Source organism: Cupressus sempervirens, chromosome 6 (assembly GCF_028749045.1).
Source record: "Cupressus sempervirens isolate cs-2001-9-10 chromosome 6, ASM2874904v1, whole genome shotgun sequence".
Lineage (NCBI taxonomy): Eukaryota > Viridiplantae > Streptophyta > Pinopsida > Cupressales > Cupressaceae > Cupressus > Cupressus sempervirens.
The window spans coordinates 488,842,378-488,986,556 of NC_143123.1; the positions used below are offsets into that span (position 1 = coordinate 488,842,378).

At 34.6% G+C, this 144,179-nt stretch overlaps 1 long non-coding RNA gene and 1 pseudogene across 2 annotated transcripts; both read right to left on the reverse strand.

Moving 5' to 3' along the window:
• Window positions 1-59,101: 59,101 nt before the first annotated feature.
• On the reverse strand, window positions 59,102-62,482 carry LOC149553165 (uncharacterized). The gene is made up of 2 exons (XR_016353045.1): window positions 61,528-62,482; window positions 59,102-59,338 (listed from the first exon to the last, which is right to left on the reverse strand). It is a non-coding gene; the product is annotated as an uncharacterized LOC149553165 (long non-coding RNA).
• Window positions 62,483-72,880: 10,398 nt separating this feature from the next.
• LOC149553166 (serine/threonine-protein kinase SRK2A pseudogene) lies at window positions 72,881-106,544 on the reverse strand (annotated as a pseudogene). Its single transcript, XR_016353044.1, has 5 exons — window positions 105,271-106,544; window positions 75,656-75,757; window positions 75,122-75,251; window positions 74,041-75,031; window positions 72,881-73,929 (listed from the first exon to the last, which is right to left on the reverse strand). The product of XR_016353044.1 is annotated as a serine/threonine-protein kinase SRK2A pseudogene (transcript).
• Window positions 106,545-144,179: the final 37,635 nt, after the last annotated feature.

The window sequence follows — 144,179 nt, forward strand, 5'->3', positions numbered from 1 at the left end:
GGTACCTAATATGGCTTCATTTCCAAGACCCATTCTGCATTTCATCTTAGTTTTTGTGAGCTTAAGGCATCCCCCTAAGTTGCACTTAAGGGGGAGTGTTAGAGTAAATAATTATATATTAGTCATTTATTCTTTTACTTAAGTTTACTTAGGTTAATGCATTTACTTAATAGTTGTAGTTGATGAGTTGTTGACAACACAAGAGTTTGTTCCTATCTAGTCATACTTATCCTCTCACCTTGATCGAGGAAATTCCACCTTTTGTGGACATATGCTTAGTTGTCAACCTTATCTTCTAGCACTTTCCAGCGTGTTCTAAAAGCTTCCTTGAAGCCTTTATATTTGGTCTCTCTCATTGTAAATTCATATCATTCACATAGAAATTTCATTTTCCTATTGTGAAATATCTTTTTTCGCTTTGTTGAATTGCTCCAAGCTCTTGCTCCATTCTTCTTTAGTTTCTCTTCTGCAAGCTATTTGCATACAGCTGATCTTGGTGCACTGTAAAGTTGGATTTCATCAACTTCTACATAGGCTACTATGTCAAATGTTATTATCATTACAAATAAGACATATTGGGTTGTTTCACTTGTTGATTTCTTATACATAGTCATGATCATGAACACTAATAGGATTGTCATTGATTAATTGGAAAATTTATATAGGTATTCTTGTTCTTGTTGTTAGAAATACATGTTTGGTTGTGATTCTCTATTTGTCCTTAATGCTAAACAATATGGTCCAAAAATTTTCATGTTTACTCAAACACTATGTTCTAAAAGTATTTTTTGGTCACATGATCATGAATATTTATTTGTTTGAAAGAAGGAAGTTGCTCTAGAAAAAGTAAGTTTGTGTGTTAAACATGTTAATACTATAGAAAAATAGAAGACATGTATGTTTTCAATGTTCTAGAATAGTGAAATATATGTATGTATTCCTAATATTATGTGAGCATGATGAAATTATTTTTTGAGTGCTTCAATGATATATTCTTAGGTCTAAAGGTTAGCGGTTCAATATCAGAGACATACAAATGAAGGTTCAAAATTAAAGATATATAGTTGACAATAAAAATTGTTCAATCAAGTATTTTTCATAAGGTTTCAACTCCATAAATAAAGGTTCAAGATGTGAAAATGTGATTTGAATCATCCAAATGTGATATTAAAAGAATTCAAAAAAATTGATAGTGTTCCCTAACCTCTTGTCAAATCAATGGATCGCACTAAGCTTACACCACACAAGGCTAATTATTTTTGTTCCTATCATCATAGTAATAGTTGCATTACATTTCAAGCATCTATTTTAAGATCTTATAAACAAAGGAAATATAGACAACAAACACACCCATGGATCCACTTCTCCAGTTAATAATTTTAAAATTATGAAAATAAATGATGTGTATCTAGAGATTGTTTTCCTTTCACATATCACATCAAAAGATGAAATTATACATGAAAAAGAAACCAAATAATACAACATTGATAAGTTGGTTCTTCTAGAGAATACATCTCTAAGAATTCCTACATCATCCATGAAAAAAATATACTCTAGAACATGTACCTTGTAACACATGTACTTTGGTGAAGTGGGTTATCTCAACTATCTAGGGACTGCAAGATAATCAATGGAAAAAATACACCTTTTTCAAGCTTAAATATGAAGAAACCAATTTTTTTAAATAATATGTGTGACAAAATATGTATATACATGTGAAAAAAATAACAAAAAAGGTTCTAGACCTACAAAGGTGACATCATTTTCCCATCTTCTAGTGCATGTCATTTTTCCCTCACATCCAAAATAATATTTTGCCACTATAAATCAACAATGCACATGTAGCTGCATTCTATATATATGGACAATAGGTGAAGCTAAAAAAATGCACCATTCTTACATTTATTTAATAGTTCTATTAATTTTTTAAAATTGTAGAGCATCATGAACATTAAAACTCTAACTGCTATGGCTGGGAGAATGTCCTCAGAAAGCCAGCACATAGAAAGTCTTGATTTTCTTGCATTATGAGGACATTACCCTCCCCTATAAGAGTCAAAGTTACAATTTTCTTGATGGTATATAACTTAAAATATGGAATTAAAGACCTCTAACAAAAATGCAAACCTATTACATTTTTCAGCTCCATCTAATGTTCTATGGATATGAATTCAGATTGCGTATTGAACTATGGAATCCTTCTGCATTTTCTGAAACCAAGAGATTGACACAGTTAGTTGTCATGAAATCATATGTTAATGTTAAGCTTCACTTGGTTTTGATAATAGTTTAATATTCTCTACTAATCAAGGCCAACCACGTGAAGGTGGAAGCTCATTCCCCTCCCACCCTAACATCTAAATTCTTTGTTAACATCTAAAATTCATTCATTCATTCATCTATTAATAAAATGTAACATTCGTGAATTGTCACATGATAACATTCATTCACATAAGATTCATTAGAACATTCACATGAACATTTAATAGCACATAATTAAAACATCGAGACATAAACATTAGTCATTATCAAATAAATTACATAAATGAGAATCATTTTTTTTTTGTCTTTTTCTTTTTTTTGTCCTTCACTATATTGTTGCAGAGGCATATCCATGTCGTCATAGACATTTATTCTCACCTATGGATGTGATCTCACTATCCTTTGCAAAGGTGGGTCATCTACAATAACAAATAAAAGGGTTAAATTTAAAAAATTCAAGACTTTAAAGTTCACATAAGTGTAGCACTCTTTACCTTGTCCAACCCCATCATCTTTCTTGGTGGCTTGAACCTCAACACACTCATCAAGAATAACCTCTACATCCCCTATAACTGCAATACAAGATCTTTTCTTAATCCCAACACATATTATAGTTAAATTTGCATTACTACACCAAATTCAACTTAAAATGTTTACTTGTATTAATAATTCAGAAATCAAAATTCAAATAGAAAATATTTACCTTGAGTACTACAATGCACATTTGAATCGATGCCTCCATGGTGCTCGAATGGTGTATCAAGATTGGCAAGCCAGAATCTAATGTAAATAATTAGTGCATTTATCAACAATATATATATATATATATACACACACACACACACAAGACAAATAATGAGAAGTGTTAATCATTCATTTTAATACATATAAATATATGCACTTTAAAGTTTTAAAGAAATATATAATCATTGTTTCCTTACTTAAAACAAATATAAAGACTTATATTTTTGGAACTTAATATCAAAAATAGTAATCTCTAAAGTATTCAATTTGAACTAAAAATCAATTGACTTATTTACAAGATTGATACATCTAGTTGAAAAACCTTGTGCACTCATTTCTTAGAGTCATTTAGCCACAGTTGTATAGCCTTGTTTGTAGGCTATTTTCTTGTCCTCATTAGAAATCTTTTTTTTAAACTCCAAGGCCTAAATTTTTGCTTGGTATCATGAATATTTTTGTAGTGAATTTCATCAAGACCAAATTGTTTAAAATTTATAAATATTTTCATATGGTTTTTCATTTACTTATACTTACAATTCGTGCAGCAAGTTTTGAATATCCACCCAAGTTGAGCTTATGTTGCCCATGCTTCTATTTTCTTGCTTCGGATGCCTTTGATGTGTAAGGAAACCTATGTGAAATTTTAAATATGTCAGATTACATAAGTATTAAGATTAATTAGTACATAATTTCATTCTTAATATAATGGCATACCTTCTTTCCTTAAGTGGTACTATTTATCCACCATGTCTTGCACTTTTCTCAGTGGCATCCTTTTTAAGATTCTCCCACTCAATAATAGGAATATAGGGGAACTACTCATAATAAGAGTTGTGTTCCATTTGGGTCATATATTTGTACCTAATATACTTCAAAGATTAGTCCACTTTCATAAGGAGACTAAGTTTTTGAAAGACGTTGGGTCCAAAAAGTGTTGTCATAGCATCAATGAGTTTATTCTTTAACTCTTTAGTTTGTAAATTCTATCTTTAAAAAAAAAATGTTAGATTCATAAATGAATTGAAACTACCTTTTAATTTACTTGAAGAAATGGCTCAAAGGAAATCTGATCTAGCTATGAAATCAAAATATGATACCCTGTGCGTATGGTTGACCCAAATATGTACAAATATTCATCCATTTGATTATGAGTATAAGATTGTATAGTAAAAGAAAGTATCAATCTTTAAAGTACCTAGAAGTTGGGCTACTCTCAGGGGAAGTCCATATTCATTGCTCATGAGCAATTGATCACAATTATTTAATGTTCTCATACATCTAACACAGGTACATCTAGGAATGTCCCCATCACCTCCTAAATAAAATGAATCCAATATTACAAAATGCCCCCTAAGAAATAATAGTTCAAGTGAAATAAACACATGAAAAATGAGAGAGATAAAGAGGAATCTACTTACCAATAGGCATTGTCATCGCATCAGTGACCATGCTACACATTTCTAACATTACAGTCGGCATTACCTCTATGGTTATGGTCCTCGTAGAAGGTGGCATACTGAACATAGGATCAATGCTAGGTGCTGAAAAATAAGATTGTTAGAGCATAAAAAACAAGATTATTAGAGCTATTAAAAACAAATATTGTTTGAGAAAAACACTCAAGTGTGGTATAGAACCTATGATGTACTTGATGCACCTAAAGTATCTACATCTGGAGCATGGCCCTTTATGCATCCTCTGTAAAAATAACACATATGAATTTTATTTAATGACATAAATCAAAGAGTATACTATAAAAACCATTATTTAACTTTTCTTATAATTATAAACTACATTAATACTTACTGTATAAGTCTAAAATATGTGCATCAACTCATCCTTTCTCATTTATATTTGAGGATTATAAGGTCAAATTGATGTCAATTGAGTTAACACTCTTGATAGTGCACAAAGGACCTTTTGCAGTGCAGCCATAGGATTAGCGAATGATGCAAAATCAATAATAAATGGATCCTGCTCATCTTGTGGCTCCTCATGGACTACTTGTTCCTTTCCCTTTTCCTAATCAACACTCATTTGTGAGAAGAATATTATTAGAACTATATTTAAAATCAATTAAAAATAGTATTGAAGAATAAAAAATTATAAAAATTATGCATTAACATATTTCTTGTATCTAATTTGTACAACAACAATGAGTTTTACATGTCAGGAAGAACAATTCCCATGAGCACCATCATCATCATGCATATCATGTGGTTATTTATCTATACTATAGCCCTATATTTTTTATATAAAAAATTGAGACATGTTAAAACACATGTAATATTATTCTAAGTTAGCAAACAAAATGGTGTTTTGGATTCATTGATTGGTATTGATGTTAAATGTGCATAGTACATACCACCTCATCCTTGATAGTGGTTTTTTTTGTATCTATGCAATTCAAATTATAATCAATAAGAAGTTCTTCACCTCTACGTATTGGTTTTATCACACATACAAATACGTGATTTTCCTCACGCGCCTCAAATATGTAATTGGATCACTTCTTAGTTGACACAGGTCATCTACTATTTATAAAACCTACAATATTCCCTGATGGTTTTCACCTTCCATCAATGTATATAGCTACCATTTTACTTTGTTCACTAACTTTTTGTTGTATATAGTTTTTTACAAGTGCATACCTACACATACTTTTTTTATATCTAACAATATACATCTAGCTACTGTAATCATAGCAAGGTCAGACATACTCTATCAATTCAACAACCTTGTTGTAAGAGACCTTTATTCCATCCATGGAAAATAGGTGCAAACCATGTAATTAGGATGGTGCTATGTGATATCCAACACAAAAATTGGTGTTTTTTGGAGGAAGTTTGTCGAGGACCCATTTTTTATGTAGATGTTTGTACCTAAAGGGAACATCAGAGTCACCTTCACTCTTATCATCATAAGAACATGACCTATCTTGAGCAAGGAAAAATTTCTTGTGCTTATTGAATTTCTTTTTGATATTTTGACCTCGAGTCAATCTCCTTGATTTAGACATACTAAATGTCTCACTTTCTTCTCTAGTCCTACATTTTCCTTACTTGAGGAAGATAAATTGAAAAATACCTATTTTCTGGTACCTACACTCCATAAAATAAGAGAGATAGGTGGAAATGAGAGATATTTTACAAATGGTATTAGTCTATATGGGGTGTAGTAACTTATACCTGATGATCCATGAGAATTTGTTGGATGCTCATGAAAGGACTTTGAGTTTATGCACATGTAAATCATCTTATGTTAGCTAAAAAATTCATAATACATATACTTTAAATTACATCGAATGTTAGCATCATATATGAATTATAAACATTAAAATGTGCATGAAAAGTTAATCAAATTAATCATTAATCGTTCAAGAATTCAATATTGAATGGCATGGGAATTGATTGCATAAATATACATTTCATTCATGTCATTGATAATCAAACCCCACTTTAATGTTAGTTAATCAAATGTTGCCCCCCCCCCCCCCTTGATATTATTCTTCATCCATCTCATCATCAAGATCATCGTTGTCATTGACATCATTACCACCACTATTGTAGTCATCATCATAATCATCATAATCATCATCTTCATCATCATCATGATTAGTAGTAGTGTCATTTGCATCAGGACCATCATCAACTAACTCTCAATCGTGATCCACTTCGTCCTCTTCCTTGGTATCTTCTTCTTTCATCGCATTATACTTTATCAACCTTCTTCTTGGATCATGTCTAACAACAAGTAACCAACCTAGTTTATGTGGAACCTTTGAGTAAAATACCTGCTTACATTGGCTTGGAAGAACGTAGGACTCATCCCTAACAAACTCAAACAACCTTGTATTAATTATTGGAAATCCATTCTCATGCTCAATAATAGTTCTATCAGGATCATTTTGATTAAGTCATACTCTATACCATTTAATGACAAAGAGAACTAATTTGAAAGAATTAAAATCACAGTCAATTATATCAACAAAAATTTCATAGTACCAATTCTGAGACTCTTAAGAACATAAGTCATTTCTAGATGAAATATTGGTCACCTGAAGGACTGCACTTATCCAGAGTCACAAGTTCTCTTCATGTCATCCAACTTTTTGATGTGAAATTTATAACCATTGCATAACATAATCTTGCAGTGTTTCACCTACAATAATTTTAAACATTTATAAATTATTGCATCACAAGTTCAAAAACATATGGTTGATTAACAAACTTATAAGTACCTAGAGATCTTTTAAATCATATGCTAAATCCATTTCCTTTTGTGTAACATTTGGATCCCCATTACAATGAGCTTGTATAACCAATGAAGCACAAATTCCCATTTTAATCTATGACCATAATGTTGACATCGTTCAATCCATATCATCATCCAATCTCTGATTGTTTGCAATAAACAAATATATTACATCTCACTCTTTAGCAACTATACAAAAGTAAATAGATAACTTATGACAAATTTATTTTGAATATTTGAAATTAATTAACTACAATAACATCTCATAATTTATTAACTTTCACTTTCCTAAATCTATTGTTGCCCACCAAGTACGCCCCTTCAAATTTTTTAATGGAGCTAAGATCCCAAATGCAATCTATATGGGTCTTTTCTATAAGATTCGAAAGATATTGAGTAGCTTACAACATTATTGAATATACCATATATCTCTCAACCATAGAAACCTTGAGACAATCTCTTTTTTGAACCAAACCCTTAAAAAATTTCAAGTTTCTCTCAACCATCCACATTGACCTAGGTTATACAGGTCCACACAATTCAATCTCCTCAACTTGGTCTATGAGGTAGTGTTATTTTGCATTGAAAAAAGTAAAAGGTAAACACTTTTTCTTTTTCTTTTTAAAGAGGGGTAAACGCTTTGACCTGGAGCTATGAACCAGTGAGGTCACAAACAAGGGACCTCATCCCCGTGAGATTTGAACCTTGATGGCAAGGATAACAACTCGACAACTTAACCATCACAACATGCCACTATTGGAAAAGGTAAACACTTTTTCATTTCACACATTAGTCGACAAATTTTTTTCTTCCAATATTTTATATCTTCTTTTTGAATTTCTTTAGATGACAACCACCTACAAGGGATTCAAGACACAAAAATATATAAATATGAGACTTTACAATATATTACTTATTTTATATTATTGTTTGATATTGAAAAAATATCACTACTTACCTCATGTATTTTCCAAGATCATATATCACTTGTTTGATATTATTTTCAAAGTTGTTTGGGAGCAATAGGGGTAGCACATACTACTACAATTGTCAATTTATTATTTCAATCTTTTCTAACATAATACAATTAAATTTGGATGCAGTTTCACAAATATATTGTAAATACAAAAGACCACGACTTACCTTGATGAAGGTATGATAATCATGTGTTTTCATCCCTAGACCAAATTCACTTTTCTTTGATATGAGATTGCTTATATTCACAGCTAATACTATAGGAAATAGAATTTTTTGTATGACTTCTTTTATGGAATTACTTTTCTACTCCATTAATAACCAAGGAAAGGCATTTGCATTAATCTAATCTCCATTACTATTTAATTCAATGATATTTTTCAATGCATGATTGGAATCATGAATGCAACTACAAAATTTGGCAAGTTTTTCTTTTTCATGCCTTCCATCCAATATTTTCCATAGTGTCTCTATTACATTCTTTCCAATATGCATAGTATAAAAAAATGCACAATTTTTAGCTTCTTGTAATAGGGCAGCCTACTAAATTCTCTGGGATAACATTTTAGTCCCTTTGGAAGGTGGTCAGTGATGCCTTGATGACCTTCACAATCATCAACTACATAACTAGCCAAATAACACAATCAAAATATATAATTTCCAAACATAAACCATTAGGTGGAGTGATACTACCTCAATTTCTATTATATTCCAACTATCATAGGTGAGGTGCATGCTTTGTGGCTTTGATGTAGTTTCTTCATTCCCATTAAAAAGATGTTTTTCAGCACTTCAATACTTGTGATTTATGTGGAGGAAGTGTCTATACCCATCAAACACCTACTTTCTTGAACTTTTGGAATGATGAGATTTCATGTCATGTCCCCTTTTCAAATAATTAAAAAATAATAATCTTTACTAAGACAGGCAGGCCCAAGAAAGTGAAGTTACGGAAAAAGGGAGTTAATCTTTGGAAATCGTTGGACTAATAAATGATAATTATTATTAAAATATGTTTCATTAACCTCTCTTGGATGTGAGTTACAGTTATGCCCTTTTTAAAGAGGTTTGGAGGCATTTTGGGGGGGATTCCAGAACTTGATTTTTGCTCATTCTTTGTTATTCTTCAGAGGTTGCCAAACCTGTGGAGAAGGAGACCCAAGAACGGGAGTTTGCAGGTTTCCAGGGAGACCCAAGAATGGGAGTTTTCAGGTTTCTAGGAAGGCTAAGGATGGGAGTTTGAAGCCATTCCATGTGCATGCTCATACAGAGTTTGCCTTTGTGCTGAATAGTGCAGATTTGTGAGTTTCCGGGTGTATTTTTGTGAGAGTTTGGTGTTTCCGGTTGAGTATTTCATATCAGTTTTGGTTGCTGCTGTATTTTATACTTTAAGCTGTTAAAATAGATCTGAATATATATATTGGGATGTGATTAAACTTCTAAGATAGATTATTAGTGTTCTTGTGGTGTTTCCGGGCATATTTTGTGCTATTTCGGGAGCCCGATGAGCATAGTTTTGGTCCTACATTTTTGAGCTGTTGTGTAAAGGCTATATGGATCTGGAAATTTCAATTTGTAGGCTGTTATGCTGCTGAAAGTTCTGTAAAAATTTCCACTTTCAGATTAATTTATAATTGGTGAAGCTGTGAAGCTTTTGGCACAATTTCTGGCATACCCGATTTGGGGTTTCTCGAGAAATTTGGAGGATCTTTGTGATATTAGTTGTTTGATCTTAAAGATCTGATTAAAGGTTGGAAATATCATGTAAAATCAGAAAAGGGACATTACAGTGGTATCAGAGCCATGATCTTGCCAGCCTGAGGGTTTGTAGAAGTTGCAGGTCAGTTTTGACAACTACCCAGATCTTACATGTCAATTTTGACAACTACCCAGATTTTGCATGTCATAATTCATGGTTGCATGTTTCTTCTAATCAGATGCATGTTAAAATTGATGGTTAAATTCTACTTCTAATCATTTTCATGTTAGTTCTTGGTGAATTTGGTGGTTGTAGAAGTTTGCATTTCAGTTTTGACAAGTACCCAGATCTTGCATGTCAGTTTTGACAACTACCCATATCTTGCATGTCATAATTTGGTGGTTGCATGTTGCTTCTAATCAGTTGCATGTCCAAATCTATGGTTTCATGCTACTTCTAATCATTTGCATGTTAGTTCTTGGTGAATTTGGTGGTTGTAGAAGTTTGCATGTCAGTTTTGACAACTACCCAGATCTTGCATGTCAGTTTTGACAACTACCCAGATCTTGCATGTCATAATTTGGTGGTTGCATGTTGCTTCTAATCAGTTGCATGTCCAAATCTATGGTTGCATGCTACTTCTAATCATTTGCATGTTAGTTCTTGGTGCTTGAAGAAGTTATATCCTATTGGGGTTACACTCTACTTTATCCAGAATGGACAGGTATAGTACAGAGTCTCAGAGGGAACGATCTTGGACAATTGATAGCCAGAGTCAAAATAGTAGAAAGGATGGTTATTTAGACATTCAAGATAAACTTATGAAAATAAGCCATGACATGTCTAAACAGTTGGTTGAGCACCACCGTATAAATGACATGTTATCTGACCCAGCTAAGGTGGATAAGTTGACTGGATTTCTATTTGGCAGATTTTCTCACAGGACAGATGACACAATTCCCAAGAACTTGCATGAGGATTTTGAGAAACTAGCTGATAGCCAGGTAGAGTTCTCAGATTCTACTCTGCCACAGGAGGTGGTGGGAAAGGATATTACACAGATTGATAGTAAAGGTCAACTTGATACTCAAATTGAGACAATTGTTTACAGATCGTCAAAGGGTGATGCCACAGGTATTTAGGATGGCAATGACTACAGTGTAGTGGGTTCAGATGATGATTATGAGGATGTTGTTGTGCATGATGGTGAGATACCTGGTAGAGATGAGCAGACATTAAGCATTCATGACTTTGCTGAGAAAGAGTACCAGACACAGTTAGATGCTTCATCACGTGAGGTTGAGGCTGGTAGTACTTCACATGATTTTTCCAGCCAGTTGAAGGTGAACAAAGATAGTAGTGTGACTTCATTATCTCATCATGATAGGTATGTGGAGTTAGTTGGTATTGGTCATATTACTCAGGTGAGGAGTTTTCTTGAGTTACCAGTTGATTCTAGTTTATGGATATGGACTCGAGATTGTTATATTGGCATTTGGGATTCAGTTGACTGGAGATCTTTAACACTTTTTGGTAGCAGTGTTTGTTTGGGTGCTATCATGGATTTGATTAGCAGATTACACGGTGTTGTCTTTTCTTGTGCCAGTATTTTGTCTGATGTTGGTATTAGTTTTTATACACCAATGTTGGGCTTTGTTCATATATCCAGTCGGCCATACTTGCTGGAATGTGTTGATGATATTTCATATTTGGCAGTGTGTATAGATGAGTCCCAGGATCATATTGGCATTGATGACATCCAGAAAGATGCAGTGGGCATTTTTGAAGACTTAGTTTCCTTGGGTATAGAGGAGTTGGATAGCAATGCTAATGTTTTTGATACTCTGTATGTTGATATGAGCTTTAGATTTGATTCACAGGATATGGATGGTAATACTCTAGAGACTAGTAACTTTGAGGATACTCCTTTAGACAGTGCATCAAAGGAGGTTTGTAGGAGACAGTCAAGCCAATGCCATCATGTGTCTAATCAGTTGAGAGTTAGTGACCGAGACATTGCTATCACTTGCCAACATTTTGATGCTGCTCGTCAGTTATTAGCAGTTTATGGATGGGGTTCTCCTACTAGTGATGAGCAGGAAGGAAGTTATCTTTCCTTGACAGAGATCCACTCTTTATGGGAGGCTATTCAGATTTTGAGACAGAATTATATGCAGTTGGTAGCTGACAGAGATTATCTTATGGAGTGGGGTAGTACAGCATATGATACATTGTTGACCAAGGAAGATGAGGTGAGTGAGCTTACTGAGCAGCTTGTGGTGACTTCTGAGATTCTTGAGAGTACACGGTTGGCTTTCAAGGAGTCACAGTTTCATTTGGCTAAGGTGACCATAGAGTTAGAGCGACTACAGTCTTCACCTGATTCTATACAGTCACAAGCAGTGGTGTTTGGTGATCTGAGGATGTCCATGGCCGAGATTGTCAGAGACAGTGGAGATGGGGATGCATCCATTCTTGATACTAACATTGGAATATCAGGTTCATTCCCAATAGAGTTAGGTTTAGTTGAGCTGGGTGTTGTAATAGATTGTTGTATGCCTGACATGGTGGTGGCCTCTAGTATTGATGGCACAGAGACTAGAGATTTATCAAAGATCATGTGTGATGTTGGTGAGTCGGCAGTTGGCATGGTTCCTACTAGTAACACTACTCCCTTGTTGATATCTTCGGAGGTAGTAGTTAGTTCCAACATGGTTAATGATCAATTGCAGTTAGTTTCATCTGGATTACAGTCTGAGCCACTGACTAAGATTGGTGCATTCTATCGGCATTACACTGTGAGGTATGCTCATCAATTTACCTTTGATGACCATGTTGATGAGATTATGATACAGAGATGTACTTTGGTTCCTAGTGCTTATCATCAGTTATGGAATAGTTTGATGCCTCGAGATGAGAGTTGTGATATGGCGACCGGTTCTGTAGTTGATAGCTTGATAATACATGACTTAGAGCAGGAGTTTTGGAGTGATGCTTCAGCAAGTGTTGTTATTGATTCTACTCCTTTGGCTATGACATCTCCTAACTTAGCTAGTGATCAGTCACAGTGGGTTGTATCACTTGTTCATGGTGAGCTGTTGACTGAGGTTGGTTTTTTTAATCAACATTATATTGCAAGGTATGTACATCAGTTAACAATTGATCCTTATGCTGAGGAGTTGATGGCAGGAAAATTTGGTTTGGGTTCCATTTCTTGTTGTTTATCTTGTGATGGCTTTTCACCATCAGGGGTGCATGGGAGTTATGGTTATGAGACAATGGCCAATAATCTACAGAGTTGTGTTGACTGCAGGAGTTGTACAGTGTGTGGATTCTCCATACTTGGTATAGTTTCATTTGAGAGCATTCACCATTGTTGCAGAGTTGGATTGTACATTCCATATAGGCCAGTGGAATGCATTGATGGTATTTACTATGTTGGTAGTCCACTTTACTTGGGTTTTGATATTCTAAGAGTTTGTGTCTCATGGGTTTTTGACTGTGGTAATGGTGATTTTGGAGTTTGGGTGAGCTATAATTGCCAGTTTGACTATGGATTCCTCTTGGTCATATTGCAGAGGATCTTGCAGGAGTCTGTGTTAATTGGTAGTAGTATAGTTCATGACTACATTTGGGATCCAGGAGGATTGATTGGTTTATTGTTCAGCCATTGCTTGAGGACAAGCAATGTTTGGGAGGGGAGGACTTGTCATGTCCCCTTTTCAAATAATTAAAAAATAATAATCTTTACTAAGACAGGCAGGCCCAAGAAAGTGAAGTTACGGAAAAAGGGAGTTAATCTTTGGAAACTGTTGGACTAATAAATGATAATTATTATTAAAATATGTTTCATTAACCTCTCTTGGACGTGAGTTACAGTTATGCCCTTTTTAAAGAGGTTTGGAGGCATTTTGGGGGGGATTCCAGAACTTGATTTTTGCTCATTCTTTGTTATTCTTCAGAGGCTGCCAAACCTGTGGAGAAGGAGACCCAAGAATGGGAGTTTGCAGGTTTCCAGGGAGACCCAAGAATGGGATTTTGCAGGTTTCCAGGAAGGCTAAGGATGGGAGTTTGAAGCCATTCCATGTGCATGCTCATACAGAGTTTGCCTTTGTGCTGAATAGTGCAGATTTGTGAGTTTCCGGGTGTATTTTTGTGAGAGTTTGGTGTTTCCGGTTGAGTATTTCATATCAGTTTTGGTTGCTGCTGTATTTTATACTTTAAGCTGTTAAAATAGATCTGAATATATATATTGGGACGTGATTAAACTTCTGAGATAGATTATTAGTGTTCTTGTGGTGTTTCCGGGCATATTTTGTGCTATTTCGGGAGCCCGATGAGCATAGTTTTGGTCCTACATTTTCGAGCTGTTGTGTAAAGGCTATATGGATCTGGAAATGTCAATTTATAGGCTGTTATGCTGCTGAAAGTTCTGTAAAAATTTCCACTTTCAGATTAATTTATAATTGGTGAAGCTGTGAAGCTTTTGGCACAATTTCTGGCATACCCGATTTGGGGTTTCTCGAGAAATTTGGAGGATCTTTGTGATATTAGTTGTTTGATCTTAAAGATCTGATTAAAGGTTGGAAATATCATGTAAAATCAGAAAAGGGACATTACATTTCATCTTTCGACCACACATTAGACATGCACATTTTCTCTTTGTTTGAAGACCTATAAGATAACGATACAATTGGATTAAATATGTTAATTTTTATAATTACTATTATCACATACAACTAGATTCTAGCATAATATACCACATAAATGTGTCTACCCTAGGGCATCATGAATTTCCCACACAATAATTGCATGGAATTGAAATTGTTTTTTGTCCAATTGGTCTAGAGATATCATGCATAGTAAAATCATTCCATAACACCAACAATTCATCGATAAGAGGTGTAATATATGCATTCATATCTTTCACTTGGTACTTACCTAGTTTCATGAATAACTTTAGATAATTAATGTGGTCATTTCAATCCAAGACTTATAATTACATGTAGATAACAATAAAATAATAAAATACCTGGAATGACCATTGCCAACATAATGTGCTCCCTCTTTATTGACATCCATGGAAGAATGCTATTGTTGATAACAAAAATAGGTCACATCGAGTAAATAGATCTCATCTCTCCAAATGGATTGACACTTTCAGTTGCCAGAGAAAGCCTGAGATTTCAAGGTTCTTCTTTAAAGTATGGTCACTTTTCCTCTATGTCCATAAATGTTGAACCATCTATAGGAATTCAAATAATTTCATCTTGATTTCTATTGTATGCATGGTAATCCATGAATTATGCCAAGTTATTGCACCTAAATAATTGATTAAGACATGGAATAATGGGGATGTAACAAAGAACCTTGTAAGGCACCTTTTTTGTCACTTGATCATCTCAATATTTTCTCCTATGGCATTTGCAGCATTCTATTGCATTTTCATATTCTTTATGATAAATAACATGATCTTCAAGATAAGCATCTATTGCTTGATACTCCATTCCAATATGTTTTATAGTGGCACATAATTCTCAATATGAGCGAGGGCGAAAATTTAATGGTGGTAACAAAAATTCAGCTATCAATCTACAGCAAAAAATATAAGTCATTAGTATAAACAAACTTAATGGTACAGGTTTCACCTTTTATAGCTATAATGATCTATATGACAAACATTAGCATATGTGACATTGTTATGTTAGATAAACCATTCATAACCTTCAAATTCACCAATAAAAATACAATAGAAGAAGAGTTGATTGGGATCCTTCTTAAAGGGTCATTTTTTGCCTTCTCAAGTAGAGGTATATCATGGATGGCCTCTATTTCATCCTCATCATAATCATCATCATCAATAGCAGCATCAATAGTACCAAATGTTTCATGGGTCAATGCATTTGTACCATCATCTTCAAATGTTTTTTCTAGCATATGATCATCATCTTGCATGGGATCATGATCTTCTCCTTCAATACTCACACCTCCATGTTCCTCTGAGATGTGGTGGTCCATGTCTTGTACTACCCTAGGAAGATTGATCTATATAAAAGTGATGATAATCAAAACCTCCGCCCCCCTTCAATATGATAATAAAACCCCCCTTTTTTGGTTCATATGTATATTAATTGTGAAAATAATATAATAAACAACTTACCAATGCATGATAATCAAACCCACCTTCAATGTAAGCATTCACCCTACAATGTCTCTTAGTTGTTTTGATTTTGATTCATCTTGTCTTTAAGTCATTACAACTCTTGCAAGGAAAATAACATTTGTCATCACCTTCTCTTTGAAAGTTAGACAACAATCTAGTGATTGTCTCCATATTTTGATCAAATTCTCTTGTATTATCTGACATGATCCTTCTTCATAGGAATAACTTATTCTAGTACCCTTATTGAATTGGTTGTACTTGCTATATCTATAATTGATAACCATTTCAACATACACATTGACATTAGAGAGAAAACCTTGAAAAAAACTTGGACATGGTGTTCTTAATATTTATATTTGCACATATGGTTTTGAAAGAAAAAATTTAGTGTAATTAATTTGTATATCTACAAAAAAATTGGACATAGTGTACTTGATGTTTATATCTACACATATGGTTTTGAAAATAAAAATTGGTGTAATCAATGTGTATACCTAAAAAAATATTAGACATGTTATACTTAATGTTTATATCTGCACATATTGTTTTGAAGATGGTAGAATTATTGAACAAGTTGGTCTTTTAGAATGTACTTTGCATCTAGTAATTACTATAATATAATTACTATTATAACTAGGTTTAGAGAATCTAGTATTGAACACTCTTCCCAAACCAGTCATGATAAATAGTTGAGTACCTTTTTTATATGTGTGTAACATGAGGAACCAAGAAGGTGAGTGGATTTTACCCCTTTTTACTCACAAGTTTTGACTTTCCATTTGGTTTCATCTCTACCTTGAATGAACATCCATATGCCTTGTGCATAGGAGGTACATTCACCAAGGCAATCTCATCTTGAAGTTAGAATTAAATGCTATCAACAATAGCTAATTCATTAGGTACACACAAAATTTTAAAAATTATCTAACCCAAAAGTTATGAACACAAACTGATGGGAGCCCATCACTTAAAGGGCACTAACATCACAATCAAGACATTAGAACTAATCATAAGAGGGAAAATTTCCATAAGAGGGAAAATGTCCATAAGACTATAAGACTATCAGTTTAACCCTTGCATCCTTTAAAGATGCAATTTCTAGTCTTATAGTTTAAATCTTATGAACATAGATGGAGAAACTTTATGGAGTATGTATTTCTCCTAACATTTTCTACTTGTTTAATTTTGGTGTGTGAATTCATTAAATAAAATATAAAATGTTCTTTAATTAGATACGTGGAAGTTGTCTTTGAGGTCATTTTTCCCAACTTCCTACCTTTACTCCTTTCCTCCTCTATTAATACACATTGAAGCATACAAAATCTCTATCATCGCCATGTCTTCAACATCATTCAAGCATGCAAAATTCAAAATCTTTGTCTATGTTTCTCAGTATTTGTGGTGCTTGTTATTGACTTGCATAAATAAATGGTGTTGTACTTTTGAAACTCGTCATACTACATGATGTGGCATCCTCACATTATTGGCATCATCATTAAGGATTTTTGAATGGGAAATTTGACCTCCTTAAGAGTCTTTAAGGGGATAACTAAGGTCATCATGGAATTGCAAGTGGAGATTTGAAATGAACATGGATTATTTGGCAGAAATTTGATCAAGGACTCATAAGTGGAAAATCAACTTAGGCAAGGATTTTCTAGTGGAAGATTTCCTCAAAGGTTGCAAGGTGGAAAGTCATCTTGCTCAAGGATTAATGAGTGGTAATTTTCCTAACTAATGGAATTTTGAGGGGAAGTTTTACCTTGTCATTGATTGTTTTTTATTGTTGCAAAAATATGGAATTCCATCTTTTTCTACAGATTTTTCATATTTTTCTTAATTATATCTTACTTTCCCTTTCAAGATTGAAATCTCTTCACTTCTCATTTTTAATTTTTCCACGTCATAGTTTCATGAATTTCATTTTTAGCATGTAGTCTTACAACATTTTATAATTATTTTGCAGTCACCTAAACTTATGCAAGGTTTGATGGGGAACCTTGACCTAGAGATAGATTTTCTAAAAGGAAATTGGAAAACTTGACCAAAATGTTGCCAACCTATGGACAACTAAACAAGATGCTAATCTAGAAAGAGAAAAAAAGGGTACCCCCTTTTTTATGGGGCATGTGTGTTTACAGCACAACAAGACTCTTGGAAATTCATCTTGTGGCAACAAGATATGGTGAGAATGCAATCAATGGTGAAGATTTGAACAATGTGCCTGCAAGGCATGGGAAAGAGATGAAGGAGATAATTTCATATTACAAATTTTATGTAGAGCAAAAGATAAAGTTGAACTTTCTAGTAATTTTTGTATATATACATAGAACAACTTTATTTATCTTTATTTTTTGTAGAGAGCACTATCCTTGCCATTCACAAAGCTGATACCAAGCTATAAGATTTAAACTATACTCTACAATCTCTAGGCTTAACAACCTTAATAGAATGAAAAATAGGATATTGATTAAAGAAGATGATTTTTTCTAAGCTTGTGGTGGTTCTTTCCAAACAAAAGGGAAGGAAACTACAGTCGTTGAAAGACTTGGACCACAAGGTTTATGAGAAGAAATTTTTGAATTAAAAATTTTCTATTATGATGTCAACCGTTCTACTATCAATCTCCAAAAAAAAAATTATGTTGTTCCATTATTCCAAAAACTCGATATAGATTGTGTGATAGATAAGGACTCAAGAGAAAAGAAAAAATATACAAACTAAGAGGAAGCCTTTAAGTTTGATAGTACATCGATCCAAATTCTAAGTTCAAAATTAACTCTCTTAAATTTTTAATTTTTTTAAATTAAGAGCAGTCATATCTGTTGTTAATATGAATTTGTGGATAATTTTGATTGCAAACTCATATTCTTTTGTATAGAAACGAAACTATCATAGCATAAATTCTCATTCCCCATTAAAGATCATTTCTTGAAACTAAAATATTGCAGCATTCGATTATGTAGCCCTACTACCTTACCTCACAAAAAAAAAATGGGGTATTAAAGTGCATTATCTAGAAACTTTTCAATTTAGAATTTTTCTTGCAAATCAGAATGTAGAATTTGTGATTTCAAAGTCACTTAAAAGAAGAGTTGGACCAATATTTCTTGGAAAGATAAACTTTTTATTGTTCAATTAAGGACTATCTTGGGTAAGGTGGAGACTAAGCACCACTTTGTGGTTGAATGTGCTACTTTTAAGGATAAAAGGGCCAATTTCACTAATTTTTTGACTCTATACAAGTGGTATAACCTTTTTGAGCAAGGAAAACATTGAGAAGGTTGAGGCCCTTATTGTCATTTTAAATAGGAAAAGACTTGATCTGATGAAAGTGACAAGTTGTCTCATTGACTATGTTTCATCTTGTAAATGTTAAAATTTACTTTTTCTTCTTCAATTGGACCATGAAGGCTCATTCATTACTTGGTTTCATTCATCTAAATTGGCTAGGGCATCTTCATTATAGTCGAGGGATATCAAAAGTTGTTGCAGTAAAATATTTAATTGGCACTTATTTTCACAACATACCTGGTGGGCATCCATATCATTGGGCTTTGCTATTGGGTTGATCTAAGGAAGCTTTTAATCTTTGAGATTGGTTTTTTAAAGAAAACCCTAACTTCTAAAGCCCCAATTGGGTGTTGATCTATAGGTTGAATAACCACATTAGGAGATTCACTCTTAATAGAAAAGTGAGTAGAAGGATAAATAGTTTGAGGTAGGTTGTTAAATAACTCTAGAGAAATTCTCTCAATACTCATGAAGTCCATATTATTGTACACATAATTTTCTCAAGAAATTCTCTCAATACTCATACTCATAAAGTTTGAATCTTTCACGAATTGCTTCTGAACTTTTCTTGATCTTCTCTGCTCCTTTTTCGACTTTGCTTCTTGATCATGATGTGAAAAACTGATTGAAATTGCGATAATATACCGCAATTTCATCGCATTAAATGCTCAACTGCCAACTCAGCTTCTGAAGAAATTTCAACCTAACTCGGCATCGGTTATCAGCTCGGTCACTGTTGGGAGCTCGGCATCTATTTTGAGTTTTGACTCGATATCGAAAGGTAGCTCGGCATCAACATTTAGTTTTCGTCTTGACATCTTGTTTCATGTAGATTTATACTTTGAATTGCTTCTTTGTCTTGGGACTGATGTCTGATATAACTTTGTATATTAGTCCCATACACTTCTCATGCTTAGTTTGATGAAGTGTGATCACTTGACCCATTGGGTGAAGTGATCCCTTCACTTGATGTACTGCACTCATCTCTCTTTTTACAAGTCTTGTTCATTTGACCCCTTATCTTTTCAATATCAATCTTTTCTTTGCCTTTATTCTCTTCAGACTTGGGTGCCTTTGATCTTGTAGGACAGTTTTTGTTGATATGACCAGTTTTCAGACAACTGAAACATGTGGTTTGGTTCAACCATCTTTTGTAGTTCCCTCTGAAATGTGTTCTTATGCAGTTCTGTGTTGTATGTCCATATTCTTGACAATAATGACAACTGTACCTGGTATTGTAATCCCAATGATGATGACTTTCTTTTCCTTCTATTTTTGTTGGTTGATTTGATGTCCACATAGGTTTTGATCTGCATTCAAATGCCCTATGTCCATACTTATTGCAATTATAACAATGTCCATCAAATCTCTGAGTCCTTGTGAAATTGGATCTGCAATCTTGTGTCATATGTCCTTGCATGTTGCACTTGTGACAGAAACTCTTACTCTTGGGTGTGTTTGGTTGATTGAATCTTCTGCTCCTACACACATTAGCAGTATGTCCCTTCTTATTACAATAATGACAAGTGGGTTTAGTATTCTTACCTTTTTCACTTCTTTGTTCATCACTTTTTGATGATTCTCCAACTTCAGTGCTATTGTAACCAAGTCCTGATGTATCATGGGCAGATCTTGGAGTTTTCAGTAACTGTTCAAAATACTTGATGGCTTCACTTGACTTGTTGAGATTTTCTGCTACCTCTTTTTCTCTGTTCAATTCATTCTGCATTTGTTCATTTTGCATCTTCAGAGTAGAGATCTCAATGTCCTTCACATTGAGTTCATGATGAAGGTTCATCATTTGAGCAAGTGTATCCATCTGCATGTTTGAGATCCTTGTCAGTTCAGTAAATTTTTCTTCAAGTCTGTTTGCAAGATTCCTTTTGTCATTTTCCATCATGATCTTATCATCAACTGCTCTTCTCTTTTGTTCTGTAATTTCACATATCATTATGGCCTGTGATTCATGTTCCATCTTGAGAGATCTAATCTCTTCTGCTTGAATTTTGTTTTTCTCCATCAGTTTTTCTATTGTTGCATCAAACTCTTTGGTATCTCCGTTGGAAAATATGTTGGTGGTATCAATTTCCTTGTAGTGTATATCATTCTCAGCTATGGCCAGATCTTTCCTTTTTTTTAATGAGTTTCTCAAATTGATTCTAAATTCCTCCAAGCTATGCAGAGCAAGTTGCACATCTATCACCTGATTTTCAATGATCTTTCCAAGTTTGAAAGCTTCCATCTCTAGATCTTTTCCTCCAAGCTGTTAAACTTTTCCTTATGAGAACCTGGTAATGCTCTGATACCAATTGTTGGAATATTCAAATGTGGAAAGAGTACTTATGAGAGGGGGGGGGTGAATCAAAAGTACTAAAATTTGTCCTATAAAACTTTTATGTGGAAATAAATTGCATGCATGTAAATACATTAAGTAAACATGAAACTAACACATGCATCAATAACACATAACACCTAAAATTGGTAACCCAAAAACCCTCCAGGAATAAGAAGGTAAAACTGGGGTGGGGATGATACCCACAAAAATTACTGCAACAATATTGTTTAACCACTTCTTATGGTTTTCCCTGTTAAAGGCTTTACACTATGTCAATAGTGACCTGGTTAGAGGATTTACAAACACTTAACATGAAGTGTCACCCTATTAAAGGATTTAATCACCTATCTCTAGGATCAATGAAATAGTTGTTAAGCTAACCTATCACCATAGGATTTCAATGCTAATACAATGGCTAGAAAGTATTAGGTAAAATGAACCTGATAGTTTACAATCCTTGATTGCTGAATGTTGGCTCTGTTCTGCTTCGTCTGATCTTGATCCTTTGTGATTTGATATCTTTCGCTTCTAAAAATAGTATATCAACCACTCTATATCTTCTCCTCTATATCATCATCTCCTTCTCTATCATATCTTCTCTATGAGATATCGTCTTCCTTATAAAGACATTCGAGGATTTAGGGTTAGGTCTGGATCTATGATCCATATTCAATCTTCATTTCCGCTTAATACTTATCTTTTGCTTATTGGTTGCATGCCTTTATCATTTTTCTTATTGGCTGCATGCAAATTACATAGGAAATATAAAAGATTCGATCTGATCATTAAATCCTTCAAGATTTCCTTATGTCGGTTGTAAAGACTGTTTTCATCATAGTTTGTGTGATTCCAAACTCTTATGCTGATATCCTAGATTAGTCGGCTCCTGAAATATTTTTGTTGCTCGGCACATGCTGTTCTACTAAGTTACTCGGCACTTACACAAAATTGTGTTACTCGGCATCTAAACTTTACTTGGCACCTGATCTTCACTCGGCATTTACACTTTACTCGGCACCTACACTTTACTCGGCATTTACACTTTACTCGGCACCTACACTTTACTTGGCACCTGAAGATTACTTGGCATCTATTGCACTCGGCACCTATTCTTGATCTTGGTTAAGTGTATTGACACTCAGTTGTCAAATTTATTCTTTAAGCTAACAATTCTTCCTCAGAAAACCAAAGAGAGCAAGAAACCAACATATCAGTTCCTTGGGCTTATGGTGGACCCCTCTCCTCCTCAGGCTCTCATATCAGCAATGGAACAATTGTACAGATTGGGGGGTTTGGATGAGGAAGGTCTTTTAACTAAGCTTGGAAGGAAGATGGCATAATTCCAATCAGACCCTCCTGCCTCAAAACTACTCCTTGCTAGTGTGGATTTGGGCTAGAGTGATGAGATCCTAACTATCATAGATATTCTTTAGACACAAAAAAAAAATTCTACATGTCATGAGATGCCAAAAACTATTAATATGAATAGGGTATCCAATATCGATACCTAGTTTGTAGGCTTTAGCTCCACAACTTTTTCCTAGCTCTTCACCCTGGCTCGACATAAGTCAACTAATCCATTCTTTTTCTTTTTTCTTTTGTTTATAATCACATGGGAAACACAATAATGACAGCATCAAGAATATTTGAAAAAAAACATAAAAATCATACACAAATTGCACTCTCATCACAAATTGTCTTCACAATTTCACCCCAAATATTGTAGTGCCAAGATCAATGTCAAAGTTCTAACCATAACCTTAGGAACATAAACATGACAGCATGATCTAACCATCTCAAACAAAGAGATAACATGCTCCATATGAACACACCATAAGATGCCAAAACTCTAAATGTGTATCAAGAGTATAGCATGACATAATAAAGAAAAAATTCTATTACCAAGGATAACATTTATAATGAAAATATAAACCACACCTCTATCAGAAATTCATGAGTCCTCAAGATGAAACCATCTCCACACACCATAAAGAACCATATCCACACACCATAAATAAGCACCATCTCCACACACTATGAAGAACCAAGTGCACCATCTAAATGTCCAAGATGCTTCTATAGCAATAGGATCTAAGAAAAACCTCCAACATCTGCGAATGCTCAATAAATATATCAATGCCAAAAACTCCCAATAAACTATGGTACTGAGTCACACATGACATCATAAATTCACATCCTACATGAAGTTCCTCTAGGTCTACATGTAATGCCCCAACAAGGGATCCAAAGAATTAACCTATAATTTCACTAAGATTGGTAGCATTTTTATTTTTTAACATGAAAGTAAATACCACATATAACTTATGCATAATAATAGAAGCAATAGCAATGTCCATCTGAAATTAAACATATCATACATAATAGATTACATTCTTTAAGATCTCTTAACGTTGAATTACATCTAAACAACTAACATTAATGAATCCATCTAGTACAACATCCACATGAAATAATAATGATAAGTCCAATGTTCATAAATTACATTTCAAATGCTCAATCATCCACTGTACATGTCACAGGGTATGAAAAAACTCAAAAGAGTATACATATGTGAAATAAGATACATCATCCTATTCTAATCCATGGTACATCAAAGTAAAGATAATCACATGATACACACGATACATCACCATAGAAGATATAAATCCATCATAAAGATCAAGTATAATAAACTAAGTGCACGGTTCCTCTCGACTGTAAATAGGATCATTAGATAATTGTGGATCCTATCCATCCCTCCGTGCGTAACATTCCAAATCACCAAAGAGATCATCGGTATTAACATAGTAGAAATGTCACTCCTAACATATACTATATCATATGCAGAAAGTAATGCAAATAAAAGCATAAGATAACATCATCTAACATATGCTAATCATCAATGAAAGGTTACATATCCACCATCATGAAGGATGCATCAGCCACGATGTCTCAATGAATCTCAAATGATAAGAGTGGAAAAACACTACCACCCGACCGTGTGGTACCTAAGTGGTCTACTCCCACCATGCTAAGGAGATAATCTCAATTTCCAAATAGGCTATCAAAAACACATAGCATAAATCTTTGCAAGTCTGAGAATCCTAAAAGTATACTAACTCAAAGGTTCTAGACACAAAATCTGACATCTAACCCCAGAGGCACACAATGACATGTAGGAACCTACTATGCAAGCGGGAAAGTGTCATCACATTTATCACATACAAGTTACCCTGGCAGTTAGCTAAACTCCATGGGTCCATACTGATCTCATGTGGCCACTAGTATCCTATGATACTGACAAGGCATACTATGAAATATAAGGTCGCAACCATGCGTTCTCACTACTTCCATCCTAGTCTATACAAGCACTCAAGGCATGGGCGAGAACCAAAACACTTATCTTTTTAAGTTCATTTAGTTAGTATTAGGTGTGAATGTTATCACTTATTAATCCAACTTATGATGAGTTACCCTAGCAGCCTCTTAGGGCCCCGGCTCCCATTGCAAGCCACTTCCCGACACTACATGTAGATATCCTACCCAAAGCTTATGGAATCATAAATCTCAAAATCACAAAAGATAATCCATAATAAAAAATCATCAAATATGCATAAAAGCATCAAATCTCCATGAGCAAGCATCCATAGAAAATCATGATCACAATAGCTCTCTATTGGCAACTGAAGTATCACTAATAATCAAAACGTATCCATTGGTTCTCAATAACCAAAATATATCTCAATCATACTGATCGAAGACTCCAAAATGGTTGAGTTAAGCATGTCACAACATGACATCATCAAGAATAAATCCACATTTCAGTCCCATCATGGCAACTAGAAAATAACCAAGGATAACTAATCGATGACCAAAAATGGTTAAGTCAAGTGTCTCATACATAAGAATCTCAACTATAACAATCAATAATTACAACCAATACATGGAGCATTCCATCACATAACCATGGTTGGTTTATAAAGATTGAGATTAAACATCATCATGACATCACAATCACATAACCCCCAAGCCTCTGGTAGACATCCTATAACTGGTCAACACTAGTCAACCCAAAAACCCAAAACAATAGCATAAAGAATACACAATGCAAACACATGTTTTGGTTTTGCTAAATTTACAAACTTGAATTTAAATGTAAAGGTCTCAGTTTACGTTTTTCAATTTAAATATCAAGTGGAGAAATTTCACATTTTACTTAACCCATGTATTGTATTGACAGATAAAAGTTTCTCCCCAAAAACTGTTAGACTCAATTTTCTAAATGTTCTAAATGTCTTTTGTATACACATTTTGCTGATAATGACCCCCATCATTTTCAAAATAATAATTGAAATTCTTTTCATATTCCTCTTTCCAAATTAAAATATTAAATTAATCTTATATTGCTCAACATTATAAAATAATTTGTTATTAAAGAATTACTCTTTAAATACCAATCATCTATCAATATATTAATTATTTATTATTAATAATGTATATACATACATATATATATATATATATATATATAAATACATATACATATATAATTATTAATTTACAAAATGAATTATATAAAAAAATTGAATTAATAAAATATATCATAACCGCACATTACACACGGCGAGTTTAATAAACGTCGGTCACAACATATATATATGACCTGTGGATTGCAGGGTACACTGCGGTCGCAGGTACACTGCAGACCGCAAGTACTCTGCAGTACCGCAGTCCGCATAGGCATTGCCGTCAGCGGGGGTGGGGAAATAAGTCCCTCCCGCCCATTCCAAAATTTACTTATTATTATTTTTATATTGCATTTTTTTAAAAATGCTTCCCTCCAATGTAAATCGTGATGCGTTTAACATTTGCTCACTACGAAATATATGTCATTCGACTTTTAATTAAATATATATGTATATATACATATGTATGTATATATATATATAAAGTATATATATATGTGTGTGTGTGTGTGTGTGTGTGTGTGTGTGTGTGTGTGTATATAGAGTTTAATCAAATATCACAGCGTAAAGACACATACACACACACACACACACACACATATATATATATATATATCTAATTGTATTTATATATATATATATGTATTCAGATTTAAAAATATAAACATATATATACACAATATATAAATTCCAATTCTCAAAAAAAAATTATAAACTTTTGATCTTAAAATTTACTCAATAGTTTATCTAATGGCTTGGCTACAATTTAATCCCTAGCTCCGTGTTCTTTTCTATGCATATAAGATTTTTAAATAAATTTAACTACCCATATTGAGAATGCATACAATAAAAATAAGAAAATCCTCAAAAGACATATGGAAGACACGAAGAAGACAGGGAATGCAAGATGCGAAAATAGCATAAGTAAAATCACAAGAATCTACCCGAATTCTGATGCTAATTCGCTCTTCCTCAGAAAACCCGCAGAGCAAGCTCCTCCTTCCTTTAGAGTTCTCGAGTCCTCCAATGCTCCAATTGCTCTCCAATGCTATGTCTAAACTTTTAGGAATGCCTGAATATAAAGAGCTCTTAGGAAACCTCTAGAATGCTTCTAGAAACAGCTAGAAGGTGTCACCAACTAAGCATGGGTGTTTTTCAACCTTCTAGATGAGCCATAGGGTTGTAGACACCATGTGTTTAATTGATACACTAACCCCTGTGTTGTTGACATAAGAAATGAAAAGGTGTGTTAATTCTCATGCAAGCTTATAACTCCAATTTACTTTTTTATATAATTTCTATTTAAATATTTATAACTTTCATTTTAATTTTTTATAACTTTTATTATTATTATTTATTTATTACTTTATTATTATTTTATAATTATTATTAATTTTAATTTCTAATTTTCTTTTATTTAATTCCTTTTTCCTCAATTAATTCTCATTTAATTAATTATAAACAAAATATCAAATATCATGATATTTTATATTAATTTTCTCAAATAATTAATTAATTAAATCTATTTATTAAGACTTAATTAATAGAAAATTCACCATAGACCTCCAAGATAAAATATGAAAACCCATCATAGAGCAATTCACACAAAATCAGTCTAAAGGGTTAAAAATCATGAATTATGTCATCTGACACATTCGGTAGGTAAAATATCCAGATACTTGTCCTACCTCACTAGGACAATTGGCTTAAGGGTTTGGGATTTGGACTTGAGAATTTATCTCCCTCTCTTATCATTGAGATAGTAGAATAGGGTACACTCATCCTGACAATTCAGAAAAGTCGATACCTGGTATCTACAACCTGCAAAAAATCCATGCATCTACATACAATATATATAATGCTAAGCTAAAAAAATAATGGCAGGAAGTGGTGCATCATGTAGATCCCGACTAAGTAGGTGACTACGACTCCTTCCTTAACCATATCAAAAATGCCATACAATATGAAAACACGCACACCATACACATGCAAGTATGGGGTAAGTATCCATAATAAAATACATGAGATAATAAACCATCTAACTAATCATCAACAATAACTGAAAGCAATATAATGATCATCATGCATACATGAAATGTAAAGTCTAAATGATCTCATCATATAACCACTAAATCCATAACATAATGTCTAATAGTCTCAAAACAATACTACTAATCCATCAACATAAAACTAGTCCAACATAGTTTGATAATAATAGCAACAATGTCCAAAAAAGATGTGAACAAGGGCAAGCACTACATCCACCCCCCCCCCCCTTGGGTTAGGCTTACTCCTAGAAGCCTGCAAAAAAGTAGGGATATAACTCTTGTAATCTAGTTGCATCCTCCCATGTAGCTGAAGAATCATCAGTAGGGTCATATTGGACCCTTACCTAATCGATGGTTCAACCCCTGAGGGTCAACTCCCGCTGCTCCAGAATACGAATCGGCTCCAAAGCCAACTGCCCATCCTCTACCTGCAACACATTCCAATCAAGAACATGTACAATATCAAGAATATACTATCGAAGCACTGAAATATGAAAAATATCATGAATGCAAGCTAGGCTGGGCGGTAGAGCAAGGCGGTAAGAAACCAAGCCAATCCTCTCTAGAATCTCGAATGGTCCCACAAAGCGAGGTGCTAACTTAGAACCCTTTTTGTATCGGATCGGACTCTTTCGTGGATGCACTCTCAAGAAAATATTATCACCCACAAAAAATTGCTTATCAGTCCTATGAGCATCGGCATACTTCTTTTGCCTATCCTGTGCTGTAGTCAAGTGCTCACGAATACGCACTACCTATTGCTCCATATCACGAAGCATCTCAGGACCCAACAGGATGCGATCCTCAAGGTTGTCCCAACTCAATGGTGTATGATAAGGATGTCCATATAATGCTTGAAATGGTGCCATACCAATAGAACTATGATACCCGTTGTTGTAAGCAAACTCCACTAGGTAGAGATAGTTCTCCCAATGTGTCTGCCTATCCATCACATACATCTGTAACATATCCTCCAAAACCTGATTCACCTTCTCTGTCTGACCATCAGTCTCCGGATGATATGTCAAACTGAAGTTTAACTGTGCTCCAAGCTCATGCTGCAGCGATATCCAGAATGCGGATGTGAATACAGGATCCCTATCAGAAATAATCTTTCTAGGAATACCATGTAATCTCACAATGTCATGCATGAAGACATTAGCTACAAAAGCTACTATGTAGGAAGACCTGATCGGTGAGAAATGTGCCACCTTAGTCAACCAATCAACAGTGACCATGATAGCATCATGATGTCGAACAGTCATAGGTAATCCTACTATGAAGTCCATGGAGATGATATCCCACTTCCAAGAAGGAATGAGATTTGGCTGCAAAAGTCCAACCGGGTGTTGATGTTCTGCCTTAACTCTTTAACACTCAAGACACCTAGCCACAAAATCAGCAATATCTCGATTCATCCCAAACCAAAAAAACAAACGTCTCAAATTAGCATACATCTTCTTGACACCTGGATGTGCTAAGTAAGGTGTATGATGGGCTTTTGCTAGAATCAAGGTGTGAAGCTCATCCAGTAATGGCACATAAATCCTCCCCAAATGTCTTAAAAGACCATCTGATTCTCGAACATAACCTGCAAACCTACCTTCCAAAGGTCTTCCTGAATCAATCTCTCTGCACACTTCCTGATACCAAGAATCCATAGGAAGTGCCTGAAGAATCAGACTCCTCAAGTCCACACTAAGAGTCATCGATGATACCACATGTCTCCTATGACTCAAGGCATCCGCCACCACATTCTCCTTACCTTGAATGTACTTAACCTCAAAATTATACTCGCATAGAAACTCCATCCATCGTCTCTGGCGAGCATTCAAATTAGGCTAGGTGAAAATGTACTGAAGACTACGATGATTGCTATGTAGCTTAAATCTGTGCCCCAACAAGAAATGTCTCCACCTTGTCAAAGCATGAACTACTGCTGCTAACTCAAGATCATGCGTAGGATAATTTAACTCATGATCCTTGAGCTTCTATGATTCATACGCAATCACTCGTCCATTCTGCATCAACACTACCCCAATCCCTTCAAGAGAGGCATTTGTACACACCATGAAATCACCTTCTAGATCCGATATGGCTAAAATCGATGCACTGGTCAAAAGCCCCTTGAGATGCTAGAAAGCTTCCTCACATTTCTCTATCCATACGAACTTCTTTCCTTTCCTCTAAAGAGAAGTGATAAGATGTGCTATCCTAGAGAAGTTCTGGACAAATCTACAATACTAACCAGCTAGGCCTATGAAACTATGAATCTCTGATACATTAGTCAGTGCAGGCCAATCTATTATTGCCTAAATCCTTGCAGGATCCACTGAAATACCATCACCTGAAATGACATGCCCTAAATATTGAATCTTTGACTTGAAGAATTCACACTTAGTTGCATTGGCATAAAGCTGATTATCTCTCAAACACTGCAATACCAACCGCAGGTGTTCGTCATGCTCTTTCTGAGTCTTAGAATATATCAATATGTCATCAAGAAACACAAGTATAAACCTATCCAGATAAGATCAGAACACACCATTCATCAAACTCGTGAAAATCGATGGAGCATTAGTCAACCCAAAAGGTACCACTATGAACTCATAATGTCTCTAGCGAGTTTGAAAAGCGATCTTGTGAATATCTGCTTCCTTGATGCAAAGCTAGTGGTATCCCAACTTAAGGTCAATCTTGGAGAATACTGTAGCTCCCTTGATCTAATCAAATAAGTCATCAATCCTAGGCAAAGGATATCTATTCTTAATAGTCACCTTATTCAACTCTCTATAATCAATACAAAGGTGCAAAGAACCATCTTTCTTCTTCACAAAGAGCAGTGGAGCTCCCCATCGTGATACACTAGGTCTGCTCCCTTTGGCCAAAAGTTCCTCAAGCTGAAGACGTAGCTCACCCAATTCCTATGTAGTCATGTGATAAGGAGCTTTAGAGATAGGCTCTTCTCTAGGAATCAGATCAATGCTAAAGTCAATGTCCCTCTTTGGAGGCATGCCCAGAATCTCACTTGGAAAAACATCAGCGTACTCCTAAGAAATTGAGTGATCTAAAGTCTTCCTCATCAAGATCATTTACCATAATAGCAAATATCTAATATCCCTTACAAAAAATTCGCTTCAATTGCATAGCAAAAATCATCCGCGGAGATATAGGCCTTGGTATCCCAACTATCTTTACATCATTCCCTTGGTCATCTTGGCACATAATAATCTTCTTCCTACAATCTATACTCACTCTATGAGATCCAAGCCAGTCCATGCCTAAAACCACATCATAGGAACCAAGGGGTATGAATCGAAGATCCACTGCAGTATCAAAGCTTCCTAAGCTAAGCCCACACTTATGAACTATAGAATCTGCAGAGACCTTAATGCCTGAGGCTAGTTCCACTTGCCAACCATGATCTTGCTTCACTGCATCCAACTTACACTTAGAAACTATAGATGGTGAAATAAATGAATCTATAGCTCCTGAATCAAAAAATACTGAAAGAGATATACCTCGAATAGCACCTATGGTCTCAACCATTGTTCCTTGATGATCTACCTAACAGTGATCAACTGATACGAAAACTCTATGGGCTCTACCTGCATCACCCATTGTAGGCTCTGAAACTATTGGACTAGGTCCTAAAAACTGAGGTGCTTGCTATGGACACTAAGCTGCATAATGTCCAATCTGACCACATGAAAAACATTTTGTATTCCTATCAGATCCTCTACCCATAGGTGGTACATTTGATTGCTGACGACTGTTCCTGCTAGCAAAAGACTGGCTACTCTGAGCTGGCTGATTGGGCTGATTTTGTTTATTGCATTGAGCATTGTAGTTGTTCTTGGAATTAGAACCTTTGCCACCACCTTGAGTCTGAGAATTTGATCCCTTTTGTTGCTGTGTCTGCTAAGACTGTTGCTGATACTGTTTCCCCTTAGAAAAGGAAGGCTTCTTGTTACCACCTGAATTGTAATTTCCTTTAGATCCTGAAGCTGTTGGCGCTCCTACAAAATGTCCTTGACCAAGGTTGACACTTTTTTCAACAAGGATAGCTCGACATACCACATCTTTGAGGGTTTTTGGTCAAATACATTGACACCTCCAATTATACAGTTGTTCAAACCCCTAATAAAGTGTTGTGTCAACTGAGCTGAATTTTCACTAAATCCTAAAAAAGACATGAGCTCATAAAACTTACACTCATACTCAGTCACTAACATAGTGTACTGTCTGAGATTATGAAATTCATCTGCCCTTTGTTGTTTCCATTCCTCTGGTAGGAATCGTTCACAGAAACTCTCTAAGAATAGTTCCCACGTGACACTGCTCATATCGATTCCCAACTTCTTCTCCTCAATTGTCCACCAAGTGGCCCCAAAATTCTCTATATTCGTGATCGCAAATCTTGCCTTAACATTGCTGTCAAAATCTTGCATGGCAAAAATCTTGTCGAGGGAAATAAACCACTACTCGGCCACATAACCAGAACCTTGCCCATTGAAAGGCTTGACCTTAGATCTTGAAAGATCCTTCATCTGAGTGGACACAATGGACCTCTGACAATCCTTCTGAGGACTCCTAGACCTAGGTCTATGCTCTTGTTTAGTCTGATGCACTTTGGGTTGTTCTTGAACAGGAGGTAGATGTTCTAGAATAGTCTGCATCATCTGTCTCAAACCAACCTCTTCAGACTCAGCTTGGTCCTCTCTATGGCTCTCTTCTTGCTACCTACTAGTGTGCTCTTCCTTGCTCTCTACATGAGCTGATCCCTTGTGGACAGACTCATGGACACTGATAGCTTTTCCATGACCATGGCCTCTTCCACAACCTCTACCATGGCCTCTAACAGAAGACCTAGTCCCAAATACCATCCTACAATAGTACAAAGTACTATTACAATCACACGTTGCAATAGACTAAGTTCAGTTACTATGTTTAGGTTTAAGTAAGATTTTCCAATTTTGAAACTAAGTGTTGAAGTATGAAAAATATACAAGTAATAGTTCAAGTTCTGTTTCAGTTCACCTAGTTTCAAGTTTGAAAAAATACACTTAATAGTTCATTGTTTTAGTTGTTCCAAAATATACCCAGAGCTCCCAATGTAGAAACTTGGGCTCTGATACCAAATGTAATGCCTCGCCAAGGGATCCAAAGAATTAACTTAGAATTTCACTAAGATTGGTAGCATTTTTTTTTTTAACATGAAATTAAATACCACATATAACTTATGCATAATAATGGAAGCAATAGCAATGTCCATCTAATATTAAACATAACATACATAACAGATTACATTCTTTAAGATCCCTTAACGTTGAATTACATCTAAACAACTAACATTAATGAATCCATCTAGTACAACATCCACATGAAATAATAATGATAAGTCCAATGTTCATACATTACATTTCAAATGCTCAATCATCCACTGTACATGTCACAGGGTATGAAAAAACTCAAAAGAATATACATATGTGAAATAAGATACATCATCCTATTCTAATCCATGATACATCAAAGTAAAGATAATCACATGATACACATGATACATCATCATAGAAGATATACATCCATCATAAAGATCAAACATAATAAACTAAGTGCACAGTTCCTCCCGACCGTAAATAGCATCATTAGACCATTGTGGATCCTAGCTATCCCTCCATGCGTAACATTCCAAATCATCGAAGAGATCATCGGTATTAACATAGTAGAAATGTCACTCCTAACATATACTAAATCATATGCAGAAAGAAATGTAAATAAAAGCATAAGATAGCATTATCTAACATATGCTAATCATCAATGAAAGGTTACATATCCACCATCATGAAGGATGCATCAGCCACGATGTCTCAATGAATCTCAAATGATAAGAGTGGAAAAACACTACCACCCGACCGCATGGTACCTAAGTGGTCCACTCTCACCGTGCTGAGGAGATAATCTCAAGTCCCAAACAGGCTATCAAAAAAACATAGCATAAATCTCTGCAAGTTCAGGAATCCTAAAAGTATACTAACTCAAAGGTTCTAGACACAAAATCTGACATCTAATCCCAGAGGCACACAATGACATGTAGGAATCTACTATGCAAGCGGGAAAGTGTCATCGCATTTATCACATACAAGTTACCCTGGTAGTTAGCTAAACTCCACGGATCCATACTGATCTCATGCGCCACTAGTATCCTCTCATACTAACAAGGCATACTATGGAATGTAAGGTCGCAATCATGCGTTCTCACTACTCCCATCCTAGTCTATACAAGCACTCAAGGCATGGGCGAGAACCAAAACACTTATCTTTTTAGGTTCATTTAGTTAGTATTAGGTGTGAATGTTATCACTTATTAATCCAACTTACAATGAGTTACCCTGGCAGCCTCTTAGGGCCCCAGCTCCCATTGCAAGCCACTTCCTAACACTACATGTAGATATCCTACCCTAAGCTCATGGAATCATAAATCTCAAAATCACAAAAGATAATCCATAATTAAAATCATCAAATATGCATAAAAGTATCAAATCTCCATGAGCAAGCATCCATAGAAAATCATGATCACAACAGCTCTCTATTGGCAACTGAAGTATCACTAATAATCAAAAAGTATCCATTGGTTCTCAATAACCAAAATATATCTCAATCATACTGATCAAAGACTCCAAAATGGTTGAGTTAAGCATGTCACAACTTGACATCATCAAGAATAAATCCACATTTCAGTCCCATCATGGCAACTAGAAAATAACCAAGGATAACTAATCGATGACCAAAAATGGTTAAGTCAAGTGTCTCATACATAAGAATCTCAACTATAACAATCAGTAATTACAACCAATACATAGAGTATTCCATCACATAACCATGGTTGAGTTTATAAAGATCGAGATTAAACATCATCATGACATCACAATCACATAACCCCCAAGCCTCTGATAGACGTCTTATAACTGGTCAACACTAGTCAACACAAAAACTCAAAACAAAAGCATAAAGAATACACAATGCAAACACATGTTTTGGTTTTGCTAAATTTACAAACTTGAATTTAAATGTAAAGGTCTCAGTTTACGTTTTCCAATTTAAATATCAAGTGGAGAAATTTCACGTTTTACTTAACCCATGTATTGTATTGACAGATAAAAGTTTCTCCCCAAAAACTGTTAGACTCAATTTTCTAAATGTTCTAAATGTCTTTTGTATACACATTTTGCTGATAATGACCCCCATCATTTTCAAAATAATAATTGAAATTCTTTTCATATTCCTCTTTCCAAATTAAAAGATTAAATTGATCCTATATTGCTCAACATTATAAAATAATTTGTTATTAAAGAATTACTCTTTAAATTCCAATCATCTATCAATATATGTATTATTTATTATTAATAATGTATATACATATATATATATATATATATATATATATTTATTTATTTATTTATATATATATATATATTTATACATATATATAAATACATATACATATATAATTATTAATTTACAAAATGAATTATATAAAAAAATCAAATTAATAAAACATATGATAACCGCACATTACACACGGCGAGTTTAATAACTTTCGGTCACAACATATATGTATGACCTGTAGATCACAGGGTACACTGCAGTCGCAGGTACACTACAGACTGCAAGTACTCTGCGGTACCATAGTCCGCATAGGCATTACCGTCGGCGGGGGTGGAGAAATAAGTCCCTCCTGCCCATTCCAAAATTTACTTATTATTATTTTTATATTGCATTTTTTTAAAAACGCTTCCCTCCAATGTAAATCGCAATGCATTTAACATTCGCTCATTGCGAAATATATGTCATTCGACTTTTAATTAAATACATATGTATGTATATATATATATATATATATATATATATATATATATATATATATAAGTATATATGTATATGTGTGTGTGTGTGTGTGTGTGTGTGTGTGTGTGTGTGTGTAGAGTTTAATCAAATATCACAGCGTATAGACACACACACATATAAATATAATTGTATTTATATATATATATATATATATATATATATACATATACATATATGCATATGTGTATTCAGATTTCAAAATATAAACATATATATATATATATACAATATATAAATTCTAATTCTCAGAATTTTTCTATAAACTTTTGATCTCAAAATTTATTCAATAGTTTATCTAATGGCTTGGCTACAATTTAATCCCTAGCCCCGTGTTCTTTTCTATGCATATAAGATTTTCAAATAAATTTAACTACCCATATTGAGAATGCATACAATAAAAATAAGAAAATCCTCAGAAGACATATGGAAGACACGAAGAAGACAGGGAATGCAAGATGCGGAAATAGCATAAGTAAAATCACAAGAATCTACCCGAATTCTGATGCTAATTCGCTCTTCCTCAGAAAACTTGCAGAGTAAGCTCCTCCCTCCTTCAGAGTTCTCGAGTCCTCCAATGCTCCAATTGCTCTCCAACACTATGTCTAAGCTTCTAGGAATGCCTAAATATAAAGAGCTCTCAGGAAACCTCTAGAATACTTCTAGAAACAGCTAGAAGGTGTCACCAACTAAGCATTGGTCTTTTTCAACCTTCTAGATGAGTCATAGGGTTGTAGACACCATGTGCTTAATTGATGCACTAACCCTCGTGTCGTTGACATATAAGAAATGAAAAGGTGCGTTAATTCTCATGCAAGCTTATAACTCCAATTTACTTTTTTATATAATTTCTATTTAAATATTTATAACTTTCATTTTAAATTTTTATAACTTTTATTATTATTATTTATTTATTACTTTATTATTATTTTATAATTATTATTAATTTTATTTCTAATTTTCTTTTATTTAATTCCTTTTTCCTCAATTAATTCTCATTTAATTAATTATAAATAAAATATCAAATATCATGATATTTTATATTAATTTTCTCAAATAATTAATTAATTAAATCTATTTATTAAGACTTAATTAATAGAAAATTCACCATAGACCTCCAAGATAAAATATGAAAACCCATCATAGAGAAATTCACTCAAAATCAGTCTAAAGGGTTAAAAATCATGAATTATGTCATCCAACACATCGGTAGGTAAAATATCCAGATACTTGTCCTACCTCACTAGGACAATTGGCTTAAGGGTTTGGGATTTGGACTTGAGAATTTATCTCCCTTCTCTTATCATTGAGATAGTATAATAGGGTACACTCATCCTAGCAATTCAGGGAAGTCGATACCCGGTACCTGCAACCTGCAGAAAAACCATGCATGTACATACAATATATATAATGCTAAGCTAATCAGACAATGGCAGGAAGTGGTGCATCGTGTAGATCTCGACTAAGCAGGTGACTACGACTCTCTTCCTTAACCATATCAAAAACACCATACAATATGAAAACATGAACACCATACACATGCAAGTATGGGGTAAGTATCCATAATAAAACAAATGAGATAATAAACCATCTAACTAATCATCAACAATAACTGAAAGCAATATAATGATCATCATGCATACATGAAATCTAAAGTCTAAATGATGTCATCATATAACCACTAAATTCATAACATAATGTCTAATAGTCTCAAAACAATACTACTAATCCATCAACATAAAACTAGTCCAACATAGTCTGATAATAATAGCAACAATGTTCAAAAAAGATGTGAACGAGGGCAGGCACTACACTACACTCACACAACTAAAGTGTTAGTACCAAGTGAAACCATCTCCAAACCAAGAAGATACAAACCAAACTAAGAACTAATCTTCCACTGTCACCTCATGACTATCACAAGCTCTTACTAAACAGTGTATCCAAGATGTCCATGACATCATGATGAACAGACCATCCTCTAACCATGAGAATCGACCAAGGCATCAAATCATCAAAGAACTCAAAGTGCACATCATGAACTCTTCAAAACAAACCAAATAACCATGATCCTCAACCAAGAAGATATACAACCATAACTAAATGAGGAATCCAAACCAATAAACATCAAAGATGTACCTACATATCCAATCACATCATGCCAAAATCTATAGCGTCGTGATCACATTCATGAACTAAGAAACTAACTCTCAATGTGTCCAACCTGTCAACATAAAATAGTCAACCACAATCCTCCACCATGACTATACCTGGTAATATCTCATCCCTTCTACATGAAGAAAAACTAGCAAATCATGTGACTTAGGGAATAGACAACCCAAATCCAAGCAACCAATATAAATATGCATCAATAATGAAAGATCAATGGGCAAAGACAACCCATAGCCAAGACATAAATGCAACTTGTAAGTATAGATTTCTTACAATATTACACAACTTGTAGACCCAACAAGTCATCATACATATCCAAACCAAACATTGATAATCATATCAACATGAGACCAATCTGAAATATGAACTAGGTATACAATGACATCAAATCCAAATCTCCAAAATATACAATGTCATAAACTCACAATGTTACCATAGTCAATATATATATCATAAACCATTCATATCAATATATCACCAAATAAATCATGACAAACCTACACCAAATCTAAATCAATGTATAAAGGTATCCAAGAGCTTTTGATTGACTACTCGATATCCAAAATATGACTCTGTATGTTCAATTTATGCCCAAAATTTTGCTCAAAATAAATAGCATCTAACTTTTGGGCTCTTAAAACCTTACATGATGTAAAAATCATAGAATCAAACGTACACCAAATTGTATTTCTCTGAATTAGCTTTCCAACGATTATAAGAAGACTAAAATTTGATATTTTGAGGGAAAGTTATGGCATTTTTACTGAAATAGTCTTTCTACCATTTTCTCTATGATTTTTTCAAAAAAAAAATTGGGTGATGAAAATTCCTATGGGATTAAATTTGACAATTGTCACAAGCTAAAACTAAAAACCTTTGTATTTTTCTATCAACATTGTCAAACTAGGACATATTATATATCAAAATTTATGGAAAGCCAACCCGGATCAAATGGTGAGGAATGTTTTTTCCTAGGAGGTCATTCTGCAAGCTCCCCCCTAAAAAACCTCATTCAAATGAAACATTGAAAAAATACTTTTGACGAACTATTTCACATGTCAAAAATCCATCACTATCACATCATTATAGCAAACTCAAAATCCTCACACCTACAATAAAAAACCTACAAAATCTATATATCTTTCCCTCTCTTTATCCTCTCATGCATTCCTATGGATTCAATCTAGTGTTACAACAAAAAAACCATAGCTCTAATAGCACTTGTAAGGAAACTTGTAAAAAATATATATTCATTTCCACATAAACCATAATAAATATGAAATAAGTATGCAATTGAAATCCATATGCAAGAGAATAGAAAACATACCCAAAAAATTGTGACACAAGATATACCCTAAGAAACCATCATTGAGGGAAAAAAAACTCAGTCTCTAGAAGCATTCATTACAATGTATTATTCAAGAAAAAACACCATTGCAATACAACCATGGAAACATTCAAAGCCATAGCCACAACCAAGGAATTCACGTGAACAAGCATGAATCTAAACATCCCATGCCATGCTTCCAACCTTCACAAATGTTCCCTTGGCTAACTAGTCAAGCCTTGTCTTGCTCGACTTTTATTTTTCCTTTTTACCTATCTCATAAAACAACTACTCTTGTGGACACATATGTAGTAGCAAGTCCCACAAAATCATTCCCCCTCCATTGGGGTTAGCCTATTTGGTGAAGGTGACAACTTCTTCGAAGACCTTTTCTAGAGTATCAATGTCTACAGTAGGTAGTCTCCTTAGGAAGCAATAAGGTGATCCATAGTTCAAATAGATTTGATGCACAGCCCCCATTGGTATGGGGTAAGGGGTTTCCAACTTTTTGTATACCATGTAAAAATGATGATTGAAGCAGGAGATAGTCTCTAATGGGTCCCTCTTGATAGATTTGAACTAGTGACGTAAAATGATTGGATTGATGAATGTCTTGAATTAATCTAAGAACAACTTCTCAAAAGTTGTCTAGTTTGGAATGGATCCTAGTGGCATGTTTACATACCAGTTAAATGAAACCCCTCCCAAGTTGTATGAGAATAAACAAAAGACCACATTTTCTTGTTAAATCTATTTTTTGTTGCATATTTCCTTGAAAATGTTGATGTGATATTCTGCTATTTGTGTCTCTCTATAGATGAACCTTGGGAAAATTTTCTCAGGGTTCTTGGGAAGATCATTGAGTGGACCTTGTAGGTTGATTGGTGAATCTACTACAATCGCAAAGAAAATCATAGGTGGAGGATTAGGTGGAATGATAGGTGGGAGTGAATTAGAATGTGGAACAAGTGAAGATGATGAAATTTGTAATTTGAGTTGCTAGATCCTGGATACCCCTTTATCATTGTGAGGCTTGCAAAAGCAACTAAGTTATAAGAAATTTTGTTTTTAGGGAAAATCCCCAATGCTCATTGAAAGGGAGATAGTGGGTCAAGATATTCTAGTTTGCACACCTTTGGGGAAGCATACTATGGATCTTCTACACCTTAATGAAAAGTGCACCTTGGTGAAAACTACACCTTCTGATATCTGTCAATCCTGCACAACTTCGAGGAAATGCAACCACAAAACCAATGTATTTTTTATTTTTCTATTTTATGATTAATGCAATTTATAATCAATGAAACTATATGATTTCCTATTTTAACCACATGTTTGGAAATAAAATAACGAAGTTAGAGTAATGAGAGATTAAAGAAAATTATTAAAAGGGGAATTCCTAAAGGACATAAGCTAAAGCAACAACACGTCTCCAAATGAAATTATCAAAAGGACTTGGTAGGGAACTAATAAAATTAGGAGTAGAATTTCCTCAACTCCACTGATGAAATTGTTGATGGGAACTTTAAGGAAAATTTTAATGTGTTTCACAATTCATTAAATTGTGGAGCCACGAAAAGTGTGCACACATGAGATAAAATGTTATGTATGAAATATAGTGATCCTTTCTCCAAATCATCACAATAGAAAAATTTCTTAACATAAGGAAAATACCAAAACTAAAAGATCACACAATTATCATAACACAATAAAAAAATGGCTCCATTACTATTTATGAATTTAAATTCATAAAATATAACACACTCTTGCAAGATTTACTACACTCAAAATGAGAGAACCAATAGAATTTACTATTGCATCAAGATATCAGCCTAAACTACATATTAAATCCATGTATTTATAAGAAACCCTCTCCTTATTTTGTGTTATGAGTGAGATCTATTCTAATGCAAACACTATGCTAAAATATAATAAAATAAAGCTAATTATATACAAACTAACTATCTAAATGGTGCTAAGTAGGGCTCCACCCTTGTTTAAATCAATTAATGGGTGCATGATCCTTTAAATGACTTAACACAATAAAAGGAGAAGAAGATAAGAAGAGAAAATCCATGAGATGATTTGGGGGTTTTTGGAGCATCCAAAAATGCAAGCTCAGCCTTCCCAAGGCATTTCTAGGAGTTAAACTACCATCAAAATATAGTTTCAGTACATGGAATGCTAAAAAATAGCAATTGGTCGTAACTATTGATGCAACCACAACTGATAAAAAAGGTAGGTGCACCTTAGTGTTTGGTGTACCTTATGAAAAGTGCACCTCTATTTTTTGCATGCCTGTATACTAGCACAACTTCATGGAGTTGTAGGACCAAAATTGTCAGAAATTATTTTAAGTGTCAAATTTTAATTTCTAGCATCTAGGTTTTGTGGTCCTTCTACCAAAATAATATTTGGATGTGCCATTTTGAAATTTTGAATTTCAGTAGTGATTTCCTCAGTACTTTGTAACTCCAAAGACTCATACTTAGTACATACTTCTTAGTGATAGTCATTGATTTCCTACCAGATTTTTGCAAAATCTTTCAGCTTAGAATCTAACTCCTTTAGCGCCTCTCTAGTCTTGAATACAAATCTAAAATCATATTCAAAAGATTTTGTTTCAAATAATGCACGGAATTTTTGCATGACTATTTCAATTTAGGCTATTTGATTTCTCGAGTCATCTCCAAAAATTTCCAAGCTAGTAGCGTTGTAATATATATTTGCCTCCAAAAAATGTTCCAAAGCCTTGGCTTTCATTTCATGAATATCCTGATGGAGTCCAATCATAACCTTATTTTTCAAATCTTATATCCTTAATATAGTCATCTATCTTGTCTAACTCTTCTTTTGAATATATACCTAGTAGCATCCAATATCTTTGACCCTTGATGGTCCTTAATGCTTCCAAATCATTGGTATAAGTGGCCACCTCATTCATTAATTAAAAATCTTGTTCCACTATTGTAACTAGTATGTCAACATTATTTTGAATATTGTGCAATACATTCATATTTCCTTCAATTATTTTTACTCTTCTTTCATCAAGACCATTACACCATCTGTGACATGCATCCAAAAATGAGCTTGTGAGTGCTAGGGTCAAAGCTCATTTTTTGAGTGTAGCCACTAAGGTAACCTCAAAATGGTCAAGTTCCAATGGTTTTACTACCTCCTTTTCATACTCCTAAAGAATATCATTCTTCTTTCTCAATTCCAAACTCTCGGCATCATCTTTATCCAAGTGTTGAAATACTTGTTTAAGGTTTGTGGTAGTCAAAACTTTGGTCATGTCTTGGGTGGCCTTCCCCAACACCAGTTCCTACATTTGTTAGTCTTTAGGAGAAATGTCTTTAATATCCACAAGGGGAGGAGGAATAGCTATATGTTCTATCAAAGTGTTTCTATGATTTCTCATGACAAAGGATAGCTACTTAAGATCACCTTGAATAGGTGTCAATTTCTTTACTACCTTTATCAATGCCTCCAATCCTTCAGCCCCCATATATTCTAAATACCTTTGTTGGAGAGTCAATGCCTCTCACTTAATCCATGATGGAGTAGAACCCATGGGAGATATGTATTTTTCTAAAGATGAGGTCATTTTAGAGAATTGCCTCTTGCCCTTGTCACTCTTCTTCATCCTTGATGGCTTTACTAATGATGTGACTAATATCATCTTTGGAAGAGAGGTTTCTAATCCCTATACAATTGGTGTTTTCTCTCTCTCAAGTAATTTATCCCTCTTCTAAGACCTCCTCAAAGTTTAATTATTTGAAATCATCCATGCCAACTATCTGAGTATGATCTCGTGATGGGTGGTGGCAAAGGGTTAGTTTCCTCCTCTAGTGGTGGAGGAGGAGGCAAAGGTGGTCTTCTTGATGGTGGAAGTGTTATACCAAATGGTCCTTGCCAAAGTAGAGGAAATTTATTCTAGTCCTCACCCAATGATTCTCTTCATGGAGTGCCCCTTATCACTCTTCCTTCTAAATGGATTCTTATTGGCATAAAATTCAACTCTGAGAGGTTGAAGACATCAAAGGCATCTCCTTCTGTAGACTTTTTCCATCCCTCCTATTCCTTATCCCTAGACTCTTAAAGATGGATAGGTTTTTCTAGAATGGAGGGAGGTATTTGGTTTGCATTCCTTTGTCTTTCTTCTTTTGTGGCCCTAGTTGATTAAGTTCTCCTATTGAGCGAGAGATAATTGATTTCTTCCCCTTGGTCTCCCTTTTCTTCTTATGGTATGGTCTCCAAGGTTTGAGGAGGAGTACTCTTCTTCTTCTTCAAATTCCTCCTCTTTTCTTCTATTACCACTATTTTGGTCCTACCCCTTTTAAGCACTGAGGAAGAAGCTTATGTTTGAGCTAGGGTTTCTTCAAGTGGATCCTAAGCTTTCTCTCCCTGAGCCTATTTTTCTTCATTCTGACCTTCTTTTGGATGAGCTTCCTCCTCCTTCATGGCCTTCTTCCTTGTCTTCCCCTTTACCTTATCACTTAGGAATTATTCTACTTCTTGCTCATGCTAATGTACGATCTCTAGCCTTACTGGTGACTTCTCTGGATATGTAGAAACTGCAACCTTGGTTCCTTTACATCCACATAGAAAGTTTTACTAACCCAATCCTATATCAGTTGGACAACATGCTTGGCCCTGTGGTGAATATCATCATTGACATCCTAACCAATCTTAACATTCAATATATTCTGCTCAAAGACCTTGTCCTTATTGTAGAGTGGGTCCAATAGATTAGAATTCTCTTTATTTTATACCTTCAAGGGTATGACCAAGTTGAGTTCCTTTTCTAGGAGTGGTAGACTCATCCTACAATAGTCCCTAATTTAGGTATAGAAGTCATCTACACAGTTCATCTAGTGATCTTTAATTGTTGTATTTGGTATGAACTCTCTCCCTACAAGGTACTAAACTATCCCAATATTATCAAAATAGGGGCAAAGTGTTAGATAATCATCTAAGAGACACTAATCCCATTTAACCTTGAAAGTGGATATATCCTTCTTTTGTTTGACCTCAAAGGCCCCAATGGTAATTGGCCATAGACACGTCTTCTTTTGCTTCTTTCACACTCTCTCATAAAATGAGGCCAATTGCCTAGCTATCTCAAATAATATCAACCTATCTAGCAGATAGTGAGGAAGCTTCTTAAAACATATGAGGGTATGAGTTATCTATATATATTCGAAGGTGTTGAACTAAATGAAATAAGCTTTCACTTGTGCTACACTAGCCACGGCTTCCACCGATATTCTCTTTCCATAGTCTCCTTCAATAAAATGGATAATGGAAAAGATAAAACAATCATTCACCAATTTTTATTCAGCACTCTTGAAAGGAAGCTTATTTTCACTAGTTGGGGATACACCATGTGTGGACATGCATTGGTATTTTGCATACTTCCTCTATTAACCAACCCTAGATAATTTATTTGCCTTGCTTCCAAAAGGTACATGACATAGGAGGTCATGTAGAACCATGGGTCATTCTTTACTATAATGTGTTGTTCATCCAAGTTGTCATAAATGATTGTGGCCCAATTTATCAACATGTTTCCCCTTTTTATGGTCCCTATGAAGTGGAACATCCACGTCTCCAGATGACTTACCACGAGGAGGCTCATTTCTCTACTCAAAATAACTATAAATTATCCAATATCATTGATCATGTACCCTTGATTCATGTCTACCTTTCCTTCTCTCCTATTCAATGAGAGCCTAGCAAGAAGGTATCTCCCTTGCACTAGTTCTCTTGCATCTAGCTTATTTTCTTGGTACAATCTATCTGCCATGTCATATCTGATCTATAAGTACTAATATGCCCTAGAAGGTGGAAGACCTTCTCAATATTAAATGGACATATGTCCTAAATAATTTCTCTAGTAACACTCTTAACGACCTTCTCTACAAGTATGTAGTGGTGGGCCCATGTCATTATTAGCTCAAATGACTAGATGAACACTGGATGTGGATTTGCGTTCAACAACCTACTCTCAATTAAGGATGACACCATTGGTAGCCTCTCACTCAATTTGCTTCATATCACTAGAAATGCATTCCAATCTATATGTCCTACCTCAGTGTCACAGATCTTAGAATGTTTGTGCATGAACCTAGACTTCTTTGGTGCACCTTGATAATTGAATGCCACTAGTTTAGGAGCAATCTTTATTTCCATGAAGTATGATGAGGATGCCATTTTAACCTATACAAGAGACAAATATTAGTATACCAATTCTATAAGCTTGAAACAGATGATGATTTACATAAATAAACTAGTAGAAAGTGGAGAAAATAGACAAAGCTAACAAAAAAGGCCAAAAATAGCACTTAGTGCACTATCTCACCTAGCACACTTGGTGCACCTACATAGGGGTGCAAGCTGTAGTTGATGCACATAGTTGGCTAAGTTCCTAGATGTGCACACCCAACACACATGTGCATGTGCACAGGTGCAGTTTATATTTTTGCTCATGGGGTGTCCTCTAAAATGAAGGTGCACATGACACACCTTGTGAACCTATGCAAGGTGTGCATGTACGCATAAACCTACCTTGTTCTCTTATATAGGCAGTTGTGTAGGTATCAAGGGTGTGATGTTGCACACATGCAAAGACCAAGGATGTGAATGACCAAAAAGAGGGGGGGTCTTGTATTATAAGAATTGAGTCATGAAGGGTGCACAACTAGTGCTCCCCCAAGGGTGCGCAAGGTGTGCATATATGTGCACCCCTCATGTAGTTGGAAAGGAGTGCACCTTGCACAACTGTAAAAGGTGAAAAGGTAAACCTAGTACGTAGGTTCACACTAGGACTTAGTGAAAAAGTGCCAACTTATGGATAGCTCAATTTTGAATGATGATGACCAATAGATTTAAAACTCATTTAGACAAAGGACTACTTGAGTCTTGCTCTCCAAGTCACATAGGTTATTGCCCCATTCTAGAGAAAAGACTCTCCTAATAGAAAAGAAAAAGGGGGGGTCCCTATGTTAGAAGTCATAAATGGGGTGTGTATTGTGACACCTCAACAAGTCCAAAAAAAACACCCTATGAGATATGGTTTGAACACTCATTGTGTATGAGTTACTTTAAATTATTTAGAAGAAAATGTTATATATAAAAAAGTGAGTACCAAGGAGAGTTCAACCCAAAATTTATGAAAGTATCTTCTTAGGATCATATACAAAGAAGAAGGCTTGTTGATGTTTAAACACCTAAACAAACAAGATAATAGAATCTATCAATGTGAGGGTAGATGAGTTCTTTGAGAAAATGATAAAGGAAGAGAGAGAGAGAGAGAGAGAGAGAGAGAGAGAGAGAGAGAGCTATAAGATTACAAATAATGTATATATACTCCACTAACTGTACTAGTGATAGTGGAACCCATATAAGAGATTCAAGATCAAGCACAAGAAAAAGTAGCAAGTAGATGAAGCACCTAGATGTTAGAGATGTTTAGAATAACTGAGAGGGGGGGTGAATCAATTACTCAAGTTCTATATGTACCACTTTAACAATTAAACATTAAACACATCAATGTTCTGTTGATCCTTCTTATCTTGTTGTTTCTCAGTCACTAATGTAGAACTATCATAAACTTAACTTGCATTGCATAATGAAAACATCATCACATGTAAAACATTCATAATACATTCATCACAGTTTGACATTAGAATTTTACATGGAAACCCAATTTGGGAAAAACCACCAACAACATGTCACTCTTTTACACTCTATCGAAGTGAGCTCTATTAAGAGCCAACCTTGTTAAAGGTTACAATACACATTTTTAAATGTGACCTAGTTAGAGGATTTAATCACCCTATTAGGAGTGTTCTTGTAAAGGGACTTTGATCATTCCATTTAGAATGTTACCTAGTTAAAGGATTTATACAGATTGTTAAGTCCCCCAATGATTGTTAGGTCAACCTATGTTAAAAGGGTTTTAATACAAACTATTTACAATGATAAGAAAGAAAATAGTATGTTTTGATCTATGTGATTACAACTCACTTTTGTTGGTTTAAATCTTTATTCAATCCTTATGTTGGTTCACTAATAAGCCTTCATTGTCATCTCTGATCTTGATTTACCTAGATACCCTTCAAGTAATCAGTCTACTCTCTTCATCAACACTTAAGCCTTTTGCTCAAATTCGCTTATCAACAATAGCATCTACAAGCTTTCTCTTTAGCTTTTCATTCACTCACTTGTGTGTTTCTGATCAACCTTTCTCTGTATGACTTCCTTTGCATATAAACTCACACTTCATGGTCCTTTGTGTCTTTGTGTGTGTGTGCTCTCTTTTGTTTGGCTCTATGCCTCCTTAAATAGGTAATTTTTACTTTACCATTTTTTACATCCACTATAGATCTTAGGGTTTACAGTCAAATTCAAATTGATTCAATATATATGTACAACTTCTTGATCATTCTCTAGAAACTTCTCTAGAATCCTTATGTTATCTCTTTACCTAATCACCACCTTGAATTTAATGATCCAACTCATCAATCTAATCTTCAACACATTTTACATCTCCTAATAAATCAATTGAGTCGTCTTGATCTTATGATTCCTTTGAATTTGATCTTTTACTATCACTCAGCAATCACTGAATTCTAACACTTGGTCAACATTGAAATACTTAGTCATCTTTTAATCTTTATAGTTCTGCATCAACTAACTTTCTTAGTTTATGCTAATTCTCAATCAACACTATATTTTCTCAACACTAACTATAGCTCAGTTGATACTAGCATTAATCGGCGCTCCTCCAGTATACATTTAAAAATGCAGATTTGACATCAATTTGATATACCTTAAAATTCTTGTAATTTGAGTATGCAACCAAAGTTTTTATTCCTTCAAGTCTGACCATAGAAGCAAAAGTTTCCCATAGTTGACTCCTTCTTATGCATAACCCTTACACACTAGTCTTGCTTTGTTTTTTGTTACCTCACCATCTTCATTGAGCTTGTTCCTAAAAACACACTTTGTCCCAATGATAGTTTTGTCTTTAGGTCTTAGCACTAAGGTCCAAGTATTTTTCTTCTCAATCTAGTCAATTTCTTCATTCATAGCTTGTATCAAGTCTTCATTATCTAAAGCATCTTTTATTGATTTAGGCTCAAAATCACATAATAAATATGTGTCAATTTTGAGTTTTCTCCTTATCATAACACTTGATTCATCATCTCCAATTATTTGATCTGGTTTATGATGTCTTCTCACATATTTTTCTAATACAGGTAGCTTTCTTCATGGCTCTTCTTCAAGTTCATCTGGAAAAACAATCTCAGGCTCATTTCCTCTTCTTTGTTCAAATTTTGGTTTAGGTTCTGAATGCTCAACATTCACTAGCTGATGGTCGACATTTCCTATCTATGACTTGGCACCTATAATCTATTGCTCAGCACCCACTCTCTACTACTTAGCAATTTGCATTTCCACTCCATCATTTCCTATCTAATGGGAACTTGCATCTTGATTTGTCTATTCATTTTGAGTGCTAGGAGCATCATCATCTACATAGATGAATGTAATGTAGTCTTCAGGTTCTTCATTACATGAAGCATCACCTTTTTTTGCAAACTCATCAATTTTCACATTTACACTCTCGACAACTTTGTTAGTGTTAGAATTTAAACATTCATAAGCTTTTCTTTTGTAGAATAACCTAGGAATATGCCTTCATCACTTTTTGCATCAAGTTTTCCATCCCTATTATCTTTTGGTATATAAAATCTACTTTCAAATATTTTGAAATATTTAACATTGGGAGAATAACCATACCATAGTTCATAAGGTGTAGCATTTGTACCTTTCTTGACTTGAACTCTATTCAGGGTATAGACAATAGTACTAACTTCTTCTCTCTAATATTTCTATGATATGCCTTTCTCCATCATTAGTGTTCTTCCACAATCCATAACTAATCTATTTCTACTTTCAGCTATCCCATTCTAAGAAGGAGTCCTTGGTGCTGACATCTATCTTTTTATTCCTCTATCATTATAGAATGTATTGAACTCATGTGAAATGAATTCACCATCTCTATCAGATCTCAAACACTTCGAACTCTTCCCTATTTATTTTTCAACTCTAGCTAAATACCACTTGAATAACTGAAAAGCATCAAATTTGACTTTAATAAATATCACAAACATCATTCTAGAGTAATCATCCACGAATAGAATGAAATATTGATCTCCACAATAACTTTTAACACCAATGGGTCCACATAGTTTAGTATAAACCAATTCCAAAATATCACTGGTAGTATATGATTTACTCTTAAAAATAGACTTGGTCATCTTTCCTAATTTACAGTGTTTACATATAGCATTGTCAAGCTTCTTTAGTTTAGGAAATCCTCTTACTTTCTTCATCTTACTAATATTCACCAAATTGTCAAAATTCACATGACATAATCTCCTGATTGGTCTAGATAGAATAAGTGACCTCTTTTCTACTCACCAGTTCCAATTAGCTTACCATCACCATCATGTATCTTGGCCTTCCTATTGTGAAATTTAACTTTGTAACCTAATTTCTTTAGTTTTGAAACACTCAAAAAATTGTATTTAAGTCCTTCAACCCAATAAAAAATTTCATGTGTTATCTTGTCAGTCAGTTGAATAGTGCCTTTACCTTTTATAACACATGGGATATCACTACCAAATTTAACACATCCACCATTGTATAGACCAATATCTTTAAATTTGCCTTTATCACCAGTCATATGATTGGAACATCCACTATCAATTATCCATCTTTCACTTTTGTTCACATAAGAAAGTAATGTAGTTTTCTCATCCCTATCAAACTCTTCTTTCATAGAAACATAGACAACTTCATCATCATTACTCTTAGATTAATTATCAGTCTTATCTTCAGAAATATAACAAAATTTCTTACCTTTTTCATCATTGTTTCTTTAGTCTTTTTTGTCTCTTCTTCCTTTTTACTTTATTTCCTTATTTTCATCCTTATCTTCTCTATCAGGACATCTAGCAACAATATGAACAAATTTATTGCATGAAAAACAAATGATAGATAATTTACCTTTTTATTTACCTCTTCCTCTTCCAAACTTTTTTGCAATGAGGGATTCAAGTTCATCAATCTCATCATGAGAATTATCACTTTCACTCTTCACATGTTTTCTTTTCTTCTTACTAAGAATCAATTGTGACTTGAAAGAAGATTCAATAGTAGCAGGTGTGCAGTTATCAAAATTAGACATCTTAAAAGAAGTAATTCTACCAACTACACCTTCTAAGGTTAAATTGTTTCCTAGGGTGCATCTCAATTCTTGAATTATAGAGACTCTAATGGCATAGATAGGGAGTAAAGTCCTCAATAGATTTCTTATCACTGTTCCATCTTCAATTCTTCTATTTGCTCCTCAAATAGCATTAATAGCCTATTTAACTCTTGTGCAATAGTGTACTATGCTCTCAACTTCCATCATTCTCATATCATCAAATTTACCTCTTAGGATTTTCACTTTGGCTCTTAGTACATTGTCATCGCCTCCATATATGGTCTTCAATATGTCCCACATCTTCTTTGTAGTATTACAATCTTTTATGTCATCAAACTCAACATAGCTTAAGGCTAGGGAAATTTCCAATATTGCTTGGTTTTCATATGACTTATGTCTCGGTTCTTCAGTAGTCAGAGGAGTATTTGTTACCTCTACATATTCATTGCTTAAAAAAATTGATAGCAGTGTCATTGATACTAGATATGTGCAACTTCATCAGGGTCTTCCATGCAGGAAAGTTCTCCTTATTCAGCTTGGGTACATCTCTCTTGTTCATCATAGTCTTTAGCTTTAAGTACCTTCAAAATTTTCTTTGTAAAAACTTAGTTCTAATACCAATTCCTAGAAATTTTTAGAATATCTAAGAAGGGGGAATGAATTAGTTACTTAAGGTCTATATGTATCACTTGAACAATTAAACATTAAACGCATCAATGTTCTATTAATCATGCTTATCATGTTGTTGCTTAGTCACTACTATAAAACTATCATAAACTTAACTTGCATTTCATAATGAAAAAATCATCACATGTAAAACATTCATAAGACATTCATCACAATTTGACACTAGAATTTTACATGGAAACCAAATTTGTGAAAAACCCACCGGGAACATGTCACTCTTTTTCACTCTTTCAAAGTGAGCTCTGTTAGGAGCCAACCCTATTAAAGGTTACAATACACACTGATGAATGTGACCTAGTTAGAGGATTTAATCACCTTGTTAGGAGTGACCTTATAAGAGAACTTTGATCATTCCATTTAGAATGTCACCTAGTTAAAGGATTTAGATAGATTGTTAAGTCTTCCAATGAATATCAGGTCAACCTCTATTAAAAGGAGTTCAATACAAACTATTTACAATGATAAGAAAGAAAATAGTAGGTTTTGATCTGTGTGATTACAACTCACTTTTGCTAGTTCAGATCTCTATTTGGTCCTTACGTTGGTTCATTGATAAGTCTTTCATTGTCATCTCTGATCTTGATCTACTTGGATACCCTTCAAGCAATCAGTCTACTCTCTTCATCAATTCTTAAGTCTTTTGCTCAAATTCACCTATCAACAACAGCATCTGCAAGCTTTCTCTTTAGCTTCACATCCACTCACTTGTGTGTTTCTAATCAACCTTTCTTTGTATGACTTCCTTCATATATAAACTCACACTTCTTGATCCTCTATTTCTTCATGTGTGTGTGCTCTCTTTTGTTCATCTTTGTACCTCCTTAAATAGGTAATTTTTACTTTATCATTTTCTACATCCACCATAAATCTTAGGGTTTACAATCATATTCAACTCGACTCAATGTATCTATACAACTTCTTGATCATCCGCTAAAAACTTCTCTAGAATCCTTTTGTTAGGTCTTTACCTAATCATCACCTTGAATTTAATGATCCAACTCATCAATCTAATCTTCAACACATTTTACATCTCCCAAGAAATTAAATGAGTTAGCTTGATCTTACGATTCCTTTGAATTTGATCTTTTATTGTCACTCAATAATTGTTGAATTCTAACACTCGATCAACACTAAAATACTCAAGCATTGTTTAAGCTTTATGGTTTGGCATCAACTAACTTGCTCAATTGATGCTAATTCTCAGTCAACACTAGATTTTCTCATCACTAACTGTGGCTTAGTTGACACTAGCATTACTCGATACTCCTTAGTATTGACTCTTTTTCTCGGCTTGGCTTAGCTTTCTTGACAGAAACAATTACTTTTCTTTATCAAAGTCTATCTAATTGAATATCCATTCTAACTTCCTTTTCATAACTTCAACCTTTCCTCTAGGTGTTATAGTTATTAGTAAATCTCAAATCCTCTTCATCAATCAAATAGATATGACATTTAGATTAGGTAGCGATATGTCTCATCCATAGATTTGACATCAATGACAAAATAACAATTGTTCCAATTGTAAGTTTCCAACACTAGAGAGGAACTAGTGCTAGCAAGTATTGAAGAAGAAACCACTCAACATATCATGTCATTGGAGACAAGGACATTTGAGTATTGACAAGAAGGAAGGATAGAGAGATAATTTATCTTCTCTCACACATTGAGCCCAAGGCCATGAAAGAAGCCTTGAAGGATGAAGATTGGATGAAGACTATGGAAGAAGAGATAGACCAAATAGAGAAGAATGAAACATGGACCAAAGTATCTTGACCAAAGGAAAGAATTTCATTGGCACAAAAAGGGTGTTTAAAGACAAAATCAATGAAGATGGGGAAGTGATCAAGAACAAGGCTAGACTTGTTTGCAAAGAATAGGCACAAGAAGAAGACATAGATTGTAGGGAAACCTTTCTATTAATAGGAATATTATGAGTTAGAATACCCCTATCCTTCATGATATATAATAAATTTAAAGTGCATTATATGGATGTAAAATCTGTATTCCCAAATGGAGTACATGAGGAAGAAGTGACATAGAAAAATCGAAAGCATTTGAGGGTCGGGGTGGTAAGGATTAAGTTTCAAGTTAAATAAATCCACACATAAACCAAAAAAAGAACCAAGGCATGATATGAGAGATTGCAATCATATCTAATAAAGATTAGGTCTATAAGAACAAGTGACAACAACAACATCTACCTAGAGAAGGAGATAGGAATTGGATTCTTGATTGTTTAGATAGTTGTGGATTAAATTATCTTTGGAGGGGATGGTAATATGGGTAAAGATTTTTTAAAAGAAAAAAAAAGGAATTTGACATGTTCATGATTGGACAAATCAAGTTCTTCATTGGACTAAACGTGTCCCAGATGAAAGGAGGAATCTTCATAAGTAAGACAAAATATGTAAGGGATGTTCTAAAGATATTTGGTATGGAGGAGGCCAAATTGGTAGGCAACCCAACAGTGACTAGTTGTAAACTATCAAAGGAGGGTGAGATCTTGGAAATTAATGAAATTCTTTACTAGTCTATGATTGGTAAATTATAGTATGCATTGCATAGTAAACTAGACATTGCACAAGATGTTGGGATTATAACTAGATTCTCAGTAAATCCTAAAGAGTCATACTCGGTAGCTGCAAAGAGGATCTTTAGATACCTAAAGGGTAGATAAATGATCTATAGTATCTTCTCAAATCAAAATTTGAGCTCGGTGCATTCAGAAATGCAGAATGGGAAGGAAACATTGATGACATAAATAACACAACCAAATGTGCATTCTTTCTTAGAGGAAGACTGGGGGCATGGACCAACAAAAAGAAAAATTGTATCTCTCAAAAAACACTAAAGGTTCATGTAAGTAGCAACAAAAGTAAATTGCACTTAGGTCATTTTGATCAAACAACTACTAGAGGGAACTTGGTAGAAGATAGAGGAACTATTGGTCATTAACTTTGATAACACAAGTACAAAAAACATATCAAAAAACCCATTCATGCACTCAAAGACAAAGCACATATCAATCATCATTTTCTCAAAGAGAAAGTAGAATAGAAAGAGGTAAGGCTAGACTATGTACAAACCAAAGAACAACTGGTAGAAATTTTCACAAAACCTCATTAGAAGGATACCATTTTGTATATCAGAGGGAAACTAGGAGTTATGCCTTATCATTCCTAAAATAGAGTAAAAAGGGGAGGCATCAATCCATAATCATCAATGACCAATCATGAAGTGGATTGATGACAAATTGGGACTACTTGATAATGGGACCAGTCATAGAGATATGACGTTCAACTTTGACATTGTTTTCACAGGGGGAGAAGTAAAGAAAAGTCTACAAAATTACATATAGAAATGCACAAAGAAAAAAATGCAAGAAATGAACTTTTAAAAATTGGCATCATCTCAAGGGGAGATGATGAAAGAGAAAGAGAACAAGATAAAGTCATGATATCATTTTCTAAGTATGAATTAGTCAATAATAAATATGTTAAGGGATAAATTTCAGCATAAAAGTGTTGAAATTACTAAGTGTTATGATTAATGCCAAAGGGGAAGATTGTTGGCACAACTATGAAAAGAAAAAATTAGTAAGACCGATGGAGCTTAGCTGTGTGACCATTTATGATCTAGGTTTCATTGATGTCATGTAAAAGAAAGAGTATATAGTGATATGAGGCTATGACTAGTGAAGTAAACAAAGCACATGAGTGTAAGTCCCATTTACAAGTGTGACTAGAGAATTGAAAGGATACGATAGGCAAAGAGAGTGATGAAGAATCATACTTAGAAATATTGGGCTAAGTGCTTGTCAACATGAAGTGAGAAGTGAAGAATGTATACAGGATGATAAGACTAGTTTTCACATAGACAAAATAAACAAGATGAAGTATAGAAATGAGAAATGTGTGAGTGACACATCACAAGGCAAGTGAATTGCACCTAATATATTGAATCATGAAGTTAGAGTTGTTACATCAAGGGGGGTGGAAGAATTAAAATTTAAATTATTTCCAAAAGAACAAGCTAACAAATTCATAAAACATATGTGACTTACATTTGTACAAGGTACACCTAACAGGAATGATGTATAAAAGTGATAGGAATATATGCTAAACACACGCATTATAATTGAAATTTTGAATTCTCAAATTAGATCTAAGGTGAATGAGAAAGAATTAGATAAAATAATTTTATTTTGAGGGGAATACTCAGATTGGAGATTGAGAGAAGAGCTAAGTTGACTCTAATCTTGAGATTTTTTTAAAAAGGTGAAGTGGAAGAGATACTAGAAAAGTGTGTAAAGGAGAAGCATGTTGAGAAGAGCCAATAAGCCGAACAACATAGTGATGAAGTATGATAAAGATAGAAGATCTGAGAATTGAGGCAATTATGTCTGAGGTACAAAGCCAAGGAAGAGCAAAGAAAATTCTAAATTGTTCCATGAGCATAATGGTGATCTACATCAAGCTAAGTCTAGTATCCATTCTACATATGTCAAATCTCACTATTGTTCTCTTATAATTACAATAATAAATCCTATTGAGGGTGGGATTTAACAAGTCTTTTGTATAAAAACCCCTTAAAGAGTAACACATTCTTTTTTGTCCTAACACCTCTAACTAGGATTCCCTTAAATGTGTAAATACTCTGATAGGTTTATATCAAATCCCTTGACTGGGTGGCACTTGATCATGACATTGTCATCTTTTAACAGAGATGGGCTCTTGATCAGGTGCATTCTAGAAGAGTGAAAGCTTTGTGAGGATTATCTCATACACCATTGGTTTCGCCCTAGTCGAATTTGCATGAGATAAATCTATGTTATGTAATGCTACCTTTCTATTTTATTTTTATTTTTCTTGATCCTAAGTGGTTAAGTTGTAGTCATTAGTATAAGAAGATCAATAAGGAATAAAAGTTGAAGTGATCAAAAATATAGTAAATCACACTCCCCCTCTTACTATACTCATTAGTGAGTGCCCAATAAAAACTTTAAGCCTAAAAATTAGTCGGGAATGGGTACAGTATATTCAAGAGTATATATGAAGCCTTGGAAACTATTTTGGATTTAGTTGGATCGATCAAGGCAAGAAGAAAAAAATTTGTTTCAGTTTTTCTCTAATTTTCCTTTCAATGAGTTAGATTTTTTACTACAAAAAATAGTAAATTGTTTCATTTTACAAAATAGCTGAATTTATCTTGTATTTCATTATTTTATCTTTATTTTTCAACTGGTTTGAGGCCTTGAAAAGCTCTATGAACAAAGAGTCATGGTTTTGAAGTTGTACAAGTTGTAAACCCTCAAAATCAAGGGCTTTAAACTTAAAATGAAATTTGCCTAGCATTCCACAATAAAAATTCAATATTCCTTCTTGGAATTCTAGGTATTCTTGTATAGATTTTATTTGTTCTATTTTTTAGGTTTCCAAGATCATTTTGCTAATGTTACATTGATTTCCTAGGTTGATCTTTGGGTAGCGGTGAGTCACAAAGAGTAAAAGTTAAGTTGATAATAATGGTAAATGGATTTAATAGTGAAATATAATGATATATTATATTTCTTTAGACAAGTGTAGACCCCATTCAAATTCTCAATCTTCAAGAAGAGTTCATTGGTGAAGGATTGCAGATGTAGCTTCTAAAACTACTTAATAGTGCTCATTAAGCCTAATTTATCTTAATCTAGGTTTAGGGTCTTAGGAACAAAACCCAAGTGTAGTTCTCATAGAGATTCAAAATGGGTTTCATAAATTGTAACTTGTCGTTGAGGTTGTTTACGTTTTTTTTATGTTAAAGATCAAAAAATCAACAAGCGGGGCTAATTCATTTCAGCATTTCATGTATTTTTACAATATCTTGTGAAATAAGTTTGTTTGAGTAAAATTCATTGAATTACTAACTAAATGGAATGAAACTAGAATATTTAGAGGTCATGAATGGATGAAGACATTGAGATCCCAATTGGTGGAGGAATTGTGGTAGTTTTACTTTGAATGGAGAAACTTTTCTCTGTTAAGGAATGTTGTGTTACTTAGCATCCTAGAAGTCAAAAGGATTTTTATCATAAAAACCTTGGGAGGGTGAGACAAGTCCTTAGGGTGACCTTGGGAAGGACCCTAGAGTTTTAACCATTGGATGGTTTTTGAGACTAATCTAACTAGTAAGCCTTGTTGTGAAATAAACCACAAATTCATCTACATTGTATTGGTATCAAAGATAATATTGTTGTAAGAATTTTGTGTGTATGTCACAAAATCAAGAATTGGTGTTTCTAGAGATATCCAAGGCTATAATAATGCCTCTAAAATGTTGAATCCGAAGGTCATTAGGAAGTTGGTTCAAGAAATTATCACAAAAGCTCAAGGTTAAGAATCCAAGAAAGATAATGAGAATGAAAAAAGAAATTTTATTGAAAGGGGATACATGGCTAATGATGAAGATGAATAAAGTCCAATTATAGAGGTTGATTGTATCTCTGGGGATATCTAAAGAACAAAAGGTATTTCTAAATGCCTTTAAATATATTAGTAAGGATCATTTTGATGGGTTACCTATCTTTAATGGTAACTTGAATGGATAAGAATTGTTAGATTGGATAGTGCAATAAATAATTATTGATTATAAAGAAGAGTTAGAAGATAAGAAAGTTGGTATTGCAAAGGAAAAGCTAAAATCATCAACCTTAGTATGGTGTAACATAATGCAAGAAGAAAGGGTGCAAGGTGGGAATAAGAAGATCACTTCTTGGGAAAGAATGAAAATCAGACTGAAGATCCAATTCCTACCTATAGACTATAAAGTGAAGATGCAAAAAAAGGTTACAAAACCTAAATCAAAGAACTTAGATCTAAATTAGAAGAGTTTAAAAAGCTCATTTTGAGAGCCAAGAAGAAAGTAAATGAAGTGGAGAAACTAGCCATATATTTGAATGGCCTGAGGTAAAATATCCAATATGAGAGAAGTATCTCAACCCCCGATAGAGTCCATAAATTCTTTCAACTAGCACTAAGGGTTGAAGACAAAATTTAAAAAAGAGGGGAGTAGTGTCAAAGAAATATAAGTTCCAGAGATTATAGAGAATGGGGAACTTTTGGTAGGAATGTTGTGTCTAATAAAGGTGGAGAAACCACTCTAACATAGGGCAATGGAGAAAGTTGTGAAAGAGGAGGATCTTATAGAGGTGGTTACATATGAAGGAGTAATTCTAGAGCCATATTTGGAAACCAAGGAACGAATTATACTGTATTCCCTAGAAAAAGATATAGTTTCAATCAAGATGGCCACATCATAAGAAGGTATGTGTTATCTGTTTGACCTACAAACTCAAACAGAAAGATTTGTACTGTTGAAAATGGTTTATTATCTAATGCTTATGATCATGCATTTGGTATGAAAAACACTTGATAGTTCAAGCCTATAAATTACATTTTATAATGAAGAGGAAAATCATCACAAAGAGAAACTGTAAATCATAATCTTTTCTGAAAATGTAATTTATTCATTAAGTGTTCATCATGTTTCACACGGGTCGTGAAACTAACCCATGAAAAGAAAAATAAATCAAAGTCTAATTTTATAAATACAATTGCAGAAAAGAAATATGAAAGTAAGAGGGGTCATGGGTGTGAGTCATTTCCTAGAATGACTGGCCATGTTGTTAGTTAACCATGCGCTTGCTTTCGTTGTTCCACTATCCACGCTTCCTCTCTAGAACCTACAAGTGTAACAAAAATGGGTTAGATCTTAAAGATATAAGCAATGGCTAGAAAATGCACCATCCTACCCTACATTTGTATCTATATCTAAAATCCTAAGCCTTGGTTTATTTTTCTAACTGTTCATGTCATGTGCAGTCAAAAGATCAATGTCACGTAGACGTAGTATGTGGCTCTCACAAGGGTTCAAGCCCGATCGATAGATATTAGATAAAACAAGGAACGTACATAATAGCAATAGGACTTATCAATTTTTTAATTTGAAACATTTTATTATGTAAAGCATTCAAATCAAAGAAATGAATAATTTAGTTATTTAAGGGACAAATAATCATTAACTTGAAACCTTATAGCTAAAAAATAGTCAAAGATGCAGCAGTGTGAATATTGCTTAGAGAAAATAATATCATAATGTAGAAAGAAAGTCTAACGATTAGCGTAATTGTGAACTGATGAATGCAATGAAAATGGACAAGTCGCAATGATGCTAAAATAAAAGGAGCCATAGCATTCTATGAATATGGTAATAGAAGATGAAATCAAAAAAGCATGGTAGTATGAAATTATTTAAATGCTTTCAGTTACAAGTGTAAGCATTGATCATAAGTGTGAACATATATATGATTTTTGAACATGCAACATGAAGGTTTGTAGCAATGAGTATTTATTAGCATGAGAGATCATAGGGATTAACAACAAAAGGAAGTAGTTGTATTCTAAGAGAACTATCTTCAATGCCAAAATAGGAGGAAACAATCATATGCCACATGAGAGAGCTATAGAAGAGAGCTATAGAAAATTCACAATGACATTACAAAGACATTTTGGCTGTAAGGATAGAGTTTCAACATGATTGGAATCATCATTTTTGTCATTTTTAACATATAGAAAAAATAATGCTCCTAGTGTTCTTGTTTTGTTTAAGTCCACATTGCAAATCGAAAATGAGTAAAGCTACAACTGTATCTGTATGAAAAATGGTGTGTCTTTGACATGTCAAAAGAAAGGAGGCATTATCAAGATAGTGTGTAAAGAGATCCAGAATGGATTAAAAAAAACACAAACATGCTAATTACGGTTTAACAAGATATAAAAGCAAGAATCTGATGAATGCTATTCTACGTGAAGTGGAGTTAACACAAAAGAGAAACAATTATCAGACAGAACATTGCATGTCATTCAACAAAAATGTAATTTTTGTCAAAGATCATTTCTGCCAAAGAAACTTTCAAAATTATTGAGAAGATTCATGTACAAGCATGCACAAGAATATGTCGTATAAAATTTATGAAAGGAGATCCCCAAAGTTTAGAACAAATCTTGGTCTCATCCTTGACTTGTTTCCTGTAGCAACCAAATAGAGAGTTAATAAGGGGCAATTGTAAAAAATTCATTTCACACTGCAGAAAATGCTACAACTATATGAAGATAAGATGTTTGCTATGAAAGAGAGAAAGAGAGAGTTCAACAAAACTACATGTACAAAAACCTAGTTCGGGTTCATAATGGAAAGGAAAAAGCGCTAATGTCTAGACTCTGGAAACCCTCAATGATAGAAAATAGATTCAATTGCAAAGGATTCACGAACATATCTTCAAAAAATCAATTATGGCCACAGATTTGACATATTTTTACGTTGTATGTCTGTATAAAATGGAGTCCAAATGTATTTGCTGCATCAAGTGTGAAATGAGGAAAATGCAGAAGCCGCGGTGAAGGAAAAAACACAGAATTTGCAAGTCATGCCATGAGGCATGTGATAAAAGGCACGAGAATAGCTCACGCTCAGTTCCTTGAGAGCTCATGTCAGCGCCAAAATAGTGGACTAGTTAAACGGATGGTGGCTCAACAGCAGAAGTTTTCAACATATAAAACCCCAGGGGCGAAAATGGTTAGAAAGGCATAACTTTCAGTTAAGAGAAAAGGAAAACGTGAAAAGAAACATGTAGAAACCTTTTCTAGAAAGCTCAAAATGTAATATCCAAGGCCACAATATGAACAAGAAAACCTCACCCTCATGTGAGTATGTCAGAGAAAGGATCAAACTTTGTAATGGTGGCCATGAAAAGCTCTAGTTGTATCCAAAAAGACACGAGAAAAGTGTCCCAAATCGCTAAGATAAAAATTTCGCAGAATGTTTGGTTAATCTTTAGCAACAGTAGTATAGCCACAGTTGGAAAAGTTGTACCTGTGAGTTCAAAAGATGCATCCATTGTTCTCCATGGTTGACTTAGAAAATGGCAGAGAAGAAAAATCGAACAAACCCTCATTGTGGCCACATGAAAATTCCAGAATTCTTCACGAATGGCTGAGAAATTACAAATGTGGATAAAATGGTTAAGAAATGCCAACTTCCAGCAGTAAAAACACTCTAGATTTGGCCATGAAGGTGCGCCGAAAGTATGAACTAAACGCTCAAACCCGACTTACTTGAGCTTTCCAGAAGTCCAAAATGTGAGAATGAAATGAATTCAAGGTTGAGTCGGCAATATATATTGCCTCGAACCAAATTTTATAAGATTGAAAGTTCGATGCATTTTATGGGTTTTATTTTCTTTATTTCTTTTCCAAGTATGTCGTGGGGGGAGATTTAGAAGATGCTTGGAGTTAGGTGCTTATTTTAAAAACACTTTACATTTTGCATTGAGTGCACATCGCAAAACAAGGTATTAAATGGTGTTTATAAATTATTTAATATATTTGTTATTTTAAAATGCAAATAAAGGAAAAGAGTTAAATATGACATGTATCATAATGTTGAGTCGTAGGGGTTATGGGGATATTATGTTTGACTTAGGAGTTATGAATCAACTAGAGTCATATGGAGGGAATATAGGAGCTTGTTGGTCGAATTTGACTTTGTTATGGTAGTTTGGGGGGTTTTTATTGCTAGTTAGACTATTTTTGCAGCAGTTTTGAGTGATTCATAGGTCTCTTTATGACTCTGTGGAGTGGTTTGAGTGGTTTGACTTCATTTTTGGAAGGTTCTAGTCCCTTTTCTACTGGTTATTTTCATGGACCCGGCCCAAGTTATTGTGGGTGGGTACTTAGTGAGTTTTCACTCATTATTGTAGTCAATTCTTGATGCAGCTGCATCACGAGACCGACAATATTTTGAAGATTTTGGATTATAAGTGGTTATTTTTCATGGTCATATGCCTTGCTAAGCCATTTGGTATCAATATGGATATAAAACCGTTGGGTAGAATCTTAATATTTTTAATAGTTGTTAAGAATCGGGTAGAAGAGCACATTTTGCTATAATACAAGGTTGTAATCATCATGAAGTTGACAACTTAGTTTTCAACTCCACGACACAATTAGTATCCATAATTATACTCTTCAACTGAAGAACGGTTAGAGCAGTTAGGTCATTTAGGAAGTTGGTTTATAGGTTGTGCAAGTCAATTTTAGAGGTTATTGTTTTTGGATCTTTTAAAACCAAGATCTCGGCTATGTAATCGGGGGGATAGAAGGAAAAGAGAAATCGATGAAAGAAAGGGATGATCAATGTAATACGAAAAGACAAATGTAATATATTTCGTATTTACATCTGATTGTCTCTATGACTGTTCACTTTTATGGATGTTTCATTAAATGATTTACAATTTCTATGTTCCTACATTCATGAATGGTCACGTCAAAAATGAAATAGATTCACCATAATTTGGAACTCTGTTAAATTTGTAGTCCTTAGTATTTGAAGTTTGGATTTAGAAGAACTATGTTTAGTTGGATGTGAATCGACTCTTGATATCGGTTATCATAACAGAGAACGATTCAAAACCAGGGATTCATTATTGATTTCATTCGAAGTTTGAAACAAATTGTGGTCTATATCGGGTTCTTGCATATTAATAACCGATAATCAAGAATTTATTTTGTTTATATGTTGGTTTCGAATGATTGAATGATATCGAAGACCATTACGTTGTACAGAGCATGTGAATTGAAGAACTGTGGTTGCAACGAGGAATGGTTAAAGGATGTTGAAGAACATTATGTTTGTATTCAGCATTTGAATGGAGATAGGTGTCGGTCACATGTTCGGTAGACCCGCAAGGTACTAAGTAGATAGTGAATACAATCGGTTCTTGATTTGTTGATCTAGTGATTAAGAAAGGAGAGTTATGTCGTAAAGTTGACATGGTTGGTATTCTCATCACTAAGAAATCACAAGCTATTGAATCCTTTTCAAATTGACTATCACATGGTTTGAATCAACATTATTAGTCAATTGTTATGGACAGAAAGGTGGCAAACATAATATATAATGACAATCCTGCAAGTTCAAAGATATGTTAACTTAGTGTTGTGTACCCATTCTTAAGTGATTGTTGTGGGAGACCTAGTTCATCTTGGTCAAATGAACGTGCGTCCCTCTTCAAGTATTTTGGAGTGTTGGAGCATCATTAAGTTTGAGAACTACTAAGAGGTATCAGAACGTGGTATTTGGTTGGGTTGATTCAAGCATAGTTGCCAAGCTCTACATCAAAGTGGTATCAGATCTCAACAAGATCTTTTCGGGCTCGTGTATGATGGAAGATTGAAGTGCAATTTTCATCGCTATGGAGAAAGAAGAAGAAAGGAGCAGGAACAAACAATGCCATTCCATTTTCCAAACAACGTGTAGATACAAAGGAAAGGTATGCAAAGTTATTGTGGATAGTGGTTCAATTGATAATTTGGTTTCAATTGAGATGGTTGAGAAGTTGGGTCTAGAAAGGATACAACATGAAGCACCTTATCGAGCTTTTGGTTTAGGTAAATGTCAATGGTTTGATGTCTTAGAGAAGACTTATGTTCATTTCAAAGTTGGGGATTATTATGGTGTAGTTGAATGTGATATAATGCCACTACAAGATTGTCATTTGATCTTAGGTAGGGCATGGCAATATGATAATAACACTATGTATGATGCTCACAAGAACACTTACACTATCATCAAGGACGGAGCTAAGATAAGATAAGATAAATTTATTAATGTCCAACAAGAGACCAACGAGGGTCTAAGGGACTAGAAATAGCACAAAGGGCAAACGCTAGCAAGGAGAGCACCAAATGGTGTTTGAAGAAAGAACGTGAAAGCAAAACAACAAAAGAACTAAGACAAGGAAATAACAACAGCTAAGAACGTATCACAGGCAAGAAGTTGTCCAAAGTGGAAAGGTGGCCATTAGGGCAATTAGATACTCTGGAAGGTTGCCTCTGAGGTCTACTAAAGGGACGTTGCCAAGTATAATATCTGCGGGGTCTCACAGATCTAGTGTGAATCGAGATAGTGCAGAGAGGTCACTTTGATCCTCAGGTAGGAATTGTAGGATTGAAGAAAGAGATGATGAGCTGCGTAGGGGTCGAAGTCGAGCAAAGTTGGAGCTGTATAGTATGCTCACGAAGCTGCATGGTCTCATGAAGGTAGAGTGCAAGACAATGCCATCAATATATCTGAAGAATGAGGGAAGAGACTAACACTCTCTGAACAAACAGTTTTTTATCAACCTATCATTGGTCTAGAGCACAAGATTGTATAAGCAGACGATAATAATTTGTGAGTGACGTGGAGCTAGGTGAACAAATTGACCAAGGACAGTTCGGACACCACATCAGCAACGGGTGCTAATACAAAATGACATAGCCACCAAGCGAGGGAGGTACATAGCCGAAAAAGGTATTTAAGACATTAAGGACCATAAAGATGGGGAGTTAAGAACTTAAGCCACCAATTAAGTCAAGGTAATGAAGTGATTTATTATTATGTCTTTCTCTTACTATTATTATTTATGTTTCTTATACATAAACATGTATTTAATAATGATTAACATTAAATATATAGATAGATATAGAAATATAGAAGAATGATATTGTTTTTATATTTTTTCAATAATGATATTGGTAATCTACTATTATCAAACATAAGAGGATTAATGGGTGGATGTCAAGATAGCAATATAAATTCTTGTACATCTAATTAATTACAACTTCTATAGTGCCAATGTAGAGATTATGATCATCTCTATATGAATGGCTAAGTGCCCGTATAGAGTTTGAGGTCATCTCTATAAGAATGGCTAGATGGAATTCAAGAGGTTACTATCATCCTTGTATGAATGGCTATTGTGCCAGTGCAAGAGATTAGTGTAACTCTATATGAATAAATTGAACCTTATAGTGCCAGTGCAAGAAGTGAGATCCTCGCATGAATGGCATTCATGCTAGTACAAGAGATGAGTAACCCTATATGAATGGCTAGATGAGAAATGGTTACAATATTTTGATGATGTCAACATATGAATATGTGAACCTTAACGAGTGCACTCTAGAGAAGACAGTTGAATAACTAAGGGTTAGGAAACCCGATCTAGAGATGTCTTTAAGGTTGGGATTAAGATATAGGGTAGAATAGTATAATAATGTTTGTTAGTATTATGATTTTAACAATTTTTTTGCAGGTTATGATAACCCTGGTAGTGGAAACATTACAAAAACAAATTTTTTTTGTGTCGGTTTCAAATGATTGAATGATATCGAAGACCATTATGTTGTACATGACATGCGAATTGAAGAACTATGGTTGCAACAAGGAATGGTTAAAGGATGTTGAAGAACATTATGTTTGTATTTGGCATTTGAATGGAGATAGGTGTCGATCACATGTTCGGTAGACTCGTAAGGTACTAAGTAGATAGTGAATACAATCAGTTGTTGATTTGTTGATCTAGTAATTAAGAAAGGAGAGCTATGTTGTAAAGTTCACTTAGTCAGTATTCTCACTACTAAGAAATCACAAGCTAATGAATCATTCTCAAATCGACTATCACATGGTTTGAATCAACATTATTAGTCTATTGTTATGGATAGAAAGGTGGTAGACATAATATATAGTGACAGTCTGCAAGTTCGAAGATATGTTAACTTAGTGTTGTGTACCCATTCATAAGTGATTTTTGTGGGAGACCTAGTTCATCCTGGTCACATGAACGTTTGTCCCTCTTCAAGCATTTTGGAGTGTTGGAGCATCATTAAGTTTGAGAACTGCTAAGAGGTATCAGAACATGGTATTTGGTTGGGCTCATTCAAGTTTAGTTGCCAAGCTTTGCATCAGTTCTGATTATTGAGAGAGGAGGGCTTAATGGTTTTTCTTATCCTTTGTATTTCTGGCATCATTTTCAGTAACTCTATCTTGGAAGTGAACATATTTGAAGGCCTATTATTTGAAGATTATCAAGTCTTTTCCTACTTGTTATTACAGTTTAGCTGCATCAAGTGATTGATAGGGTAGAATTTTGAAGTGTTGTCATAACTTCATGTTCAAACCATTGTCTCATGTATTGTCTATTTTCTATAGGTGATGATTACATAGGTTGTTAGCTATGTTATTCGTTGAATGTTCAAATATTGTCTTGTGAAATTCTTTTCCTTTTTAGTTTTTTGTCATTTACAACTACTTAGTGAAATATTTATGTGTAAGTGGTTCATAACAAGTTGTGATTCTAGGATTATTTCTACATAATACTTAGTGCTATTGTCAAGTTCTCATTTCTATGAAAGTTGGTATCTACTGTAATGAAAGCAATTTTAGGATTTATGTGCTTTGATTTTTCTATCAATTAATTTCAAGTTTCTTTATCCCTTTTCTTGGAAATTTAGTAGTTTAGAAGCTAGGGACCGGCCTTATCCAGAGATTTGCTCCATTTTCAAGTGAATCACAGCTTAGGAGTGTTTCAATGTTTCCTTGAAACGTTGAGTTTTGTCATACTCAACAAGGGTGCATTTTTAGGTGATGACAGCCTTTGGCATGCCCAATGGGACTGTCGAATGAGCAGTTTTTGAATTTTTCTATTTGTTGGTTTTTACTGTGTAAACCTACAAAAGTCAAGCCCTTTGGAGGTTTTCTAAAGCACAATTGACGACTACAGAATCAGTGCTAATATTTTTTATGAGAAGACATACAAGAAGATTAGAGAACTTTTAGTACAGAGTTGTCTCCTCACAAAAGAGGAAACAAGATAGCTGAGAAGGTCCAAGAAACTCTTGTTTATACAAGAAGAACTTGAGACTTATCAGTGGAAGAGCAAGGTCAAAACCTCCTACAGCAAGAGTTAGTACATTAGCAAGTAGTTTAGTTACTCAATTCCGAATTCCAAGACAAAAGAGAACTCTACCAACTCAGATGGCTAGAGCTGTTGTTGCATTCAATCAAGGCAGCCCCTTGAAATTGACTAATCATGATGATATCCCAGTGGCAGCTCTCAAAAGCTTGCCTTATTTCTCAAGAGAGGACCAAGTTACTCATATTGAACACATTCAAGATGTAGAAAATCTGTGTGCTTTGCATCATATTACACAAGATAATGTCAATGTGAGGCTGTTGGCGGCATCTTTTAAAGGAAAAGCCTTAAAATGGTATAGAAGATTGGCTACAAGATCAATTGCAGACTGGGACTAGCTTGGTGAAGCTTTGTGTGACTTTTTCAAGGACAATTTTGATCATCTTTCGTTAGTTCAGCAACTAGTCACTATTCAGAGAATGATGATGAATGATTGCCTCCACCTTATTGCACAAGGCTTTACATTCTGTGGGGTTAGTCTGATATGTTTTAATAGAAAGCTTTACCTTTTCTACCTTGGTGTCCATGCCATCATACACATCCCCCAAGCAAGGTGCATCTATATTAGCAAAGTGTACCATAGTCATGATAGGCCTAGTGAAATCCAATACAAATTGCACATAAGCCCACCAATGCTCGTCCAAGACCATACTCATGACCTTTAAGGCTCTCTCTGAATTTGAAGCCTTCCATACAACCCCATTGGTTACAAATAACCATTTGGCTCAATGGTGTTCACACCTTGAGGAATCGTCTCATGACAACAATATGAGATGCAAATCTAGCCTCAGCAACATAAGCAAGTTCACAATATGACATCAAATATAAAGCAAAGTTATAAACAAGTAATAATTTATTAATTTGATAATTGAACATGAATATAGAACTTCTTCAAAATAAATAAATAAATGAAATTAACTAATTACAATTTAAAATTTGTATCTCCTCTCCCTCTTGGTATATTTGCTCCACCTAATCTATTTGGGTGCCAATTGATTGCATGACCAAGTTGAGAGTGTACGATGCATGGTGTCCAAAAAATATGGTCGTATCGAGACTCAACCAAAGCACCTGCACCCCTACGATTCTTGGCATTATCTATGACCAGCTAGACCACATCCTCACTACCCACCATCTCTATTGCCTCTGAGAATTCTAAAAATGAATTGTGAATCCTTAACTTGTCCTTCACAATCAATCGCCCTCAAAAACACTACCCCTTTGGGGTACATTGCAATCACATTAATTAATGGTTGATTTCTTGTGTCTTTCCATCCATCAAATACAATAGTTATACTAGAAGTTTTCCAAGATGTCATAATTGATTGAAGAGCTTTGTCTATAGAAGTCTTTTCTTTTTTGCAAAAGAGTAGTACGCACCTTTTCAAACCCTAGGCTAATGTAATCAACTATCGCTTTAAGGATGATTGCAACCATTTCCTTCTAATATGGTGATCTTACCAAATTGAAAGGAAGACCATTAGCATAAAGGCACCATGTAATTGTTTCATCAACAAGCTCTCTTGCCTCCATTTTGAATACTTGATCCAACGGACCTCTTTTGCGAATAATAACTTCTACTTTTTCATCTTCCCCTCCCACTTCCCAAAATGGAAGTTTGGAGGATGCAACATGATCGGTGGGCACATTCACTTTGCTCTTTGTGGATGAAGGTTAATACAAACTTGTTTTGTATTTGCTCATTGAACAATCAACAATTTCTTGTTCTTTTATAAATCTACGTAGTTGTGCATCCCTCTTCCTGTTTCTATCTTTGCTTCTCTTGCACAATGTTAATCCTTTACCAATAGGGCCCATAAAATGAGCTTTGACCCATGAATATGAGTTGTTGAATGGTTTACTATGACATACATTGCATTTCCAAATGTATGACCCACTAACTAAAACCTATGATAATCTTGTGGTGTCCATAATGGAGATGCTACATCAAAATTGAAGTTATCACTTCATTCACCTTGCCATGATGTTGAACTTTGACTACCAATAGTGATCATTCTTGCACAATATGAACTATGAATCTACTGAGAAAATAAAAAATATAAATTATAAATATTTAAATAAACTATGAACATCAAATATACAAGTGCAAATATACAATATAAAAATACTAAAAAAAGATAGCTAAACTTGTTCCGTCATTTCTTTTTTTTAATATAAAAAAGGAAAAAACTTGAAAAGAATCTTCCAAAAGTCGAAAAATTCATGAACATCTCAAAAAAAATCACTAAAAATGACGAAATGGATCAAATGCTAACTTATATGCTTAGACATCCTTTGTTGAAGCTATCAAACACCCTACGAATGATCCTCTTCAAAAATAATGCTTTGCTTTCAAAATGCCAAAATGGAGACCAAATGAGAAGAAAGCCCAATTGCAAACAAAATGAGAAGAATGAGCAATGAATGGTCGCTTTTATGATCATTTTAGGGTCTTGGAGCAAAAAGGAGCAAAAATATAATTAAAAAATCAATTAAACATATGTTTTTAAAAGTCACTTAAATGACTGGGCGCTCAAAAAGTCTGAATGCTCTCTAGATGAGCTTATATGCTCTTTGGACTTTCTCTGGATGCTCTTCAACACATCCGTAGTTAGGGAAATCGCTTCCTACCAGCATTTGCAGGGTCCTGCATCATGGCGAATCCATAACCGCATCTGGCTAAATCCCTGGGATACAATGTCCCTTTATTCCTTTGTCTTAACAAAGGGGATCTATTATCCCTGTATTTATTTATATCCAAGCAAAAGCACCTAGAAGAGCAATGAAAGGAGTGTTGCGGAATTAAAAGAATGCACCCATCCCTCATAAAACATTCTAACATTCTAATCAGCATCCACACCTAATCACTGTGCAAACGTTCCCCTTCTTACGATATATGCCCACTCTTCCTTCCTCGATGAAACACAAAAAAGGTAAAAAGATATATTGAATAAGGAAAAGAGCAAAGAGGGGATAATAGGTAAAAATGGGACAACAATAATATGATCATCATTTGCCTGTCTTTTTCAAGGTACGCAGTCCCCATAAGGATTACGAGGGCAATCATACCTTTAGGTTCTCTTAATGTACATTCACTAATTATTATCCTATGGATGATGAACATTCCACAACCCACAAGGAATAAAATAGTGGAGGCATCTGTGTGTCTGTTGAAAGCATTTCCAGCCTAGCTAAAATGGTATTACCATCAAATACACGAATGCTTGAAAAGGAGGCAAATAAGTCAATAGTACAAAGCTTTTAGCAGTTTTAACATTAAAGTGGAAAGAAGGAACGCAGACCAAGATAGTTTATTTTGCTCTATCATCTATGTTGATAAAGAAAGTCAAAAAACCTATCATGCAAATTTGGATGTGAAAAAAGTGTGACAAAAAGTACTTGGCTGAGATGGAGATGCCGTATAAACAACAATTGGTTAACAAGATGTGTTGAAAACCAACACATGTCATAATCTATTTCATATAGGTTAAACTCTGGGTGGCACAACCATTCTTTCAGTTGATTTGTTTGTACCGTATGAAGATTATGACTATTGAGACAGTGCATTCCTTATAGGTGAAGCCAATCATCATGCCCGCCCCTAATGAACCAATCATCAGGCAACAGTGATTCAACTTCATTTCGCTAAAAATTAAAATCAAGTGCAGCTTGTATTTTAGGATTTGTGCAAAGAGTTTAATTAATATAAAGAATTCCCAAAATAATTGAAGAATTAGCAGTAGCACACAATAAGGAGCCTAAAGTAAAGGACAGCTATCACCAATTAGTGGTATTTTTAGGATTTCTCAGTGTAAAATATTTCAATTGAGGGTGACTGATCAGTCAATAATTTATTAAAGATGACTGCTTAGTCAAAGAGATTTACTGCCACCAGACTTCCCTTTCTATCCCTATACTTTCCCATCATAAGAAGTTGTATAATGATTTGTAGATGGTCTTTTGGAATGATGATGTCTTCCCCTGGAATTTTAAGGGAGCGGTTGATTCCACAGAAGGGTGGCACACTGAAGGGCTTGGGCTGTTTGATGTAATAGTGTTACTTAGATTTAAATTCTGTTGTTTTTACTAGTGTCACAGAGAAATAAATAAAGTGCAGATTAATATTCCAGTTATATATTTTCAATTTTGGTTCATATTTGTGTACCTTAAGCTTCAGTTTTAGAGCACTGATCCTGCCAACATCAATTCAATTGATCGTCACAAGAAAAAGATCAAGTGCAAGCAAAAGCATAGTAATTATTTGCCAATAGTGTCTTGTGACAATGTAAAGGCATACAATCAATGGTGTGGAGTGTAAGGCAGATGTTCCAAGCAAAATCCAAAAACTACAGACTGTATGGAGTCACATTTATCATGGAGCTAAATTGTATCATAAGATTCAGGCTTCATGCTAAACCTCCTCCATCCCCTAACCAAAACCTGCATAATCCAGCCCATTCTCCATCTCCACCATGTCAGAAGCCCTGTTGAGAAGATTGTTACTTTAACAAAGTTCTCATCAGAAAGTAAACTCTGGACAGACCATATGGCCAAAATCTAAAATGCAAATAAGAAGTGGATTCTGGAACATGTGTGCAGTACACCAGTAAGGCAAAAGGAAAAATTGAGGGGCAGCTGGTTATGTCCTGGGTTCATCCATACAAAATCATAAATATAGGCAAATTTGCAGGCTAAAGCAGACATGAAGTTCAGATTTACCATACCAGGCACATCCTAAACAAAACTACCATAAATACTCAGTACACCAGTAAGGCAAAAGGAAAAATTGAGGGGCAGCTGGTTATGTCCTGGGTTCATCCATACAAAATCATAAATATAGGCAAATTTGCAGGCTAAAGCAGACATGAAGTTCAGATTTACCATACCACGCACATCCTAAACAAAACTACCATAAATACTCCTTCAATGTCAATTTGTCATACTTGAATGACATGATAGATATTTGTTTATATGCAAAACAAATAGTTTGATATTTTAATTTAAAATTCTTAATGAAATTATTATGAGTTGTGAGCCATAGTATTTATTTTAATTTGTGATCTATGTTTATCCAATTCACATCAGGAAAACTACTTTCTGGAGGCACCTGAATTCGGTTTCATTTAGACTAGTTTCCCATTTTCTTTTTATTCAAAAACACAACTAGTTATTGATGATGCCTGTAAAGACCAACGACAGGTAATGCTTAATATCCTTTCATTATAGTTTGGAGAGTGATTGACTAGTCAAATCGGGCACTGACAACGGCATAGTTTATTAAAATGAAACAAAAAAAGAGCTGTATGTGGAAGCTTGTTCAAGCAGCAAGGCTGGATTGAACTTGCTATATCAGCAAAGTGCCAAGCAGCACAGAGCGTGAATTATAATGAGACATTCAAGCATCTGATGAGTTGTTTGATTCTCTTCTTACAATTTCCTTCAAATTTGCATCTCTTTCATTCTTACAGTGCACAATATTCACAAAAGCCATAAAATGTTCTTGTTTGGGGATTTTCTGCAGTCGTAAATAAATAAATAAAAATCACTGAAACCCATGCCTGTATCTGCAACATCACACTCCAGATCTCCTAAGTTAATGTGCCGTAAACTAAAAACCTTTCTGATGCAAAAATTATGAGTCCAATTACAGAGCATTTCATATTCAAACAGCATAGTTTCCCACCAATCAGGCAACACAGTTCAATCAGCCACTATTTTCCATCTCATGTTTTCAACCACAAGAAAAACGCTTGGCAACAAGTTCAATAAAATTAGGCTTACATGAAGTCTTAATGTTTTATGCCTTCCACCTGCAGGTTCAGAAGCATACCCACCACCAAAGATAGGAATCCATGATTATATTTCTTCAAAGGGTGCAACAATGACTTCCCCCAAAGGGTGCAAGTGCAACATGGAATTCCCCCAGTTTTTCTTCAAAGGGTGCCGCAATGACTTCAAAGGGTGAAAAACTAATGGAGGATCTGCAATAGATAATATTTTCAATCCAGCTAATGTTAAAACCAAGAGATTGAAGAGTACATGGGCAAGAAAGGACCAGACGACTCTATCGAATGTCTTTGATACATAAATTTTGATGTTCATACCTTTTATTCTCCTTTTGCATTGTGTAGAGAACTTCAGAGATAAAGATTATGTTGTCCAAGATCTCCTTGTCTGGGGTGAAACCATTTTGGTGCTCCGTTATAAGTGATGATTATAGTATTTTTTTAGTTTTATAATTAATATATTTAATTTTCTTAATTTATTTATTTTTAATCGATAGAAGAGTAAATATTATTAAATACATAATGCTAATTACAAGTATACCTTGTTCTTCATTGTCTATTCAAAAAATCATTAGACCTAGTTACCTAATTCCAATCCATACATACCCAACAAATTAAAAAAGGATGTAGATCTCCGGAGAATACGTTTTAGGAAAGCGAGTGAATGATAACATGGCAAGTCGTCTTGAACTGAAACTACACAAATTAAATAAAAAATGGCTAAGTATTTGGAAAATTTATCTTGAAAAAAAATAAAACAGGTAGAACTTATTAAATGTGAAAAAGAAACCACAGTGAGAATGATACCTCTTCTGAAAGTGCAACAAGCTGATGACAAAGTGGAGACTGTCGTATGCTAGGAGCTACTTGCAGTCAAAAGTAAAGTATACAAGAGAGTGCTGGTATTTGTAGGGTTATTTATTTTGTGGCAGTACAAAGGTGTGAAGGAGCATAGAAGATGTATCTGAGAATATAAGGAAATTGCAATATTCAGGAACTACAAACAGATGGAGTAGAATTTAATTAGGTGAGAGGGGCAAGCCAATTTTATGCAAAAGAAAGCACGTAGGTTTCATTTGTTCCGAAGAGAAAGCCATGAGAGGGGGATACCTATTTTGAAACTCCGCCAGGTCTATCCAGCAGCCTTTTTGGGAATTATGAAGCAGAAAAGGGGAGCTTTGTGTGCGGACTGCTGAGAGAAGGCAAGGAACAAGCTAAACTTGCTGATGCACAACACACATTCTAGTAAATGTGACTTGATATCTTTTGTTCATTTGCAGATGGATGGTGACGGTTATGCAGTAGTACAAGAGAAAATTTGTACACCATTTTTTTTGTTACAAAACTTCACGTTCTGTGAGAGGACAAAAAAATGGTTGCGGTGATATGTTCATTAAATCAAACAGTTCATTATCCCTGTAGAGCTCCATAAAACAGTCACTATGGCAGAGGTAAACAAATCAATGGATCAAACTGTTGCAATCATCTTGCAAAGGTGTTTCTCAATTTCCAACCATTGATTGCAAAAGTCAGATGGTACGTCTGAGATAAGACTAGTTTACAGATGCGATCTAAAACCATGATCTGGAAACAAGGTCGTTTACAGGCATGAGTCAATTTCCAGTTGCAAGCAGCTCCAAAGGAGAAGCCTATCAACTAAAAATAGAGTTTAATTGTTTTAACCAAGCAGAGGATAAGTACCATGGGAATATTTATTGCACTTCCAGGTGTGGCAGTAAAGCCAATCACAATAAATTTGATTAAAAAAAAAATCATACAACACGATATACCCATAAACCTGTGAACCAAGGAGAGAAGCAATTATTAGCCAATCCAAGAACATAAAGTAAAAACAAATGAATCATTATTTCAGCAATTGTATCCTCACCTATAATAAGAGTGGGGCTTCCATCCTTCTGGCCTTGTGTGGGAAGCTCTTTAAGCTTTCTCAGCCAGAGAATGTTCCATGCAAAAATAACTCCTAAATACGGACTGAAAACAATATGATTTAAAGACCCCTGAAAAAGACACAATTTTGATATTTAGCGAAGCTGAAATAACTCTATAGTAGTATGAGTTTAAACAATTTAAACATCTAATGATAAGTATTCAGCTCTATTCATGAAAATCTTAGTAAAATCTACAAACCCACCTCATCTCTGAATTTAGTATTCATGAATTCTTTCCATTTACAATATAGATATTGTACAAGACAAAAGTCTAACGAAACTACAGAGTAGCTAACATCAACAAATCTAAATAAGAACTAATCAATATATATAAGAACTTCTATGCTCAATAGAAATTGCAATAAAACTTCTTTGCATTTTTTTTAGTTTATTATTGTTTCCCTTTCAATTTGAAAATAAAAATCTAAAGTTTAAAATGTGACCAATAGAAAGTAAATCCACTGTATCATTACCTATATAGAAAGGAGTCCACTTTATCATTACCCGTATAGAAAGGTTTCTGAGAGACTAGCCAACAAATATTCTGTCAAGAAGCTCATAGCATGCTTAAGTACCTGGGTCGTGCAATAGAAAACCATAGGATGTCATCCTCAAAGTGCCTAGCCAATCATGTATAGATTAGGTCTTAATACAGAAAATCCTGTTTAGCAAAAGCTTTGCATTAGCAACAAATGTTTTAAAAGCTATAAGAATATGCTTCTTAAAATCCTCATTATAATACTTATTTAACAAAACTGATCTACAAAAGCAACTGCCTTGAAAGAGCCTTAATAAGCATTTGGCTAACTCTAAATTAGCACATCTATCTATTCACAAGTCCATAATCGTTTCATCAGATGCCACTGTTTATTAAAACTTATGCTGCTATGCAATTATGATGACTATTTTTGCAAAATCTTAAAAGCTTTCTAATTCTTTGACAGCAATACTCTTAGCCAGTCATGCTCTTCGTAAAGAAACACTGCTTATAAATTTTAATACTGGAGTATTTTAAAAGATCCAACGAAATTTGAAAAACACTTATCTGAGATTATTGCCCTTGGAGAGTCATGATCCCTGTTTGTGACAACAGACTGCAAGTATGGCAAATATTCCCCTTATTTAGAGAGAAAAAATAATGAATTTGGTTTTGGTTGAACATAACTCTAAACAACACCAATGATGTTTACCAGCGATGACATGTGAGATCTTTATTAGATCCCCTTTAGTTTCTGGCACTAGAAAAGAGTAGTTTTATAAAATAAGAAAAAATAAAAATATCTTTTCGAATCATTTGAGATCAATGATCTTAGCAGGTCATGCACCACATTTAAGAGAATCTGAGTGATACCAAATGGTAATTTCAAACACCTTTGAAAAAATAATATTAATCATCCGGTAATAGTTCTCTTTACCAGTAACAACCATGTAAGCTATTCATCAAAAACCCTTGTTTTTTGACATGGAATTCATAATAGAAATGAATTTCGAAAACCACAAGAAGCTTGAAATCATTTGGCGTTAACACTCTTAAACAATTATTCATCAAAAGACAAAACTATATACACAAAACAAGTAGGTCAACAAAAATTGTTAGAATTTCCTTGTAGATGTACAAATGTCACCTTCTAACACTCAATTCGGCCTTTTTTCAGGGTATAGCAGTGAAAAGGCCATGCAAAGAAAACTGGGAAAGCACTCTGGTACTCTATGAGCATCTATACAATCGTATGAGGCACAATATGTGATTTAGGAAGGAGTTATGTTATTTTGGCCTTCTTCAGAGAAGTCTTTGCCAAAAAGATCCTCTCCTCTGGCCTGTTCAATGGCATCTCCTATTAGCACAAGAGAACCTGTAGCAGCCATAGATGAAGAACTCTCACTCGCAAAAAATCGCCCAAAACAAAAACTCAGGAAAAATTCAACCAGTTTTTAAAACAAACTCAGGGAAAAACACAGGAACCTAAAAAACAGCTTTATTAAAAATACATTTTTTTTGCAAAATTCAATTAGAAGATGCATCCAATGAGTTAATTAAAGAGAAAACAAAAGAAACAACCAGACTTTCATTGCTACAGGTCTGAGCCTAATTTTCTGCTACAGGAAGATGTGTTTCGCTGCTAAAATCAGACAAATCCACTACAAATTTGAGGGTGGATCACTGCCAATTCACAGAGCAGAATTTTTTTGTTTTAGTGCTCAAATGATTTGAGGGGCCGCCTTTATATAGCCAATCCAAGGGCCCCCAAAAGCCACATCCAACTAGAGGCCCGCCTGGCCTTTAAACAATGAAGTTAAATAATTGTAATCTTATTCTCTGTGCCGGTCGGAAATGGCAACATCTTGGGCAAAAATGCCCAAAAAAGATCGGATTCCAAACTGTTTTGGGCAACTGCAACCACAATCAGAAAAAGTCTTCAAGTCCAAAAACTTGCTAAAAACCTCATTCATTCAAGTCAATTCGATCAGATTTGCCAAACACTCAATGTTTCTTGGCCTTAGTCAAAGAATTGCTCAAAATGAAAGGGTCAGAAAACTCAAACTTTTGGGCAAAATGCCCAAAGAAGGTCAGATTTTAACCTGTGGCGATTCCAGCACAACATGAAATTTTTTTAAGTTCTCAAGCCCAAGCCCTCCAAACCTTTCATTCCCCAAGTTGTTTTCTCGCCATATTGGCCAAGACAAAGGCAGTTTTCAAAAGATATTAATGTTTTGGGCTAAAATAAGGGGTCGGAAAATTCATGATCTTGAGATTAATGCCCAAAATGGGTTGGATTCCGACCTGTTTTGGGAAATCTCAGTCAAAAAACTCAATCGAACTCACCCAAAATTTCATTCCTTCAAGGCATTCTCACAAAATTTGCTAAGTTTTCACAATTTCAAGAAATGACATCCAAGGTTGAAACTAAAATAGAGGGTCTGAAATTTAGGAACTCTGGGCAAAAACTGTTTTGGGCAATCTCAGCCATCAACAGATAGTTTCTTAGTGTCAAACTCACCAAATATTTCACGCTTCAAGTCATTTTTCCATCAAATTTTGCCCAATTTCAAACAGATTTTAAATGCACCAAAGTTTCAAGTCAAAATAGCACGGCGCAAATCATCAAAGTTCCGGCAAAAATGCCCCAAGAGGGTGGTCAGGTTCCAACCCAACTTGGGCATTCCAACCAAACTCAACAAGTCAAGTGTTAAACCTTCTAACTTGCCTTCCTTTCTCATTGTTCCACTCAAATTCACAAGTCTGAATAGATTCTCAAAGGCACTAATAATTTGAGCCAAAATAGAGGGTTTGGAAATCGTATGATTTTGGGCATTAATGCCCAAAAAAGGTCATATTCCGACATGTTTTGGGCATTACTAGTTAGCAACATAAAATTTGTAATCCTCAGGTACGAATTTAGCGTTTAAGTTTTAACCTAGAAACATTACCCTCCATCTAGTGATTTTAATATCACCATTCTCCTTATCTTTTTGGAATTCCTTCCACCATAAAGTCCCAAAAAACAAACACTCAAATTTTGTCCCTCTCAAATCATTTTCATCAAATTTGATTAGTTTTCTAACAAATATCAAAGGCATCAAAGGTTTGAGATAAAATGGTTGGGCAGAAAACATCAAAGTTTGGGCAAAAATGCCCAAAGCGAGTCGAATCCCGACCAGAGTTGGGCAATCTCAGCCAAGCTCAAAAAAATTCTAAGTCCACAAACCACTAAAATTACGTGCTTTTCATAATACTTCACTCAAAACTTCAAATTGTCATCATGTTATTGATAGGGAGGTTGGATGAATCACTCACTAATTCATGCTCTTGGCCTTCTTACAAGACTCTTAGGGTGTCTCTTCCACACCACTTGTCACTTATAGGACCTTAACTACCTAAGGATCCCCTGGTCACTCTAGCCAACCCAACTACCAAGAAAGATTCCTCAATCAAGTCAAAACTTGATGCTCTCTCACTTCAACCATCCTAGCCCTTAAAACATCATAAAGGCTCTCAACCCCCGAATCTTGAACTAGACCTTGCAGAGGTGTGGAGGTATTGTCAAACACTTCAACTCAACCGTTTAGGTGCGTTAGAAGTCCCATCAGTTTCATCTCCCCATCTGATTCAGTCATTTCTTCACAAATAGGCCTAAAAGGCTATTAGCCCCAATTAAGTCTCCTATAGTGAGAAAATAGGATTATTCTCCTATGCTTTCCAAAGGAACCCTACAATCTTTTCTAGGTTTCTTGGTTCATTATTCATCCCCTTAAGGATTTTTGGGGTCTTGGGGTCATACCTTCCCATCCATTGCCCTAACCCAAATTAGGTGAAAATCAGGGTTTTTAGGCTTTCACAGGCTACTTCAACAATCAATATTGTTTTAGGTTTGTTCTAGGATTGGTATGAACCTCTCTGCTTCATGGGATGATGGTAAGACTTCCTTCTTCCATGTCCAAAAGGAATTTGGACTCTAGCTTTGCTCTTCTGCAAGAAATGTTGTTTTGAATATGGTCTTCCTTAGCCGGACTCACCTCAGGCTTGCCTAGGGCAAGACCTTAAAAATACTTCCTCTGCATTTGAGGGCCCTTTCTTTTGTATACATGATGTACATGGAGTCTACTCACTATTCCCAAGAGGTCGTACAAATTGGACGGTGAAAAAGTGAGTTAGAGTTCCATCTTCAACAACTGCCTGGACAAAACCAATGAAAATGTAAAACCAAAGTAATTTTACAAAAGGCAAATGAACTGTGATCAAAATCCCTTTCTACCAACACACAGGATCAAGAAAACATGGCATACAAAGGATGCACAAGTGACAGTATGAATCTTGAGCTTCTAACTACCTATTGTCATCAAAAACAAAGAAATTACTCACAAAATACTTCAAGATGCTGATTGCAAAAACACTCAATCCGTACAATGGGCATCCAACCGAGTTGGGCATCCGTTTGCAAGCTAGCTCCGCAACTCAACACTTAGTCATTTCTGGCTCAAGGGGCGAGAGGATTTATACAAATATGATATTTAAGTATAAGTCACATTTATTTCTTATATTTTAAGCTATACTTGTATAAATAATGTCAAGATGTTTAAGACAGATTTCAGCTTTATAGGAATTAAGATGCAAAGTCTAGACTCTAAAGTTTTTCGAAAAATTCCAGCTCAGCCAAATTTCAGGATTCAGCATGCTATCAACACTCCAACTCACCCTAACCTATCTTGGCTTTCTAAGGTCAAATAAAGCTAGAAAAGGATTGCTGCAAGGTTTTAACTCATTTCATCCAAAATCCCTTTGGTTTCAATTCTAAATTCCTCACAAACTTAGCTCAACTCTTGCTCACACCCCAAACAAACATGACTTCTAGGCAAAGCCAAAACTGCACAAAGTCCCTTCCTTGACTTGAAGACTTGAAAAGGTTGCCAACTAAAACCACCTAAGACCACTACTACTACTACTACAGAAAAAAGAGGGGGTTCCCATTTGCAATGGGGCGATGGTGTGAAAACCTCACAACAATTCTATGTCTTGATCTTTTGAGCTTTTTCTTCTTCCTTTTTCTAGTATATCAGCAACCTGCAAATACTCGAGTTCACTTCTCTTTTGATCCCAAGCAAGAGATAGAATGTTCTCTTAAGTGTACTTTGAAGTCAATTTGATATGTCACCTAATCTATCTTGGGTGGTGGTTGTCTTAAAAGTTCCCTATTACACCATCCTCAATTTGTTGACTATTCTTAAGTGTACTTTGAACAGGCCGCCCTCTAGTGATAATTTCTATTGATGTGGATTTTATTCTGCTATAACATGCAGAATCAAACAGTCAATGTTTCAAAGTGAAACATAAAATACTCAACTCTCCCTTGATAAAAGGTCACTTCTTATGCTAAGCCTGCGAAGTGAGATCATAGAGGATACTCGCTCAGTGAAATAACGTGATTTGCTAGTAATCACTTAGGGGACTCAGGGTATTCATTCAATGGGTATCAACTGCTTGCACTTCTAAAGATTTAGCCTCAATATTTGCAATGAAAATATGGTTTGGTTTTCCAACTTCAACTTAAATTAAAAATTAACTTCAACAATTACTTGTACTTCTACCTATGAATGCAAGGATTCATGGATGGACTTGGACTCTACTAGATGTAGCTCAATTAGCGACTCCTCCCACCTAGTGCAAGCTTTTAAGGATATACTCAAATGGTTTTCAAATTAATATCTACCCTTTTCAATCCAATCAATGGATGCAAACTAAAGATTGGATATCAATTTAAGTTAAGTACTTTCACTAGCCTCTTGTTGATGGTAGGAGTGCCTTGTGTCGTGAGCTAGTGAAAATACTTAACTTCAATTGATATTCAATCTTTAATCTGCATCCATTGATGGAATTGAAGAGGGTGGATATTGTTTTGAAAACCATTTGAGTATATCCTTAAAAGCTTGCACTAGGTGGGTGGAATCACTGATTAAGCTACATCTAATAGAGTCCAAGTCCATCCATGATTCCTTGCAAGTAGTTATAGAAGTTATGTTTAAGTGGAAAAGTTGGAGAATCAAACCATATTTTCATTGCACATTGTGAAGCTAAATCTTTAGAGGTATAAGCAATTGCTACTCATTGAATGAATAGTGTAAGTCCCCTAAGTGATTACCAGCAAATCACATGATTTCACTAAGCCAGTATCCACAGTTGGAAGAACCTTGAAGTCACTTTATGATCTTACTTTGCAGTCTTAGCATAAGAAGCAACCTTATGTCAAGAGAAAGTCGAGTATTTGATGTTTCACTTCGAAGCATCGAATGCTTGATTCTGCATTTTGTAGTGGAATAAAACTCACATCAACAAATCTGCAAAAAAACGCTATAAATAACAAAAGATTTTTGTAGTGAATCTGCAAGGGATGCTTATAAATAAAGAACATGTTGGATGCATGGTTGTAAGGACACGAGAAAAAGATTAATGCTCATCTGGAGTGATAAGAGCAACAACAAAATGAAAAGATTCAAAAACATCAATAAGAGTATGTACATCTAACGAGTGCATTAGAGGACAGGTTGTCTCTTTAAATAAGTCACTTTAGTAGAGTCAAATAGTGATGAAATAAAGGCTCAACAATTTGTCAAATTGATAAAAGAACCCAATGATGAACTTTGTTATGGCCCCATATTTGATGATGAAGTAAAACGGCAACCAATTATTTTTAGTGTCAAACCCCTTTTTATTTAATACTTTTATACTCATGTCTTACTAATTGATGCCCTAGATGAGATTAGTTGTTTCTTAAAGGTTTTTGTACTTGTGCCCTACACGGGAAAGATCTAATCTAAACAGTGGTTTTGTTGTCATAAATAGTTTTGATTATAACGATACAGTGGTATAACTTTTGTGCCCTAAGCGGTTTATGTGGATTAACTGTGGTTTTGCAAACCTTGCTCTAGACGGATTCCAGTTTTGGAATTTAGGTTATTTCTAACTTACAATCCTTAATTTAGTTTTGGATATGCCTTAACTATAATTGGAAACTATTGATTATTATGTGGAATGAACTTAAATTTTTAATAAGAATATGCTCATGGACATGGTAATGCAATTACATGATGAAGATCTTGTTTACTCATTAATTAATATTACGGTTAAACATTCGATTGATTGCATGCAGGAAGAACACGAATCAAACCTGAAGGGGGAAGAGGTATCACTAGGAAAGGGGATGTTGAATGATCAAGTTTCAGACAACCTGGGAAATGGTAAGACTTGACAAGTTGAACCTAGTGGCCAACGTGATTATACTCTAGAGTCTCTCCTCTACACTTCCTAACCAATGAACGATTTATTAATTTTAGACTAAATCTCTTGATCAATCTTGTGTCATAGTGACCCGGAAATGTAACCTATTCCATCTTGTTTATCACAACCTTGTTGATTTTGAGAATCCTCTCACCCTCTCATGTTGACATGAAATTAAAGAGGGGGTCTTAGTGTAAATTGAATGTTATAATATTAAGATTTTAAAATAAACCCCCTTCAACTTTGAATGGGACCCATTCATTATCACATTGTAATCATAGAAATTATCCCTCAATAAACACATTCTCTCTTTCTATGGCCACTTAATAATTTAAATAATTTGGTTCCAACTCTAACATTGGACTTAATTTTACCAACAGTCATTTCATCCTCCTACTTGTCTTACCCGATCATTGAATATATTACAAACTATGTTCCAATTGAAGGGGTGGGAAAAATATATTTCATACCGCCAACTTTAGAAAATGGAGATTAAAACCTTTAATCAGCTGGAAGACTCACACAATGGAAAATGGCAAAGAAATGGGTCACGTAATTCATCGAACGACCAAGGTTATTGGGGATTCCTTGATGTTCAAAGGGAAGGAGGAAAGAAAGAAAAACCATAACATTGTGTATTTTTTCATTCACCACCTTGCGTTAGAAGGCAGGAGCAACTATACGGTTCTTGGAATGATATGAGTTGATAGGGGATGCACCATTTGTAGAAGTTCTTATTTAGGCATCTTGTAAAACCAAAGGCAACAGTTGCAATTTCGTCCTTTACTTTGGAGACTCGCGTACAACTCCAGACAAGTAACATTCAACCAGCCACATGTTGTCAAGTGATTGCTATTGGGTTCTTACTTTCCTACTTTCGGTATTGGTTCAATGTAATGAATCTCATTCAAACCTTTCATTTTCTAGTTGAACGAATCTGGAGATCATTTTTAGGAAAGAGGTATAGGGAACTTGTTGCTAACAGTTGATACAATAAACGCGTTCTTGAGCAGTCTCAATTATGAACGAACCTTCTTTGATTCTTGTTACCTTTAAATGAGCTCGATACTTCTTACTCCTATATTCTTTTTATCAATGGCTAGAACTTTTGGTCATAGGCAATAGGTGGGAATCATACATTAAGTGTGCTCAAGCATTGACGCCTTATAGTAAACCCACTAATTCTTGTCTACAATGAATTAATTCAGATTGGTTAAATCTCTCATTATAAATCCGGTTCCTTGTTACTTGTTTGAGTGGTTGATAAAGAAACAAGCCATCCAGCATCCATGTGATTAGCATAGAAAGAAATGATTAAAACTTCCATGTAAACTGGAATATGCCAATGTAACTCTTATCAACGGACTCATTAGGAAACTCTCAATCTCGTTATGGGTGAAACAACAATACCCACTAAAGAAAACCCAAAACAATTATCTTGTTCGAGTTAAAGATTGAGATTTTGTGATTATTGGAACTTATCTTAAACGTGTAATTGCAGTAACTATTGTTCCTGCTCATCATGGACCATTGACACCTTAAGAATTATTGACATCTAGTTACCTTAAGAGCCTTGTAGAGCCGTATTATCAAATGACCTTGTTAATGATAAAAGCCGATCCTAAGTCCAAGAAATAAATCTGAAATATTGTGTTGATCTTTTCGACAGGAGACATTCTCTAAAATAATATCACCACACAGAAGATCAGGAGGTTATACTATACTAGTTGGGATAGTAGAAAAGCTAAACAGTACTCGTCCCCAGTAGGACTCAGTAGAAGTCGGAAGGAAGGTATTAGCTCGCTATTATATTGCCACAGTCCCACATCTATTCATACAACAGACTAGCTGATTGGGAAAAGAACACAACTCTAAGGGTCCATTTGGTTCGTGGAATTTGAAAAACCGGGATTTCTACAAACCTTGGTTTGGCCAAATCAAGGTTTTGCAAATCTTCATTCCGATTTTTGAGATTTTACTTGAACCATTTGTTTCACTCGGAAGATGCGTGTGAAGACACATTTTTATGCATAAGCTTGGAGTTGAAGGCAAATTTCAAAAAGTAGTCCAATCTATTGCTTTTACACTCCTTAAAAAACGTAACCAGGTTTTGATTTTCAATTCCTACTTGCTAGTAGGAAGTTGGAAAACCTAGTTTTGAGGCAAAATTGGAAGTCCGGTATGCTAATTCCATTTTGCCAATTTTGAAACAAACGCAAAAAATTTCAAATCTGGATTTTGAACAAGCCAATTCCTATCATCTTCCAAGAACCAAACGGACCCTAATAGACTAAGAAAAAAAAGATCATCTCATTAATTCCTATGGTACCAAGAGGCAATCATTCCCAAGTGGGACCAAACTAATAAGAAGAATGTCTAAACAACCCAATCTGTTCATTAACAAAAGAGTAAACTTGTACCAAACCTGAGGGTAGATAGGAAGGTGAGAAGTTGACTCTTGATACTAAAAATCCTTGGCCAAGGTAAGATTAACGGATGTTAGAATAGAGTCGGTAGATACATCCATGATAGAAGTCGTACTAGAGTAGCCGTAGGTTACGGAGTGCGACTGATCACGATGTAAGTGTCTCTACACTGGATTTCCGAGGAAACTTGACTTCATCATCCACCATCCCTCGTGGAGGGTCAGGTTTGCTTTGGATCTCGAAGCAGCCTAAGAGGGATAGAGTTATGATCCATGGGTGGGTGGTTAAATACCCCAATGATGCCTCTTCCCCTAACCAAGCCACAAGCCGGAGATTTGGGTGCATTGTTCAAGCAGAAAACTCTCTATCAAACTCAACCTCTATACACATTATGTGACTACTCTACTTAAGTTCATTGCAAGTACTTTCCAGAATATTAAAAGGGAAAAGTATGTAATTAGAAAAGTTGAATTCAAGTTTTCTTATAAAGTAGTTCATGTAAATTCTTTCCTATTAAGAAATAAATTGATAATTGTTAGTTTATTGTCAGTACTCACTCTTGTTAGGTATTGTTAGAGTTACAGTTATCTATGCCATGTACTTTCATGTCTTTTAAAAAAAATATTGCCCTTTGCTTACAACTACTTATTAACAAGTACATCATAGATTAGTAGAACTTTTGTTATTAAATTTTTTTAGCACATTACACATGGGATAATGTAAACAAATGCTATGAATAAATAGAACAAAAAAATATCAATTTTGGTGTGCATGATCAATTGTCAAATAATTGTATCTGTGTCTATCTTATTAAATGAATCAAAATATATTTATCACGGAAAAATAATAGTGACTTTGTTTCCTCCAAAATGGGAGATAACTACGACGGTTTGCCTAACTTGTCATCACAAAAGCTAAATCAGCTACTAGCTATGATGATGCAAACTCAAAACAAGATGGACGCTCTTGAGGACAAACTCAAGACCGTAGAGGAGTCAATAAAACAAAGGATCGGAATTTAGATCCTAGAGTAGGCAAGAACACACTCACCACACCCACTCCAACAAAGAAGAACAAGGAACGAGACACACTCACCACATTGACTCCCATAGGGAAGAGCATTTTGACCATGAGGCACACAGCACAAGGGGTAACCAAGGGTTAGGGATCATGACTGATGACATGAAAAAGGTTAACCACCACATTTTGATGGAGCAGTGTCTAGAGATGTAGCAGAGGCTTGGTTTACAAGGATGGAAAACTATTTTGAGATTCGGGATTATATGAAGGTGCAGAAAGTTGTTTGGGGTTCGTACTAACTAACGGGGAAGTCGTCAGTTAGAGATAAAGCAAGAAGGTGGAATTAAGGCTAACAAGAACGTCGGTCATGTGGACAAGATTTGTCCAGCTTTTTAGGCAGAGGTAGCTTCCACAACTATTTTATGAGCAAAAATTTGCCGAGTTTTAGGAACTCAGACAGAGAGATAAATCGATGCATGAGTCACCGAAAAGTCCAACAGACTGTTGAAGTAAATCCCCGAGTTACAAGACAATGAAATGTATAGGCTCATAAAATACATTATGGGACTCAACATCAAAATTCAAGGACCCGTGGATGTACTTTGCTCAACTACCACAACGGAGACATGAAAAAGTAGTTCGGCAAGAATTGAAATTAAAAAGGGATGACTCCATTAGAGATAAACATCGAGGAAGAAGTGAAGTAAAAGTCTTCAGTTCAATAAATGCAAAATGGAGAAGGATGTAAATGAACCCCGAACCGAAAAAAAGGCCAACGGTAATAGTTATGAAAACTGAAGTAACAAAAAAGAACAAGTGAGAAATCAAAAGAATTCTGGACCAACAGTCAAGGCAGGGGAAAAAAAGGAGCCTCCCAACAGATGCTTTACATGCGAAAGCGAACATTTTGCCAACCAATGTCCCACCAAGACTCAGAATGCCCCACCGCCAAAGACTCCACTAACTAGCTAGCAAAATGCCTTTCAGCAATGAATGATCGGCAAGCAAACTTTCAAGTGGCACCTATAGAAGTGACAGGTACACTCTCCGAAAACTCAATTTCCATACTCACAAACACTAGAGCTACAAAAAAAATTATTAATCCTAGAATCTTAAGCCGCTTTCCAAAAAGGATTGGGTTCATGGGCAACCCATGGACTGTAGAGTATGCAAACTGGTCTAAGGCTCGAGTAGAGCAATGCTTGTTCGAAGTCGAGTTAGAACTTCTAGCGTTTTCTACTAAAGTCAACTTGTATGTTGCACCCTTAGGCTCATATGATATTATTTGAGGGATCAAGTGGTTGTGGCAACACAAAGCCCAGGTGGAATATTTTTCAAAGAAGGTTGAATGTTTTGATGAATTAGGTAACCCAATAATCATCCAAGGAGTTAAACAAGATGTGAAACTCCAACAACTTTTAGCATCACAACTTAGGCAAAGTGAGAAGAAGGGATGTTAGTTATTCATGGTCAAAATGGAAGAGATTTCAGAAACCACCAAGGGTATTTGTCCCAATGAATTCATAATTTTGGATATGAAAAATTTAACCAATCAGGAGTTAGAAGAAATATTTGAAGAGAAGTACCCTTATCTGAAGGATATCAAAGATATTTTTCCTGAGGATTTACCAGGGTTGCCCCCAAAGCAGGTGTTTGATTTCTCTATTGATCTAATTCCCGGAGCCGAACCAATATCGAAAGCACCATATAGAATGACTACAATAGAGTTAATGGAACTTTAAGGCTCAACTTCAAGAACTACTAGATAAAGGTTTGATCAAGCCCAATGCTTTGCCCTAGGGAATGCCAGTAATTTTTGCTAAGAAAAAGGACGGAACATTAAGACTCTACATTGACTATAGAATACTTAATAAAGTTACTATAAGGAATAAGTACCCTTTTACCTCGCATTGACGATCTCTTTAATCAAATGCGTGGGGCCACAATCTTCTCCAAGATAGACTTGTGATCAGGATACCACTAATTGAGATTGAAGGATGGGGACATTCACAAAACAGCCTTCAAAACTCATTACGGCAATTATGAGTTCACAGTCCTTCCCTTTGGGTTACGAATGTGCTTGCTGCATTTATGATCTTAATGAACATTATTTTTCATGATTGCTTCGATAAATTCGTCCTAGTCTTCCTCAACGACATACTAATCTATTCGAAGGATGTGGAAGAACACTTGCAACAACTTCACTTCGTCCTCCAACATCTAGAAGAGCATAAGTTGTATGGAAAGTTGTCAAAATGTGCATTTTTTCAGCAGGAATACAATATGCAGGTCATATAATTTCTGGAGACGGAATAGTTGTGAATCCTGCAAAGATAAAGGCTATAGCAGAGTGGTCAGCACCTAGGAAGTTTTATTGGCCTAGCAGGTTACTACCGAAAACTCATCCTTAATTTCTCACGAATCTCCTTCCCAATTACTTCCTTGTAGCGCAAGGGTAAGAGATTTGAATGGACAAGCAAGTGTCAGCAAGCCTTTGATTTACTCAAGGAGAAGCTAAACATTGCACTGATCTTGAAAGTGCCTGATCCAAAAGGACAATTCCTCATCGTAATAGGCGCATCCAGTGCAGGGCTTATGCAAGATGGGCATGTTATTACATATGAGTTGCAGAAACTTAAGAGTTATGAGGCAAATTATGCACCTCACGATTTGGAACTGACTGCCATAGTGCACACATTACAAAGATGAAGACATTACCTAATGGGAAAAACATTTGAACTAAGATCTATCTGATCACCAAGGTTTGAAGTATATCTTTACTCAACCTTATTTAAACATGTGGCAAAGGCGGTGGATAGAGCTGATTTCTAATTATGATTTTGAAATTAGTTATATCAAAGGAAATGATAACAAGGTAGTTGATGCCTTCAACCAAAGGCAGCATGTATCTACCATGTCATCTATGCAATCAAATTTCAAACAATAGATTTTGTCAAGTTATGGAAGTGTTAAATACTACCACCAAGTTAAAAAGGCATTGCAAGTGAACCCTCAAGATCACCAATATGATGGATTCCATTTTGAGTCATATGGAATACTTAGATTTCAAGGGCGTATATACATTCTAGACTCCCAAGAACTAAGGAATCTAGCCTTCAGGGAAATTCATACAGCACCATACTCAAGTCATCCTAGAGTTACAAAACTCTTAGCAGTTATCAGACCCTTATACTTTTGGAAGGGTATGAAGAGGGACGCAACCAAGTTTGTGGCTAGCTACATCAAATGTCAGCTAGTTAAAGCCAAACACCACCACCCGACAGGATTACTTCACCTGCATGCTATTCCAGAATGGAAATGGCAGATTATTAGCATGGACTTCGTCCAAGGACTACCCATGTCACGTAATAAACACAACACAACATTGGTAGTCGTGGACAGACTCACCAATGTAGGCCATTTTATTCCAGGTAACCTAACCGATGGAGCCCCAGTAATTGCGCACAAGTTTGTGCAAGAAATATTTAGGCTCCATGGTATTCCCGAGAAGATAATTTCTGATAGAGATGCCGATATGACTTCCAGATTTTGGCAGAGTATATCAGACCCTTTTACTTTTGGAAGGGCATGAAGAGGGACGAAGCCAAGTTTGTGGCTAGCTACATCGAATGTCAGCAGGTTAAAGCCGAACACCACCACTCAACAGGATTACTTCACCCGCATGCTATTCCAGAATGGAAATGGCAGATTATTATCATGGACTTCGTCCAAGGACTACCTGATGGAGCCCAATTTTTTAGAAAATTTGTGGGGCTCCATTTATATTGGAGATGATGACGAAATTTCACAACATTAAGGACTTGGAGTACAAGAGATCTCAAGTAAATGCTATGATTAAAGAAAGAAATCATTAGGGAAAGCATGAACCTTTTATTGAATCATGTTGCAGCAATACAGATCTTCATTCATTTAGTTTCTGCACCTATATATCTGATGTTACTCCTGTTCATGTTTCATGACAATCTGTTCATTAAGGCAGAGTTTATGGCAATCACTGAGGTGTTCGTTCTCTATCATTATAAGTGAAAATGCAAAGGGTCTATCACAAAGTATTTTTGTTCAGATTGTGATCATTTGAAGATGAATTATAGACTCTTACTCTAGCAACTGGAAATTAGTGGCAGAAAATGGGCAAGCTGCTTCTGCTCTGATAACAAAGATAAATCCGAAAAGGCTTACACAATTATATTGATGGATACACATTCTTTTCTATGATCTATAATATGAAGAGTTTCCAAGATGCAAAAGGAATGTTTCAGAATGGAGGAATGTATTCAAATTGATACATATTAGCAATAAACATATCTATACACACTGAAGGTCAGTCCAGTCACTAAAGGTTGCATAAAGAAGATGTAGGGAATAGTCAAGGCAATCTTCAACATGAATATATACAGCAGCGATGGAAACAAATATTTGTAAAAGTCAGGAGAATATATTGTCTGTGTGAACAAGGAACAAATATATTGCTGGTAAGTTGGGAACTTGTAAGTGGAATGAAGACAGTGATCTGGAATATATATAAATTATCGCAACCAATAGCATATTATAAAGTCTTGGATGTATGTGCGTATATGAAGGACCCAACCAAGCAGTTTAGATTCAAACCATTGCAAAGTGGCGGTGATAGGAGCCAAAGCCAAATTCGATGCATATTGTATCGATGCCAAACATAAAACAATATAAGGCATAAGTATATACAGTATATATAACGGTGACTGACAATCAGTATTTACAGTTACACAGCAACTATATACAATGAGACTCCATTCATTTGTAAAGTGCAAAAAGCCATCACCCATGGAGAATGCCCCTTCAACAAGCATCAACCTTTCAACGTGATTACACCGTAGAAGCATATGCGGATAGGAAAGTTGCAAGTCCCTGTTTCAATATGCCAAAGCTACTGTGTATAATCACATAGAACAGGTGAAAGTGAGGGCAGCAGAAAGAAATGGGAGACGCCAGTGGATGTTCCCAATGAAGGACAAGGTTACGGTCATTCAGAGCAGAAAGACAATTATTATCCACGTCAGTCAGCCTAATGAAACTCACAGTCCAGTAGAAGACAGGATTGTATAAGGGGAAAACGATGATATATGGCAGCGTTGATGGAAAGATAAGGAAAATATATAAGTTAGAAGCAAATAAAGGAGGCATCGGGTTCATAAGTGTGGGGAAATGCCACAGAATATCATTAAGCAGAGAGCTTGCCGCCCTGAGTGTTCACGTTGAATAAGAAAAGCGTAGACATTGTATTTCGCAATCTACATCGATACTTACTGTTTCTTTGTTTTTGTTGTTACAGGTACAGGATTCGTGATAAAAGGGAACGCAAGTCGCAGGCGTATGCCGTGTCAGGGCAATGAAGTTTCAAACGAAGGAGTTTATTTTCATTAAAGAAACATAGTTTATGGCACCTGTCACTAGTTAATAAACCACATTTGTATTTTAATTTTTTTTTAAGTGGTGATTAGGTGCGATGAAAGGGTGTGTTGTTCCAGCAAGCATCCTTTCATCCTCTATAAATATAAAGCATGGGAAATAGTAAAAAGATACAATTTACACAGCCTATATTATTGGAAACTCCCCGCATATTTTTCTAAAGATACATGTTATCAAATCTCTTCCAGGAGAAATTGTTGAAATATTGAGCAAAGCAGTTGGAGACTGAAGATTGTTGAGCATAAACATTAAAGTTGTCTGTGATTGAGTTGTATTGAATAGAGCTCCAACGAATTTGAGAGTCTTCAGTACGAACTATTCCAGCAATAAAATCAGTAAGAATTTTATTTGTTTTAGAGTTAGAGGGTGTATAACTTGTCCTTTATGATTTTGATGATTATTTCTCTATAATTTAATATTTCGATAAGTGCATTGAATTGTTCGTTGCTTTTCAGATTTGATAAATACGAACATTGCAGGATATAATATTTCCTCTATTTGTATCTGTTGTATCCAAAATAAAGGTTAAATCATGGCAGACTAGTCTGAATATGCAAAGGTGTAATAATTCGTGGCACGTAATAATTAAGTTATTAATAAATATAATATCATCAATATCATTAAGTTGTATATAAGAAATATACTTTGACTCTATTACCCATTAAAATTTGGCACTAATCATTAATCTGTTCATGATTTTCAACTCATATGCTGGCAATTTTTTAACTTTTTCTTTTGAAAGAGATTGAATCTTATTCGTAATAGTAATTCGTTTTAACTTTTTTCTTTCAGCAATACACAAATCTTAATAAAGTAATCAAAGTTTGAAGATAAATAATTATTAACTACAATCTAGAAAGTTTCCTTGACACTTGCTAGTTGAGGAGTTTGTTTTTATGTTATAATCCACTATAAATCATCTTGGATCAGAGTTTTGTCATCCAAGATTTGGGCAAACAGGCCTTGGTCCAGTGGAACCAAAAGCGCAGAGAATTTGAATCAATCCTGTCAAGTTGGTCAAAATCAGTTAGATACCCAGCATCGAGCAGGCAAGGCTTGTAAGTTTCTAACCAGTGATTTTGATAACCAATACTACCCATGTCACGTAATAAACACAACACAATATCGGTAGTCGTGGACAGACTCACCAATGTAGCCCATTTTATTCTAGGTACCCTAACCAATGGAGCTCCGGTAATTGCACACAAGTTTGCGCAAGAAATATTTAGGCTCCATGGCATCCCCGAGAAGATAATTTCCGATAGAGATGCTCGTATGGCTTCCAGATTTTGGCAGAGTCTCTTCTCAACGTTGGGAACACAATTAAACATAAGTTCAACATATCATCCTAAAACGAATGGGCAAACAAAAAGGGTGAACCAGATTTTGAAAGACTTACTTAGAATGTATTGCATAGATCAGCAATACAAATGGGAGGATTATTTTCCATTGGTGGAGTGCATATACAACAATACATACCAATCATCTATCAAGTGGCCCTCTTCGAGGCACTATATGATAGAAAATGCAGAACTACTATTAGTTGGGATAAGCTGGAAGACGGGATTGTGCTTGGCGCAGAGATGTCAAAAGTGGAGGGGCGGATCAAATTGATCAGTCGAAGGTTAGCAGAAGCTACTGATTGGCAGAAAAGTTATGCCAATGCCAAACGAACACCCTGCCACCACGCAATCGGTGAAAAGGTGAAAACATGATTAAATCATTATCATGATGATATGATGAAAAGTTATGTTGGAAACATGAATGCTGATGATATTCCTATGGGGGAGTATTGTAAAAACATAATTAAATCATTATCATGATGATACGTTACATTCATAACTGTGTTTGTTATTGATGTCAACATAGCAGTTTTCTGTGGTATCTGACAGAAGAACAGCGGTAAAGATTAAGTTGGTATGGACAAATCGTTGAGTATTTTCACTAGCGAGGTTAATGGGAGATACTACTAAGTGTCTAGTATATGCAGCTAACCTCGGGTGCAAAAATATTAAGTCTAGAAGAAGTTATGCAAGTTTTGGTGAAGATTGTTCAAAGGTAGAGTTTATAGAAGCATGCTCTAGTAAACTTGTTACATCCCTTAGCAGAGTTGTTATTTTGAGAAGCAAGGTTAAAGGCGTGTAGAAGACATACTGGAGATGACGTGGCTAAGCTCGTTCGTCATAATATTACACGTATGGAAAGTTATTCAAGTTACAAGGCAACACATTGATGTTATCGCTAAGTAAAATGTGTTCTTAATGAGGTCCTATAATAATTAATTGAGGTGTAATAGACGACTCAAGGGAATTGTTTTATGGACTCGATATAAAGGAAGGACATTTTCCTTTGTTATATCGAAAAAAGGAGAGCGAAAAGAGGAGAAAAGATATGAACGCTAAGTAATCAAGTTGATATGCAAAGATAAGCAAAGAAAAGCAAAGTTGGATAAGAAAATTTCATTGCCGAGGTTTTATTTTGTGATCAGAGGTTTGATATTTGGATCCGAGGTTTGTGACCTAGTCTACAAGGTCTAATAGTGATTGGTTTGGTTGACAAGACAGAGGAAAGAGGATAAAGCACAATACAAACAATTATTCTGCAAGGAATAGTTGAAAGATCAGTTGGACAGTGAAGTTCAGTGGTCTTGCTCCAGAAGTTGTTTGGACAATGGGTCCTTCTGCCTTCTAGAACTCCTAACAAGGTTGGCACAACTCCTAACAGGGTTGGAATCTTCTAACAAGGATTCAAAGTCTCCTAACAGAGACTCTTATGTATTGAATGTGTTTATAGACTCCTAACAAGGTCCATCCTCTAACAAGGAATATATATTTCAGTACATCTTTGTGGGCATCATTCCCACTGGGGTTTTCCCTCTGATCAAGGGTTTCCCTAGTTAACAAATCTGGTGTAATTGTGTATGTGCATCTTGTTATGGTTGTTGTTTACTTTGGTTACATGGTTAAGATTAAGTAAGGTTGATAAATGTTTTAGTTGGATAATGATTCACCCCCCCCCCCCCCCCCCCGCCCCCACCCCAAGATATAATTGATAAGCTTAAGGGGCTTTCTAATGAATGGTTCATAAGGCACAACAATTGGGTGAAGGTTTTGCAAATGGGGTTGCAAGTTTTGGGTTTAACCATGGAGGAAACTCTAGAGTTAAGCGCGCTCAGGCTGCAGTAGTACTGGGATGGGTGACTTCCCAAGAAGTCCCAGTGCTTCACCCCTATGAGCATCACCTAGACCCAATGAGTGCTAAGTGTTCCATTTATTCTCATGAGAGGTGGATTCATGTTGAATCACTACTCATGAAACATGGTCAATGTGTTTGACTCAAAATCACACAATTAAATCTTGATAGCAATATCACAAAAGTTTTGTTATTACTTTTTTTAGCATATTACATTTAGAGTTTGGGCACAAAGTAGGACAAGATTTATAGGATGTTGTGGAAGAGTGTATGGGGAGAAAAGCAATATTAAATGAATCAGCACAATCTTTCTTGCCTTACTTCCCCAAGAAACACAAAGTGGAGTACTTGAATGCTTCTTAGTTCTTAGCCAATCGCATCATGCAAAACAATGAACTTTGCTATGGCCCCATATTTGATGATGAAGTAAAAAGGCAACCGATTATTTTAGTAGGACAAGACGTATGGAAAGTTGCGGAGAAGTGAATCGGGAGAAAAACAATATTAATAGAATGAGCAAAATCTTCTTGCCTTACTTCCCAAGAAACACAATGTGGAATACTCAGATACTTCTTTCTTCTTAGCCAATCGCATCATGGAATGTTAATGTTTTAGACCAGGAATGAAAATAAGTAGCAAAACATCAAAAAAGAAACAATAAGAGACACTATTTATCCTGGGAAAAACCCTCCAACTTGGGGAGAAAAACCCAGCCACACCAAAAAATATCTCATTTATTTAATAAAAAGGTCTGAGTACAATGCTTCCAACTTAATACTGCAAATAATAGAGGTCTAAGTGCAATGCTTCCAACTGTATACTGCAAACTCTTCAACTTATTACATATATCCTAATTGACTCCATAGACTATCTATATTTGTTGTATAGATAAAATAACCCAACTCAGCAAGAATCACATCACACAAATCCAGGATATATTATATATACAAAGTCAAGGCTCCTAAAAATGTAACTCCTCAAGACTTGAACCAAGAGACTCTTCATATTATAACCGGAAGTCGCATCATTTTCCAAATGTGTGACTTTTCATATTTGCAAACATGTCTCTTCATTTTTCCAAACGCATGTCTCTAAACATGAGTATATGAAAGAGCACCATCACAGGTAATCAGGATATCACCTGCAGCTACAAGCATCAACATAGAATACTATCTACAAGATACAACAAAGGTTGCACTAGCATTCAGATTAAAAAGTTGTTTAAATAAGACCATATCAAAACAGCAAAACAGGTTAGTAAAAGGTAAATATATTCTAAACATAAATAATATCAGTACTACAACACTCACCCAAGCACAGAAAGAAACATTAAATGATGGTCAATCTACACATAACTAAAGTACATAACAAGATGAATTGAGTTACTCTGTAAAAGAAAAGTTTATTTTCCAAACGAATGGTGCTACACCAAGCTTCTCAGTTTTAGTTGATGAAGTACTTGCAGGTATCTTACTATGTTCCCAGCTATCAGAAGCCTTAAATAAGGGATACAATATCCCTCTATTCCTTTGTGTTAACAAAGGGGATCCAATATCCCTATATTTATTTATATCCCAGAAAAAGCACCTAGAAGAGCAATCAAAGGAGTGATGCAGCATTGAACGAATGCACCCATCCTCATAAAACATTCTAACATTCTGATCAGCATCGACACCTGATCATCGTGCAGACGCTCCCCTTCTTACAACATCTGCCCCTTCTTCCTTCCTCATGAAACACAAAAAAGGTAAAAAGATGTATTAAATAAGGGAAGGAGCAAGAGAGGATAATAGGAAAAAATGAGACAAAAATAATATAATCATCATCTGGCTGTCTTTTCAGGGTAGGCAGTCCCAATAAGGATTACTAGGGCAATCATACCTTTAGGTTCTCTTATAGTACATTCACTAATTATTGTCCCCTAGATAATGAACATTCCACAACCCACAAGGAATAAAACAGTGAAGAAGGCATCTGCATGTCTGTTGAAAGCATCTCCAGCGTAGCTAAAATGGTATTATCATCCAATAGACATATGCTTGAAAAGGAGGAAAAATAGTGAGTGGTAAGAAGCTTTTAGCCTTTTTGACATGAAGGTGGAAAGAAGGAACACAGGCCAAGATAGTTTAGTTTTCCTCAATCACCTATGGCTATGTTGATAAAGAAAGTCAAAAACCCTATCATGCAAATTTGGATATGAAAAAAGTCTGCCACAAAGTACTTGGGTGAGATGGAGATGCGGTATAAACAACAATTATTTAACAAGAAGCGTTGAAAACCAACACAACCAATCTAGAGGCACAATGCCATAATCTCTTTCATACAGATTAAACTCTGGGTTGCACAACCATTCTTTCAATTGACTTGTTTGTACCGTATGAAAATCATGACTATTGAGATGGTGCATTCTTTATAGGGGAAGCCAATCGTCATGCTCACTTCTAATGAACCAGCCATCAGGCAACAGCGATTTGTGCGAAGAATTTAATTACTATAAAGAATTCCCAAAATAAATGAAGATTTAGCAGTAGCACACAATAAGGAGCCTGAAGTAAAGGACAGTTGGCACCAATTAGAGGTATTGTTAGGATTTCTCAATGTAAAATATTTAGATTAAGGATTGTTGGGTGGATATTTTGCAACCGACAGTTTTGAGTAAAAATCCAATCACAAAATAGGATGACCAACCACGTGTGAGACAGAATCTCTCCTACCGTAAAGGGAAGGCTCCCCCTTCTCACCATTCCTTGGATCAACTCAAGGTAAGCAAGAAGTTGAGAGATTTTATAAAATGGGTGTTACCAATATCCTTTCTTCTTGTCTTTCAAGGAAAAATCCACTTACTCATGGAGCGAGTAATGGGCAGGGTGAATCTCTACCTACACTTCTATCAAGAGTTGGAAACAGTGATACTGATAAATCTTCACTAACTCAAAAGGCTAGCTGAAAATGTACCAGTTTGGCTCTAAGTCCGATCATACTTCTATATAAAAAAGCTTTACAATTAGGACACAAAGACTCCTAAAAGTATGAATAACTTAACTATTTTGCGAATTAAGAAAGAAGTATAAGCTACATACAAAGCTTCTAGCTATATAATTCCACAACCACTCCCAGTCAAAGCTTCGGCTCCAATTGCTTCTAAATGAATCAATACAATAGGCACAAATTACAGTCAAAACTTCTAATTTGCTCTATCACAATTGCTTCCAGTCAAAGCTTCAAATCCAATTGCTTCTATTATTCACTTTTCTCCCAACTTTGTACTACACAATCAAAGTTATGCTTGCACAAATGTGGCAGAGCTTTCTTGCATACAACAAAAGATGATTTTTACAATGAGGGGGAACTCCTTTATATAGGCACAAGAGTTGAGAAAAAGGTGGAGGAAAAAGTGGGAGCAACTCAACCAACTTTGACCTAGTCTAATGAGAAGAGAAATTTTAGGGTTACATGCAACTGCACGTGCAGCTCGCATTACATCTTTTCACATATATGTAACTCGCATTAAATGTAATTACACATCTTCATATAATACATCCTTTTCAATTACAAACATGAAGGAAGAAGAAGAAGAAAGACGGAAGAGAATTGAAACAATCCTAGGGATGATCACAAGATCAGAGGTTCTTGTACTTTGAATATCTATATTCACCTTGATAACTATGGTGTTGCGTCTTTTGTAACCTCTGACATTGATGAATTGTTCAATGTCATTTGAAAACTTCATGTGATCAAGCTTTTCTTGCTCAAATTGTCGTGAATTCTCCTTTGTAGATTGACACATTTTGGATTCTCTAACACTTTGAAAACCTTCTCAATGGTGTCCGCATGTAAATTCGGAACAACTTTCCATTAGCACTTTTAACTCTCTTTTTTTTTTCGAAGTGAAGTGTTTGGTGCATGTGAATGCATGCAAATGAGAACTTTTGAATTTAAAAGTGTGACTTGGGCTTTCAAGATGTCATTGCACGGAAATGGATTACATGTAAATGCAACACGTAATGAGGAATGGAAAGTGAGATGACATGCAAATGCAGATGGAGGATGTGCTTTACATGTAAGTGTAGGTGACGAATGAGATGCAAAGCATGGAATAATGCGGAAACATATGTTTTCTCATGAAGGTGCAAGTGCATATGGAAAGATGGAAATGCAATGTAACTTGATGCGAAGTGAACTTTATAGTCGTCTTTGTAGAAAGGAGAAGTTAAAATACATGGGAAAACATGTGTATGACAATTTTTTACTTTTCAAAAAGTGACTTTTAATCAAAATCGGACCTTTTGGATGCAATTACACGCAAGGCATTTCGTGCAATCGTGTCATGCGAATGGATGCGGAAAGTGAGATGAGTGAAAATGGAAGCGGAAAATGGGATTACATGCATGTGTGGATGGTGAATGAAATGGAAAACATGTAATCGCATTTGTCGGATGAGATGCTAAGTGTTGTGACATGGAAAATGGAAGTGGAATGTGATGATGCTTTCACATGAAGTGAAGCAACAAGTTCTTGGAAAGAACTTGTGACTTCTCCAATGTGGAGAAAACTGACAAGCAAACACAAAACACAAAAACACAAAGAAAAACATACCTTTGGAAAGTGACTCAAACATGCCAAGATGCAAAACACTTCAACACTCAAATTCGAAATTGAAGCTTGGGAAAGAACCAAAAACATGAAAATGAACCATTTCTTCATTTTTAAAGGAAAAATGCACTATTCATGGCATATATATGGACAAGTGTACAATAACAAGCCATTATATGCATAGAAATAGCAAGATAAGCATGAATTGATGAGCAAATTTGAAAATGTCCACTTACTTGGAGGTTAAAGAGCCAAAATAGCAAATTTTATAGACTTGAAGACCAATTCTTCCTCAAATCCGGATTTTCAAACAACTTTTTGACTTTTTCCGTACTTGCACTTAACAAAAATAAATGAGCAATGAAGGATCGAATTTCACATGAAAGTGTCAAATACATGGTCTCCAAAGACTATCATGCAATTAAAACTCAAAAACAATCCCTCTTGATCAAAGGTATGGGCTAGAAATACATTTTTTTGAGTTTTTTTGAACAAAAACATGACTTTTTTATGCAAAAATCTAGGCCGTTTTTGCAAAAACGTGACCAAAAAATGCATATTTTTGAGTCATTTTTGACTTGTGCATGCAAAAACAACTTCCCCAAATGCATATACATGGATCAAAATGCAAAAACATGACTCCAAAATGCAAAAAAGTGGATAAAAACCCAATTTTCTGGGCGTTTTTCGCAAAAGCATGATTCATAAAAGGCATGAAATGAATTTGTTTTTGGCTTCTAAGTGCAAAAACGTGAGCCAAGATGTATTGCAAATGATTGAAGATGTCAAAACACCTCTTTTCCTTGCAAAAATGTGATTTAAATCAATCTAAATTGATTTATTTGAAGATTTTTCCAAAAACGTGCCCTTAGAAGGAGTTTGAAAAAAAAAAAATTAGTAAGATAAATCTATTTTTGATGTTAGAAAATCCATTGCCAAGCAAAAATGACACTAATAGGAAAAATCTCATGTAAATCCACCAAGTAAATCTCACAATGATCAAAATTGAGTTCTTGGAAGGCAAATGCATGCATTTCTTCAAAATTGGACCTTTTGGAAGGTAATACGCATTTTAAAACATGCTTTTAGTTAAAATTGGACCTTTTTGGGTGCATAGCATGTTTTAAAAACTTTCGACAAGGCAAATCGGACCTTTTTGGGTCAATAGCATATTTTAAAATGTGCAAGCAATAAAAATTAGACCTTTTAGAAGGGAATGCACATTTTAAGTTACATCTCAGATTTTGGATGCAAAAACATAAAAACTTACCTTTTGATGTAATGACATCAAAAAGGTCCACTAAGTTGAACTTTATATGCAGTGACATGTAAAATGTCCACTATTGATGGATTGATACTTCTAGCTTGAAAATTATATGCAATGGCATGTAAAAGATCCACTTTTTGATGGATTTTACATTTATGACATAAAATGTCCACTTTTGATAACTTTAAGTGATTAAATAACATGTCAATTTAAATTCATTAAAATATTACTTAAGTGGGGCATAAATTATATTTACATATCATATTAATTATATAACATGTAAATACCATTTAAAAAATAATATTTACTAGAGCATTTGATTTAAATCCTAAAAATTAAATTGAACTATATAGTTAATATAGTCACTTAAGTGAAAAATCAAAAAGTAACTCAACTTAAAAATATAACATAAAGTGCACTATAGTTACTTTAAGTGAAAATTTAAAAGATAAAGTAACTTAAAAACATAACGTAAAGTGAATTTAAGTTATATTTTTCAAAAAGTGAATGTCAAATTGAAAATATAATGTGATATTTTTAATTTGTGTGGTTGCATCAAAAAGATCCACTTTTTGGGCACTAAAATGGCCATATCTCTTGACTGACAACTCCGATTAAGCTCTAGCTTAGATCAAATCAAAGGGGAAACTGAAAGTCATGACTTGAGCAAGACCAAAGGACTAAAAACTAACAAACACACACTAAAAATCAAGCAAAGGCTTGACAGAAAGAAAAATGAAAAAGACTTGACGAAAGTCTTCAGTAAATTGATTTGATATACGAATTGAAATTGATTGATCGATCAACATTAAAAAATTGAATATCAAATTCAAACTTAGAGATACGCAAAACTAGCTTGAAAAAGTTTCATGTTGTTACCAACATTTTGTGGTGACAAAATACAAGCCAACAAGGATGACTGATCGGTCAGTATATTAAAGGTGATTGCTTAGTCAAAGAGATTTATTGCCACTAGACTTCCCTTTCTATCCCCTATACTTTCCCATTTTAAGAAGTTGTATAATCATTTGTAGATGGTCTTTTGGAATGATGATGTCTTCCCCTGGAATTTTAAGGGAGGGGTTGATTCCACAAAAGGATGGCACACAGAAGGGCTTGGATTGTTCAATATAATAGTGTTACTTAGATTTAAATTCTGTTGTTTTTACGAGTAGTATCATAGAGAAATAAATAAATTGCAAATTAATATTCCAATTATACATTTTGGTTCATATTTGTGTACCTTCTTATAGCACTGATCCTACCAACATAAATTCAATTGATCAGCACAAGGAAAGCACAATGACTATTTGTTGAGAGTCTCTTGTGCCAACGTAAAGGCATGCAATCAATAATGTGGAGTGTAAGGCAGATGTCCCAAGAAAAATTCAATAACTACTGACTGTAAGGAGTCACATTTATCATGGGGCTAAATCATATCATAAGATTCAGGGTTCATGCTAAACCTCCTCCATCCCCTAGCCGAAACTTGCAAAATACAGCCCATTCTCCATCTACACCATATCAAAAACCTTGATGAGAAGATTGTTACTTTAACAAAGTTCTCATCAAAAAGAAAACTCTGGACAAACCATATGGCCGAAACCTAAAATGCAAATAAGAAGCAGAATCTGGGGCATGTGTACACTACACCAATAAGGCAAAAGGAAAAAAATTGAGGAGCAGTTGGCTATGTCCTGGGTTCATCTATACAAAATCATAAATATATACAAATTTGCAGGTTAAATCAGACATGAAGTTCAGATTTACCATACAGCACACCTGCTAAACAAAACTAGCATAAATACTCCTTCAATGTCAATTTGTCATACTTGAATGACATGATAGATATTTGTTTAAAAGAAAAACAAATAGTTTAATATTTTAATTTAACATACTTAATGAAATTATTATGAATTGTGAGTCCTAGTATTTATTTTAATTTGTGATCTATGTTTATCCAATTCCCATCTGGAAAATTGCTTTCTGGAGGCACTTGAATTCAGTTTCACTTAGACTAGTTTCACCTTGTGATATTGCTATCAGGATTTAACTGTATGATTTTGAGTCAAACTCATTGACCCATGTTTCATGAGTAGTGATTCAACACGAATCCATCTTTCGTGAGAATAAATGGAACACTTACACTCATTGGATCTAGGTGATGCTCACAGGGGTGAAGCACCGGGACTTCCCGGGAGGTCACCCATACCAATACTACTCCAGCCTGAACGCGCTTAACTACGAAGTTTCCTCCATGGTTAAACCCAAAGCTTGCAACCCCATTTGCAAAACCTTCACCAAGTGTTGTACCTTATGAACCATTCATTAGAAAGCCCCTTAAGCTCATCAATTGATAAGTAGGAGATAATTTCCACAACAAGTCAATTTGTGATATTGCTATCAGGATTTAACTATGTGATTTTGAGTCAAACTCATTGACCCATGTTTCATGAGTAGTGATTCAACATGAATCCATCTCTCATGAGAATAAATGGAACACTTAGCACTCATTGGATCTAGGTAATGCTCACAAGGGTGAAGCACCGGGACTTCCTAGGAGGTCACCCATCCCAGTACTACTCCAGCCTGAGCGCACTTAACTATAGAGTTTCCTCCATGGTTAAATCCAAAGCTTGCAACCCCATTTGCAAAACCTTCACCAAGTGTTGTACCTTATGAACCATTCATTAAAAAGCCCCTTAAGCTCATCAATTGATAAGTAGGAGATATTTTCCACAACAAGTCAAATTGTGATATTGCTATCAGGATTTAACTTTGTGATTTTGAGTCAAACTCATTGACCCATGTTTCATGAGTAGTGATTCAACATGAATCCATCTCTCATGAGAATAAATGCAACACTTAGCACTCATTAGATCTAGGGGATGCTCATAGAGGTGAACCACCAAGACTTCCCAGGAGGTCACCCATCCCAGTACTTATACTCCAGCCTAAGCGCACTTAACTACGGAGTTTCCTCCATGGTTAAACCCAAAGCCTGCAACCCCATTTGCAAAACCTTCACCAAGTGTTGTAGATTATGAACCATTCATTAGAAGGCCCCTTAAGCTCATCAATTGATAAGTAGGAGATAATTTCCACAGCAAGTCAAATTGTGATATTGCTATCAGGAACTTCCAAGCATTACCTGTTGTGATATTGATATAGTTTCACTTTTCTTATTATTCACAAACACAACTAGTTATTGATGATGCCTATAAGCTAGACCAACAACAGGTAATGCTTAATATCCTTGCCTTATAGTTTTGGAAAGTGATTGACTAGTCAAATCGAGCACTCAAAACGGCATAATTTATTAAAATGAAATAAATAAAAAAGAACTGTATATGGAAGCTTGTCCAAGCAGCAAGGCTGGATTGAACTTGCTATATCCGTAATGCGCCAAGCAGAATAGAGCATGAATTATAGTGAGACATTCAAGCAGCTGACGAGTTGTTTGATTCTCTTCTTACAATTTCCTTTGAATTTGCATCTCTTTCATTCTTGCGGTGCATAATACTCACAAAACCCATAAAATGTTCTTGTTTAGGGGGATCTTCTGCAGTCAATAAATAAAATAAAAAAATTACTGAAATCCGTGCTTATATCTCCAACATCACACTCCAGATCACTTAAGTTGATGTGCTGTAAACTAAAAACCTTTCTGATGAAAAAATTATGAATCCAATTACAGAGCATTTCATATTCAAACAGCCTGGTTTCCTACCAATCGGGCAACACAGTTCAATCAGACACTATTTTCCATCTCATGTTTTCAACCACAAGAAAAACGCTTGGCAACGAATTTAAGAAAATAGGATTACAATTACATAAAGTTTAAAAGTTTTATGCCTTCCACCTGCAGGTTCAGAAGCTTGTCCACCACCAAAGATAGGAATCCACGATTATATTTCTGCAAAGAGTGCAACAATGACTTTCCCCAAAGGATGCAAGTGCAGCATGGACTTCCCCAAGTTTTTCTTCAAAGGGTGCAACAATGACTTCAAAGGGAGAAATAAATTAAAAAGAAAATTTCTATAAATAGAAAATTCCACTTCATTTTACAAGTTTGCCCTCTTTTGGGTAAGTTACAGAAGTTTCACCGAGAAATCAACATCGAAGCCGGTATTCTTGCCCGCTAAGCAAAAAAAATGAAAAGACAAATGTACCATATACTATTTTGGATCTGGCCAAAGTTTTATAGACAAAATGAGCTCATTTGATTCGAATTCACAAGTTCAGAACTAAAATATCTAGATGCATGCATGTTAATTCAAGAAACATTATGCAGCGAAAACAGAATTTTGATGGCATGCTTGAAACCCTATTTGAAAGCACAGAAAGAAATACCCTAATCCATATCATCGAGCATGGACTCTTTTCGTAGCCTCTCCTATGATCCTCGCTATCTCGTCTATGCTCTGACCATTCTCCTCATCATCATACCCATTTCTCTGCTGCATCTGCGCTTAACTTCTTCACAAACCACTGATGGTTTTGAATCTCCTGAATTGAGATCCTCTTGGCAGGATCTGCGACAAAAAAGTTGTACAGAAGGTCACGGCATTCAGCAGTGAGACTGCGAACACTACCTGGAATGCTGTACTGTGCATACTCATGAAACGGAAAAGCTTCCACTAACATGAAATCGAGAGCTATGCCACATAACCAGACATCTGCAAGCTTCTTATCGTATTCTTTCCTTGACAAAACCTCGGAGGCTATGGACGCAAGCATTGGCCGAGAATGAAGCCGCAAAGACTTGGAGTGACATGGGATTTTTCGACGACTCCCATCCAGCAGCATGTTTTCAAGCTGCAAATCAAAGTGATTGATATGCATGGAATGGCAGTAGCTGACCCCCGATATGAGCTATTCAAAGAAGAAATGGGCCTCATTCTCGCTGAAGCGCCCATGGGCATCTTTAGAAATGTGATCAAACAGCTGCTCACCTACTGCATTTTACATGGCTAACGCCAAATGGGTGGGTGTCAAGAACACCTCTTTCAAGCGAACGATGTTCGGATGGCTGAGATTACGGCGATTAATGATCTCCCGCTCCACATTCTTATCAATCTTCTCGCCCCTCTCAATACACTTCACGGCAACGAGCTGTTTATTGAACTTGTCTTGCATCAGCTTCGCTGCTCCAGAGTTTCCTGACGCAAAATCCTTCACAAGCTCATATTTCTCCATTTCTTCTCGCTTCTAACGAGTCAGAGCACCAGATTGTTTCACAAGTGAGCGAATTACCATAGGATTTTACCGTTTAGGCTCTCGTGCATTTATTCTTGATCATCAGATTTTAGAGTTTAGTCTTTTGCTTTTTGCTTTAAAATTTGAAATATAAAGATCCGGGTTTAGAGTTTAAGGGAGAGGACCCACTACTTGAGGCTGCCACTACTTGAAGGCAACGGCTATCCAGGGAGCTCTTTCGACTGCCTGGATGCTCCGTCCTCTCTTGTCCTGCCATGCCCGTATTCTGAATCCCCTGTGCTGCCGGTACTCAGACGCCATACTCTATTCTTCAGTCTCTTGGTTACCATGCATCTCCATACATACATATTTTCTTGTTTCTGTGCCGCAAAATAATCAAATCTCCAACTTGACTCGCCAATCCGTTGTCGATCCATTCTAATCTTGTCCTTTTAAAGTTTTGCTGTAATTTATACTTGTTTATTTATTTTAAAATGAAATATATTTATTTTATCTATATATTCATAAACTTTTAATAAAATAACAATAGTTCCACATTCATTATATTAGTAATATAGTAATTTAAATAAGGTTTACTAAATCAAATATAAGAAAGGTGTTATGAAATTGATTTTGAAATCATTTTAATTAAAATAATTACAAATAATTTAGAACTATATTTTCATTAATAAGTTTATTTTATTTTATTTAGAAGATTTGTTTAAAAAAAAGATATTTTAAAAAAAATATTATATTTTTTGTTTATTTCAAAATATATTATTTTATTTTTAAAAAATAAGATAATAAATAAAGATTAGATTATGTTTATCATGTTTTAATAATAAAGAAAGAAAGAACATTTTTATCAAATATTAATTTTAAATATAAGGTTTATAGATATGATCATAAATAGAATATTTCCTTTTAACATTGTATTTTTCCTTGTTTTGTTATCACTCTAAAAATATGATTTCTTGAAAACTTAATTAACATAAATAAATACGATAAATTTACCTAAAATGTTTATCAAAATAGATTTATGTTGATATGAGAACTTAAAATATTATTTTATTGATGTTTTAAAGTTGATTCAATTTACAAAATTATTATAATAAATTATTTAACTAAGAATTTAATATACAAGTTAGTATATTTTATTTTAGTTTTAAAAATATATTTTTTGCCCTTAGACATTAATTTTTCTTTCTCTAGTTAAATGATTTCTATAAGGTAGTTGATTCTCTTTGAATTTTATTTATTAAGTTAAAAAAAAATATGTATTTATGATTATATTGTAATCCTATTTAGATAGAATTTGATTGCTAGGATAAACATTTTAATTTCAATAGTTGAAAGATAATAGTTAAAGTAAAAATATATTTTGGTTAGAGTAAGATAAGGGAAATGTACACGCAATTTTGTTTTGTAAGTCATTCATGATTAGAATGTTAAAATAGAAAATCTTTTGGGTGGTTAAAAGATGTGATTTTTATATAGCATGAGCTATTTTGGTCTTGAGTGATGTCATAAGTTTTATTTGTTTTGAGTTTTTTTATGGGAGGATTTTGTATTCACAAAGTTATTTTTAACTTATTGAGATGGAAACATGAGTCTTAGGTTGTGTCTCTTTGGTTAAGAGCTAAGGACTAATGAATATCCATTATGTCGCATTCTCTTGGGGCATTATCAACCTCATATCTAGTGTATTTCTAAGTAATAGTTGAAAGTTGTGTTAAATTTGAAAGAGTAGATTAGCTTTGATATTCCTTTAAATCTTATCAATTTCTACTTCTTGTTGGACTTGAATTATACTTTCTACTTTTGAGGTTGCAATTCATTCTTTTTTCTTGACATATTAGTTGTTGTCAATCTTATGGCTCTTTTTGCAATACTCTTGTTATTAGTCAAAAGGGAATGCCAATTTTTACTTTTAGGCTACAATATTCCTTAGAGATTTTGGCAATCGACCACATCATCACTTTTTGTGCTATTCTAGATGCAAATGCATTTTACATGATACTTTTAGGCTACAAGTTTTATTTGAGTAAGTGATTTGCATATAAATAAATAAAATTCATACAATATGCTTAAATTTCATAAAAATGGACTTTATCACACAACTTTGTTGGTATTGAGCATTTCATTCAAAAATGATTAGTAGATGTGTTATAAACATTTGGTGATAATAACAATTTACATAGGGTATTTAAAAAAAGTTTCTAAAATACTCAATTTTAAATACGATTACAAACATAGTGATGGACATCTAAAGCATAGAATGGGGAGCAATCTCACGTATGTCATAGCTAAAATCCAGAAGAAGAATATCCTATCAAGATTATATCCCCTTCTATATTGTCTACACTTGGGAGTTATGGATTTTGAGGACTCATCAATTCCCATTTCTATTTATTGTGGCAAACCTATGATTACAAAATTGAATTGGATGTTAAAACTATTCTCATCAAAAGTAAAGACCCAAACATGTGTTGGCTCAAGAAATTTAGATAAGGTCTATCCACACATCTATAGAAATGGGAATGTTGTTATGGGACAAATATAAATATATTTGTAGAGTGAGAGGATGAAGCAAAAAGTTGAAAGCATGGAATGTAATTAGAGATTTAACTCTCTATAATTGCCCCGTAGATTAAAGAAAACCCAAGATAACTTCCTTTAAAGAATGACACAAGGATATTACATCACAAGGCAAGAATGATGGTATTGCTCATGGTCATGAAAATGTACATATTAGGCCTCACATATAATGGCAACGCAACAATGAAGGATTAGACAAGAGGCTAATTGTCTTAATCCTATGTAATGGACAACCTATCACTTGCATAAGCTAGAAAAGGGATAGTGTGATAAGACCACTAAAGGTGGAAGATCTACTTGAGGGGGATAACATGATATAACCACTAAATGTATAATGTGATCACTATGTAACTTAAGTGATATGTGTAACTAGGACCTAGGCAAGGTTATGGTTAGGTACAACACTTCAGTCACACCAATAAAAACTACTCAATTTGTTTTCCTTTTTAAAAAAATCTTAAACTAATATGCTAATGCTTTGTCTTAGAATTTGGTAAGATTGTACTTTTGAGAGGTCTAGAAAAAGACTTAGGGCGAGTCCTAGATCTTATGAGAAAAGGTGATCTAACTAAATAAAATCATTCTGACATTTTAGAGTTATATATACATTGTTCCTAATCAAAAGAAAAAAGCTAGGAAATTAGAAAAAAGCTAGAAAAAATGTGATTGAATAGAAATAAAAGAGTGATAGAGGAGGACAGCAACTTGAGAGAAACAATGATTAGTAAATTATGTGAAGTGAACTCTAAGGAGGACTTGGACAAAATTTTGAAGGGTATTGAGCCCTTGTTGGGGAACAAAAGAAGAGCAATTTTTTTGATGGGAGGCAATTATGACAACGTAAGGAAGGAAATAGAGGAGGCCATTGTGAAATACATGACCTCAGTCCCTACATTAGCAAAGGAGAGTGTGTAGTCTAAACTTGAGAGCCCAATATATGTGTAAATGAGTACACCTTCCAGTGATGAGGAAGAAGTTGAGGAGACACAACAACTACCCTCACCACCAAACATAGTTATGGGTACTGAATCCATGCAAGTGGACAATACACATATAACAGTGGATACAAAGGAGAACCCTTTAGCAAAATATGGAACATATTTTGTTGGCAATATCACAGCTTATGTAATGCCTACCCCTAATTGACTTTTTTGATTGTATTGTCAGATTCTTTTAGGCCTTTTTTATGTTTATGTTTATGATTAGTAGTACTTGGTTACCGAGTTTGGTTAGATGTATTCCATACCCAATTTATTTATGTGACAATTTATTTAGTTATTTGGTAATTTTAGTTATTTCAGGACTATTTTGGTGATGATATATGTGTGTTCATATATTAATTTTATGATGTTAGTTGGATGAATGATTTATATGTGATTTTATGGATACTTACCCATACTTGCATGTGTATGGTGTATGTCTATGTTTTACTTTATGTTTGACATTTTTGATGTGGTTCAGGGAGGGAGTTGTAGTCACCTACTAGTCAGGATCTACACGATACCACTCTTCGCCATTGTCTATTTAGTTTAGAACATAAGTGTTTGTACATGCATGTAGATTGTATGTACTGGGTATCAACTTCCCCAAATTGCCAGGATGAGTGTACCCTATCATAGTATCTCAATGGTATACATGGGGAGATAACTCTTGAGACCAAATCCCAATCTAAGCCAATTGTCCTAGAAAATAGGACAAGTATCTGAGTTAGTGTTACCTTTTTGAATTTGTCAACTGATGTGAATTCGTGATTTTGACCCTAGAGTTTGTTTTGGTATTTTGTACTTTATGATAGATTTTCTTTTTTTTTTTATGGGTATGTGATGATTTTCTACTATAATTAAATCATATTAAAAGATAATATGAAATTAACTATTATCTTTCAACTATTCAAATTAAAATATTTATCCTAGCAATCAAATTCTATCTAAATATGATTATAATATAATCATAAATACATATTTTTTTTACTAAATAAATAAATTGAAAGAGAATCAACTACCTTATAGAAATCATTTAACTAGAGAAAGAAAAATTAATGTCTAAGGGCAAATTTTTTTTTAAAAAAAAACTAAATAAAATAAAATATACTAACTTGTATATTAAATTCTTAGTTAACTAATTTATTATAATAATTTTGTAAATTGAATCAACTTTAAAACATCAATAAAATAATATTTTAAGCTCTCATATAAACATAAATCTATTTTGATAAACATCTTAGGTAAATTTATCATATTTATTTATGTTAATTAAGTTTTCAAGAAATTAGATTTTTAGAATGATAACAAAAAAGGAAAAATACAATGTTAAAAGGGAATATTCTATTTATGATCATATCTATAAAAATTATATTTAAAATTAATATTTGATAAAAATGTTCTTTCTTTCTTTATTATTAAAACATGATAAACATAATCTAATCTCTATTTATTATCTTATTTTTTAAAAATAAAATAATATATTTTGAAATAAATTAAAAATACAATTTTTTTTTAAATATCTTTTTTTTAAACAAATCTTCTAAAAAAATAAAAAATAAACTTATTAATGAAAATATAGTTTTAAATTATTTGTAATTATTTTAATTAAAATGATTTCAAAATCAATTTCATAACACCTTTCTTATATTTGATTTAGTAAACCTTATTTAAATTACTATATTAGTAATATAATGAATGTGGAACTATTGTTATTTTATTAAAAATTTATGAATATATAGAAAAAATATATATATATTTCATTTTAAAATAAATAAACAAGTATAAATTACAACAAAACTTTAAAAGGACAAGATTAAAATGGATTGACAGTGGATTGGCGAGTTAAGTTGGAGATTTGATTATTTTGTGGCACAAAAACAAGAAAATATGTATGTATGAGGATGTATGGTAACCAAGAGACTAAAGGATAGAGTACGGCGTCTGAGTACCGGCAGCACAGGGGATTCAGAATACGGGCATGGCAGGACAAGAGAGGACAGGGCATCCAGGCAGTCGAAAGGGCTGCCTGGATTGCCATTGCCCTACTTGAACACCCTAACTTCACACTTATCAAAATCTTATGTAAAAATTTTTAATCGCTCCAAATTTTTACAATAGCTTATTTGGTGAGTCGTCTACTTATAACTAAGGTTTCAAGTCCACATCACTCGTTATGATGCCACATCAGTCTTTTGCTTTTTGCTTTAAAATTTGAAATATAAAGATCTGGGTTTAGAGTTTAAGGGAGAGGACCCACTACTTTAACACCCTAACTTCACACTTATCAAAATCTTACATAAAATTTTTTAATTGCTCCAATTTTTTATAGTAGCTTATTTGGCAAGTCGTGTACTTATAACTAAGGTTTCAAGTCCACATCACTCGTTATGATGCCACATCAACATGCTTTTTTGCCAAGTTGTCCAAAACAGCCCAAAAAAAAGTGAGACCAATGGTCGTGCATAAAAGGTACCCATAGTTGAATAGCTGATATGGCATCACATCATTGGTTAATTTTTATAACTAAGGGTACATTTTATTCAATTTTAGGTAGATAGCATTGTACTAACAACTTTAAAGTCACAAGTATTGGTACAATATTGTCAAAAAAATTGGACATTAAGTTAATAAGTATAAATATCAAGTGAACAACTCCTATCACAACTATTGGAACGCATTCAAGTATTGGGTCCTCTTTGCTTTTTGCTTTAAAATTCTAAATATAGAATTAGAAAAGATTATGCATTTTATATTTAATTATTATTTTAAAATATTCTAAAGCCATTTTATTAAAATGACAGGTACTTGTTTTTTAAGTTGTTTAACACTGATCTTTTATAGACTATAAGTGAATTAATATATTTCTTTCCTTTAAATTGTGTGAGAGGTTTTATTTAAAGTATTTGGCATCATTCACAATGATTTGATTTGATTTGATTCATTTGTAATTTGTCATCAAATAAAATACTATAGCATTTTTATTTTTATTTTATTTTTTTGAAGTAGGTGTTATTGTTGTGAGGGATAGTGCTCTTTATTGATATATAAAAAATGTAAGAAGCTACATTAAAGGGTTGAAATAGAACATAGTTCAACATATTGAGCTAAGGTATATTCTTCTTCTATCCCAAAATGGAGAAGATATGTGAGTAAAGACCTCTAAACTATATAATCATAAATACAGTAAAGAGTTGTGCATACATCAAAAAGAAATTGAAAGAACCTAAATCTAATATAACCCTAAATAAGAAATTGAAGATAGAGATGGACCCTTAGCTATTGCCTAGATGAAGGAGGATTTGGGAACAATAGTTTACACAATTTGTAAGTATTTTAGTAGACCTTAGAGTTAGCCACCAGTCTCCAAAATTCTACAAGTTATTCAAAGTTGTTAAGTTCCTCTGAATTATTTCATCCTTATACTTCCTACACGTCCTCTAGATGAAAGCCCTTTTGCAATGTAGTGTGGCAATCTCATTGTCATTATTGTTGTTCTCATCAATGTCCAAATCTTCCTCACTATTCACCAGGGAGCCATCATCTTTCAAATTATTGTCATAGGAAAGGTCTTTTGGTATAGGAAAATAAGTGTTCAAGTTGAAGTAGATCCTCAAGAAGTTGTTAATCTGCATGAGATTTGCTTCCACAACTGTGCTTCCATTAATTGTCTTGATAAAGTCATTAATAACTTGGTGTAACTTTCTCTCAACTCTAGTATGTATACAAGGGGAATTAAAATTGCTTCGTAGATTGATCCATCATGCTAGTGCCTATTTAAAGGCTTTGAATTCTTTCAATATAACTTCCCAAAATTAGTTATCCCCACTTCAATTCATTTGATTGATGAACTTTCCAATTTAGTCAATCACATCAAAAGATTACAAGAAATCTCACCTAATTCAAATGTATGTTTGTTTTGTTGCCACATTTAACATATAAATTTAAAATATCAGTTGCATGGAACTCGTCATTGTCTAAGAGAGATTTAAATGACTTGGAATTTGAGGTTCATAGGAATTTACTTAACGTTTTTGTGCTCATTTTGTTTTAGCTAAAAAAATATGGCCACCCTTCGTCATGAAGCAGGTTTAAGTTAACGCTCAAGGATTGTTCAAATAATAGACCACAAGATTCAAACAACTTGTGAACTTAACTTGTCGACTCTCCTCAAATCAATAAATTATATCTTGACTATTCTCATGGATTCTACTCATGTCATGTAGGCACACCTAGTTGTTGACATTTTTCTATATATAATTTTAAATTGTTTGGTCTTCTCTTGATGTAACAAGTTGACAAATACATTTATTTAAAATTATTATTTTTAAGTAAGTTTTATATTTAGCTAAGGATTTAAACATTTAAACTAGTAATGTTTACAAACTCTCTTTCTCATTAACCTCCTCTAAAACATGTTTAGTCATGAGAAAAGTGGTTTCTACAATTACTAGGAATGTATACATCATTGGAATAGAGTACCAACCTAAAACATTATGTTCACAAATTCTTTGATGTCATTGATAAATTTGACTTAGCTTGTAAGTATTCAAAGATTAAATATTTTATATGAGATCTCTCATCATCATGAAATCCTTATTGACCTTAAGACAAATTTCACTATATTCCTTAATGTTAAGAAGGACACTTATAAATTAATGTAGGTAGAAGTATAATAATTTGACTTGTAAGTAAGGGCCCATTACATTCAAATATTAATTCTTTTGAGCCATACATCCAAGCACAAACAAGTACCACTTACCCTTCAGCAAAAATATATACACTATATAAACAAACCATATAACATGGGATCACAAATTTCCATATAATGAGGACACATACATCTTAACACATACAATATGACATATATTTAAATATAATTTTAAAAAATATTTATAAAGTTTTATCACACTAGAAAAAGGCTAAGGTTTCATATCAATACAGTGAAAGAGACATGGATATCTTAATACATTTATATAAAATATTTTAAGAGATATTAAAGTTGACATGCTACTTAGCCTACATCATAAATTCAAAATATAAACATCTTATTATTGATCCTAGAAAGATCTTTAGGATAAATTTATTTATGATATATATACTAGTTATAATCTAGAGATTGTACATCATGTAAAAGAGACCACTCATATCTATGAGAGATAATTATTTGAATACTTACTGATCTAAATATATAAGTGATCTAGAGTTTCCTATCTTATAGAATACATTATGTTATCACTTGTCAAAGATAAACCTAATTTTTTAAATAAAAAATGTAATATATTTTTAACTAATGCATTTTATAAGGGCTTTTGCCCTGGTCATTTCTTATTGTTTCTGTTCCTAGTCTATTCTTTGGTTTTTGTTTGTCACCTGGGCCTTGTGCTTATTTTTAGCCTTTGAACTAGAACTTTTTTGGCTGGGCTTTTCACGCTTATTATCAGCCTTGTTAATGTTTTAACTCTTGGGTTTCAGGGTCCATGTAAAACCTGTTTATCTAATAAAAAACTAATGCATTATATATTATAATTAATTTTATTGCTACTTTTTAAAGTTATTTTACTATCAACAGAAAGTTGACCCCCACAAGGTGATGATTTTAGAATTCTTGTGTCATATCACATAATTCACTATATTTCATGTTATTTATTCACAATAAGCAACCAAAATCAAGTTGTAATCCAAACTAAGTATATGCTTTAGATAAGGGTCTGAAAGGATTATGTAGCTAGTTAAGCAACCAAAATCAAATTGTAATCCAAACTAAGTATATGCTTTAGATAAGGGTCTAAAATGATTATGTAGTTGGTTAAGGGCTCTGTTGTAGGTTCCAAGATCAATATTTGCTACCTCAAGTTATGTGATGTCTAGCCTATGTAGGTTCAATTGACGACCTCAAAAGGTAATAGAAATGGTTGCCTAGTAAAAAGCTAAGCTTTCAATTGTCAGACTAACTTTTCAATTTCTTTTATTATTTAAAGTTTGTGCTTTAGATAAGAGTTAAAAGGGACATGTAGTCACTTTAGAAACTTGTGTTCCTCTTATGTAAACGTCAGTGATCAATTCTCTCTATTTCATATCATCTCAAAACTAGTCTTATTCGATTTAATTGATAACCATAACAATTATAGAAAGACTCATATAATCAAAGAATCATTGAACCAACCTACCAACTTCACTGTGATATTAAAAAAATATCATTCTTCTACTTTAATAAGAAAATTTAACATGTAAATTTGATAGATTAAAATATCAACTGCATGAACATGTGAGTTTTCACAGTTAGAACCAAGGTTCAAATGACTTTATATTTGAGTCGACAAGAATCTCCTCAAGGTTTGAGAGAAAATGGAAAAAACATGGCCACCTTACGTGACGGAGAAGGTTTAATCAGTTTTTATTTTGACTGTTCTCATGGATTCCCTCGTGCCGTGGAGGCACACCTAATCATTGACCAATTTTATTTATTTAAAATTATTTGGTACTCACTGGACATCACAATTCGGCAGTTCTTATCATTGTTTATTGTGATAAGCTTTATTTTTGCATGCGCCCGTCTAACAATAAGAATTTTGGCCAGGAGTGATGCAAAATGCTGAAATGATAATACTGACCTCATTTTTAACTATAATCTTTGGAAGGAAGCCAACCGGCATGAGTCATTATATTTCTCTTCACATATTATTTCATTATTTTCGTACACTGAGTAGCACCGATTGCGGATGAATTATTGCAGATGACGTGGGCTCTGACATATACATCTACAATTATATCAATAAAGTATAACGACATGTTCATCTTTTATTTATAGCAATTGGAGTCATCAAATTTTGTATTCAGAGTATAATAGAGATCTCTTGTTCTTTGGCTTTGATTGGGCATCAATATTTTTGGGTTCTCCAAAAAAATTCTGATGAAAAGAGTACAATTAAGAAGCTTGAGATTTAATGGGATGGAAGAATTTTACAGTAAGATGGTTATGAATGAAGAAGTAGCTGAGGAAAGGAGACATCCAGCTGTGCAGAGATTGATAGAGAAAATTATGAAGCAGGCAGATGTTGGAAAGCCAAAACCTGCTCTGAGGTTAAGGCTTCGTAGATTTGGTGTAAAAGTGGGAAGATTTGTGTTCATGAGATTTAGAGTGATGAAATCTATGAGGAAAGGATTGGTAGATCAGGCTAGGTTTATGATATCTTGGGTTCTTCCAAAAGGAAGAGGATTGACATCTGGTTTGTGCAATGGATATGATGGAGTTGTAAATCTGCCTCTTTTGCCACAAGGAAGAGGATGGCTATGATGGATTTATGAATCTGGATTGGCATTGGTTTCTACAATGGATATGATGAAGAAATAACATTGGCTCTTTTGGAAAAATAATTATTTTTCTAGAGAGAGTTCATCGGTTTACATGTATTGTGTTGGTTGATTTCTTTTAAAATGTCCATGTGGAGTTGTATAGAAATGGGAAATAATAAGAATTTTTAATTAGGTTTGAGGGATGTTTTATGGCTTTGGTTTAGGTGGTCATTTGTAATTAGGTTAGTTTGTTTAATAGAATATATTTAGTTGTATTTTTTTAAGCTAGTTAATTGAACAAGTTAAAACATATAATATATTCTTTAAGGGAAAAAAATTAACTGTTCTTTATTCAATCTTGATCAAGTATTTGAAAGAGATTATTTCTAACAATTTTTTAGACAATAGAAAAACAATAATAGGATAGATAAAATAGGTATTCTAAGGAAGCAATAAGATGATTGAGGAAAGAACTATATTATGCAGGTAAAATAGAGAAAGGTATATTCATGTGCAGCTATAATGATCTCTCAATGTAGTTCTCGTGTAACTGTAATGATTTCTCAATGTAAGTTCTTATAATTCTTAGAGTGCAATTTTAATTATCTCACAATACAATTCTTGGAAACCAATATATAGAGGTTGATGTAGCAAGCCAATCTAAACTCACAGAGAAATTAATAGATTCATAACAAAACACAATACAGATTCAAACTCTCAATTCTTTATTCCTCCAAAACTCCTTCTACATGGATCTCTAACTCCATTAAATAACAACTACCACAAAAAATAAGAAATTTCCAAATTTGGCAGATTTTGACAATAGGAAAAAATGCTATTTTTGGTAACTTCTAAAAAACCTCCGAAAGCAATTTCGAAGTTTCCTAAATCTACCCTTTAAACCAAAGAAGTGAATTGCCAACTAATCTCCGAAATTTAGAAAGAAATTTCAAAGTTATTACAAAGCAAAAAAAACAAAAAAAAACACCTAAGATATTTTTAAAATGAAATTCGGAGGTCAAGATGGAATTTTTGGCTCTCGAAAAAATAGTTGAAACGACCCCAATAGAGTTAATTGAGTTGGAATCCACCTCAACTATAGATTTTGAAAAAAACCTAGAAAAATTTAAGAAAACCTAGATTCGAATCAAAAGTTATGACTCTCCAAACTCCCTACATTAGAAGTACTAGTTTTGAATTTGTCTAGCCCTTAGTAATACCTATGTAATGGTAAATCTGAATGACCTTTAGCATTTAAATTATCAAATAAGATTCAAATAATGTATAATGGTAAATGGTTTAGTAGGATGAACTTGGATGTAATATTAAAATATTAATTACCTTTTGCATTACATATTATTAGTTCTCTTCTCTTTAAATCAAGGATTATATAGGAGCCCATAGTAGTTTTGCACTAGGTGTTTTATTTTTTATTTTTCAAGGTTTATCTTATTTCTAGAAAAGATGTCATCTTCCATTTACTATATAATAAACTCATTATGGTTGTGAAATTTCAAAGTTTGCATATGGGAATGAGATACATAAAAAATGTATTTATGGATGTTACTTAATATCAATCAACATATTAACCAACTGATGACATTTTTTGAATGGAGATGAGAGCTAAATTTAGGAGATGAATGTGTTGCATGATTCAATAGACTAATTGAAAGGATGAGCTAAATGAATCCACGAGTTAGAAGGCTAAATTCATTTACAAGTCAATAAAGAGTGAATGCGAGTTGAAGAGTAATTATTAAAATATAACATCATAATTATGTAATTCACGTACATAGAAAAATAATAAATATTATATATATTTTTTAATAAAAAGTAATTAAATAAATAAGGCCAATTTTTATACTTGTGAAAGAATAATGAGCTCATGAAATGATCAAAGTTATTTAGTTATTGTGAGCTAGAAGAATTTGACTAAAACTAAATTACAATAAAGTATTGAAACATTATAATCAATGTACTTAGGAGGAATAATTGATAAATATATTAAATAATTAAAATAAAATCCCACGTACCACCCATAATATTGAGATTCTCTAAAAATATCAAGCTAAGTATTGACAAAATTGAATGGCTCATCTTAAGGAAAGACTAGAGCGGGACAATTGACTAAAAACAATGATAAATTTGAATAGAGTTTCAATGATATAATTTAACTTTCTAATGATATGATGAATTTTTTTTATCATAGGGTTTCTCTAATATGAGGTTGTCCCATTTTGTTGATTTTTTTAAAGTTTTATTTTGAATTTAGTTCTGTTATGGTCTACTTGGCCCTTGGACCTTTTTAGTTTTTCAAAAAACAATTCTCTATAATTGGCAGTTTATTAGAATTAACTTAAACTTTAGTGTTTAGTTTGATGACTAGTAGTGAGCCCTATTAGGTTTAACATTTTTAGTATTGATTTTATTTTTGTAGCTGACAATCAAGACATAATTTAGATAAATGTGTATCTATACTAGGATGGTAACCTAGAGACTGCAAAAGTCATGAAAAGGACCAGTCATATCTATGAGGGATTTAATATTTTGAGTAATAATTAATCAAAAAGTATAAGTAGTAAATTAAATCATAACACAAACTTATTTTTTATTGATTAGAATATATTGCATTATGATTCATCTAATGCAAACCTAGACAATTTTTAAATAACTATATTCAATAATAAACTAATACATTTTATAAAATAAAAATTCTCGTTACTTTTAAATTACTCTAGAATCAACATAGCTTTGATCCTCATAAATGAGAAAAACTCTAAAAATCCTCACATCAGATAAAAAATGTACTATATTTCACATAACTTGTTTACAATAAGTAATTATTGTCAAATTGTAGTCTATAGTAAGTATTTTTGTTTATAAAGATCTAAATGGATGCTGTAATTAGATATGGGCTTTGAGTTAATCTAATGTAGGTCCTAAGGTCAATTATCTCCACCTAAAGTCATTTGATAACTAGCTTCCTTGACCCAGTTGATCACATTAATAGATTATAGAATTCTTACAACATTGAAGGTTTGTTCTCGTGTTGTAAAAAAAATTTAACATATAAATATAATACATTAATATGTTAATATCTTGTGATTCCTCACAATCAGAACCTAGATTCAAAGAAGGTAGTATTTGAGGTTGGTACAAATCTAGTCAAGGTTTATTCTTTCATTTTATATAAGATAAAATGAGAATGGACACCCTATGTTATGGAGCAAATTTATGTAAGTAGATCACAGTTGTTTAGATTATATGCTACAAGACTCCAATAGTTTGTCAACTTGACTAGTCAAACTTCCTCAAATAAATCAATTATATTTCAAGACAATTTTCATGAATTTTACTCATGCCATGTAAGCACGCCTATTAATTGATTGTTCCCTTTAAGATTCAAGTTATTTGGTTTTGGGTGTATGCACAAAGACAAGGGACCAAAATGGGTGTATAAGATGCCACTATTTTTTAAAATCAACATATTCTAAACTTCAATGATAAATTAGAGATAGTTAGACTCAAAAGATGAAAATGCAACAAGAATAACGGTTGTATTAATCTAAATCTAGTTTCTATTAAACTACTTTAATACTTTTTGAAAATTATGGAGATTAAGGATCTCAAAAATTGGGAGCACAAAAAGTGGTCTCTTTTTTGTGAAAATACATAATATAGTGTCTAGTGTGCTCGTCATAAATTTTTTTTTTTTTCTTGAAATTTTTCAATCACTCTAGTGAGAAGTTAGTTAACACCACCTAAACTCTCCTAGACCATTGTACTAATTATTTTATGAACATTCTAAGTGGACACATCTACTAGGCATAGAATTTTTGTGCTCTTCCTCTAGAAGTCACTATAAATTAATCCATTATTAAAACTTCATTTTCTTAAAGTGTGTAGAATGGAGTCTAGTTTCTAAAAATATAACTTGTTTCAAAATTGTTTAAATGATCTGAAATCGAAGCCCAAAATACTACACATTGATTTTGACAAAAAATGAACATGCACACAAAATAAATTAGAGATGAAAAGCTTAACATAATCAAAATTCAAAATGAATTATATAGTTAGATAGCTAATTGAGAGATCTACAATATCATGTTATATCATTTTATCCTTTCTCAACCAAGTTCAAACCTAAGAGACGGAACAAAAGAAAAAGTGTGATGCTTTGGTATATTGATTAGAAAACACATCTCAAATATGCTTGAATCTTGCAAGCCTTTAGGTTGTATATCCAAGGAAAATACAAGCCTTAGGCTTAGTGGATTCCAATGTTCTATAGAGCATGTACACAACATAGCACACACACCCTATAGTGCATGTAGGTTATTAAATGAAAAGGTTTCCTCCAATTTCATATGGTGAAAAATGCTTTAAATAATTCTTATGCACTATAGAATGTACTCACTATAGTATGTACATGGTATAATTGTAATATAAATGGACTAAGGGAGGTACACCCTACCTAGTCTATTTTAGCACTAAGACCATCCATAAAATCTAATATAATTTAAGTATAAGTACTTAAGTTACATCTTATGTATATAATTTCAAGATGTTTGAGAGTGGTTTCAACTTCATAGGAGTTAAGATAAAGATTCTGGATTTTGAGGGATTTTAGGAAATTTTAGACTTTGCCAAATTTCAAGAATCAACACAATTTTCAGTGGGCTATTGACTATAATCATAAGCCCTTGACTAGTGCATGATTGTTTGAGGATTATTTCTCATTGTCTTATTTATGCTAGATTGTTAGTTTAATAATTAAAATGTATATTGAGAGAAAGAGAGAGAGATACTAATTGTAGGAAAGTGATTCAGATGTATCACATGTGGTCCTAAGGGGTCTTAGTAGATATAAATTATCCTAGGAAGTCTTAGGACCAATTATGTACTCCAATGGCCCATTAAAGCCTATTAGGACATATTGTGACCCATTAGGATCCCTTAGGACACATTAATCATTTTAGGGAGCACTATAGGGTTCTAATGTATCCTAATGGGTCCTAATGTCTATTAAGAGGTTTCAATGTGTCCTAAGTGGTCCTAGGAACCCTTATGATTCATTAATAATATCAGGATCCTATGAATAAAGAGCATTAAAAACCTAAAGTGTGTCCTATGAATAATAATGTGCTCTAGAACTCTTCCATTAGGACACATCGGGATCCATTAAAGAACATTAGAAACCTAGAGTGTGTCCTATGAATAATAATGTGCTCTAAGGGATCATAATGATTCCTAAGGGGTCATACTAGGTGCTAGGGATTTTTTTTTAATGAATAGTCCCTTTCTATTAATAATATAATATACTTATTACATATTCACAAAAAAGGGGTCAGGGGATACAAGATCACCTTGTAAAAGTTCACACGGCAGAAACCAGAAACAACAACTATTCACCAAAAACAATAAAAGCAACTCCCTTAGGCCACAAGAGTAGTGCCAGCCAAAGGGTGGGGGTGGGGGGTTCATCATGATCATTATAACCCCATGAATCCCTAGGATTAATAGGTGGACTAGGAACAATCTAGCCATTAGAAGCATCTTCATCAACAACTTTCTCTTTGTCATTCTCCTCTGCATGTGGTGGAGAAATTGCCAGATACAAGCAGGGGAAAGACCACTTGGAGCAACCAGAGATAGGAGGAGCAACATGAGGGGAAGCCATAGGAACCAGGGACTAGCTAGAATTGTGGCAAGGTAGAGAAGCCAAGCAATGATGCCAACTTGCATCACAACCACTAGGAGAGCAGTGACAAGGAGCCTGTAAGCATGATGTATGTGAGCAGCGAGTAGAAGAACTGTGACCCCGATGACAACTTTGGGGCAGAGTGTGGTTAGTCAAAGAGTCAAGAGGAACTCTGGCAACCATGCAAGGCTTTCTACCCCAATGATTGAGCAATTCCTAGAGGTGGGCCACCTTCAGTGCCACCTTGTTGGCTTGAACCTAGATCTGCAACATGACATTATTACAAATACATGCTTTAGTGTACCTAGCAACATTGATATCAAGAAACTTGTGAGTCAAAAGAAAAAAATTCTTATCGTTCCATAGAGTAAATAAAATATTTATCCTAGAAGTATTCTAGATCTGGGTAAATTGATGAGGAATCCTTGAGGAATCACCTAGCACAATCATGTGCCAAGAAAAGGGTTTTGGCCTAAAAGGCTTTAAAAAATCATGTATCCATTGCCAATAATTCTGAGCATGCCTACAAAACTAGAAAATATGCAAAACCAACTTAGGATGCCCACAAAAAGGATGTCGAGGATCAAGAACACCAAGATGCTTGAGTCGTGACCCAAGGGGAAGCCTTTGAAACAATAGGCACTAGGAAAAATAGAAAATCTTAGGCTTAGTGATAGCACCCCAAATAGTATCAAATCAAACCCTCTAATGATGAGGATAAGACTAAAGATACCATTGTTGGTTAAGAGTATAAACCATAAGGAGATGGGGAGAAAGCCATCAATACCCTAAGTTGGGCTTATAAATGGTGAAGAGCATGGCAAGATAACACTTCTAGTCTTTCCAACAAGGTCACATAGACTAGATTCCCAACTTGTGAAGCAAATGATTAGGAATGGAAAAGAGCAACAAATCAAAAGTTTGACAATCTGGACAAGCAAGATGGAATTGGACCTGCATATCCTCCCAAGATTTGAGACTCATGGAGACCCTTAAGAAAAGGTCCTTAGGAGTCTTGATATCACATTTGAAAAAATGTAGAGCAATGATGCCTTAAGTCTTTGCCAGAGGAATACCCTAAATGGCAAACAATGGTGACTACTAAAGGTTATGCTAATTCAAAGAAAGCTCACCAAAAAACCCGTCACAATCCCAACAAAGTGAAGGCTTCACAGCTTCCCGAGCTTTCCAAATACTCTTGATAACAAAATAGCCCTAGATATGAATAGGTTCCTACATAATGAGAAGGATCTAAAGACCAATCCCCTTCCATGCATGCCTACTAATAGGAAATCCAAAGGAGATACAGTGTCGAACCAACACTTTCCAAGCTTCATCACCAGTAAGAGCAATAATTATCCACTTAGCACAAAGAACAAGCCCTTGCTTCTATGTGGAAAGAAGGCCAAGACCTCTAGACTCTTTAGGGAGACAATAGAGATCCTAAGAAACCTTGTGAAAGCCATGATGATTAGAGCCAGAAGCCCAAAGAAAGTCACAAAGCAAGTGTTCCAGCTTGAGGTAGGAGGCTTTGGAGGGAGGCCAACAAGAGGAGTAATACACATGAGTAGCAGCCAACACCTTAGAGAAGATCTAGAACCATACAAGAGAGAGGGGTTTGGTAATCTAGTAGTCAAGCTTTTTCTCAATTTTCATGAGCACAACATTCCACAAATCCATCAGAGAAGCTTGAAAGGTAAAGGGGATGCCTAGAAAGTAGAAAATCTCCCCATGAGTGACCCACTTCCACTCAAATTGAACAAGCCAAGGTAGAGGTGGAAGGAAGGATAACCTGTAATAGAGCATCTTATGTCATTGAATAGTCAAACCAAAAGCTTGACAAAAGGTATCCAAGCATTACAAGGCATTAGTGATATTCTCCTCATCCTCCTAGAGAGTAAGAAATGAGTCATTAGCAAAGTAACCATTGACAAGATGGGAAGAAGACTCAGGCAAGGAAATGCCACACACCAAACCAAAAGAAATAGAGTGGGCATGTCAGTAACCAAAACCTTCAACAACACGAACATAAAAAGTCAGAGCTAGAGGAAAACATTGATGGATAGATCAAAAGAGCCTGAAGGCTTTAGATTGAGAGTTGTTGATGGTAATACAAGCATTAGCATCTCTAAAAAGAATCTCCAGAGACAAGAGAAAATTAGGCTCAAAACCCAAAGCCTAGAGCATAGCCAAAATGAAGGCCCATTCAATTCAATCATAAGCTTTGGAAAAATCAATTTTCAAAAATAGAGTTCGTCGGTTGGACTTACAAGCTTACTCCATGCCTTCCCAAACAACAATGATGTTGTTAAGAATATACCTAGATTTGATAAAACTAGTTTGCTCAGGTCACATGATTAAGGGAAGAAGATTTCAAATGTTGAGAGCTAAGGCCTTAGCAATGATCTTGTATGACAAATTAAGCAAGGTGATGGGCTGCTAGTTGAAAATATCCTCAGGGTCATTGGCTTTAGGTATGAATTTAATGTTTCCTTTGTTAATGATGGCTCCAAGACTTTTAGTATGATATGCTTCAAGATAGACTTTGTGTAGGTCTTGGCCAATAAACTCCTAAAGGTTCTTGTAAATTCACAAGGGAACCCATCAGACCTAGGGGACTTTTCATCTACCATAGAAAAGATAACCTTGTTGAGGTCCTTGATGGTGAGTAGTTGCTCACAGAAAGCTTGTTGCTTGACCGCTAGGACATTTGGAGTAAGTACACTTTTTGAGAGCTTCCTCTTGGGAAAACGAATTTCCCTATGAAGAAAAAACATTTTCATAATGGTGCACAAAAGATTGTAGGATGTTGGGGAGATTGGAAAGAATAATATTGCCCTATTTAATATTTTTAAACCCAAAGTTGGTATGACAGGCCCTAAGAGCTCGGAATAATTCTTTAGAAGCTTTATCGCCAATCTTCAACCAATGGAGACGAGCCTTGATTTGGGCGCACTGAGTAGTATAGTTATCAACAATTTTTTTTATCATGGTGAAGCTTAGCAAGTTGGACTTGCAAATCATAATCAAGCAGGTTAAGGAAAGAGCTTCAAAAGCCTTCCTGAGAGCCTTGGTATTGGCTTCATAAGACCTCTTTCTGAATATAGCCAATTGTCATCCATAGATGCGAAGAAACCTAGTAGTTCTAGTAATAGCATCATTCCACCATTGAATCCAACCTGTTTGAGAATGGGGTCTTGGCTCCAAATTCTAGACACATAGAATGTGAGCAATAGTACAAGCATAGGTCAACTCTAACGTGTTTAGGAAAAATTACATTCTGACAGATTGCTGGACAATAGTTTGTCTAGAAATGGTAAAATAAATAGGATAGTGGTCTGACAATGTCACCTCTAGTAGGGAAATGATAGGTAAATCTCAATCTTTAGAAAATGAGAAAAAAGATTGTGTAGTAATCATGGCATGATTGAGATGTTTTAATAGACAATCTAAGCTAGCTTGAAAGTTAGACCATGTGTACTAGACCCGACTCTGCTGACAGCAGTTAGAATTGGGATAAAAAAGGCCCAATTTATTGTGCATAAAGTACCATGCTTCCCTTTCCCCAACTATCTAGTGAAAATGCAAAATACATTCCTTGTCAGAAGCCAACTCAACCATATTAAAATCACTGCACATAACCCAAGTAGTTGGGGGCAATTGTTAGCCATCTAGCACCAAAGTTGAGATCATTCTACAACACCATTGGGAGCATAAACATTAACTATACCAAAGAATGATTAGTGATATAAAGAAAAATCCAAATCATTTTGTGCATGGGGTTAAAACCTTGTGAAATAATAACAAAATTAAGACAAGGTGAAAAGAGAGTAACTAAACCACCTCTACCAACTTTGTGCTGAGAAGAAAACACAATGTCATCCAACCAAATGACACGATAGGCATAAGAAACCATGAAACCAAAGATTTTAACCTCTTGCATACAAATGGAATCTAGATTACCAAGTCTATGATGGGAATCCTGAACATAGTACTTCCTAGAGAGGTTTGTAAAACCTCACACATTCCATTATAAAAAATTCATGAAAAATCTTCCATATCTATTTCATACTCAAGGGAGGAGTAACTATTTTGCAAGAAGGTTGGAACTAGCTTAAAACCAGAGGGAAACACTCTGGGAGTGATGAACCACCACTTCTCTTCTAGTTTCTCAGCACATCTAGGTGGACTGCAAGAACGCTGAAAAGTCTATGTCTCAATGGAGGACGCAATGAGCATAGTGCAAACTACTATAGGAGTGGTAGCCCTTGTAGCCAGCTTGATCCCATGAGAAGAAAAAAGGTTTGAAACCTATGAAATGACATGAATTACTCATGTGAAATTATCATCAAACCTACAATGGTTGGGGTTTGCGCTCCATTCTGCACAGGAGGGGTGGAAGCTAATGCTACATTCGACTATTTGGGGGCATAGGAAGCCTTGCCTTTGCACCCAATTGTGATCTATTCCTCCTTTTTTTTCCTTATGCTAGCTTGACAAAAGCATCATTGGGTAGGGGTTTAACCCTAGGAACTTCCAAAGGGAAATCCCTAATCTTGTGTTCCATCGACTGACACCTATAACAAGTGCTTGGTAGGTTCAAATAAAGCACCTTCTTGGAGGTGTAGGAACCAACCTGAATCTCCATAGAATCCTTGAGATCCTTGGAGAGATCAACCTCAATGCAAATGTGTTTTTGAGGGTGAGCATTGAAAAAATTATCATGTTCCTTAGTAACAACTTTGCCAAGGGTGTTGGTAGTGGAATCAATGAACAACCGACAAGGTAGGGGGAGACTAGGGAACTCAACCCAAATAGGAACCCTAAGCTTTTTGTCATCATAGACTATAAAGTCTTGAGACAACCTTTGGAACACAATAAAGGAGGAACAAACTAACCAAGGGCCATTGCCAAAGACCACATTGGCCTGGGATGGGTTAGAAAAGTGGAATAGAAAAAACCTTTGGTTAGGTTTTGCATAGCCTCAAGGTGGACTCTGTGAGGAGTCCAACACTTGGTAACCCATTCTTTGAGCATCGTTTCGAGAAGGTTCCTACCCACAAAAAATCCTATCAATGTATATTGTTCTAACCATTCACATGCAACATCAAATTCTAATAGAGGAAGAATAATATCAAGATTACCTCATGGAAGACCTTCAAAGTGAACTTGTGAGGATGTTTGTTCAATGGAGGTGCCATGGCTATCTGAAGCAACATTGCAAGGACTAGTATCAACTATTGGGTTGCAACTAGCTGGGGCCATTATAAACTAGCCCTAAAAGCTCCCACACTAAATGCGGTATGACAAATGGAAAACTTAAGAGGAGAGCCCAAACAAAGAGTCGTATGCAAGAGACACATGAAACCCTAGTAGAGAGAAAAAATCCCACACGCCCCAGTTTGTGCTAAGGGTTCTTAGAGCCCAATTAAATCCCTCACAACACATTAGGACATATTAAGATGCATTAGAACCTATTAGTGTGTCTTTCACTCCTTCATGTGTTCTAAGTGTTGGAAACTTACAATTGGAACAATTCTTGTTTTGTCATTGATGTCAAATCTATTGATAAGACATATTGTGACCTAATATAAATGTCATATCTATTTTATTGATGAAAAGGATTTTTGAAATTTCTCATAACAATAAAACCTAGAGGAAAGGTTGAGTTATGAAAAGGAAGTTACAATGGACATTTGATTAATTATACTTTGATAAGACAAAGTGATTGTTTATATCAAGAAAGTTAAGCTAAGCCAAGCAATAGAGCAAAAAGTTAAAGCATGTTGAATAATGCTAGTGTCAACCAAGCCACAATAAGTGTCAAGAAAATATAATGTTGACCAAGCACCAATACAACGACCGAGTGATTAAGTGATGACCAAGTGTTAGAACTTAGTCATTTTCAAGTAACAACATTGAGAATGAATTTGAGAAAATCATAATTTCTAGCTGACCTAGTTGATTTCATGGGAGATGTAAACCATGTTGAAGATAAGATTGATGAGTTGGACCATTAAATTTAAGGTGAGGATTAGGTAAAGACTAATAAATGAATTCCAAAGAAGTTTTTAGAGGATGATCAAGAGGGTGGACAGATACAATGAATCATGTTGAACCTAATCGTAAACCCTAAGATCTATGATGGTCATGGAACATGGAAAATAGAAAAGAAAGAATTACCTATTTAAAGAGGTATAGAGTTGAAATTGAAATGTGTGTGTGAGAGAGAGGTGCATGTAGAGAAAGGTAGATCATAGATGCATAAGTGTATGTGAGTGAATGTGAAGCTAAAGGAGATTACTCGCATAGATGCTACTGATATTGATAACTAAATCTAAGTAGATGATTTAAGTTTTGTTGAAAGGAGAAGATTGATTGATTGAAGGCTTTCCAAGTGAATCAAGAATAGAGATGACAATGGAGAGCTTAACAGTAAATCAACACATAAACCAAACAATGATCTAAACTTGCAAAGTGAGTTGTAGTCATATAGATCAAAACCCTACTATTTTCTTTCTAATCATTGTAAACACTTTGTATTGAAGTCCTTTGAATAGAGGTTGACCTAACAATCATTTGAAAGACTTAACAGTTTGTGTAAATCCTTTAACAAGGTGGCATTCTAAGTGGAATGATCAAGTCCTTTGACAAGGCTACTTCTAATAGGGTGATTAAGTCCTCTAACTAGGTCACATTTAATAGTGTGTATTGTTAACCTTTTAATAAGGTTGACTCCTAATAGAGCTCACTTTGAAAAAGTGAAAAAGTGGTGACATGTTGCTAGTGGTTTTCACATTTGATAAAGTTTCCACATAGAATCCTAGTTTCAAACTTGTGTTGAATGCTTTACATTTGATAAAGTTTATATTCAACAAAGTATGTTATGTTTGGGACAATAATTTTTTTTATTAGTATAGTAGAGACTGAGCAACAACAGGATAAGCAGAATAGTGAGTGTTATGTGTTAAATTGTTCAAATGGTACTTATGGACCTGGAGTAATTGATTCACTCCCCTCCTCTTAGTTATTCTAAAAATTTCTAACAATTGGTGTAAGAGCTTAGTGCTTACAGAGAAAAGTTAAAATGGTATTTAAAGCCAAAGATCAAGACTCACAAAAGAGATGTACCCAAGCTGAACAATGAAAATTTTCCTGCATGGCAAACCTTGATGAGGTTACACATATCTAGTATCAGTGATGTTGTTATCAACTTTGTGGATAATGAATATGTGAAGGTAACAACTACTCCTTTGACAACTAATCAACTGAAGCAAAAGCAAGAACACAATCAAGCAATGTTGGAGTTTGCCTCAACCCTAAGCTATGTCAAGTTTGATGACTTAAAAGATTGTAATAGTGCAAAGATGTGGAATAAATTGAAAACCATATATGGAGGTGATGACAATGTCTTGAGAACCAAATCAGAGAGCCTAAGAGGTAAATTTGATGACATGAGAATGCTTGGATGTGAGAATATAGTGCAATACTACACAATAGTCAAAGAATTTGTTAATACTATTCATGGTATAAATGGAGAAATCATAGATGCAATAGTAATAAGCAAGGAATTGAGGACTCTACTTCATATCTATGCCATTAGAGTGTTTACAATTCAAGAACTAAGATGCACACCAGGTAACACTTTGACCTTGGAAAGTGTAATTGGTAGACTAACTGCTTGAACCGCCTCACAATAGGTGTTCCATAGTAATGCGCTAGGCCTAGCTTAGGAATAATCTATTCAAGCTAAGGACTACTTTTCCCCTACCATGAGGTGCATTTAGATTGTCAACCCAAGGACGTATAATTGAAATGGTCGGCACAGTATGTGCACTAGGTACCTTGATGAGTCATTATGCTTGTGCTGTAGGAAAATAAAGATGCAAAGGAAGGAAACTACACTACTGCTGTGGAAAGGAAACTACTGAATCTATGAATGTTGAAAACACAACGACAAGATAACAGAGATTCCATCTTGACTCATCCACTAGATTGTTCTCGCAGATGCTACAGGAACGTTCACGAAGTGTGATGCTACAGGAAAGAATTAACTAGCTACATCTTACTTAAAATATTGCTAATACTAGTAAAATGAATCTATTCTATCCTAATCTAATCCACCTTCCAAGTGGGCCCCCTTGGTTGGCTTCTCTAATCTACCAATGCAGGATAGAAGCTAAAGAGAACTAATTCATTTCATTAATCAGTCATTACATGATTCAGAATTGTAAAACACAACTGCAACAAACTGTGAATTAGTGTTCTCTCTTACTCGATAAAACTTATCAAAAATCAAAAACTAAAACTAAAAACTTCACACACAAGAGTCGATCTCGACATATATAGGGAATCTACTCTTTATTACATAACAAAAAAGTAACTATCCTAATGTTAAGTCCATAGGAGAAAATATAGGAGAACAACTGAAAGCGGAAAGGAAGGATAACGGAATTGAGGAGGGAGCAATGAAATCTCAGCATCCGCCTATTACAATGTAAATGCAGAGAAGGTAATGGCTCGTAAAAGCTCCTCCTTATTCGCTGCCATGTTTCCTGGAGTGGTTATAGCTTCCTTTTCATGGTTGTTCCTTGATGCTCATTTCTCCTTGAATGCTGTCGACAACCAACTTCTGGATTCTTCCGCTCATCCTTTAATCCTTATCATCAGGTTAGTTATGATATAAGACATATTTGCAAATAAACATCCATCAAACTAAATTCAAGCATAAGAACACACATTTGGATATTTATATGAAATACTGCATATTAGATATAATTTAGGCAAAAGATGACATAGTTTTTCTACCCCATAAATCATCAAAGGTTTATCAAACATAGGCTTATAAGTGTTAAAACAAGGATAAACAGAGTATCAGAAAGTATCTTAAACATAACAAAATAAAGGCATTTTCTAGACTCATCATCTGCCCCCTGCTAAACTAATGCTTGTCCTAAAGCATTACACTTCTTTGTCAAAGATCTGAGCTCCCCAACTTCTATCTTCTAAATTCTGCTACTCTTGAATGTGTAAAAGAATCCTTTGGTCCTTTCTCATACTTCTCGCTTGTGGTCTTCCTGCAACTTATCAAGTTTGTCAACATCAATATCATACAGGGGCCATAAAAGCATTAGAGGTTGCATGGTTAAAGGATACCATAGCTCTGGCCTTAGTTGCTTTCCCAGTTCTAAATATTTTGGAACTCTATATAGTGTTGCTTCCAAATTAATAGGACAGTGTGGCTTTGATTTCTTGAGAGAATCAAGTAATCGTGCCCATCTACCTCTTACTCCGGTCATAGCTCTCTGGAATGCAAAGTAGGGCAAGTTTTCATATTCGGCATACACTTTGGCTTTAGCAGCAAATACCTTCTTTCTAATTTCTGGATTACTCTTCCCATAGGTTAATGTAAACCAGTCTTGAAGCATTTCTTCTGGTTGTTTACTTTCTGCCCTCAAGGGTAAAGATTTTGTTCTCTTCTCATCTTTGTAATTAACCAGTTTTCTGTCATAATTCGCCTCATTAGACATCCATGGCATTAAAGCTTTCAAATGCACATCTTCTATATAGAGCAAAGGATTCCACTCAATTTCTGTAGGAATGACAAAATTATGAATATACAACTCACACAATAGATTTTTCTGCCATGGTGGTAAGGTTTGATACAACCCATAAAACACTAGTGCGGTTTTGAATTCTGCATTTACATTTCTGAGGGTTAACATCAACTAAAACAAAAGATATTGTTCTTCCAAACAAAAAGCATATACTCGAGGAGGTGGTCTGCAAGCAAGAGCTTGATCAGCTAATTTAAGTGCATGTTCCATGCGTTGTTTCTATCTTTCTAGCTGTTCTTTCAATTCTTCAATCTCCTCATTTTGTGATGTTATGATCTTGCTCATTCTTTTCTTCTCCTCTTTCCATAGTGCTTCAGCAAATAAATGTTGTCCATATAATTGGAAAAAGAGTTTTTGCAAGGTGACGGCACTGTTATCCTCTTCATAATCCTTTTTCTTTTTCTGTTCCCGCCATAGATGTTCCGCCAAAATATTGATCCATGTTGACTTATATGGGACTAAGGCAGTATTCAAATCATGACATTCAGGAACTACTTCATTCTCATGGCTTGAAACACCTGGTAAATCCATTAAGGTTTCGTTAATTTCTTGCTCACATGCTGCAGGAGGATTACCAAAAGCTTCTGTCATCTCAGTGTGAAGGGGAGAATGGTTAGAAATTATCTGCACAGGAGACTCTGGAGCAGGTGCTTTAGACAATATAGGATTTTAAAAAATTTTCCCTCTCATTCTAGGGCTTCTCCGCAAAGGAGTCTCTTCTTGTACTACTGTCTTTTGCCTACTTTTCTATTTCGGTATCATTGCTGTAGGATTAGTTGCTGCAGGAACCTTCTTTGTTTTCTTCTGTTGCTTAACTACAGGACTAAGTTTTTGTTGAGTAGTAGTTTCTTTTGGTGACTTTTGTTTCCTTTTAGCTTGACTAGTAGTGGGTTTAGGGATGTCCTGTTTAGGTGGAGGCACATTCTCTTGAGTGGAAGCAAATTTCAGTTCAATCCCTTGTGCGTTTTCTGTTTCAGCTCCCTCAATATTTTGTTCTGCAAGCTCACTACTGGGAACTACGTTTTCCTCACCCTATCATTCACTAAGGTCAACTTGGGGTTGTAGGGTTTTAAATTTCACAAAGTCATCCCATGTCAAAGGGGATACATCCCTAAGAGACCTTTCTATTAATAGCTTAATCAAGGCATGGTGAGTGACAAAATTATCTTTCCGTTTTTTAGTCTCTTCCACACTAATATAGAGCATATTATACAAAAAATTTGGAAGATTCATGGCAATATTGTGCCTTATACAACTAAGCAACTTAAAATGGTGTGCATGTAAGTGAGAAAATCTGCCTTCACAAGTAAAATACCTGATGACATGCATTGCTAGGTCAGGGTATGGAGGCGACAAAGACAATCTCTTACACCCTTGCTTTGTAACATCCAATGGAGGGTCATGTGGGGTAGTGAACTAGGCCCTTGCTGACCTAGCGTCATGTGAGCTCGGATAATGCTCTCCGACAGAAGGTAACCCTGTTACTTCTGCAATTCATTCTTTTGTTGCAATTACTGTCAAACCCCACACAGAAGCTTCACCTTCATCAAATGTCTTGGTGAATTCTACAGCTGCTTCTTCATCATATGCTATTAAATTAAAACAATAACCTAACCACCCGCATGCATTGAATCTTCTTACTGCTTCTACGTCAGAGAGCAAAAAAATGTGCTCAACCAGCTCTTTTCTCTGTAAACCTCCTCCCATTTCTTGATACTTCTTCTGCTACTCTGTTTCCCTCTCCCTTTCTGAATGCAAACTTCAAAACTCTACGTTATTTCTCAGACACTTCATCGCTTCCTTTTGGGAACATTAATTGGCATAACCAATTGTTATGTGCCATAATTAAACTTTAGGTAAGAGTAAATCATGAATTTGCATGGGAATCATCCGAAAACATGGTTCAAATGCCAAAATTTTTAAAAATAGGTCATATCATGGCTTAGCACAAAAAATTTGGCATGAACAAGGGAAAAATTCATTCAAAAAGTGGGAGTACAACACTTGACATGGCATACTTATGGCAAAAAGTTCTCATTAATTAAGGGTAATGCCAAGATTTTCAAAAATCATCATAGTTAATTAGGCATGTCATTGGATAGTACAACACTCCCCTACCCCCTGCTAAATTTACAACAAGTGTCCTCACTTGTCAGACTAGTATGGGTGAGGGACTAGAATACGCCGTAATTATAGAGACTATGCAGTATTATATATAATTAACAAAATCTGCAAACTTATAAATGAATAATAGTTTGAAAATGTTTATACCTACCAACTAAATTGTCACATGCTCCAAAAAAAAAGGTGGCAGAAATAATGTAAACGATAGCATCCATCAGCATGTGCAGATTTGATTGAAAACGTAAAAACTTAATTATGTAGAAAGTGAGTGGATGGAAGATTAAGAAATGGAGTGGGGTGGGTGGATGGAAGATTAAGATATGAATGGAAAGCAATATCATGAAAAGAAAATGGACTTTATGCGAACATAAAGTTATTATTATGGACATGCAAATTAGAATTAATGTTGAAGAAGAGCAGGCGGAAGGTTTTCACCTTCTGTTGCAAGAAGAGATACTTGAGTTGTTGTTGGATCTGGTTGTTCGAACTGTTGCATGAATTTGGCTTTTGTTTGAGGCTGTTTGTAAAGCTTAAGTCGATGACTGTTGATCAACATTTTGAAAGGCACATCATCAATTGTGGTTAGTTGAACTGTTCCATTGTCAAAGACATGGATGATTTGATATGGTCCTAACCATCGCATCTGCAGCTTCCCTGGCATATCCTTAAAGCGGGAATCATACAATAATGCCCAGTCACCAACTTTGAACTGTTTGTTGAGGATATGAGAATCATGCCAATGTTTTCTCTATTTTTGCACCAGTTTAGTGTGTTCTAAAGTGGTCTTGTGCATTTCATCCAAAGAATTAAGATGCAGGAGGCATTCTCTTTGTGCTGCAGGAAGATCAATGTCTAAGGTCAAGGTTGTTCTTAAAGTCTTGTGTTCAAATTCAATTGGAAGCATTGCCACTTTCCCATACAAAAGCTCAAATGGCATGAATCCGGTAGTGGTTTTCCAAGTTGTTTTATAAGCCCAAACAACTTCTTGTAACTAGCTAGTCCAATCCCGATGATGCAAATGGATTGTTTTAGTTAGAATATTTTTCAGCTCATGGTTGGTAACTTCTGCTTGTCCATTGGCTTGTGGATGATAAGGACTGGATTTGTGATGCCTGATGTTATACTGTTTCATCAATTTTGAAATCAGGTTGGAAGTAAACTATGTGCCTTGATCAGTAACCAATTCTTTAGGAACTCCATAGCATGTAAAAATCTCTTCATACAGGAATTCGAAAACTTTTTCATCATGGGCATGCTTCATAGCCTTAACCTCAACCCATTTGGTTAGGTAGTCAGTACAAACCAGAATATAAGACTTCCCATTGGATGGAGGATCAATAGGACTGATGAAGTCCATTCCCCATTTGTCAAATGGTGTTAACACCACTTGAAGATTCAGAGGCCTTTCATCTATTTTGATTGGGCAACCCATTCTTTGGCATTGGTCACACTTCCTTGTATAATTAATTGCATCTTTATGAAGGGTAGGCCAATAGTAACCAGTGGCTAAGATTTTGAAAGTTGTTCTTTTGGCTACAAAATGTCCTCCGCAGGGCTCATTATGACATGCATGCAAAATATCATATGTCTCATCTTCTCTTACACATCTGCGCATAACTTGATCATGTCCAGTATAGAATAGAAAATTGTCTATCCATGAGAAATGGAAGCTTTTCTGTATGAGCAGCTTTCTCTCCTTATAAGAAAAATGTGCTCGTATCTTATTAGCTACAATGTAGTTAGCAATATCTGCATACCATGGAACTTTAACAGCAATATGAAACAAATGTTCATCTAGAAATGCATCATCTACTAGAGTAGTGTCAGTATCATGATGATTGATTCTTGACAAATAATCAGCTACAACATTTTTTTTTCCAGGCTTATCCACTATGGTTATGTCAAATTCTTGTAACAATAGTAACCATCTTGCTAACCTACCAGTTATAGCAGGTTTGTTCATGAGATATTTGATTGTTGCATGATTAGTATGAACATAGATAGGATAACTTGTGATGTAATGCCAAAATTTATTTAGAGCATAGACTACTGCTAATAATTCTTTTTCAGTCACTATGTAATTCAGTTCTGGACCATGAAGACTCTTATTGATATAATAAATGGCATTCTCAAGATTTGAGTGTTTCCATTCTAAAACTGCACCTATGGCATAATCAAAAGCATCTGTATATATGTGAAAAGGTAGGTTCCAATCAAGGCCTTGTAAAATTGGGGATGTGGTCAAAAATTGCTTAAGCTGCAAGAAAGCTTTATCACACTCAGGTGTCCAATTGAATTCAGCTTCTTTGGTGAGCAACTCGTACAAGGGACTGGCTATTTTATTGAAGTCTTGTATAAAACACCTGTAATATCCAGCATGTCCTAGAAAAGATCTGATATCTTTTAATTTAGTGGGTATGGGTAATGTTTGAATTACCTCAATTTTAGCTAGGTCTACTTGTATACCTGTAGTAGATATGAAATGACTGAATACCACACCCTCTTACATGAGCATGAAACACTTTTCACTATTTAGTGCCAAATTATGTTCTTGACATCTTACCAAAACTTTTTCAAGATTTATTATTGCTTCTTCAAAAGTAACTCCAAATGTTGTAAAGTCATCCATATAGATTTCCATACAATCATGTGATATATTAAGAAAAATACTAATTCCAGCCCGTTGAAACGTTGTAGGAGCATTACAAAGACCAAATGGTAAAACAGAGTATGCAAAAGTACTCCATGGACAGGTAAATGTAGTTTTGTACTTGGTCTTTAGGAGCAATACTGATTTGATTATAGCCACTGTATCCATCTAAAAAGGAGAAGTACTTCTTTCCAGCTAGTGTATCCAAAACTTGGTCTATGAAGGGTAAAGGAAAATGATCCTTTTTAGTAGCCTTATTCAACTCCCTATAATCTACACAAATTCTCCATTTTCCTCCTTTCTTAGGTACTATAACCAGTGGTGATACCCATTTACTATCAGATATAGGATAGATAAAGCCAACATCAAGCAGTTTTTGCAATTCTATTTTGACTATTTCTCTGAGGCTTGGATTTATCCTCCTTTGAGGTTGACAAAGTGGTAGACAACCTTCATTAATGTATATCCTATGGGTACACAGTGTAGGGCTTAATCCTTTCATATCACCACAATCCCAAGCAAAAGTCTTCTCATGCTTCTGAAGCAATTCTTTTAATTGTTCCATCTGTACAGATGTCAATTGGGGGTTAACATGCAGTTTATGGCCTTTACTTAGTTCAATAGGAATAGTGGATTCTACCATAGCAATTTTAGAGATTAGGTTTCCTTCTAATTCACAGGGAAGTAGTGAACAAAGATTTTCAGGTTCCTTAAGTAAAGTACAACTTGTATCACATTCCTCATATGTAATCAATTCTAATACAGAGCTTTCAGACACATCTTTTCCTACCACACAAGTGTTGGTAAGGATGCTTTGGATTACTGAATCTTCTTCTTGCAACTTTAGAAAAGATTTCCTATGTAACATCATAAGTTGTACTATGGAATTTATCTCTTCTTCTTCATCTCCTAAATCTGGCCAAAAAGATGTACTCAAATCTGGTAATGGTTGTGCAGGAGGATATAGATCAAATTGCTTGGTTGCTTGGCCATTTGATATGGTCATATTCCCTGATCTGCAATTTATGTTTGCATCAGCTGTGGCCAACCATGGTCTACCTAGAATGACAGGATAGCCAGATAGGTTTACTTTAGGGGACAAAATCATGAAGTCCGCAAGATATTCTAAGGAATCTAAGGTCACAATAATATTTTCTATCATTCCATCAGGAATGATAGTGGAACTATCTGCAAGCTGCAGAATAGTTGGTGTGGGCCTTAATCCTTCTATTTGTAACTTCTTCATGGTTTCTTTAGTCATCACATTTATAGCAGCTCCCAAATTTATTAAGGCATTTTTAACAAATTGACCATTTATGCTGACAGTCAAAATATTTTGGTGAAAGCACTCTTCCTAACATGATATCAGCTAAATGTCCAACAACATGAACTATGGTAGGATCCTTCTTCTTCCTTCCATATTTCTTTAGACAAGCTTCCCTTATAGCTTTTCCATAAGCAGGAATGTCCTTAATAGCTTGAAACAAAGGTATTTGGACATGCATATTCTTCAACTGATTAACAATGTCAAAGGTTTGTTCCTTGCTTTGTTTAGGTTCCTTTTGTATTAGTTGGTCTGGAAACAGAGGCTCTACTGCTGATTGAACTAGTATTGGTATGGTAACATTAGTTGGGTCAACAAGTTCATCAACCAAAGGTTCTGATGCTGCAGGAGAGTCTGATACTTCAATTATAAGAGGTGGCTTTGGTGCTGGTAAGGTCGTTCCAGATCTCAAATGTATATCTGCGACATCTAGGGCATAAGCAGGGTACTGTTGGGTATCAACACTATACATGGGCTACGGTGGTTTGCTATTTGGATTTGGCTAAGGCTGTGCAGGTAGCTATGTTTGCTTTTGAGATCCACTATTTGCAGGTGGTGGCATTAAAGCAGGTTGTTGAGCTGGAGGGGGTAATTGTGGAGCACCAGTATTTTGGTTAGGCCATTGTTGAGATCCCTTCCATTAGTTTGGAGATTGCCAATTCCATTAGTTTGGAGATTGCCAATTCCCTTGGGGTGGTTGCCATTGGTTCTGTTGGTTCTGGGGCCATTGGTTATTCTACTGGTTAGGCCGAGGTTGTTGGAAATTTTGAAACCATTGAGACTGTTGTGGGTTATTTTGCCCAACATTATTCCAATTGGGTTGGTTTTGTGGAGGACCTTGGGTACTGCAGTTTTGCCATTGATTACCATATGAATTTGAATTTTGCAAGGGGTCTTGAGGCATACCTTGACATTGAGCCCATGGTCAGCATTGAGCAACAAAGAATACTTGCTCATCATCCCCCTCTATCTTTACATATTCAGTTGGAAGATGTTGGTTCTCCATGCTTGCAACCAATTTACAGTGGCAATCCTTCTTTTGCTTTCGTCAATGAGGACAGTACTCAGCTAGTTGTAACTCAGCCTCTGCTTGCTTCTTCTTTGCAGTCATTGTATCCAATTGTGTAGCAACATCATTACTGATGTCTTGTTTGAAATCTGACAACAAATTGGATATTTCAAGTTTTGAAATGCCTTGACTAATTCCTTTTGTAACCGTAGAACAGGGTCCTTGACCTTTCTTCATGGTTGACCTTGAGTAGTTCTGACATATCTTTTTGAGGTCATCCCATTGAGCTTGATATACATCTCCACCGGCCATCAGGTCCAATGCTTCCAAACAGTCTTCATTCACTCCTCTTAGAAAGACTAGTTTTTGGGAATCTTCAGACAATGCGTGCTGAGGATTCTTTTGTAGTGTATATAAAAATAGAGAAACATAGTCTTCTAATGTCTCTTCCTCCTTCTATGATATCCTAAAGATATCATCTCCTCTTGTGCCAGATGCTTTGCAATATTCTTTATATTTTTCCAAAAACAAGGCTTGCATTTCATCCTAATTCACAGTTGCATTGGCTCCTAAGCCCATGAACCATCGTAAAGCTGATTCTTTCAATTTGGCTAGAAATAATTTAAGCTTATGGGCATCAGTGTTGTAGTCGAAACTACGACAAAGGATGTCAAACTCAAACAAGAAGGTATCAGGGTCTTCAGTTGCAAGGCCATAGAACTTCGGAAGAGGAGTGGGAGGTATATTCTTGAGATTGGCATTGGTTATGAGACTTGGAAGTGGAAATGGAAAAGTGGGTTGTGCCATAACTGGTGGGACTGGATTATGAGGTTGCTGCTGAAAAGGAATGTTAGGCATTGGATGATTAACAACTGGTGGATTCGAGGTAGTATTATCAAGAAGACTGGTCAATATTTCAGTGAAAGGTTGGAGACCGGATATATCTAGGGATTCAGCTCTTGATGATGATACTGTGGGGAAAACAGGACTTGCGTCTTTAAAGGGAAACTCAACTTCTTCTTCAACTTCTTCATTCAAATTAACAGATCCTTGTGGAAGAAATCTACCATATTCATCTCATCATCTTCCTCTTCAATGCATGCAACTAAAATTTTCACACTGGTAAAAAGAACTTAATCTAAAAACTATGACTCAAAAATGCTCCTAGCTTGACACCATCTCTGGCAACGGCGCCAAAAATGAACTGCCTCACAATAGGTGTTCCATAGTCATGCGCTAGGCCTAGCTTAGGAATAATCTATTCAAGCTAAGGACTACTTTTCCCCTACCATGAGGTGCATTTAGATTATCAACCCAAGGACGTATACTTGAAATGGTCGGCACAGTATGTGCACTAGGTACCTTGATGAGTCATTATGCTTGTGCTGTAGGAAAATAAAGATGCAAAGGAAGGAAACTGCACTACTGTTGTGGAAAGGAAACTACCGAATCTATGAATGTTGAAAACAAAATGACAAGATAACAAAGATTCCATCTTGACTCATCCACTAGACTGTTCTCGCAGATGCTGCAGGAACGTTCATGAAGTGTGATGCTACAAGAAAGAATTAACTAGCTGCGTCTTACTTAAAATTCTGCTAATGCTAGTAAAATGAATATATTCTATCCTAATCTAATCCACCTTCCAAGTGGGCCCCCTTGGTTGGCTTCTCTAATCTACCAATGTAGGATAGAAGCTAAAGAGAACTAATTCAGTTCATTAATTAGTCATTACATGATTCAAAATTGTAAAACACAACTGCAACAAACTGTGAATCAGTGTTCTCTCTTACTCGATAAAACTTATCAAAAACCAAAAACTAAAACTAAAAACTTCACACACAGGAGTTGATCTCGACATATATAGGGAATCTACTCTTTATTACATAACAAAAAAGTAACTATCCTAATGTTAAGTCCGCAGGAGAAAATATAGGAGAACAATTGAAAGCGGAAAGGAAGGATAATAGAATTGAGGAGGGAGCAATGAAATCTCGACATCTGCTTGTTACAACATAAATACAGAGAAGGTAATGGCTCGTAAAAGCTCCTCCTTATTCGCTGCCATGTTTCCTGGAGTGGTTATAACTTCCTTTTCATGGTTGTTCCTTAATGCTCGTTTCTCATTGAATGCTGTCAGCAACCAACTTCTGGATTCTTCCGCTCATCCTTTAATCCTTATCATCAGGTTAGTTATGATATAAGACATATTTGCAAATAAACATCCATCAAACTAAATTCAAGCATAAGAATGCACATTTGGATATTTATATGAAATACTACATATTAGATATAATTTAGGCAAAAGATGACATAGTTTTTCTATCCCATAAATCATCAAAGGTTTATCAAACATAGGCTTATAAGTGTTAAAACAAGGATAAACGGAGTATCAAAAAGTATCTTAAACATAACAAAATAAAGGCATTTTCTAGACTCATCACTGCTTTTGAGATGTCTAACTTCGATAGCTATACACATGCTACTATTGAATTGTCATTAAGTCAGAACTGGTTCTTAGGAAAAGGAAAGGTAAACATGTGAAGAGTTACAATGATAGTTATGATGATGAGATTGATGAACTTGGAGCTCTTATTGCAAAATTATTTGGAAGAGGGAAAGGTAAATACAAAGATAAACTACCTATTATTTGTTTCTCATACAACAAATTTGGTCATATTGCTGCTAGGTGTCCTAGTAGAGAGGGTAAGGATGAAAGGAAGGACATCAAGTACAAATGAAGAAGAGATGACAAAGACTACAAGATAAACAAAGATGACAAAGTTAAGAAATCTTGTTATATTCCTGAAAAAAAGAAACATCTGACAATGAATCTGAAAGTAATGATGATGAAGTTGTCTATGAACATGCTATGGAAGAAGATCCTGATGAAGATGAGAAAACTAAATTAATATCATATGGAAACAAAAGTGATAGATAGATAATTGATAGTGTATGTTCAAATCATATGACTGGTGATAAAGATAAATTTGAGGATATTGGTCCATACAAAGGTGGATGTGTTAAATTTGGTAATGATATCTCATGTGTCGTAAAAGGTAAAAAGTATTATTCAACCAATTGACAAGATAAAATGTGATAATGCTTACTGGGTTGAAGGACTTAACTATAATCTACTGAGTATTTCATAGTTGAACAAGTCAGGTTACAAATTTGAATTCCATAATAGGAAGACCAAGATACATGATGTTGATGGTACAAGCTGATTGGAAATGGTGATCAGACAAGAGGTAACTTGTTCTATCTATATTTATCTAATGAGACATATTTGTTTGCACAACAAGAAGATGTTTGGTTATGGCACAAGAGGTTATGTCATGTAAATTTTGACAATTTGGTGAATCTTAGTAAAATGAAGAAAGTAAGAAGGTTGCCTAAACTAAAGAAGCTTGAAAATGCTATGTATAAACAGCGTTAATTGGGAAAAATGACCAAGTCTAGTTTTAAGAGAAAAACATACACTTCAAATAATATTTTTGAATTGGTTCATACTGACCTATGTGGACCTATTGATGTTTAAAGTTATTATGGAGATAAGTATTTCATCCTATTTGTTGATGACTACTCTAGGATGATGACTGTGATGTTCCTTAAAGCTAAATTTGATGCTTTTCAATTATTCAAGTGGTATTTATCCAAAGTTTAAAAAGAAATAGTGAAGAATCTGAAGTGTGAGATTTGACAGAGGTGGTGAATTCATTTCAAATGAGTTCAATACATTCTACAATGACAGAGGAATTAAAAAATAGATATTAACTCCAAGAACCCCTCCTCAGAATGGGATAGCTGAAAGGAGAAGCAAATCAATAATGGATTGTGCAAGAACATTAATGATGGAGAAGAGTGTATCAAAGAAGTATTGGAGAGAAGCTGTTAGCACTGCTATCTATACACTAAATAGAGTACAACTCAAGAAAGGTATAAATGCTACACCATTTGAACTATGGTATGGGTATGCTCCTAATGTGAAATATCTCAAAATATTTGGAAGTAGATGCTATATACTTAAAGATAATAGGAATGAAAAACTTGATGTAAAGAGTGATGAAGGTATATTCCTAAGATATTCCACCAAGAGTAAACATTACAAGTGTTTGAACTCTAACACTAGCAAAGATATAGAAAGTTCAAATGTAAAAATTGATGACTTTGTAGAAAGAAGTGGCATTGTATGCAAAGAAGAACCTCAGATTACAATACATTCATCTATATGGATGATGGTGCTCTCATCACTCCAAATGAACAAACAAATCAAGTAGTAGTTTCCTAGTAGATAGGAAATGATATAGTGCAACAAATTGTTGAACAATAGATTTTGGGTACTGAGCAACATACTGAAGATGTCGAGTCATAGACAAGTAATGTTTACCATCACATAGAGAATGTTGAGCATGTACAACATGATCTAGAACCTGAACAAGTAAGAGAAAATGAGCTTGAGATTATTTTCCAAGATTCAAACCTATAGAAGAATAGAGAAGGAAATCATCTATGCTAGCAAAGTTTGTAAGAAGACATCACAAACCTGAACAAATCATTGGTGATGCTGAATCAAGTGTTATGACAAGAAAAAAAACTCAAAGATGACACATCCTTACTTTACGAATTTGAGCCAAAATCAGTAAAATAATTTGAGCCAAAATCAGTAAAATATGCTCGTTATGACAAGAAAAAGACTCAGAGATGACACATCCTTACTTTGTGAATTTGAGCCGAAATCAGTAAAATATGCTTTAGACAATG